At 44.2% G+C, this 143,155-nt stretch overlaps 4 protein-coding genes across 11 annotated transcripts; 2 read left to right on the top strand and 2 right to left on the bottom strand.

Annotated features, from left to right (window-relative positions):
- Positions 1 to 60,517: 60,517 nt before the first annotated feature.
- Positions 60,518 to 62,683, top strand: LOC128816814 (urotensin-2 receptor-like). Its single transcript, XM_053994733.1, has one exon. It carries the CDS (start codon positions 60,518 to 60,520, stop codon positions 61,622 to 61,624), a length of 1,107 nt encoding a protein of 368 aa, XP_053850708.1. The 3' UTR covers positions 61,625 to 62,683.
- Positions 62,684 to 74,937: 12,254 nt separating this feature from the next.
- OGFOD3 (2-oxoglutarate and iron dependent oxygenase domain containing 3) lies at positions 74,938 to 119,800 on the bottom strand. Of its 3 annotated transcripts, none has more exons than XM_053994471.1 (9): positions 119,664 to 119,800; positions 118,682 to 118,968; positions 113,700 to 113,775; positions 113,016 to 113,058; positions 106,833 to 106,897; positions 106,175 to 106,231; positions 101,670 to 101,823; positions 95,009 to 95,132; positions 74,938 to 74,993 (listed from the first exon to the last, which is right to left on the bottom strand). In XM_053994471.1, exons 1-9 carry the CDS (start codon positions 119,735 to 119,737, stop codon positions 74,971 to 74,973), a joined length of 903 nt encoding a protein of 300 aa, XP_053850446.1. In that variant the 5' UTR covers positions 119,738 to 119,800; the 3' UTR covers positions 74,938 to 74,970. The 3 variants fall into 3 exon arrangements, with proteins under 3 accessions (XP_053850446.1, XP_053850445.1, XP_053850444.1); XM_053994470.1 differs by lacking the exon at positions 74,938 to 74,993 and adding an exon at positions 81,588 to 81,679; XM_053994469.1 differs by lacking the exon at positions 74,938 to 74,993 and adding an exon at positions 83,726 to 85,037.
- Positions 119,801 to 119,911: 111 nt separating this feature from the next.
- On the top strand, positions 119,912 to 129,895 carry HEXD (hexosaminidase D). 4 transcript variants are annotated; one of them, XM_053994465.1, is made up of 12 exons: positions 119,912 to 120,071; positions 120,512 to 120,621; positions 120,711 to 120,798; positions 121,519 to 121,683; positions 122,750 to 122,933; positions 124,220 to 124,291; positions 125,040 to 125,235; positions 125,885 to 125,967; positions 126,752 to 126,830; positions 126,908 to 127,009; positions 127,499 to 127,588; positions 128,443 to 129,895. In XM_053994465.1, the coding sequence occupies exons 1-12, from the start codon at positions 120,006 to 120,008 to the stop codon at positions 128,609 to 128,611; spliced, it is 1,404 nt and encodes a 467-aa protein (XP_053850440.1). In that variant the 5' UTR covers positions 119,912 to 120,005; the 3' UTR covers positions 128,612 to 129,895. The 4 variants fall into 4 exon arrangements, with proteins under 4 accessions (XP_053850440.1, XP_053850443.1, XP_053850439.1 ...); XM_053994468.1 differs by lacking the exon at positions 127,499 to 127,588 and adding an exon at positions 127,417 to 127,498; XM_053994464.1 differs by having other exon boundaries at positions 127,417 to 127,588.
- Positions 128,487 to 142,907, bottom strand: LOC128816661 (cytochrome b-245 chaperone 1). 3 transcript variants are annotated; one of them, XR_008439984.1, is made up of 8 exons: positions 142,815 to 142,907; positions 140,510 to 140,640; positions 139,363 to 139,404; positions 138,030 to 138,103; positions 136,987 to 137,083; positions 135,085 to 135,229; positions 133,639 to 134,088; positions 128,487 to 128,572 (listed from the first exon to the last, which is right to left on the bottom strand). XR_008439984.1 is itself a non-coding variant. In XM_053994472.1 (7 exons), exons 2-7 carry the CDS (start codon positions 140,592 to 140,594, stop codon positions 133,959 to 133,961), a joined length of 573 nt encoding a protein of 190 aa, XP_053850447.1. In that variant the 5' UTR covers positions 140,595 to 140,640; positions 142,815 to 142,907; the 3' UTR covers positions 129,955 to 133,958. The 3 variants fall into 3 exon arrangements, 1 of the variants encoding a protein (XP_053850447.1); XM_053994472.1 differs by lacking the exon at positions 128,487 to 128,572 and having other exon boundaries at positions 129,955 to 134,088; XR_008439985.1 differs by lacking the exon at positions 128,487 to 128,572 and having other exon boundaries at positions 134,009 to 134,088; positions 134,722 to 135,229.
- Positions 142,908 to 143,155: the final 248 nt, after the last annotated feature.

The raw sequence follows: 143,155 nt of genomic DNA, 5'->3' as shown, positions 1-143,155 counted from the left end.
ATGAACACTGTAACACTACATCAGCACTTAAAAATCTATTCTGACCCTCTTCTTCGTGTTTTGTGTCTTCCCCAAAACCTCCTGAGCCAAAGCCCATGTGACCATCTCCTCTTGATTTGCTGGACCTGACCTGCTTTGGAGCAAATTTCAGCCTCTTGCATTCATGAAACAGCTGCTTACATCCCCTCCAGAACCTTCCATTATTAATGCCTTTGCCTTTTTTTGGGGTCTGCAAGTTTCTCTTTTCCTCATTATTTTTGAGTTTTTTCCATTTCTCTTCCCTGGAGGTTGGTATATTTCTCCCACTCCTCCTTGAAGATCCTGTTGCAATTCACAGGGCTAGTGATTGAAAAAGTCAAAACACACCCTTTTTCTTACAGTACTATGGATGATCACCAGTATTTATGAGCATTTTTTCCTCCAAGGAGGTGCACAAATACAGAAAAGCTAAACACTGAGCTCTGCAAGGGACGAAATCCATCACAGCTCAGAAAATGTACAAGTCTATTTCTCCACAGAACAGTTATCCTTGTTCCTAATTGAACTTAATGTTTATAATCACTCAGTTCATGTTGAAGAGCCTTGTTGACTCACCAGAGAATAATTATGCCAAGTCACCTTCATATTTCTCATTTAACATATTCCAAGAGATAACCAAAGGAATTAGGGAAAAGATAATTACAAAGGACAATAAGGAAGCTGCAGACAGGCAACTGAGCTGGTGGCAGAGAGAGATCCAGAGCTGCCAGATGTCCTCCTGCACAGGGAGGGTTGGGAAAGGTCTGGCAGCAGGGCTGAGGTGCCACTCCCAGTGCCAAGGAGGACACAGACAAGCCCCTGCCCACAGTGAAATCCAACCAGAAGATTTTTCAGCTGGGATCCTCATCCCTGCTCAGACACTTGCCAGCTGGTTTTAACTGGGCTGTTTGCTCAGTTTTGGAGTATCTTGTGCTGGTAATTTCACACAGAGAGATGACATAGAAGCTTGGGGATGAGGTAAAGAGTTTACCCTGCTGAGCTGAGCAGGGAGAGGAACAAAACACTACACTTAAAAACAGATAATCTGAGCAAAGCTCATTTATATGCAGAATCCACAATTCCCTCTAGGGATTCATTAGAGAAGGAAAGGAAATTTGCTTCTGTTTGTTTGGAACACAGATTTATTAATGGCCGTGAAAAAGTTAGCACTTGCCAGCATTTCCCCAGATAATTTCTTACAGACCAAGTCTAGTTTAAAGGGCAATGAGCAGTTCATAGTTCAAAGTGAGAAAAGGATGAGCCAAGATTCAGGCTGGCCCTGATTTTCATTTGAAAGGGACCAGAGGCCACTGCAAGACATTACCATCACTATTAAAGGGAGTTGCATCATCTGCAATGTGTTTTCTAACCAAAATATGCTTGAACTCTGACTCCTGGAGTGCACTCCAGTGCTGGATGTGAATTCCCAAAGATCCTGAATGGTTCTAAATTCCTCCAAGAGAGGAACATTTAAGCCAATCCTCACTTTCCTACATACTGAGATTAGATTTGATCCACATCTTGGGCTTCACGTCCCCCAGACCCTTGGCACAGCTGTGTCTTTTCTCTGCAATTGTTTTTATTTAGTGCCATTACAGTTGCTTATTCCTGGCACAAGAAAAGCAGCATTCTCAGCCTCTGGTTCTGGCACTTTCCCCATATCATGTGTGCTCTCCTCCCCTCACTGAAGGGCCTCAAGTCAGCTTGGTGCCTCAGCACCCCCTTGCTTTCCCATTAGGAGTTCCCCAAAAGCTTTAAAACTTCCCTTTTCCAAAAAAACTGACTGTTTCTAGGACATCTAAACTGTTAATCAAAATAAAAATCCTGCTCCTGCTTTTTCTTTTTTTTTCTCTCTCTTTTTTTTTTTTTTTTTTTTTTTTTTTTTTTTTTTTTTTTTTTTTTTTGCTTGTAGTATTAAAGATTTTCATGTAAATCCTGTCTACAAGTACACCACAAGTCCCAGGTGTTGTGCTCCATGTACAGCAGCAGCTGTGATGCCAGCCTGTGCTCACACACAGGAATGGACAAACAATAACACCCAGCACTTAACCCATAATTATTTTCCTCAAAGAGGACCCAGGGGAATATTTACTCGAGGTTTTTTGACCATTTGGAAAACATAAATGAGCTATTTAATAAGAAATGCTTTCTTTCCACTGTCTCATCAGTATCAAATGTCTCATTGTCATTAGATCAGCTTGACTAATGGGATCTTAAACTCTCATTAGGGTCTCTAAATGTGACTTTCACACAATATAATTATAAAATAAATGTTTGTCAAAAAGACATGAAAGCGCATTTCATTGGAAAGTGCAATTCTTTCCAAACTCATGTCAGAAATTTTTCAGAAGTTAATTGTGTCCTAGATATTCAAACCCTAAAAAAAATCTGGTATTTTTCTTTCTGAAGCAGAAGCTCTTTGCTGTTGTTATTTCTGTATTGGTATAGCCCAGGTAGCTCAATTGCATCCTATTTAAAATTCCAAACAACTTGGCTGGGCACCTGGGGCAGTGTAGCCACTTGCCAGTGACAACCCTGAATTATTTCCAATTCACTCACCAAGTTATTGAGGACTCCAGGTGTTCCAGGGCAGGAACCTTTCATTGCCCCAAGAGAGAGCCAGCAGAGAGGGGTGCACCTCACAGCCCCGGAACATCTGATTCTCTAACTGGGGATGGGTCTCTCTTCACAACAGGCCAGGAAACTTCTGCCAGTGGGCAATATTTCCTATTTCCAGATGTGCATCCAACCTGTTTCTCTCTGGACCCACAGCTCCTTCCATTACTGCTGTTCCAGGACACTGTACCAATCAATTAATATTTTGGAGCTTGAATGAATTATTCCACTTACTAATAAGTACAGAGTTAATGCTTCACTGGTTTTGACTCGTTGCTAATAAATAATTTTGTTCCTGATCAGAGGAGTTTCCAGCAGTACAATTACCTGTGAGAAGCCAAAAAAGGCCATTGCTATAATGAATTTATAAATTAAAGTTTGCTTTGCCCTTGAGTCAGAGCAACTAGCATCACACAGCTTCCCCCCCAGGGCAGTGATGTGAGATTTCTCAGAAGCAGCTTATTGTTGCTGCAGTCAATATCTTGCTCTGGGGAGTCCATTGTGCACCACAAGCAGTTCAGATAAACTCCAGCACGGGCTGATAAAAGCAGCCTCGGGTTAACCTGGCTGCCAGCTCTGACACAAGCATCAATTAACAGCCTCAAAGACCGGAGCAAGGACACGGTGGGAAGTGCTGTAGGGCGGAGCTGTGAGCAGGGACAGATTTGGGGCAGAAGAGCCCCAGTCCCAGCACCCACCTGCACAGCCCAGGCTGCTCTCCCCACATCCATCTCCAAACTGCCCAAGTGCCACTGTCACCTCCAGCTCTGAGTGTGCCCACACGTCACCATTAGCACAAGAAGTGACAAGACAAGTTAAACCCAGGCATCCTAATTCATGGGTTTGTGGAGAGGTCTGACAACATCCTCCTCCTCCTCTGCTCATCAACAGCTGACAGTAAAGGCACCCTGATCAACTCCCATCCAATCTGGTTCCCTTCATTTCTTTCACAATCTATATTTTTTTCTTGAAGTCACAAACACAGGACCTTGTTCTGGGAAATTTATTGTGCTGCTATGCATGCAGTTTTCCTGGGCAAACTGAGGACAAACATATTCTCCTAACCCAAAGAGGACTTATTACACCCAGAAAAAATAGCAAAGAACACAAAGTGTTCTAGGTATAGAGATATTACACCCTGCCTGGGGCCGTGGAGACAGATCTGGGGATGGAGATAAAGCCTGAGACCAACAAAGAAGGAAAAAGGTGTAATGAAATAAATTGCTTTAAGACTAGAAATAAAATTATTTTTACTTTTTAAAATAATAATTATTTAGTATTATTCTTTTTAAAATAATTAATTATATTTCCTTTGCTGATAAACTTCATTATGTTGTTTTGACACGTTGTTTGGCACGACCACCACCCTGAAAAAAGATTCATTGTTTCAGATTTGATGTGAAAAAAGCCCCCAAAGTCAAAACCTTCCCATTGCAACACAATCCAGAACACACATCCACCATCATTTCCCAGGCTCAGCATGACAAAAACAATTAATGCTTTTTGAAGCTCACAAGCTTCACCCAGTTATTTTATAGTGAAAAACAACTGCAGTGAAAACATTTGACCTCTAAAGGTCAGCAGGACACAGGGACTTTTCCTGAAAAACCCATGTTGTGGGGACACACAAGCTTCGAGGACTTGCTGGAGTCTGAACTATTCCAAGGTGAAAATTGGACAGTCCTGAAAATGAGTAAACTCTGAGAGGTGAAGAAAGAAGGAAAGAGAGAGAAGAAAATACTGAAAATTCTGAGACTGGAGTGGAGGGTCACTGGAGCACTGAAGCTTTAATTAATGATCTTTTCCTGGCAGAGCTGCAAAGAGGAAAAAAAGCAGCTACAGCACAGCAGTGACACAGTCGTTTGCAAGACTGCACTTCTGATTACCACACAATAGCCAGGACTAATTACAAAGTTCCCACATTTATTATAACCTTGGGATACACTCACCTTGCTGTGCTGCTTTAAAGCACACTGCTCAAAGCACTCTTCTCTGTCAGCACCACCTGCAGGACTTAAAAGCTAATTTTATCTTTCGTTTGGCATTTTTCTTCATGGTTAGCTATGATTTTATGTCATGGTAAGAGGCAAGAGCTGTCTCCCAGAATTCTAGAAAGATCAGCACCGTTGGAGAATTCCTAACTGGTGATGCCAAAGCTTGGAGTGTGGGGGTTTTCTCTTCAATGGACAATGCCCACAGTACACATGGACACGTTCAGCAGGCACCACGTGGGGAGGAAATGCTCTCAGAATCATTTCCAAGCCTTTTATTGGACAAGTGGTGCCTGATTGAAGTTGATGCAGAATAGGACTCAGCAACCTTTCAAGCCTCAGCATGGAATAGTCACCAAGAAATGTATTTATAAGATAGCCAGCAGCTGCAATCTGTGTCCAAAAGGGTCCTTATCTTCCTTTGAACTTGAAATTACAAAAAATGAGAACTAGGATAGCATAGTGATTGGTTCAAAGTTTGCTCTGTTTGATTCTTCTTCATCTCACATCCAAATTATTGTAAAAACTCATCAGGATGTCCCCAGAGGGTATCAGATCAAGTGATGCTCATAGTTCAAATAGAAGTCACCTGTGCAAGAGTCCTAGGGCTGAAGGAATAAGGCTAAACTGAAAAGGGAGATATGAATTAAATAAAAAAAATTCTCCCCTCAGCTTGCATCAACTTTATTCTAAGAGCAGGACACAGCTTGGATGTGAAAAGATTTATTAAATCACCTCATGGTCTCTGCAGGTTAATGAAATATTTCTATCAAATACAGAACCTCTAATAAGTTTTTAAAATATTATCTTATTTTTTGTTGTTTTCATCCATTCCAAGCAATAAGTGCCACTCAGGGTTTATGAATAATTAATGCAACTATCCCATTTGATCCTTTGGAGCAAAGCCATTTCCTGAAATTTACCTGTCAAAAATTTTGCCCATCTGATACGTTTTCTAACATCAGAAAGCAGGAAAAAAAACAAAAAAAAAAACAAAAACAAAAAAAAAAAAACACCTAACCAGAAATGTTTTGGCTGCATTGCTTTGACTTTTGAAATAAGACCATTAGCTTAGTTTTCAAAATGTCCATGTTTTTGCCTTCACAACAGCCTTTATGAGGAGGGTTCTTTTGTGTCTCCATGGCACTGGCTCTTTTTCAACCTCTTCTAGTCAAAAGCAAAAGAATCCAGGTTTCATCTGCTTTTATATGCTTTTGATTGCAGATAAATATGGGCTACAACATCTAGAGATTTCAAAGTCTGTGTTGCAAAAACAGAGCACTCAAAGGAAGTCTATCAAATATGTTCAGGAAAAGTAAAAAAAAAAAAAAATAAAACACAGAAAGAAAATGAACTCTGAGCAAGTTTTCCCACTGAGAAATGGGGAACCATTTCCAAGTTCTTGAAATAAAACTGAAATGTTCCCTTTTTAAGAAGGGATGCTTTTGAGCAGGAGACTTGTGAGAACTTTCCTACAAGAGAGACAACAGGAACCCCAAGGAGCTGAAACTCCAATTTTAGGGTGAGATTAACACACCACGAGCCTTGAATTGTTTTCATTCTGATGGAGTCAGAGGAGAAGGAGGAAGAAAGGTGCATTTAAAGAAAGCTTCCAAGGTCACTTGAGGTTGGTTGTCAGTGGAATGATCTGTTTGTTCACTAAGCACCCAAGAAAACTTCCAAAACTAATAAAGCCAGACCTATGTGAGAGCATGCACAGAATGAGGCTGTTTGTGCTCCCAAAACCAGCTCCATTTCAGCTGGGCTTTTCAGGACAGCTGAAAAAAATCTCAGAGCCTAAATCCCACAGGAGCCAACCTTTATTAGCTTGTGCTCTTAGAAACAGTCTGTGCTTCTTGCAGCAACATGTATCCCTTCTAGGCTCGTGCCTTTCCAAGGAAAATTCAATCTTTGTGTCCCCATTCGGAAAGATTCTTGAAATGCTGAGCAGAGAGCTCAGTTCTGCTTTTCCAGAATAAAACCAAACACCAAACCTGGCTCTGTTTGGCCTGAGTGAGCACGGCAGGAGCACCTCGTGATGTTCAGTGCTCTCAGAGCTGAAAGCAGATTCCTCTCTCTAATAAAATCCAAATTTAGCAACAAGTGTATAAATATCTATTCAGCTACCAGGGGCTTTTTCCCCACACCACTTTTCACCCACACAAGAATCCCCACATAAGCTGTGTTATTGCTGCCCAAAATGGCAACACATGCTCTGCAATTATCATTAGAGTTAATTAAAACCTCTGAGCAGTAGGCAGCTTGAATTGCTGTTTACTCTCAAGTCTCTGAAAATGCTGCAGGTAATTGAAAGAGAAGCATCAACCCAATATTGCTGTTTTTCTTATTGGCAAGGCTTTGATAATTGGATTTTGGTCATCACACAGTTCTAAAAATAAAAAATTAATTTTATCTGAAGGCCTGAATCTCCCCTGCAGCACACTTCACTGAGGTATTTTCATATTTCTGGGGCCTTTGCTGTACTGAATCTTGGAAGCTCTAAGAGAATCAGGGCAAAAAGGAGATTATATAGAAAAAAAATCTTGTGTAGAGGAGGGAAAAGTCCTTTCTGCATGTTAGAGCACTAGGCCAGATGTTTGTACCTCAGAATGTCAGTCAGAATGGGAGGGAGGCACAGGGTTTGAAAAGTCACTTTGGATAATCAACTGGAGGCAATCAAAGTTTGCAAGACCTGAATATCCTCAGTACCCATTTGAGTACAGAAGAAAAAGAAATGCTCAACAACTCTATTCATCAGGGCAAAATATTGACAAAATGGACACTTAGAGCAGCAAGATGTGCCTAAAAGCAGAATTTCCATCCCACAGCAGGGACTGATGGCTCTGGTTTCTGATCTAGCCCTGACATCAGCCCCACATCTCCATTCTGCTTCCCAGGCCATGTGCTCAGGACTCTGCTCCATGAAAATTGGGGGTCTGGAGCAAAGGGTGTCCCAGGCTGGAGCAGGAAAACCCAAGTAATTTCGTTTCTGTGAATTAACCTTTCCTCTAATTCATGCTGATAACCCCACACAGATGCCACGCTACCCAGATCAGACATTTTGTGCCTCCCTTTCTCCAGGAAATGCTGTTCTCTCTCTTGTCTCCTGGTAAAGCAGCAGAAAGGTTGTGATTGCACCAATATTTTGCTCCCAGCGCTGGAAACCCGAGCGGGTTCTACAAAAACACCCAAGGTCAGTTGCTGGCAATGAACCTCTGTTGGCTCCTGGACATTTTAGAACACTTTGAAGGCTGCTGATGCCAACGTGCTGCTGAGCATGGAGCTATTCTGGGCTGAAAGGGGCCCTGCCAAAGGAGAACAGTGGTCACTTCAAACACACAGACTCCTCCATCTCCATTAAAACTCATCTCTCCCAGACAGCCTTCCTGCCCTAACCTCTTTAAAATTCAAGCAGATAAGTGCACCCAAAATTCATCCAGCTTTTTCTGCCTGAGATAGAAGGAGGGAAAACTCTGCCTTAACTCTGCCTCAGCCATTAAGAAAAATGTTCTCTGTGTCTCTATTAATTTCCTCCTCAGCCACAAAGCCGATCTTCCAACAAGAAGCTACAGGGAGTAACATAAAACTAAATTGGTTGGTAAAAAGCCCAGATGAAACATTACCTGGGCACAGGAAAGCACTCTTCCAGGAAGATCAAACCCCAAATGCTGCTGAAAACAAAATGGGTTTTAATGAATGGCAGATCTTAGGTCAGCAATAGACAGAGAGATTAGTGGAAACCTGATTAGATCAAAGTCTCTGAACATGGCTTAGAGACCACCACATCTGGGCACGGTCACTGAAACCTGAAGGCTGAATTCTGTGTTAAGAGGAATCTTTTTTTGTGTGTGCCTTTAATCAGAGGAAGAAGAAAAGCTGTTTGAAAAGTGCTCTGACAGGTGTGAGGAAGATAAGCTGGAAGCAGATCAGAAAGACAACAGTGTTTGATAAAGAGTAGACTGGGGATTATCACCACAAATATGCATAAGCTCCATTCTGTATAGTAAAGCATGACATTATTAATAGTACTACTTATCCCTCTTAAAGCATAAGCTTTCAAGTGCTATACAAATACTAATCACTAAGCAAAGGTGCCAAAGAATCCTTCCCATATCCTGCTGATTGCACAGACTGAAAGCACAATAAGTACAGCGTGTACAATGGCAAATACAGGCCTGAACAATCACCGTGGTTCGTCACATTACAAAAGAGATTGTGCACCAAAGGGAAAGATATTAATGTGCATCCATTAGGAAACTGCTCCTACCTGCTGCTGGGGGGCTGGGAACTGCAGACTTGCTGTTGGTGCTGCTGGGAGGGAGCTGGAGCACAGAGGGGAAATGGAAACTTTCCATCTGCAACATCATCTATAGGAGATGAGGGCAAAACCTCCTCAGAGGAGGAAACCTGGGGGAACTTTGCAGCAAAAGGTAAAGCTGGGACAAGGATTCAAGAGCGAAAGTAAAGCCATTAAATCAGCCAAGAAGGAAGGTGTGGAGTCTTAGCTTCTTTTTGCCAGGGTCATGGTTAAATGCAAGACAGTATTTCTTGTTTGGACTCAGATGTTTATTAGTTCTTATCTCTGTTACAGTCCCACAAACCCTTAGTTCTACAGCACTTCACTCTAACAAGCCAAAAATGGAGCCCCATCTCTCTCTACAAGGCCTTTGAAGGATAAACTGTCTAATTAAGAAATGATACCTCAGTTATTTTCACTTTTAACTCAATAACCACCCACCCATGCCTGCAATGTGGACTTTTTTATCCAATTACACAAAACCACCCACACCCATGGAGAAGAAGGTGAAGAAGAAGGACCAGGCTCTGCTCTAAAACCTCCATCTTGCTTTATGTATATTACTGTATTCTAAACCCTTAAACTCTGAGTTTTCCACCCTGTGATATCACACACTTCTATTCCAACTCCACCCCCACAATCCCAGTTCTATCATTCCATTTTGGAAGCTTCTCCCCAGCCTCAGGTCAATGCAGTGTTCTCCTGGGGGTCAGTGCCTGTCAGCACAGAAAGTCTGAAATTCTCAGTGACCAGGGTTCCAACAGGAAGGTGCTGGATCTTGGCAGTTTCACTTGATCAGAAAAGGGGGGAAACAAAATAAGGGATTGTCAGTTAGAAAGTCTGATCAGTTAATTCCTTGGCAATGGGAATGAGGAACAAATTATATTAATTTTAGGTAATGATGGGAAACTGTTGCCAATTTTGGTGAATACTAGTTAGAAAGCTCACATGAATGAATCCTTTCTAGTCCTTGAGTCCTCTGGCTGCCCAGCAGCTCGTTCTGCAGGAGTGCTCAAACAGAATACACAAAAAGCCAGAGTCTGTCATTGCACAGAGTCATCCTTCTCACAGCAACACAGAGAATAACCAGAATTCCCACTGCTCAAAAGTTAATCACTGCAGCTGCTGACCCTCTCAGGAAGGGCTGCAGGATCCCAGCAGCCTGTTTAGGGGCACAATGTGGGTTTTGGTTTGAGTGCTCTGCACCAAGGTGGGCTCTCATAAACACCCATCTGCAACCAGTGCTAGCAAAAAGGCTTTTTCAACTTAAACCATCTCTCCTACTAAGTAGATACCATAAACCTGAGCTTTTGGCCTCAGCTCGTAGTCAAACATGAACAGAAAATTCAGTTATTGGCAAACATGTCCACATTTATGATGTGGGAAGAACAGAGCGAGCCCCTGCTCTGATCCTAAACCAGAAGATGCACAAGCTGCTGGAAAGGTGCAGAACAAACTCAACTGCACTTTTCAGGCAAATCCCATTCACATCCCTCCAGAAAAGGGCTGTGTTGTCTCCAAGGCAACAGGGAGGCAGACCTCAGGCCTGGAGTAAATTAAATTATCTCATTAACATTTGTTCCCTTATCTCGTGTTTCATCAGTTAATACAGAAGGTGCTGCAGGTACCACAAAAAGACTCTTCCATGCAGAATGAGGAAACACAAGCAGCAGTGGAGATTTCCCAATTTTTTTTTTCCCTGAAGCTTCTTGGCCTTCAGGGAGGAGAGATTAATGCTTTCTGCATTAAAAATGATAAGGTACAATTAATGATAAGGTATCAAGTTTTTTATACCTTTTTAGTGATTCCCAGTGCTTTTTACTTGTAAATACTCACATGGTTGATTTCATTAGTTTGACTTGTAAAAACATCCTGAGGTAATGGTCTTCAGTGTTTCCCATCTCATGCACACCCAAATGGGTAAAGCATAATGACATTTTTATCTATGGCTCCTTCTGCAAGTTTTGACTCTTTTTTTCCCCCATTTTGCTGAACAAACTACAGATCTTAGCAAGAGGGAGAAGAAAAGAACTGGTGGATGACAGAGAAACAACTCTTTGGAGATGCTGAAGTCTCACCCCTTGTTTTCTGCCTGCTGTCAGGGATTCAGCCCCATGCCATGAATGCACACCAATATCTCCAAAGTCCCACATTTGAGTTTGGGTTGTCAAAAAATCAGGTTTCATTTACTGAATCTCCAACTGTCAAGTTCCTCATTCATGTTTTTGTTTTGATGTCAAAGGTTTGCTGTGGGGTTCAAGTCCAACAGGCATCAATGCCACTGGGAACAGCTGTGTGATCACCCACAGGGTCTGATTATACTTCAGCTCCTTTCCCCACATCACCCTGGAAATTGCCAGTGCATGGCAGGACCAGCTAATCCTGTGAAGGAAAGTCAAAGCAAAATAATCCTTATTTTTCTGTTTTATCTCCTTTGTTCCTAGTTGCTCTTTCTGGTAATTCACTGCTTGTAGTTTTCATTCATAAATCTGATCATACTTCCCAAATCCCTTCTCATCAGAGAGCTGCCATCTACATGCTATAGAATGTCTTCTCTGGGATTGCAGAGCTCCTTTCCCCTTCCAAAAATCTGTAGCAACAGACAGCAACACTGCTGAATTCCCCCAGTGCCCTTTGATGTGTTTTGGGTGTTTAAAATTCAAGGGAACAGCTGTCAAGTGAGATGATAATTGTGCTGTCAGCATACCGAAGGAGAATTAGGGAAATTATCCTCCAAAGAATGTACGCCACATAATCTTGTAAGCAAAAAAATATAGGTTTCCTTATCACACAGAAAGGGAGAGGTCTGAAATAAGAAACACTCCTCTGAAATCAATGCTGCCTGAAAGATGAAGTGAACCATGTGCATTGCTGGAAGCTGTGAGAGAAGAGACAAAGGAGAGGCCAGCTGAGAGCCATGGCAGCACAGGAGCATCACTGCCAGGCTCCAGAGCTTTTGAGAAAGACTCGAGGCAGCAGCTGCACTGCTGGGACCCTCAAGAGAGCTCGTGGCACTGAAAATCCCTGCATGTTACATCAATGCCCCTTACTTCAGTATGGCATTGCAGAGGCATCTAAAGAACCTCCACATCTGCTAAGCTGAGAGCTGGGTGCTGTTAGACTCTCATTCCCTTATTTTCTGATCCAAGTGACTTGGTACAAAGCCATCCTGGCCCCTAAGAGGTGATACCATAACACAAAAAGGAATTCAGACCCCTCTGTTGCCATTGAAACTTCCAGGACTGGTCTCTCCAGCAAAATTTCAAAGCAGGCTTCCACTTTTAGGAAAATCCCAAAGAGCTGTAGCAGACACAAGCAGGGAATTCCTCAATTCCCACAAGGTGGATATGGCACTGAGCCAGGGCAGTTGAAATAAGATAAGGATCACAGCAACTCCTTAAAAGACAAACTGCTCAAATAGGCAAGCAAGAGAGTCCAGCTTCAAATAAGTGATTTACCATCTCCAGCTGGAAAAATCAACAGCAATTTTCCCATTTTGGGGAAAATCTTAATCAGGCAGAAATGAGAAAAATATGAAAATTGGGAAATGACTTGTGAAATAGCTGCACTTGTCCTGTGGATTTTCCAACAGCATTTGTACAGAGCCGAATGCTCCCATTGCCCCCCGAGGACCAAAGACTCCCAGGCTCTGAGGCAGTTTTCACGCTGAAATATTCCTCATTATTTCTCATAATGCAGAGGCAGAAATCAAGCCCTCCCTTTCAGTTATTAAAGAATCCTTAATTGTGATTTCTGCTGCATTTGTATTGCTCCCACTCCCACTGAAAGCACTGACCTGAAGAGAGGTTTTGTCTCTCCATCACATCTCCTCTGTGATGGGACGAGATCTTACCAGAAGCTTCAAAGATTTCCACACTTTCTCAAGATTCACAAGGACTCTGAAATGAATATAAAGAGGAGCATGCATGCATGCTTGACATAGGGACTTGAAAATGGAGAGAAACACAATTTTCCATGGATAGGCACAGACTGGCCTTTGGGACAAGGGCACACACTGAAAATTGGAAAGCAGAGCCAGGATGAGAAGCAGCAGAACTTGACAGAATTGTTCATTCTGGTTAAAGCAAACTATGAACAAAACACACCTAAATCAGTGCTAAAGTGAGAGGCAGCAGCTGTATCCATTTTAGGGGGAATACAAGAATTCTTCATCTGAAAGATTTTGGCAGGTGACAGCCAATGTCAGAGCACACTTTGAAAAGCAGAGTCAGAACAAGGAGCCTTACAGAGTCCACATGTCACTGTCCTTGCTCAGTCAAAATTTCCATCACACTCAGAGATTTTTGTCCAGAATTAGATACCAGGCTTCAGGTCAATGTAAGAGCCTTCATTTCTCACTATGAATATAAAGTTTCCCCCCTTTTTTAAGCAAAACTACCTTCAGCGAGGAAGCTGGACTTGAATCTGCTCCATTTTTTTCTCTCCCCACAAAAATGCTGTGCTTGGTTGAAAAAACTGTGGTTTCTCCTTGTGTTTTTTTAGGAAGAAGTAAATGCTTTCTGCTGGGAAAAGGGTGAGGAGGGAGAAAAAGATGAAAGAAATAATCACTTTCCTACCAGCAGCTCCTGGTTAGGTCAGAGTCTGCATTCAAGGAAAAAAGGGGCAGACATTAGAGAATCATCCCCAAAGACAGCTCTACCAAAAACTTCTCCAGCTGCTTCTCTGCTTTATTCTCCAACTCCCCTTTGGAGAGGGAACTTGCTTCACCTCACCCCCTGCACACAGTGTGATGCTCCACCATGAATAACTGAGTTCTTATATCAGCTCAGTTGTCTGTTGCCAGTCTCTTCTGCTGCCTTATGATTTTTTTTTTCCCCAACAGGGCTTTTCATTCAGTAGAAATCTATTTGAAAGGGTTTCACAATAATACTTTGAACTTTCAGATTTTGAAGAATGGAAATTATTTCACCTTTGCAAGACTGATCACTTACCAAAAAGCACCTTGCAGACAAAAGACAGAAAACAGACAGACAGATGAATAAACTACAAAGGACAAGGAAAATGTGCCTGCTGGTGTACCCTATCCTTAAGCAAAAAAATCCTTTAGAACTCAGCCAGGTTAATTATCCATTGTATTCATCAATGTCTTTCCATTCATATTTACAGGCTTCCTGTAGAAGAAAGCTCTTATAAAAACCTGTGAGGAAAAAAAAAAAAAAAGAAAAAAGAAAAAAAAATTAAAAAAAAACCAAACCACAGTTTTAAGCTGCCCCTTTTATTGCCATTTCCATGGAAGAAGAGAAAGGTCAGGCACAGAAAGGTCAGGCACAGACCACAAGAATGCTGTGGCAAAGCAGCTGCTGAAAGCCATTCCAGGAAGCCAAATAACCAAATTAACTGACATATTCATCATATGGGAGCCAAGAAGATTTGTTGAAGCGCCTACACAGATTGAACTCTTCTAAACCCCAAAAAGGTCTTTTTCCACCTTTGGAGGTGCCTCACACCCCTCATCTCCATCAGACCCAGATGTTGGGGGCAAGGCTGCAGAGCAGCATGAGGCATCATCCACACCCTCAGCAGTAAAGGAATAATAAGAACAAATCAGTTTCCAAATGTGTTTGGAGCAGCAGGTGCTGATGGTTCCACACCAGCAAGGGGAAACCAGCTTGGGTCTGGATTCCTTCTCAGCCAGAGTTATGGAGCTTGTGAGACTCATACTACTGAAAGGAACATGTTGCTCTAATTTAGCTGACTCTTTCTTCAGAAAGATTGGGCTGGGTTTTCTTGAAATCATCATTCCACTCCCAATTTTCCTCTTCCTTACTGGAGCTCAATATTCTCAGCAAGTGCATTAGAGATCAGGCTTGCAGCCTCTCACCTACACGGATTCCTGGCCAGGGAAAAGCAATCTTAGAGGGATTTATTATCCCTGTCCCTTATCAGTGGAAAGCAGGTGCAAGGGAAGCATCCATAATCCCAGAGGGACTTTCCACTTGGCAAACTTCCCCTGCTCTCACAGCACAACTGACAAGCCTTTTGTCTTAGATTTGGTTACTGAAACTACTCAAATACATTTTGGGTGTTTCAGCCACACAAAAGCAGAAAATGTCTATGTGTGTGTCCAGCTGCACATCTGTGGGTGATCATACATTATATATACATTTCCCCTGGAAATTTCTAGGCTGAGCATTAGTTCTGTACATATAATTGAGATTTTTATTTGTTGTAACCAGCCCACAACGTCAAGAAATGTATTTATGACTGTCTGAAATGTATGTGGAAGATGACCAGCCCTGCAAGAGTCATTGGAGCCGTTGAGCTACTTTTACCAGGAAAATCCCCCTTAAAGCCATCAGAGACCTCTCACCCAAAACTTGCTGAGAACAGGCAGGATGAAATATCAGAGGGAGATAAGAAAAAGGCTGGCTCTCTCAGGGACCTTTTCCCAGTGCCTGATGAGATACAGAAACACCTCAGACAGCCCTGTACTTTTAACAAGATGCTGCCATAAGGTTCTTTCCAACCTCAAAGCCGCGCCCATTTTCTTCCCAACATCTTTTTTTAAATTATTCCCATTTGTAATTGTTCTTTGCCATCTTATCCAGTAGGAAATACTGACAGCAAAAGGTTCCCTATTATGCAGAAGCTGATGATATTAAAAACTACACGGCACAGCCTTAAATCTTCACAAGCCCTCACTGTCAGATGGATCTTGGTTTCCTATCAATAAATGCAAAGTAGTGCCTTGTCAAATCAATCTTTTTTCCTCACGTTCTCTCCTCCCCTATGCAAATTTGGAGAGGAAGCCACAGGCTGCAGCTGGCACCAGTCCTTAGCAAGGAAAAGAGAGACTTATGTAAAGTAAACAAATCACTATCAACATCTTTCTCAATAGGTTCTGAAGGTCCTCACCACCAGACACCCTCAAAAACACTCCCAGTCCTGTTCCCCAGGAGCTGGAGTCCCAGTTTAATTGAACACAGCCCCACAATCAGAATAATCTTTCATCATCCTCTCATGCCCAATTCCTTTTCCGTGTGATTTGCATTTCCTGTGTTTTGCCCCGTTACCGTTTTGTCGTGGAGCACAGAGAGCTGTGTTTGAGCCAGACAAAAGCCCCTTGTGCTCTCCAGCCAGAGGAGATGGATCACACTTCAGCACAAGGAACTGCACAGCCACAATATGATTCCATTTAAATACCCATCTTATTATTTGAAAAAGCCTTTGGCTGGCCAGCAGAGGTTCTCCAGCTCTGGCTGGGAGCACAGAGAGCTGCACATCACAGGCAGGAGCACAGGAACCACCTGGCACCTGAAGCAGCTGCTCTTGTAGAGCTGCAGAACAAAGAGGGGGAAGAAACACTCACCACCTTTATTGTTATTCCCTGGTAGCCACACAAAAATCCTGTTCTCTAATGAGCAGAATATTCAACCTCAGCAAAGCACAACCTAACCTTCAAATAGCTGCTTCTTGTTCTCCCAGCAGGGAGCCTCCAGGGATTGTGCGTTAGAGATAAAGGGGGGGGAAATTATGCAGGAGATACAGAAAAAATGAAGGAACAGAGACTAAAGACCTAACCTGACAGAAAAAAAAAATCCCAAAAATATATGGCAGAGATAAGGCAGAGGTTTGAAAAGGAAAGTGAAGTGTTCAGGTGGCAGGGGAGCTTAAGAAAATAGATATTCCTTTTGGGAACATGAGCTTTACCCTGATAGATAAAACACCTTACACACAGGTCCATTAAAGCCAGAACTGAGCCTTAGAGGAATAAAGGAAATCAAAATATTTCATAGCAAACCAACAAAGCAACAAACTACAAGAAAACCTTATTTGTTTTTCAGTCCCTGCTGACTTTCTTTCCAGAGCATCTCCAGATGAAACTCCTCATCCCATTTGAGTCAACCAGACACTTTCAATATGCATCACAAGCTGGGCACTCAGCTTTGGGACCCAGGTAATCAAGATAAAGGCCACAGCCACTTGATATATCTGTAAATTGCTGTCATCAGGGAAATAAGGACATTTGGTTCTGGGAGCAAACAGGATCAATTTTGCAGTGGTGAACCCCAGCTGGAAGAAAGTGGTAAAGAGTTGTTTTTTCTACTGAAATCTGCAGAAGGGAGTCACTCTACAGAATGTTACCACAGGAATGAAAAGTAAAAACATAAAGTGCCCTCCACACCCTAGAGTTAATTTAATGGTGAAAGGTTTAGGAAAATATTACAATATATATGGAAAAAAGGACTCTGAACAAAACTCCACTGCAGATTTAGCACCAATGCACAAGAAGAAATATACTGACAATGCCAGAAAACCCAATATTAACCAGCATTGTAAAAGCTCTGCCAGCATTAATGAGCTATTCCATCCTTGGAAGAGCCCAAATTCAAAGCAGTTTGCAGACTTCATGAAATCCAACCAACACAACAACCACGTGAAGTCACCCCCAGAGTTCCTTTCTAGCATGTTCAGATGGCTCCCACTACATTCCAACATCTGGTGGCACAAGAATATCTCTGAGCCGCCAGAAATACACATATATTTATTGAACAAATTTATGACAGAGTGACTTAATCACATCATATTATAAACCTCATAGGAAATATCACCCAAATTCCACAGATTTACCCTGTAATTTTACATGCTCTCCCTGCAGAATATGGAGAAAATAGGAACTTTAAAGCATATCTTGAGCTGTTATGGAGCACAGGCAAAGACCCAATTTGCAGCCCCTATTCTCATTGTGCCCTTCACAGCATGTTTTGTTGCCCAAGGAGAGAAACCACAGACTCAGGAAGGGGAGCAGTGCCTGGGAAAGTGTCCTGGATTGCAACACAAGATGCATTCAATTGCCATCTGGTAGAGGTGTGGCAGTTTTATCCTGTCTGAATTGGGCAGTTTATCTCTTCCACAACCAATCCTCTCTCAGGGGAGATATCTGCTGTTAAAGGGCTATTGAATGTCACTAGTGACTGATAAGAACTGTAACATCCCACTGGGAGCTGCTCTGCCCAGAGGGAGGAGCCAAGCATTCCTACCTGGATCTAATCTTGAGTTTCTGGAACACTAGCACGGCTTTTCCTGCACTGGATTTCCCAAAGGAACAGCTGCCTCTTCCACTGGATGATCAGAGGAAGGCTACACCCCTTTTTTACAGGATCACACAGTATTGTTTTGGTTCACTGCATTGTTTATTTTATCTTTTTATTTTCTTCCTAATAAAGAACTGTTATTCCTGCTCCTATATTTTTGCCTGAGAGCCCCCCTTAATTTCAAATTTATAACAATTCAGAGGGAAGGTGTTTACATTTTCCATTTCAGGGAGGCTCCTGCCTTCCTTAGCAGACACCTGTCTTTCCAAACCAAGACAGAGAGGCTTCAGAGGACCTGAAGAGCCAGTGAAGGGAGGAGCAGAGCCCTGGGATAAATAACAGCTCTATCAATTGAGCTGAGCCTTCCTTCTTCATCCTCCCCCCTTAAAACCAGTGGGTGAGGGCTTCAGACCCAGCCCATCTGTGGGGCAGAGGGAGGTGGTGCTGACAAAAAGCAACAACTCTATTTTTATTTCAGATCCTCTTACCCATGAGAGATGTGTGCTCATCCTGGTAGTGTCGACACCGTGCTGTTCAGGTTATTTACTGCACAAATTGCTCCCAAGATTTGGGCTTCATTTCCCTGTTCGTTATTGCTGGGCTCCTCAGAAACACCAGGCTGCTGGCAGCACTTTTTGTTGTTAAGAGCAAGAACCACATCATTTATTTTGGAAGAACAAAACATTGTCACAGAGTTTTGTTTGGTTTTTGCTGGTTTTTTTTTTTCCCCCACAATAGCTGCCCAGAAAGCTGTCAGAAGAAACCTTTTGTCTCCTAGTTAATCTGCACAGGGAAATGATGAAGCGATGAACTTGCTGCTAATAAATAGATGAGCATCTGCCTCTCTGCAGCTGAGAAATCCTTCCCACCACCATGTGCAGCCCGGGCAGCGTGCTGGGCCTGATTAACACCACCCCAGTGCTGCAGGTGCCTCACACTGGGATTAATCAGGCAGACACAGGTTGAACTCCTGGTGTACACTGGAGAGGGCATTAGCTGGCATCAGCTGGGCTGCTCTCTGTTGGGTCCCTGCTTCCTAATAGAGCCTCTTCTCTTCTTTAACAGCCCAGCTATTAGCAATCAGAAGATGCAGTAATTGTTTGGGGTCCAATCAGCAGGAAATTTCATTAGCTGCATAGATGAAGCCTGTGCTTTTTACAGAGGCCAGGAGGAAAAAGGAAAAAACCAGGTTTATTTAAGGAATATCCTAATGTTCCTCAGACACCTCTCTGAGTGGCCTTTCTAACCATGCCCTGTGATTCACAGACATTAAGATCATTAATTCCTTCCCAAAAAGACTTCCCATAAATAGATACCACAGGAACTTTGCGTCATTAATTAAAGTTTTTTCCTGAGACGCTGCAAGAGGAGCCTTTGGGCTCCTGATTGCTTCTGCACAGGAGCAGGGGAGGGGAAAAGAAGGGTTTTAGGCGATGAATGCCCCCCAGAGCATTCATGGCCAGTGGGTAGAGCCACGAGCTGTTTGCAAGTGAGCAGAGTGCAGCCAGAAGACCTCGTGTCCTGTAGCTCCCAGATCTGGGTGCAGAGCCTGCAGTTGAGGGCCTCTGTGCCTCAGTTTCCTTAATTTCTAAAACAGAACTAAATATAATTTCCTACATTCAGAAATTTTGCTGATACCCCTAAGAGAAGAGGTTTTAAACTTAAGGGGATGCACCTCTCCTGAAGCTTTTGTCTCATGTTTTTGGTAGAGTATTTGGAAGCATTTCCATCTCCTACAAAAACTGGCTCTCTATAACTAGGTAAGACACCTTCCAACAAGTCAAACTCTTCTGCTCTGCCACATCTCTTATTTTTCTATACATTAAAAATAAGATTTTCTGTGTTTCATCTGCCTAATCCTGTTCTCTGAACAAGAAACAGGACATCAGCAATCCCTTTGAATTTATTAGCTTCATTTAACTCTCCTACTCTGCTCAAGGACTGCTGGAGTCACTTGGAGCTTTTAATTCTCCTCCCTTGTTCCAGCCTGGCACTGAGAGGTGTCATTCCCAAACTTGCCTTTTCTTCTTCTCAGACTCACCCAGCAGCTCAAAAACTCTGCTTTTATTGCAGTTATAAGTGCTAGGGGCACAATTTTATTTGCTCTGTGGCCCAGAAATTGCAGCTGGATCCATTTTTTGTGTGGTGTGAGACCCCTCATGGAAGCTCCTGCTCCTTTCTCCAGCTGCTTTAAAGATGCACAGCAAAACTCTGCTGGGCAGAGCAGCCCAAATTTGGAAGATTTCTTGCCCTTTACCATCCTGACTGCCTGTCACTGGTAGGCTCATTAGTAGATTTTTGCAAAGCTTTTTAAAATAACATCAAGGCACTTTATGAGGAGATGTGTCATTTTTGACTCTTAAGCTTTTTATTACCTATAAGCTGCTGAAGTAATGAAGTCACACAAGTACCTTAAAGGGATTTAAATAATGAAAATTTAGCAAGAGAAGCAAGCAAGCCAATTTGAATTATTAGGATTGCTTTTTCACAGACCAGTTGGAATCCCCAGCACATGAAGTCATGCTCAGACAGATTTCGGGCCTGGAATTCAGCACAATGAACCAACTAGACTGTCTGGAGGCATCCAGACCTTGGGAGTGGACTGGATTTCCAAAAAAACTTTTAAATAGTGACAAATTAAGTATAGCAAGACAAATTCTCTATGCAGAACAGCTCATTTGAAGGCAAAGCCAATTTACAGGAAACAAAAATATGGCTCATTGTGTTCTCCAGTTCATGCCTTCATCCTTTTTTCTCCCCAGACTTAGACTAATTATTCTGTCCAGCAGGTTGTCAAAACCCTTCTGATTTCCTGTAGCAATTAAACTGGTATGCTTTAATACCTATTTCTCCCATATATTTTAATAACTCTCTCTTCTGAGAAAATTGGAGGCCTCAGGCTACTTTTGCCTTGACACTCTGCAAGTTCCACATGGGAACAGGATTTGTAACTCAGAGTTAAGTGCTAACAGCAAAGTTTGGGATTGTATGAGCCTGTCCCTCAATTTGTGTGGCAAAGGGTCTTGTTTGAACAGACAGGTGTCTGCTGAGGAAGGCAGGAGCCTCTCCTGAAAGGGAAAATGTAAACCTTCTCCCTCTGAATTATTATAATTTTGAAATTAAAAGGCTCTCAGGAAAAGATATGGGAATAACAGTTCTATACTAGGAAAATTAAAAATACAAATGCAATAGTACAAAGGGAAAAAAAAAAAAAAACAACACTGATAAGTCAGAATAGGACCTGACCCCCTTCATCCTCATACAGAGGTCACCCAAACACAATTTCATAAAGAAAGAACCAAGTGCCAAGTCCTAAACTGTGACATATTTCATTTCATTAAGTGGAATGGATTTACTTTGGGGTTTTGTGGGTTTTCTTGTGAGCCATGACAGAAATTCATCCAAATAAAAAATAGACAAAATACAGTAAGTCCTGCTTTAAAGTTGACTGATGTGTTCACCTAAAAATGTTATACATCAGCTTACAGGAGGAGCTTTCTACAGAATGAGTCATATTAATTAAGGATATTAATTGCAGTACTCTTATTGAATGAATATTTTCTTTTTTCCCCACTAAGAAATGCACTTCTTTTAGCAGTAACAGCCTTTGTCCAACATTTCCCATCCATGACGTTTCTGACTATGCACTGGAGACAAATTTGGTGAACAGCAGCTGCTCAGGAGGCCATGGGGAGATAACAAATTCGGTCTCACTCACCATAAATCACCTCTTACATCTGGTTTACAGACACCTTTCCTAGGGCCAAACATGGCTGATTTCAGTGGCTGCAGAAATAATCCCTGATTTTTTTGTTTCTGTTCTGAGTCTGGTCCTGCCCAGAGACATCTGATGAGGGATGGAAGATCCCATGGAAAAATCCCTGATCATTCCTGGGACAGGGAGTAAAGCAGTGCACCAAGCAGTTGTCCCTAAAAACTAGATAAAGCAATATCAGGGCTTCTGGAGCATTTGGGGAGGAAAATGAGAAAAGGTAAAGATTAGTGACAGGTAACAAGGAGAAATGGTCAACAGTGAATTAAGAATAAACAAAAGCATCATCCTCATCACCACCTCCAAAATTCAGGGAAAGCACAAAGGATCAAAGAACTTTTGATTCCTTGAAAGCGCAAGGATTATTTTCTTCCAAACCAGGAAATTCTAGGAAAGATGAACATTGAATGACATTTTAAAATTGTTTTCATAGAAAATAAGATATTTAAACTTAGGAGTGATGCTGATTTGGGGTCAGATGATGTGATTTCATGCCAGTTAAGCATAGTCTTTCCAAATTGCTCTATTTAATTTCTTTTAATTTTTTTTTTTCTGAGTGCAAACAGGTCAGCAGACTCGAGCAACGTGGCATCAAGAGCTGGAGCTGCCAGGGACAGAGGGAGCAGCTAAAGACTTTAATTTGTTATGAATAAAAATAAAAGCAAGCATTGATGAGAAAATACATCACTTTTACTGTGTTTTCAGTGCTCTCTTCCTCTCCTGTGCTAAGGCCCATGGCACTCAGCCTCCATGTGGGCTTTCCCAGGCTCTGTCACCCTGGTGTGATGCTAATGCTGCCCTTGCCTGGAATGGGGAAAGGTCTCTCTGCAGCTTGTATTGATTGCATCTGCTCAGGAGCCACTGGGGTAGAGCAGTTCTCACCCAGTGGGCAGGGAACTGTTCCCAGAGTGGAGCAATAACACGCCTGAATTCCCAGAGGGCTCTGAATAATCACCAGTCAAAGCAGGGCTGAATTACATCTTCAGCCACGAGAAGTGATTTTGAGCTAAAGCAAAACAAACAAACAAACCCCCCCACTTTTATATCAAAGCCATTTGGGCAGAAAATTTGCACTTGAGAGCACTTAAAATTCTGCCCAAGTGCACCAGAGATCCCAGAAATCCCTCTCCAGCCTGAGCTGCCCAGTTTAAGTAGGTTTGAGGCCAAAAAAGTGGTGTTTTCATGGCAGCACAACTGCTGGGCAATAGGAATCTTGCTGTTAAATCCTAGTGGAGCGATGGCAGCTGGGGAAGGTTTCCTCTCCTGCTTTGTCTGTAAAACACCAGTATCTTATTTCAAATAATAGAGGGGTTTAAGACAGGTTTTGCCATTCTGCAAAGGAAAGAGCCTGGTTTTATCAGTGTTGAAGGCAACCCTGCAGAGCAACTGCTTGTTAAGGTGTAGCACAAAGATGTAATAATAAGATGATTTTAAGAAGAATTGAAGTAACACTGCTCACTCAGAAAGTCCAGCACCAAATGCCTTCCTACTTGTGGGTTTCCTTCTCCCAACCCAATTCCCATTCCTCCTTTTCTTTTGCTACCATTGAAGGCAATTATTAGTGGAAGGGCTAATGCAGGGTACACTTTTAGCTCAAACTCTCAAAAATAGAGTCCCTCTCTTAGTTCCAGCATTGGCAACGTTGATAAAGGTGAGTTTACCCTGCACAGCAAATAGTCCATAGTAGGGCATTAGAATTTCAAGGATTTGACCCTACAAAAAACACAGGAATAATATTAAATTTTAAGTTAATATACAAGGAGCACTCGGCTCACAATAACAGGCATGGCCACAAAGAAAAGTGGCAATACTTACAGGTAAGAAAACTCAGTATTTGAAAACAGCTGCACAAAGCACTATTTGAGCTATTTCTCTCCAAGCATTTTTCCTTCTGTGGAAATAATTTTGCCTCAGATGGCAATGGGTTCTAGCAGATGATGGGATATCAAGGCTTTGGGAGCTGAGAGAGGCACCAGCCTTTCTCCCTCACCCACTGCACCAGGCAGGGCCCCACAGGGGACACCAGGCTGCAAAAGTGTTGGGTTTCACCCCACAGGACACAGGAGACTCCAGTGGGCACAAGTCCACAGGAAGAAGGGAAGAAGAATGTTCAGGAACATTCTGAATGTTCAAGAAGGGGGCCCAGAGAAACATCAGAAGTGCCATCAGTTTTGGGGAGAACTCAGAGGCCTGGCTTGGGTGGGAGATGAGCAGAGACAACACAGAGCAACCTCGGACACCCAGCTGAGAGGGTGCCAGAAATTCCCAGCATTAATCTCAACACAGCCAAGGTGCCCCTGTTCCCACAATAACATGGCAGCATTTTTGGCAAGTCTGTGCCATTCCCAGCTCCAGCTTGCTGGTGAACACACAGCACTTGTGAGGGAAATTCACCTTGACATTCACCAAACCAATTCAGTGATGGCCATGCCCTCCCAGACTCCCCACACAGATTCATCTCCCCAACTTCCACAAATAAAAATTTTTCTCATCACCCCATTTCTCCTGAGTTAACAATGACACTCAGTGGTCAGGAGGATTCCCTGCAGTCTACAAACATGCTCCAGCATCCAACAGTTAATACTCATTACATCTTGCCCACAGCAAATGTCTTCTTGTGAGCTTCAGGATCCTAAGACAGGGTCCCAGTGATACAGAAAGATCATGGAAGGAAAGGCTTAAGAAAAAGGTGGAATCAAACCATAATCTCTTTTCCAATTTGTGCAGTGACCTAGGAAAAATTTTCCATCAATCCACATCCAGCCTATAAATAAAAGCAGCCCAGAGGAGGCAAAGGCAGCTCTAGATCAAACTGTTAAACAGAGAATACTGAGTAAGAGCAAGTCCCACTGCTACCACAGAGATCAAACCACAAGTGAAGTTAGTTGTTATAATGGGGAATTTCTGCTTTGTCCTCCTCTTCCACCCCAAGGATGGGTGAAAAACAACTGCACAGCTCCAAGCTCTGCCTCTGGAGCCTGGTTCTGCTGCTTTCTTGCCACAACAGAATTTCTACCTGGGCTCCACATCCAGTAAATCACAGTGTGACATAAAACCAGAGGAGGATTAAAAGAAAATTCTGTTGTTTGTGGGCAAATACGTGGTGAATAATTCAAGTCCATTTCCAAACAGCATTTAATCAGCAGTTTGAAGGATTCCTCCATGTCTCCAGCAGCACAAATCACACTGGGATGATGCCTTGCAGTTTTGACCTAGACACAACAGAGCTTTGCAATGAATTAAGTTTGATTTACAACGTTCCTGCACTGAAAGAAAAAACAAGCAATTAAATATCACACTTCAGCACTGTAAATTATGTATATCCCAGACTGTGTTTCTCAAAATAATTCTCCACCTCCCTAAAGTGCTGAGCTTATTATTCTTCAGGAAACAGTTTGACGCTTTTTATTTTTTCAATATATCTGGGCTATATCTTAGGCAAATGCACAAAAAGCAGGAATTATTCTTTTAAATTATTTTGCAATGGAAAGCACACACAATTTGAAGAGTATTCATACATTGACAGAATATTAAACCATGCATTTTACTCCTGCTAACAAGAATAATTCTGTTCATTCAAGATTGCTCATCTCCCTTTAGAGTACAACAGTAACACAGCAGAAAGAAAAAGGGTTTCCACCCTATTTATTTGCAAAGAGAATTTGTTACAATCTTTCCCAGGGTTCTGGTTTTTTCCTTACCATTGTGGCATAACTGTGTTTTCCGTCAACCCAGGGAGAGCATCACTAAGATAAACCTTATTATTAAACATTACCACAGCTGCCAAATCGAGCATTTAAAAGACAGGAAATGCAGGAATTCACGTTTGGCTCCCAGCATGTCTACATGCAGTAGGACATTAGCTTTATAATAAGATCTGCCCCCTAGTTCTCAATATTTTTCTGCTCAGAACTGCACCCACTGAGCAGTTTAGGCTCCCTAAAGGCACCCCTGGCAATGCCCACATCTCTCCAGTGCCCACAGGTGTGCTCAGGGTGTCACCCAGCTGCTGGGAGTATTTGGGAATGCCCACCACGGACTATGGCTGCAGGAACATCAGCTAATAGACACCAGAATATCAAACAGATAATATTTTCTTGCCCTGATTTTTAAAAGTGTTAAGTTTTCTTTTATAGTTCTTTTGAAAGTTTTTAAGTTCTCATTAAACTTCTTCAGCCTTCTAATAGTGTTTACATATTTCTACTGGAGTTGTCACACACTGTTCATGTAAATAATGATTGTTTTACATTCTTCTTTGTAAAAAGAGAGAATTAATAAACTTAGTTTGACCAATGTAGCTAGAAAAGTAGCAATTTCATCCTCCAATCCACTGTCACTTTTAGAATTCTATATATTGCAAAGTCAAAAATAAAATTAACTCTTTTTCTCTCTTGAACTCACCAAACTTCTGTGTACTCACTTCGTGTCCAATAGCGACAGTATTTAAAATAAGGAACTGAAAACCATTAGAGAAAGCCATCATTTAAGCAACTAAAAGTCATTTTAAGTCAGTAGAATTTGGAGGGGACCTGGACTGGCACAGGAGCTCCCTGTGATGAAGCACCCTCAGGACACCAGGCAGGGACAGCCCCTGTGCCATCCAGCCCGTGGTAGGAGCTGCAGGACATCCAAACACACTTAAGGACAGAATTTTTGGAGCATTCAAAGTTAAGGCTGAGGAAGTCTCATGTGAGTTGCACATAGGCAGAATAAACGAGCACAGTTCAGCACTGATAAGGCCTTCCTAGTGCTAAAAGGCATTTCATAATTAGCTCCATCTCTTTAAGATGAATAGCAGCCTAGAAAATAACATCCTGAAGCCATGCCCTTCCTCCTTGTTTACTATTCCAATGATGGAAGGGTAAATTAAAATGCACCAGCATAAAGAAGCTTGAGAGAAACTGAAGATTTTATCTCCCATAAAATTTTAATCAGATTCACTGAGGGAAAAAAAAATCTGATTATTAAACTGATATTTAAATTACAATTCCAAAGGACTCCAGCTGCCAAAAAAAGAGAACTCAGTCTTGCAAAGTCCTGACACATTAACATAAATCCCAGCCAGATTAATCAGCTCAGAAAGCCAGCAAAGTGACCCAAATCGTGACTTCTGCCCAGAGAACTCAGCTCCCCTTGCAAGACTCCTGCAGGACTGACACCAGTCAGGGATTCAGCTTGTGACAAAGATTCCGAGTTGGAATGCACTGCACATGAGCCCCTGCCCCAGAGACACACCAGCCAGGAAGGTCACTTTATTTACAGGGCAAGTGCTGAGCATTTAATTTCACACCAAGAGCATCCTGAGCAGGTAATTACAGGCCACCTGCCAACTCATTATTTCTTCCTTTCCCCATCCTCAAGCCTGCAGCTGCTCCGTAACACTGATCACACTCTGACTTTATTCAAACCTTCAATAAACACCCAGTTAACCAAGAAGTCTATTTCACAAATAATAGCTGTTGTTAATATTAATGGCAGCTCCACTTGCATCTTGCTGGGGGAATTATTTACTTCCTAAGGCCTGGGGGGTTGTTGGGAAGCAAATGAAGGTCAGTCAGAGATTAAACTTGCTCCAGGCCTCGCTTAGCTTGGGTAACCCAACAAATGCCCAGTTCTAGTGCAGGTATTCCATAATGAACCTACACTTAAAAAACTTTCAGAACAAGAGAAGCAGGAATTCTCCTAAATATCCTGATCTCTTCCCCCACCAGCCCTGATGGACGACAGAGCTTTTATCCGAAGTCCAGGCGCTCAATAAACGAGGATGTGGGGGGAAATTCCCTCCTTTCCAGCAGCATTTTTCAAAGGCCATGTTCACGCCCTGAAAATATATCAATTTAATCCTCTCCCTTCTGAATTCTTTTTGAAAACTGGACCTTGGGATTTTGCATAACATCTGAATAAAAATAAAGGAGAAGCAGAAAATAGAGATCGTCAAAATAGGATCTCTAAGTGCTGCAGAGGTAAGAAATACACATTGTGTAGCAGGATAATAAAAATCATTTATTCCTGGCTTTTTAACTGTAGGAAACAAAGCATTTCACAATGGTGAAACATTATAAACAATATAAACATTATCATCTGCTTACAGCAGAGAGACTGAGGCACAGCAAATTTATTCAAAACGCCACAAACAAGTAACAGCATCAAGAGTTGCACCAACCTCCCAGCAGCAGCTTCAGTCCCTCGTGTCCCTGCACCATCCAAGGACATCCAACAGCTGACAGGTGACTGGGCAAATTGAAACACAGACAATGAAGAGGCACAAAAGGGAGATTTGTATTGTTCAGTTACCCTGTATGGCTTTCACTTCTCCAGGATTTAAATAACTGCAGAACACACGTCTTCATCAGCCTTATTCAGAAGGGGATGAATCAAGTCCCAAAAGTGGCTTTTCTGCTGGTTTTGCTGCCCTCCTTTTCAGTGCAAGCCACCTGAGCACTCACACTGATGCAGACGCTGCCACTGCAAGTGCTGCAACTTCTCTGGCTGAGTTTGGTGCCAAAGCTCTGTGGTTTTCTCCTGCAATGATTACACCAAGAGAATGACTGCACCTCTGAAAGTCACCACTATTGAGACAGAGAACTGGGCAAGTGTTTGTCCAAACTTTAACCCTTAGATCCAACAGGTATCTTTGTCATGTGACACTTCATCCCTATAGAAGGGAAAAAAAATCTAATTTTTCTGCTTTCCATCAACCAAGATAAAAATAAAGCATTGAAAACAGACACTTCTCAGTGAAACCTTACAAAAATTCGTGTTCAGCCAAGAGCAGTTGGCTGAGAACTTTGAGGGGTTAGAAGTCTTAAAGGTGAAAAACTTATTTCTGGGCTAAACAGATGAATGGGGATACAAGCATCCTAAAATCACCGCAGGACATTGATATAGATTGCTTTTAAAAAGAAAAACAGCAGCCCAAATTCAGGTGAGTCTGTGCCACGTGCAGTGTACTGGAAGGAAAGAGGGACAAAGATGGGCCTGGAGGTGCTGCAGGCAGGACATCATCAGCTGCCTGGTGCCAGAGAACATCCTTAGCTGCAAAGAAACTTCACCAACTCCTTCTCCATTGGCAACAATCTGCCCTTCAGCCTCTCTTTTCAGGGCAGCAGCAGGGATATCTAAACAAAACAAAACAAAAAAAAAAACCAAAAAAAAAACAAACAAACAAACAACAAAAAAAAAAAAAGTACACAAGGCCCTTTAACAATTAAAATCTCTTTGTTTTGTCATGCAAACACAGAGGTCTGTGCAGCACTGCAGGATTCCACCTCTCCCTAGTCCCAGCCACCCTGGGGCAGGTCAGGGTGTCCTGCCAGCCAGTGCCACCAGCAGTCAGGGACAATGCCACCCTCACAACCCCTCATCTCCTGGGCAGCACTGAGCTTCAGTTGCTCTAGCACCAGCAGCACAGAGAGTGCCAGAATATGTGACTATCATCACACAAAGATGATTTCAAGGCATTTCTGAGCTGTCCAAGGCTGCTTTCACGCCCAGAGACGCAGAGCAAGCTCCATAAAGCATCACTTGACTTTTTCCTTGTTGATCAGGCTGTTTAAGCCCACTGAAGGAAAAAGCTGCTCACACACATGGCTGCAGCTGTAGCAGCTGCCTGGCTGATTATTTCACTGGGGCAGGGAGGACATCGGGATGCTGGAGATGTGGTCCAGGCTGACCCAAATTCAGCCAGCTGCCACAAACCTTTCCCTCAAAACACTGGCAGCAGCCCCATGATTTAGCCAGGGCCAGATATGTGCTGAGCATTCCTGGACACACTTTCCCTATCAAACAATTTTTTTTTTTTTACAATTTGCAGAAAAATCCTTAGTGGAATTGCAGGAATTCGAGGCTACAAATATAAATTGAGTTAAAGCTCAGTGGGAAGCTAACCCTGGATGCAGCTTTATGGCCAAAACAGCAACTTTTGCTGTGGAGCAACCACTGAGCACAGAAAGACTTAAATACAGCTAAACTTCCTCACTCCTCCAAACCTGTAAAGTAAATAAGTAACAGATTTTCTAGGCTGAGGCATCTCCTGTTATCAGCCTGGGGGGATTTTATATCCACGAGTTAAGCCATAAGAAGACATGCTTATGTAACAGAACAGTTTACAGGGCACCAAAGAGCTCCAGGCACTGCTTTAATGCCTCATAAACTTCCAGGCTTTGGAGCATCAATATTTACACTCCCCCCTTTGTTACCTCCAAGATTTCCTGGGATTTTAGCATAACACCATTGCATTTTATTTTTTAAAAAGATCAAAATCTAATTTCCTGCTGTGTCGGCACGTGACTTCATTGCCCTGTCCAAATTAAAAAGAAATCAAGCGTCATGCTCCTGTTCACTGCCTTTGTCATCTACACGAAGCTTCTTTTGTTAAATAAGGGCTGAAAACAACAGCAACCCAGCACCTGCTACAGGGCAAACCATGGGATGTGCCCTCCCAGCCTGTGGGGTTCTGTCATTTCATTGATTCAGACAAGCAGAAAGCACAAGTCAGAACCTGCAGCTCCTCCTGGGCAGACTGCTCCTGGCTCCTGCTCCCAGGGCGTCACCAAAAACAGCCCACAAAGTCTCTTTGTTCTCAGGGTGGGCTGAATTTGGAAACAGTGTGCTTTCAAATGATGTTTTGGTTATGAAATGTACCCTGGTAAAACTGAATTATGTAATAAGGGCTTCTGTAGCTGCATAACTGGCCAAGAACCAAGAACCACAGTTGGATTGAACGTTTAGGGTATTTGCTCTCTGCAATGGCTCAGTCTTTGACCTCTCTCCAGCCACTTTTCTCTCTACATTGTCACTATTGGACACGAAATGTGTACACAGAAGCTTGGTAAGTTCAAAAGAGAAAAAGAGCCAATTTTATTTCTGACCTCACAATATATAGAATCTCAAAAGTGACAGTGGATTGGAGGATGAAATTGCCACCTCTCCAACCACACTGGTCAAACCAACAGTCCATCAATTCTCTCCACCCGCAAAGAAGAATGTAAAACAATCATTATTTACATGAATAGTGCGTGAGAATTCCAGCAGAAATACGTAAACATCAGAAGGCATAGAAAACTTTTAAAAGAGCTTTAAAACTTTCAAAAGAACCATAAAAGAAAACCTAGCACTTTTAAAAATCAGGGCAACACTACATCCCACAGCTCTCATGCTCTACAGAGATAACACCAAAATATCAGAGATCTGGAGCAAAGATGGGTGATCTTGACCATCACCCAGCCAGGGGTGAGCAAGGGGCACCTGCTCTGCCTCACACACCCCCTGCCCTCTGTCGCCCTGGTTATCAAGAGTTTTCTAAAGCCTTCTGAGTTTACATTCTTGTAGAGAACTTTCTCACACAACTTTCTGTAAATAACCTATTGTTTTGCATTCTTTCATAGAGGCGGAGAAATTTGATGTACTGGTTGTTTGTCCAGTGTCGTTGGAGAGGTGGCACATTCACCCTCCAATCCACTGGCACCTTTTGAGAACTATAAAAGATTGGAGTCAGAAAAAATAAATTAGTCTCTTCATCGTGACCAAGGCTGTGGTGCGTCATTTTTGCTTGTGTCATTTGGTGACAGCCCTCAGGGGACCAGGACCAGCAAAGTCCCCGTGGCACCAAGCCCAGCCCAGCTCTGTGTTTGCAAACCCACATCAGTCATCAGGGGAGGGATCTCCAAGGGCTAAATGTCACCATGAAAAATGATTTGGTATTCAACCAGAACCAAAACAAATTGGTCTCACTCGAGCCAGGACACCTCACTCTTGAATTCCCTCCAGGCAAGATCAGCAGCAGATCAAACAGGGTCAGGCTTTAGAAATGTCACAGAACAGGCCCAAAACTGCTGCTGCCTCCACTGATTAGAGGGGAGGAGAAGCTGCTGTGCTCATCTGCCTTGGCCTCCTGTGTTACACGAGAATTTACTCACCAGGATTCACTCTGGGTGGAAACTGTCAGGAATCAACCCTTTGTGACTCCAAAATGCACATTTTTCCAGGCTGCTTTCCTTTGGAAAAGATTGTTTCACTCATACCAGCTCAGCATTCTCTTTGTATCCCCCTGGAGAGTTTCAAAATCCAGCATTTAATGCTGATGGGAGAGAGGAGAAAGAGTCAGGAGTTTTAATCATGCCTTGGCTACAGAGCACAAAAAATGAGCTACTAAAACACCTGTGGCTTTGGGATATTCCCTGCAGCTGGAGGTTAGAGGGATGTAATTGGGGTGGTGCAGCTGATAAGGAAACCTGCAATATGTCTGGGAAAGCAGGAATAGATCAGGAACAAGTCAGGGTGGATCTCCACGAGGAGACGGGATAATCCAAGGCAGACACTGGAAAAAAACCCAGTAATGAAAAAAAAAAACCAAGAAAACAAAACAAACAAAAAAACCCAAAGAGGTTCTTAATAAATAAATAATAAATCTGATTCTATATTAGGGAAGCAACATTTGTCCTTTCTTTGGAATAGGAAATAGCAATGTTTTCTACCTACTGTTTCCAGGTATGGCAGAGTGGCAGAGTAAAACACTAGGAAAGAGCCTTGTTGGTCAAATTTTGCCCACTGATATCTAAAGAATTCTAGATAAGCATATTTTTGCTTTGTTTTGGTAATTTTTAGGAGCCATGCCTAGATCTGAAGACCATATTTAAGCTGAGCAAAGAGGAATGGGCAGGAACTGATGCCCAGAAGTTGCACCTGAACATGAGGAAGAACTTCTTCCCTGTGCAGTGACCGAGCCCTGAACAGACTGCCCAGAGAGGGCGTGGGGAGGTGGAACCAGGGGACCTCAGTGCTCCCCTCCAACCTTACCCATCCTGTGAAATCCTTCCTGTGAAATCCTTCCTGCTGCTCTTCAGCTTCTCTCTGCTCACCTGCAACCCCTCTCCAGGCTTCTCTCCTGGCACTGGCATCAAATTAGCAGGAGTGGATGGATTAAGCTTTCCCTTCCCCAGAAATTTTAAATTGAAGCCCGCTTGTTATGTTAAAAATAAAAGTATGTGTGTGTTTTTAAATGAAAACCACAATGAAATTGGGCAGGGTACTTTTTTTTTTCTTTTTTTTTTTTTTAGAGTCAGAAACCAACCAAAATTACCCTTCTAATAAATGAACATGACTCATCCAGGCGTCCTTGTAGAAGTGGTGGAATTCTTTCCAGTGATTTAAAAGAGTTTCTCATGGAAACAACAAACCACCATCATTAATATTCACACAGAGAAACCAGAGAGGTTTTACCAAATCTTGCATTTGACATTTCTCCGGGCTCCAAAGAGAGAGCACACATTCCATGGGACTGTTTGTTCCTGGAAAATGCAGCCCCAGCTCAACTCCATCTATCAGTTTGTCTAGAACAAACATTTTGTACTTACAAACAGAGTCTTAATTGACTACATGAAAAACGCAGAACATTTACTCCACATAACTCATGGGGACATATTCCCTTTGTCTCCTGCCACACTGCTAAATATATACATTAGGATAAGAAAAAAAAAATACTTGAGCATATCAATAAATCTCTGTGCTAGAACTCCTGGTTACAGTTTTCATTGAAATAATGCTAAGAAATAATTTTTTATTATTATTTATTATAAAATCTAGATCATTTATTATCATAATATTTATATTAGAAATTTAAAAGTATACTAATATAAATAAAATATTGATTCTATTATTTATTATAAAATATTATTATTTAATTATTATAATTTTTAAAAATATTTTTATTTAGTATATTTAGGGAGAGAAGTTCTATTTGTTTATGTTATGGCGATTTTTTTAATAAGAAAAAATAGGGTTTTTGTGTTTTTTTATGAATTGTAGTTATTTGGGGAAATTTGTAAATGAATTTTTTTTTAATACTTTTTTATAGTTGTGTTTATAACATGTTAATTTATGGGATATGGTTTTAAAGATGAGTTGTTTAAAGGTAAAGGTTTTTATTATTTATTTTTTAAATTATTTTTATTTTTGGGAATAGAGGGTTTTTTTTTGTTGGGGGGGTATAGGTTTTTTTGTTGTTTGTTTACATTTTTATAGATTACAATTCTTTTAATATTCGTTTATTTTAGTAGGGGCGGTTTTTTTTTTACAACTACAATTTTCATTTCTTTTCATGCAGGTCCTGATGAAAACAGACATTTCTCTGGTGTGAAGAGCAGAACCCGTGTCCAGGCAGACTCATGCTGGGAACCAGAGCTCTGTCACCTGGCTCGTGGGACTCCCCAGACTGAGGAATGATTTCATGCATATCTTTGACTTCCTGCACATTCCTTAACCCCTTCACATTTTTGTCATGCACACCACAGCAAGAAGCACATCTCTGTATTAATGCTCCAAATCTCTTTAATGCCCTAGGTGAGTCTATGAAATTTTTTTTTAATTCAAAATTTTTCAAGAGACTGTGAATGAGTTTCCAGTGATGAGGGAGAAATAATTTCTTTTCTCACCATACCAGAATCCATAAGTAGCTCATATGTACTCACATCTCCCAGCTGAGGTCAAGAATGTTTGAATTAGGTTTTTTGAGGAATTAACAGAAGATACAAAACACCATTATTGAGCAGCAAAATTTAATTAAAGTTTAACAGCCTGGAAATTAATTTTAGATTTCCCATACAAACATGCTCATTCCCAAAGATGCCATCCTCAGGCCTGGCCTGGCTTTACACCAAAATCATCAAGGGTGGAAGCATTTAGATTGTGCACTTTAAAAATGAAAATCAGTGCTGAAGGGAAGCCCCAGGCAGTCAGGAACGTGAACCTGCTCAAAACAGGGTCTGACAATGGGAGACACCTCATCCTGCAGGATAATCACACAGTAACAACTCATGGGACTGAGAGGTCCCTCAATTTCAGTTTAAAAGTATTCAGTGCAAAAAGAAAGAGCTTTTCCACAGCCCAAGTTAAATAATTGGGGTTTTTTTCAAACAAAAAACCACATTAAAATTGGGCTCCCCTGCATGGGCGTGTTTCTGTCCTTTGCCTGGCATTTCCAGCAGACTGGGACTGCTCAAGAAGAGCTCCCCAGCAAAGCCATGCAGGTTTTCTCCACCCCCACCTGCCTTTTGTCTCTTCAGGACCCCAGGTGAGACAGGGAGACATTCCCAGAGCTGCCATCCCCAGGGCAGCACCACTGAGAGCAGTGTCCTTGGGACACGGCTGGAGATGGTTTAAAAAACCTTTATGGAACCTTTTCTCCCCTTCCCAACCCCTTACACCTCCTTTTTGTCCCTGCCACACCCCAATTCCCAGATTAATTCAGACTGGCACAGAACCCTCTTTTCACTTTTTTATACACAGATGTGAAGCACTCTGCAGGCACTTTCTCCCCCTCTCTGCTATGTCAAACGTTCCCATCATTTATTAATCCATTCAAAGTCCATCCTCCAAGAGCCCATTCCTGTGTTTATGTTGAAGCAGCAGAGCTGCCAAACCCACACAGGACCACAGTGTCCAAACCAGCAGTTATTTTGGCAGGGTGCAGAGCCCCATGTGATGTATCCAGCAGCACAGCAAAAGCTCCAGCAGCTTTTTCTGATCTTTTTGGAGTGGAACAGGAGGTGTTTTTCTTAAGTGCAAAGCATTTAATATTGCAGCAGCAGCTAAACTCATTAAGCCAGCCCAGACAATGATCACATCATTACCATAATTCCATTTAAAGCACTTGCCTCTTTTTAAGAGGACTCACACAACACAATCATTACAACGTTTTTCTGGCAGTTAGCATCCTTGTTTGTTGAGGGAGTGAGAAGTGAATTGAAACATCCTCATTTTAATTTGATTAAGAGCTCAATTAGGAAATAAAAGATTTATTGATGTCACCACAATATTCCAATTTCCCAATTTTTCCACTGAAGGCCACAGAAATGTCACTGGACTTCAAAAGATGAGCAAGTGGAGCTCCTCGCCAGCACCAATATAAACTTTACTAATCACTTCTGTCCTGTTTAGAATAAAATTCACATTTCTTATGACCAGAGGGTGTTTTGCAAAGGCAATAAGAGAATACTCAAATGGTTTTTATAGAATGCAAATGCAGCATCTGAGCATGCCACCTCTCACAAGCCTGCAGGAAGGCACAATGTTCCCAAAGGAGCAGCATGGAGGGGAAATGGATTGTGAAAATCCCATGACAGAGCCCTGAGCAGAAGGGGCAGGAAGCCACCCCCGACTGCTGCTGCCCACCCAGCACCTGCAGGGAAGAAATTGCTGTGCAGGTGATGAGAGACAGATCTTTTGGGAGAGTCTGACAGCAGGGTAAAGCCACCCAGATGTGAAAATGCCTCTCAGAGAGAGAACAGGCTGCTGCTCAGATATCCAGCATCAGCTGGAATGAACCTCACTTTCATTTCTGAGCTAAAAAGACACAAAGTAGCTCTTTTTCCAGGAAGAATTTGTGTGCTCTCCTGATGCAGGATATAGGTGGATAACTCCATTTCAGTGGGAAAAGTGGGTTTCCACAAAACCCTACCTTGCCCAGCCATTTTTTTCCTGCAATTTATTGAGTGAAACCACAAGGCAGCAGGTTTTAAACAAAGAAAGTGGAAATATTTCCTACCCACACCTGTAAAATTAAACTAGGGAAAGGTCTGCCCTGGTGTGAGACAGCCAAAAGCCAGTGAGGAGCCAACACTGCCCAAGCCACATCTGCCCCTCTCTGATGTTTGAGGTGATTTTTCACTCTTGATGGATACAAGAGCAGCATCAGCTTGCTCTGATTTCCTCAAGATCCTACAGCAGCAAATCCATGAACTTTATGAATAAAAAAACCTCCCCATTTTCAATCTTCTTGATTGATTTCACGCTAGTGACTTTTTCCTTTCCTCTCATACAAGAGTCAGAGCAAGAATTAAAGGCCACAGGTAGAGATAACACAGCTCAAATCAGCTCTCATCAGTGACAGAGGAAAAGGTGACACTGTCCTGTGAATCTCTGTAGTGCAGATCATCAGAGCTGTAGGAAAGCATGTGGGCAAATGGTTTGGAGTGTCACCAGGAGCTGGAACAAGTCTTCACCACGTGTACAAGGTTACATTTCTCTGATTTCAAACTCAGAAGCAGTCTGACACAGGAGAGCCAAAAAATGGCACGGGAAGAAATGCCAAGATTATTGTGCTGGGCAGGTTCTGGGAGCAGTGTCCTAAAATCAAGAGAAAAAAAAAAAACATACAAAAAATTTGAAAATTATCCATACTGTTAGAGGAAACAAGTATTTCAAATGTTGTCAGAAGTTATAAATCACAGAATCACAGAATGGTTTGGGTTGGAAGGGACACTTTTCACTAGCTCAGGTTGTTCCAAGCCCCATCCAACCTGAACCTGAGCACTTCCAGGGATGGAGTTTTTCTTTTGCACTGGACCTGCAGCTCCTGGGTCAGGGTTCTCCTTACTCCACACCAGAGAATCCAGAGGTGAACGAGTCTCTGCTTTTTTGTGCCTTCTGCTGCAGCAAACTCCTCCTGGAGTTCTCCCACAGCTGGGGGAATTTGTAACACCTCCAACCTTTGCAGATACCTGCAAGAGTACTGAAATCCTGGACTCACACCTTTCCCCTCTCCCCAGGTCCTCTAATTGGTCCTATAATCAGATCCTATATCAGATCCTATAATCCTCAACTGCTGTTTGTATTTACAAACCTTAAATTGCTGAAATCTTTCTTTGCTTTAGCTGAATTTGGTCAAGGCACTCAAAATCAACCAGGGGAACAGTCAGAAAGGCTGATATGTGCAGAGCAAATGAACATAAGGAGTTAATTTTCTTATGAGAAAGGACTAAAATCTACCAATTTTTTCTGGCCATTGTGAGAATGCCTTGTTTCAAGGAGGAGATTCACAATTAATGGTCAGAACACTCTGATATTGTACATTCTGGTTCTTTTTCTTCTGGGCTGCAAGCCTGGATAGCTTCAGACAGAGAAAGTGAAAATTGTGGCAACAAGTCATCTGTCCTGGGTGTGCTGCTTCCTGCCCGTGCCAGCAGCTGGGAGCATCTGCTGCCAGAGGAAATTCTTTTATAATTTCTACTTTATTTATTTTAATTTTTTCTTTTTTATGAATCAGAATCTCTGAGCTCCTTCCAGAACACACAAATTTCTATTTCGCAACACCTCTCACTGGCAAATCTTCCCCCTCCACCCCTCAGCCCTCCATTCCAGCTGTAAATTTAAGTTTGTATTTAGTCATAGTGGAACTGTCAGCAACAATAAAATACAGGCTGTGCTGGATCATCTGCAAACTTAAAAGAACAAAAAAAAAAATAAAACTTGTTGATACCTCTCCTTACCCTCTGGTAGATATTTTTATACTAAAAAATACACTGAAAGCAGCTCAGGCACCAGGGGAATGTGGGAGTTTGCTGCCTCATTATGATTAAATGAACATTTATACAGCAACCATGATATGCATCAGTGTCAGCAGCAACAGGGGGAGTTAAGGGGAATCACGACTTGCTGAAAAAAAAAAAAAAAAAAAAAAAGATGCTGTCTTGGATGAGGAATTTGCAAAGTTCAGAGCACTTTACAGGTGCATTCCCACCCCTCAGTGCTCCTGCTTGGCTCTGTCCTACCCTAAACCAGGCTCCTTGGTCTTCACCCAGAGCCTGAAGTGAAGTTTTCCAGGAGAAAAGCACCACAACAGCACGCAGAGAATCTGGGGCTTCTGCACGAAGGGATGGAGCATTTCTCCTCCAGTTCTGGTGTGAATTCATACAGGAGCCAAGTGCTGAGCCAGGTAACTCCTGCTGGCTTCCCTGCCAGGTCCTGCCAGGATGGATTCATTTTTAAAAGATGTTTTGCTCCCCAAACAGTTGTCCAAAACCAGAGGAGGAGAGAAAAGGAGCTGAATTTAGAGCAAAAGAACCTGCTCTGTGCAGGAAGAAAAGGAGGAGGGGACAGAGCTCTGCAGTGGGTGGAGGCCACCGTGGTGTCCTCAGGGTGAAAAGCAAAGCTGGCCCCATGGCAAACCCCAAGGGCTCTGTACACAGACCTCAAAGCACTCAGAAAAGCAGAATTTCAGCTAAAAATGGGCTCATTTCCTTTGGTATTTATAATTCCTTTCTCTGGCCAGACAGAGGATCTTGTCCTGATGGCATCCCACGAAAACACAGCAGAGACACTCACTAATATTTGATGTATTTCAATATTTACTACAATGTAAAGATTTAGCAAAGGCAAACAGCTAGCTCTCACCATTAGATATTGCTGACAATCCTCAGGATTTGCCTTCAATTTTTGATGATTTTAAATGTCACTGCTGCACATTTTTCTGGTGAAATTTCCCCTTCAAATTTGGACTGGCCAAAAATACAGACTTTCACACTTAGTCGACTTCCTCTGGTTCTCCTGAATGGGCAGCAAATTAAAATATAGCAGATTAAAATATTTTTTCTATAAGTTTTCCTAAGGAGAGTTTTCTTTTGAAATATTGGTCTCAATATCATGACTCCTTGATAGTGATAAAGAAATTTCACCACATGAAAATGATTTTGTCACGACTAATTCCTCAGCAGAATTCCCATGGAAAGCTCAGGTAGAAATCTGTGTTCCTGCAAAAGTTCTTTTATTTTTCTGAGGAAACAGAAAAAAACAGAATTTCTTCACTGAAAACAGACTCTGGTGAATTTTTAAAGCTTCTTCAGAAGCTTTCAAATTTGCCACCTAGAAACAAGAATGCAAAAATCTCTAGACAGTTTTTTTTTTTTTTACTTTTGGGCATTGATGCACACAGACAAGCCGTGGCATATACCAAATTTCCTTCCCTTATTGATCCTGTCACTGTGATAAAAGCTACTACAGAGCAAAAAGGCCAATCCAGGCAAGTCTGAAGTGTGAATTGAAAATAAACTAAATAAGATTTCTCATGAGAACAAAACTCAAATCTGCTCCTCCACTTAATAAAAATCTGATTAAAAACAATGTTGTTGCAGTATAATTTCTGCCTTCAGTCACACTTTTTCTGATCAGTACAGAGACAATTTAAGCCATTTCCCAGGAATTTCACCGATTGGCACAGGAACACAAGGAGTAATTTTGACTCTTTCAGCTTTTAAAAAAGAACATGTTCATAAAAAATAGTCCATGAGGTCAGAGAGAGAGTGGGATTTAAGAGATTATCAGTGTGTTGGTGTATTATGCTTGTAGGATTTCCACTTGGAATAAAGAGTGAAGATTCCATGTGTCACTTCAGTTATTCCCGCAGGGAATTCCATGCTGCAGCACATCCAAATAAACCCCTCAGACACACAGGATTACTTCTGCCCCTTCAGCCATGGGCACGGGGAGAGTTTTTCACTTTTAGCTGGTCCTGACATCCTCTGCTCTTCCAGCTGCCAGACAAACTCACCCCCACACTCCTCACTCCTGGTACACCCAGCGAGCTCCTGGCATGACTTCTTTATCCCCCTGAAGGCTCCTACCCCAGTAACCCCACGAAACCTCAGCACATCCATCCTGCACCCCACTCTTGCTGTAATGTGCTGGTGACAGAGACTTTTCTCTGATTCTCTCATTAGATCAATGATAAAATGTCTCAGGCTGCAAGATGTGCTGGGGGTGTGCATTCTATTTTCATCTGTCAGAGCTGGGGCAGTTCTCTGCTGTTCATTGGCAGTTTGCTTTATCTCTCCCACACCCAACCCTCCCTCCAGGAGATCTCTTCTGTTCATGGCCACTGAGTGTCCCTGCATGGCTGAGAAAATTCCATCATCCCATGGGGAGATGCTGTGCCCAGGGGAGGAGCCAAGCATTCCTACCTGGATACAATCTGACTTTGGAACAGCACAGCAGCCTTTGCCCACTGCATTCCCAGAGGAGCAGCTTTCTTCCCCACTGCATTCCCAGAGGAGCAGCTTTCTGCCCCACTGCATTCCCAGAGGAAGCCCAGGCCCATCTCCAGCAGCCCTGGAGCTTCAGAGGAAAACTCCAGCCTTGTCCAGGATCCTGCTCCAGCAGAAGCACAGCTGGCACTGCAGGAGGGCTGAGCCCCCATGGAATGGCACTGCTGCCACCACCCTGACCCACAGCCTGCCACGGCCTGCTCTAACTCTGGCAGTGTTTGTTTTCTTTTTTTGTACTATTGCATTTGTATTTTTAATTTTCCTAGTAAAGAGCTGTTATTCCTACTCCCATATCTTTGCCTGAGAGCCCCTTAATTTCAAAATTACAATAATTCAGGGGGTGTTTACATTTTCCATTTCAAGGAAGGCTCCTGCCTTCCTTAGCAGACACCTGTCTGTTCAAACCAAGATATAAAAGTAGGTAAAATGAGAAATTGAGCAAATCTTTGTTGTTTTCACCAATTCCTGTGATATTTCCTAGAGGTGAAAGATTAAAAATAAGCCTTCCTGTTCCATCACAACACAGCTTCCTCCCCTCAAAAAACCCCACTTTGATGATCATGTAACATTTCTTGACCCAGATGCCCAGATGTCCATAACACCAAGCACCCAGTTCCAAAATACCTCTTTAAATTCCAAGCACAGCAAACACACAGTTGCACACAGATGGAAAGATCAGGGAATTAAAAAAAAAAAAAAAAATTTAAGATCATGACACTCTCAGCTGCATCAGTGGTGGTGACCAGGTAGGGTCCCAGCTCTTCTGTCTGTGTGTAACAATAGCAGAGAGCTCTCTGCAGACCTTCAAAATAATTAACATGGGCTTCTATCCACTAAAAATTGCATTGTGTTTCTCAAAAACATCCTAAGAACCTATAACCTTAATGGATTACTTTTCTCAGCAACTGCCACGCTCCTTTTCTGACAGGGAAAATCACAATCAGTGCTAATATTTTGCTTCTGAAACACAGCTTCAATTGTCACCACAGTTTGAGTCACCAGCACAGAGTATCAGCCTGTAGTTGGCAATTTTAATTTCCTGCTGGTGCAAACACGTGGCCCTGTTCCAAGCCCACAAATTGTCTACCAACAAGTGAAGTGGCATAAACTTACATTTCAATTAAATTAATTGTTCAGATTCTCTGCGTTCAAGAACAATGTGATAACCCTGAGTGAAGTTCTTTGTTTTGAAAGGTAAAATCTCAAAGGATGATGTTACAAATTCCATTTTATTGCTCTCTTTTTACAATATATGACAGATAGAACATCTGGCTTGAGACCTACCTTCAGTTTTGGCAGAATCTTCATGGGCTGCAACTACAAATGGGTTTGCATGAAGCTTTTTGCACCATCCAGGAGCTGGAAGTTTGTAGCCAGCCCCCCAGGAAAGCTTTCTCCTCTGCTAAAGCAGACATTTCCTTAGTGGTGCTGCTAGGAAGCTTTCCTTGCTTTTACATTTCAGGATGGAAACAAGATGTGTACAAAAGGGGCTCTTAGGTCCTGGTTTTGTGCATCACACAACACCTGGCAGTCCTTCATTGTGGTGACAAAAGTGGCACAGTGAGGCAGGAAGAGCAAGGTAAAGACAGCCTCTAGTGTGGCCTTTGGTGACATGGCCCTGGAGAAAAATCCATTTTCTCTAAGTATTGTTTTCTGCAAAATAAAGAATGTCACTGCAGAAGAAGAATGAGAATACTCATGCTCATGTATCACAAGGCAGCACATTGAGATGAGGCACTTCTCACACTGCCATGAACTCCCCTGTGCCTACAGCTGCTTGCAAGCATCACTCCAGCAACCCACAAAGCATTAAAAAAGAAGCAGTTAATGTTCTTCCTAATGATCTGTACAGATCTGGAAAGATCTGGAAGGCTGAGCTTTGTAATCAGAGAGAGCAAGGAGCAAAGGAGGTAGGATAGGATTACCCCTTCAAATACCAAGAAAATAAAGATGTTCTTCCCCCTCTCTGCTGTCCCCTGGAGGTCTCTCCTTAAGAGTTTGAGCAGTTAAAGAGGTAAATATTTTGTCCTCAAAGGAGGCTGAAGTGATATTTAATCAGGAAAAGACTTTACTGTAGGTTGATTCTACCGATTGATTTTGAAAAGTTAAAATCCATTTCATTGAAGACCTGTCTGCACAGTAATTAGAGCCACTTTCTTCCTCAGTTGAGGCTGCCAGAGACCAGCAATGGTGCCTGAGGAGCACCACTTTTTTGAGGGCAATGCTTTTTGACCTATATTGAACAATTATTCCATAACCAGCTGCACTGTGTTGGTTTATTCACCTGTTCTGCTTTTTGAAAATGCAATGGACACAGCGTTTGGCAAGCAAGTGGCTTTTCATGTGCTGCCACCACCTCAGCTTCAGAGCCATTTGCTACCCAGGTTCAAAGTCATTCCCTGACCACCACCTCAGCTTCAGAACCATCTCCTGACCACCCCATCAGCTTCAGAACCATCTCCTGACCACCACCTCAGCTTCAGAACCATCTCCTGACCACCCCATCAGCTTCAGAACCATCTCCTGACCACCACCTCAGCTTCAGAACCATCTCCTGACCACCACCTCAGCTTCAGAACCATTCCCTGACCACCACCTCAGCTTCAGAACCATTTCCCATCTTCTGGAAGGTCCCACCAGCTCTGCCACCACGGTCACACCAGGGTTGGACACAGATCAGGGCAGACCTGCACTGCTGTAGGGACACCCTGGCAGCTGCTCCCCAAGCCCTGTGTCACATAAATGCAAACCCTGGGAAGGGTCCCCTCCACTGGCAACAGCAGCCAGGAGGAAACAGGACAGCAAAGGTGTGAGCCAAAAGGGGTTTGTGTTAGTCCAGGACAGCTCCACATCACAGCATGTAACCTCAGGCTGTCCCAATGGCATCACTCACATCCCCCAGCTGTAAACAGCCCTTCTCCCCAGCTGGGAGTATCATTTCAAGGTGGTTTCAAACCCCAAAATGAAAAGTCAGGGACTGAGTGCACTGACACCACCTCTGTCTGCTCCACATGGACTCCTTAGTGCCCAGAGGCAGCAGTGCAGACACTCTTCAGGCCTGGGCTGCAATTTCTCCCTCCCTGCTCTCTGGGGGTTCATTTATGCTGGATATCATCACCACCCTTGGTTAACGAGGCTGTGGCTCCACTCGGGGCTGCATTGCTGAGATTGTTGAAGGGAGCAGTCTGCTTCCAACTATGAGGTACCTTGAAAAGCACCAGACCTCAAAACATCTCCACGAGCTGCTGCTGTCCATCACCTCTCGTTGGCTCCAGAACGTGCTGGCTCAGTCAGCCAGAGAGGGTGGTACAAGCAACAACATTTCCCTTTCAGCTCTGATGCCTTTGTGGCATCTGCAGCCCAAGCTCAGCCCTCCCTTGTTCCTAGAACAAGACTGTAACAAGGACAAGAGAGATGTGTTCTTAAATACACCTTAACTAATATTAAAATGTAACCTTGTGAGGCCAAAATTACTCCCAGTGAGAGAAAAATCAGCCACATTTCCTTAATTTGCCAGCCAGGCAATCGGGCATAATTCTTCTTTGTACACAGCAAAATCATTAGATGCAGTTGAGCACAACCCTTGAGTTATGGTCACTCTTTCCATTGGGCATAATTCTTCTTTGTACACAGCAAAATCATTAGATGCAGTTGAGAACAACCCTTGAGTTATGGTCACTCTTTCCAAGGCAAAACTAATTTCTACATCATGATGATTCTGCCATTCACTCATCTCACCTGGCAGTGCTGAGAGCAGCTGTAACTCTTGATACCTCTCCCAGAAATGACTGCACTCACAAAAGTGCACGCTGAAGGGAAAGGATATCGTATTTTTCCTCTTTTTTCTCAGGCCTGCTTTCTGGCTTATCCCTTCCAGGACCAAGTTTCAACAAATCCAAGAATTTCTGACAATGCAAGAGTTCATTTTCTAACCTGATCTCAGGTTCTTGATGAAGGTTTCATTACAGGTTCTGTCTTCCTGGTCTTCTCACCTTGAAAGAAATTGAATGGAGGTGTTTGAATGCACAGCTTTTGGAAGGGAGTGGAGAGGAAGAAAAAAAAAAAAAACAAACAAAATAAAGAGCTATCTGCTCTATCAATTCATTTCATTCAGAGATTCCTTGCAGCAGATAATGGATTTTGAGTATCAGTAACATTGCACAATCCAGCCACCCACCAGCAGGCTGCTTAGCACAAATTTGCCTCTAATTTTATCCCCTTGCCAAAGTGTTCCTGCAGCAGGCCCCTCAGTTGGCAGAAAGGCTGCTGCTGTCCTGGCTGTAGAACACATTTCTGGGGAACACTTTGTTCCACTGTGTCGAATTTACTCTGGGCAAACTCTTCCTTCCTGCTCCAGAAAGAGCCCCCGACCCCAGAGCAGCCCCAGCCTTGCTCCTGGCCCATCCATCACCCATCTCCACCACCCCACCTCTTGCTGGGAGCCTTGAACGAGCACCAGGGTGCTGCTGGTGGAACCAGCTCTCCTGAAATAACTCATCCCAGTGGGCAGCACAGTGTCAGAGTCCAGAGCATCCCTTTGGATGCCTCGAGGCCCTGGCAGGGAGCTCGGGGACCTTGGCAAGAAGTCAAAAACACCTGTGGCTTTGATTTTAGCCCATGGGAGAGGCTGCCAACCTTATATGAGGAATTACAAGCCAAAAGGGTTTGAGTAGTGTAATATGGGAATTGACACAGGGTGAAAAAGTAGAATTTTGGGTTTTTTTAGAATGTAGTTCAGGGATATAAGATGGAAGGATTTGGGCGTGCCCTAGCCTTTTCTTCCTCCTTCTTGTCCTCCATGTCTCGGTGTGATGGTGACACTTTTCTATTGGTCTAGGATAGGGACACACTGTCCAATACAGATTTTAGGTATTGGTACAGGAACTGTGAACATGGTACACGCAATTTTGAATTTATAATGTGGGAGACGCCCGGGGCTCGGGGCAGACTGCCATGGCTTCTGTACTAGCCAGACCTCGGCAGGTCAGAGAGAAACTATTATAGATAAGAAGAAATAAACAACCTTGAAAACTCAGCTTCACACATTCCAGACCTTTTCTTTGGCTGCTGGGCTAGGGAAAAAAGGACTTTCACGCTGTTGGGGTCTTGCCAGCAGACCCTGACAGCACAGGACTTGTGTGTTAATGAAGTGATACCAGAACAAATAAATAAGACTCCACACCCTGGGGTAGTTCTGAAGTGGGTATGTATTGTCAGTACCTGACACAAGTGAGATAGCTCTCCAAAATCTTGTGCCCTGAGCCTTGGTGTGACCCACACCTTTATTCCCAAAGGTGTTCCATATGCAATACATTGCACAACCTTGCCATGCATATTCAACCCCTGGCCCCACCTGTCCTCGCCTCTCATGCTAAATAAGTCCCCGCCCTTCTGGGCACGCGTGGTTTGCTGTCGTGGTCGCACGGGGGTCTCTCGATGGTCCTGAGGCTGAAGATTTTGGTCTTCCTCATGACTGAGCTTTTGAACTTTTCTCCTTTGCGCATGCGCTTTTGGTCTTGATGGGCTTGGAGACAGAGGGGCTTCTTTATCTGGGTTCCTTGCATCCCTTGGTATTGTTCTTTATGCAAAAAGCTCCAGAAATTTGCATTTTCCTATGCCCTTTGTACCATGGCAGAGGTTTCTTAAGTAAAAGGTTAAAATTCAACACATAACTCTACAAGCTAAAATTTAGATGCTTAATTCATTTTGTTAACTCAAGTGAACTCCAAAAATCTCTATTTCACCATGGAGTGACAGAAGCCACATGTGGAGGCTGATGTCCAGCTCAGAGTTGGGTTTATTTACAGCTGGCACAGTTGAGTCTTTCTTCTTCCCGCAATACAAACTGCACGTGATAAAAATCCCGAGGAGTGAGGCTGCTGGACAGAATTAATGCAGTTTTCTCTAATTTTCTCCTTCCTCTCAGCCCATCAGGCCTGGAGGCTGTAACAACCGACTCTTCTCATCACAGAATGGCTTGGGTTAGAAGGGACCTTAAAACCCATCTTGTACCACTCCCTGCCATGGCAGGGACACTTTCCACTGTGCCAGGCTGCTCCAAGCCCTGTCCAGCCTGGCCTTGAGCACTTCCAGGGATCCAGGGGCAGCCACAGCTGCTCTGGGCACCCTGTGTCAAGGAAGAATATCCTAATATCTGATGTTAGGAGTAGGTTTGCTTCTTGTCCAAGTTGTCATCATCTTCATTGAGACACAGCAACTTAAAGAGCAGTGGGAGGTGTTTTGAACCCAGACTTCTGCAAAGGGCAGAATCAGGATGGTTTGGAGGGTTTTTTAAATGTTTGAGAAGTACCCATTAATTCCATTGATGCTCATTATTACTTAATGAGGAAGTAAATCCTTTAAATGCCTCAATCTTAGTACCAGGCTGCAGGCCTTTGAAATGCCCAGCACAAAAGCTCAGTCAAGTACTCTGCTCCCAGACTCAGAGCTCTTCTAGAGACCAAAGCCTGCATTGAAATGAAAGAAACAGATGTGCAGTGCCACCGAAAAATGGAATAACACAAGTTGTAACACTATCATTGCTCATATGTAACTTTGGCTTAAAATCATTAACCTTTCTATAGCTTGCTTTGTGGCTGAGCACTTTCTATTCCACATAATGTTCTTCTGAATACAAAAGCACCCCTGAGTGAATTTAGCCTAATGAAAGAAGCCTGTGATGACACTTAACATCATCCATTTATCTTTTGAAAGGAAACAGCATCATTAGATTCCCCATACTCAGAAATTTGCTTCAGCATTGTTTTCTGTGGTGAGCTCTATCCCAGGCCAGCTCCATTAGCTTTGACTTTGGTGCTTTAGACTGGGCTTTGCTGTTCTTTGGGGACTGGTTTGATGTTCACCGCCCTCCTGGGACAGGATTTAGCTCAGTTCAGCCAGCTGGGCTCACAAACCAGCAAGGGATTCAAAGGGTAAAGGCTCCACATCAGTTCTCCCAAAAAATCCACACAGAGGCTGCCCTGAAGTGACCAGCAGGGATTGATTTGTGCCAGGAGCTGGCACACGCCAGGTTTGTCCTTGCCTCACCCACTGCAGTTGTCAGGGACACACCTGCCTGCTCAAGACCTGTAAATATCTATTTCTGTCATCATCACCACCCCTCTTCTGAGCCTGGCAGAGTGCAGACAGCCAGATGAAGCTCTCTGAAACAAAAACCTTCTGAGGACACAGAATTATGTTTGGCCCCTACTGCAGTCAGTGATTTTAACACCCCCATCATTTTTACACGTGTATTACTCAGGTGAGGAGCACACCTGTTTCTGCTCCTGGTTCAAAACCCAGATTGGGTTTTGTCCAGAGCTATCTAAGTTGAGCTTTTAGTAAAATGGCATTTTTTCTTGTCAATATGGAGGAAAAAAAATCTTGCTCTTAGAAACAGCAAATTTGTATTTCTCCATTGAGAAACAATATGATCAAGAGAGCAAATGGCATCAAACTGAATATCTACCTTTCCTATACCTAGTTATTAAGGGGAAAAAAAAAAAGAGATGCAGTGACTTTAAAGGAAGCACAGAGCCATTCTGCCAAACAAATATCTTGACTTGAAAAATTAGAATAATTACTAATGCTCTCTTACCTTGCTGATGGAGTCTCAAGTAAGCTTCAGACTTAAATTGTCCTGTAAATGCAGCACAGCTTGAGCTCACAGAAGTGCCTCAGGAAAACACTTTGAGAAAAGTGCTTCAACTTAGTTTCATTACATGGCACTGAAGATAATTTGGGTTGATTGGTTTCTAAATGAAACCAAATGAGCTGATATAATCTGTTTAAGGTGTCATGAGCTCCAGAAGTTCAAGACCCTGAAAATCAGTGAGCCCGATTCCTAAAAGTGAGGAGGAACAAACTAAGAAGAAGAGCAGGAAGGGAAATTCCAATTATCTTGATGCTGGGACCCCTAAGTGATGTAATAAGTAACCAAAAGAAGTTACAAGTGCTTTTAAAAGGCAGCAAATTTTTAAAAATTATGTATTCTTCATACGTTTCACTGAGTTCTGGGCTCTGTGGAGTTGGGAGACATTTCTAATAACAGTGAATACATCAGAGCTTAGAAACTACTTGAACTACATGAAAGAAGTACTGAAGAAATGTTCATCCACACAACAGAGGCAAAGCCTTAATTCTGCCACTGCCAAACCTTTGACCTGGGAGCCCACAGAATTTGTGTAAAACAGATTTTCACTGCTGAAGGTGAACATGCCTCAGGAGCCACAGAAAGAGACTCTTTAATCCCCCTTTTTTGGTTCTTTTTTTCATGAGGGAATTGTCTTCCAAGGCAAAACACAATCAAAAAAAAAAAATCAAATTCAAACTCCCAGCGTGGCAAAAGTCTGGAAAACAGCCCTGCAAGCCAGAACCCAGATGCCATGGGAAGTGTTGAGTGTCCTCAGCAAGCACAGCCACTGCTGCACAAGCCTCTCCCAGCCAGGGTGCCCAGGGACTCCTTGGCCTCAGTGCCCTGCTTGGCTGCACCCTGCCAGCCTGTCCCTTGGCTCATGCCCAGGGTACAGCAGGCAGCAGACATCATGTTCAGCTAATTTAGCTTGAGCTTATCCCCCCAGGTGTATAGCATGACTCTAAACTTGCAGCAGAAACTCTGAGCTCACAGAATCCTGTTTCCCTCTGGCAGCAGAAACTCTGGATGGTTTTTAAATCAGAAGCAGCTCAGCTTGATGGGGACATCGATTCTCTTCCACAGAGTTCCTGCAGATAAAGAGATGGAAGATACCCTGCCAGAGCCAAACAGCCTCAAACTATACAAAGAAAGACAAATTTGTTCATCAGCCTACCTGAATTGCCTGGCTGGATTAAGGATGGGGAAACCCCTCTACCTCACAGGGTAAAACTTATTAAATTTGGGCATTTTCTGATGGCTGGAACACAACTCATCCCAATGTGAATAGCTGGAAGCATTAGTGTGAACTAATATAAAAGTAGTCAAACGCATTACAGTGATTGTCACTCAGTCAGCAGTAGCTGTGCAATATGAATAAAAAGCACATTAAATCTGTTCCAAATAATTGGCACAATGTGTTTATATAGGACTAGGGCTGCATATTAAAACACACCTGATTTGTTCTTCATAAGCAATGAGTATTTACTACATCTGTGATAGCTGTATAGTCAGATCTCATTTTTTAAATTATTAATTGGTATTTAATTAGCATATATTATCATACTAGCTATACACAGCCTAGTTGGGAATGCAAATATAATTCTAATAATTACACAACTAGTTATGCTTTCAAGAGCCTACTACATAATGCAGTGCAGACAGCTTCTCTTGGAAGAGAAAACAGCACACAGTAACAGAGTAACATTTTTAAAATGCCTAAATCCTCTTTTCAAGGTGGATTTTGATCTAAATCAAGAATTCTGAGGTTTTCTAGTGTTCCAGTGCAGAATTGATGTGCTGCTGCCATTCTCCAACCCTGCTATGAAGCAGCTTGGACAGACCTTTGTATTGGCATCTTTCTAGGAGAGAAGGAATTGCCTCTCTGAGCACTATCACAGGGATTGGAAGAGTTTTTTCCCTTCGCCATGAAATGCCTCTGTCACAATATTTGCTTCTTTCAAATGCAGAATTGATGTGTGAGGTTCTGGAGATGTGTTTGGATCTCAGCTGGGCAGCAGAGCTGTGGCAGCTCAAGGACTGAGCAGAGGTGACATCTTCAACTCAAGTGCCACCACAGCTGCCAGACATAAGTAAACATCTCTGGGAGACAAATATTCCTGCAGACTCCTTCCCTGCAGTGGTGAGTTCATTCAAAGTGCCAGTGCAGGGAGAACAGCCCCAGAGCCACTGGCAACGCGAAGATTGGGAGAATCAAGAGGTAACAATCAGTGCCTGCATTCAGTGTTTCACCAATATGTAAGAAAAGTCCTGGAAGCCCACCCTGAATCCCAGCAGGTCTGTCAGATTGTCTCCCACCTTTCTTCAACTCCATGCTTCCAATGGGGAGATGTTTCTGAGCAGGTTAGGAAGGCGTGAGGGGAACAGAAAAGTGAAAAAACAATCTACTTTCTGCTGTTTCTCCCACCTGGGAAAGATGCTTCAGCCCACAGCTCACCAGCCTGAAGCCTGGAAGAGAAAAGCTGATTATACCCCCTAGCAAAGAATCTCTCTTTTACCCATCTCCTATCCACACTCTTTGGGGTACAATGTAGGGCCCTTTCTCAGCAGTCAAATTTCCCCTGAGGCTGACAGGTACAACTGCTGCTTGGCAGCTGTGTCCCCACACATCCACCCTCTCTGCTCTGAGGAAGGCACAGGAATCCCAGCCCACTTTTCTGCTGAAGTGCAGAAAAATCCACCCCCTAATTGGTGGCTTGATGGAAACCTGTCAGGTCCAATTCCTTACTCCAACACCACCTCTCATCTTTTCTTTCCAAGGTCCCACACCTCACACACACTCTCACAAACTTAAGAGATATTTCTATTTTTAACTGTAGCTCTGAGTACAGGAACTCTCCTGCAACACTTGACACCACTAAGCAACAGTCCTGCTTCCAAGGTTAGGTGTATCTCTTAAAAAGATGAATGCACTTGCTTGTGTCTCTGCCCAGAAGCTGCAAACACAGATTCCTGTACCTCAGGCCAAGGATGCACAGCCTGCTCTCACCTCCCCACTGTGGGCTGGGAGTTTGCAGGAGGAGGGTACAGGAGCCACAGAGCATCCTGCAGCTGCAGTTAATGGGGGCAAAAAGGCTGCATTTGTCAGCCTGACAAAAACACCCCTGACAAGTGACATTTTCTTGTGTTCAGTGACTCCCCACGCAGAGCTTCCTCTCTCCTGCATCCGGATCTCTCTGCTCCCCACTAACAGGGACAAAAAGCCTGCAGCTATTCAGCTGCACTGACCAGACTCCCCTCCCTGGACTCTGCCTGTCAGAGTGATGTTTATCTTTCATTTCTCCCTCGAGTCCAGTGCAGGAAAATCCTGCTGAGGATAAATCCCCTCTTTTAATAGCGCTGAGCTTTGATGGAAGCAGTTTGGAGTCGAAGATTTGCTGATCGCTCATGGCGAATAATAAAGGTTTATAAACAACTGTGCTTGTATCATCTGGCCTCTCTTTTTGTCACGCCTTGCTCTTGATCTTGCAGAGCTGACTGAAGTGGCTGGTGTCAGTTATTGCTCCAGAGGCACATTTGATTGTCCAGAGCAGCTGCACATCCCCGTGTCACCACGGCCAGAGTGGCACTGACAGCCATTCTGACAGTGCTGACCAGCACAGGCAGCAGCAAATCTGCTGATGGGAGGATGACAGGAGCTTCACAGCTCTTTATAGAACCCACACTGGCACCATACCCCTCACCCAAGTGGGAAAAAGGAGGATTCACATCTTTTGGCACAGCTGTGCTCAATGCTCACTGGGCTCTGCAAATCCCAACTCACCTTCAGAGTTGTGCTCCTTACACCAAACCCACCTCCTGGGGAAGGGTGCATCACCCAAGTGCTTCCCCTGGACCTGTCTCAACAACTCTTGGGGTCTGGGTGTTGGGATGACCCCAAGATTGTAAAAGTCTTTGTTTCCCAGCCCGTGCAGCCAAAGGAGGAGTCTGAATGTGCAGGGTCGGCTTCTCGAGGTTGTTTATTTTCCCTTATCTAGAACATTCTTTCTCTGACCTGCTGAGCTCTGTTCAGCAGCTCGGCCATGGCATTCTGTCTGCCCTCAGGGCGGTGTTCACATTTTATACCAAAAACTCCGTGTGCTGTGTTTACAATAACGTGCCAGTATCTGTCATTGATGTTGGACAGTGTGTCTGTGCCTTAAACCAACAGAAAAGTGTCACCAGCACAGCAAGACATGGAGGGCAAGGAGAAGAAGGTCAGGACACGCCCAAATCCCTCCATCTTGTCCCCTGAACCCCATTCTAGAAACCCCAAAATTCTACTTTTTCACCCTGTGTTAATTCAACTACCACACTACTCAAACCCTTGTGGTTTATAATTCCTCATACAGACTGGCAGCTTTTTCCATGGGCTAAAATCGAAGCCACCGGTGTTTTTGACTTGGTGCCAAGGTCTCTGAGCCCCCTGCCAGGGTCTCAGACAGCCAGGGCAGCCAGAGGGATGTGCTGGACTCTGACAAACAACAGCAGTGCCCAGGATCACCAACCCCTCTCCCCCATCCCAGGTGTATTTTAGATTTACATGAAGCATGAACATTGCATGCTTTGGGAGGAAATACTTGTGACTTACTGCAGACAGTTAAAGGCACAAATTCCCATCAGGAAGCAGGGAATAGAGTGGTGGCTGTGAAGCTTTGTGGAGCCAGGAACATGCCCACTGCAATGTGAGCTGATCATATGGCACAGCAGATTTTGGTGTTCTCTTTGTCGTATGTCACATACTTCAGAGCTTTTGTGCCGACTGCCAGGAGACAAGAAAAACATACAATTAGTGGGGGAGGATCAAATATTCAATTTTCTAGGCAAACTGAAGGGGCCTAAGCTCTGGGCTGTCTTCAGTAATAGAAGTATTTGTATTTTTATATATATATGCTGATCTAGTCCTAAGCTTATTAGCAAAGAATTGCAAATGTACCTGGCTCTCTGCAGCCTGCAGGGAGAAAGCTGTGCTCCTAATGCTTAGTTCTTAAGGCTTTGAGTTTATGAACATTGATTTTTCTGACTGTCTACAAGTAGCCACGAACTAAAAAAATTAGCCCAAAACCCCCTCCAATAAACAAACAAATCCCCGTGTTGCCTTTATCACTGTTCCTCTCCAGTGCTTCTGTTTTGTCATTCATGGTGAGGATCTGGCACAGTGACGTGCAGGAGGGAGTCCCTGGGGACAGCTGGCAGCTGGTGACACAGAGCCATGGCACCGTGTGGCTTCTCCAGACAAAGAAAACCCAGCAAGCCCCAGAGAGCCCAGCCAGCAGCTCATGGGGCTCCAGCAGCACAGCCCTGCAGAGCCCTGGGTGACAACAGGACTGGGACAAAGCCCTTCTGAAGGTAATTTTGGGGCTGGAAGTAGAGCACATGGAGAAAACCCTCTGCTCCATTTCAAGGCTTTTATAACCAAGTTTAATACAGATCTGGAGAGGCAAAGTCTGATCCAAAGGCAATGGAAAAACATCAGGAGGGCTTCACTGCTCTCACTACAGCTGACAGAGGTACCCACACAGCTGGAGTTTCACTGCCTGAAATCCCCTTCAGCAGCAACATCTGACACTGATAGACTCTGACACACATCCTCACATAATTAAGTCAGAGAAACATTAGAATGAAAATATAACAAATGGTTCCAGCTTCCCCAGAGGCACTAGAATGTGGAGACAAGAGCCAGCTTACAGATAAAATTGGTAGCAGTGAGATCCCCTGCCCTGTGCTGCTGGGTTGCAGCAGTGTCTCCTTTCCTGCATAGCACACACACCTGCACCAAGAGCTTCTCTGAGGCCTTCAGGAGGAAGAATCCTGTAAGGGAAGGTAAATATGAGGAGAGAAGTGACTAAGCAGAGGCTCTGAGGCACACACAGAGCTGTCACACTCAGCCCAAGAGCTGTGCCAGGAGTCAAAGCACTCCTGGAGAGATCTCAGCCCTGCTTTGCCATGCTCTGAGAATGGCTGCAGGAGTTTAAATAATCCACCTTTAAAAGGATGTTGTGTTGCCAGCCTCCAAGCCAGAACCACCACTCAGTTCAAACATCCCCAAAGCTGTTCTTGTTTGGTTTTTAATCAGTGGCTTTCCCCAAAGCCCACTGAAATCCAGGAAAAAGCTCACACTGACTCAAGTGAGCTCTGACCCAGACACCAAGCATGAGGCTTGACCAGGAATTGTTTCTTTGGCAAAAGGAGATTCCTTGGGCTTCCATCCTTTCCTCACATCTGTCAAGAGCTTTTATGTAATTCCTATAAACCAATATGAAACAACATCCATTCTATTAACTGCTCCTCCAAAACTCTGCAGGAGTTTCCCTCTCCACCACGCTGGAGCATCCTTGCAGATCCCCAGCAGTGCCTCTCACAGCTCCCACGGAATGCAGACTGCTCACCTGAAGGCAAGAGCTCAGTGTGGACCAAGAAATATCACAGAAGTCGGGAAAAAAGAGTGAGTTCCCAGCATCTGAAGCTCTTTATTAACAACAGGCTGAGTTCTGGAGATGAGAGCGTGCTGTAGGATTTGCACACTCCAAGTGGAGTTTAGCCTGTGGGAAGAGCCAAACCCTCTCTGAGGGAGAAATCTGCAGATACAAAGTCTCTGATTTTTCCATAAGTAGAAAAGGCCATTTAATAGGAATAAAAGCCTTCCCACCTTGAACAAAAACAAATCAAGTACCAAAAGCAACACTGCACTGAGCTCCCAGAGCTCCTTCAGCAAGACAAAAGGTAACTCAGGTTGCCAAATCAAACCTGCTGCTCGCCCCAGCCCCACCCTGTGCTCTCCAGGCCAGATCTCTGCCAGCTCTTTGGCACCATCACTGCAGTGCCCAGTCTGTGCAGATGCTGTATTGTGTAACAATAAAAGCCTCCCTGGAGCCAAGACAGTTTCCTTTGCACTCACACGCATGGTAAAGGAAGAGGAATTTTTTTCTTTTTTTCAGTGTACAATTCTGTCTTTCAGGGGAGGAGAAAGAATTCAGATCTAAGTGTAATGGTAGTGGTTTGAGTTTCTGCAGGAAATGACTTGGGGTTATTAATATGTATTTTTTTTCCATTGTAAAATGATCTCAAATGCTTTAACACAAGGAGAAGATCCTAAAAATCCAGAACGTCTGAAAGTCACTGCAACAGCACACAGTTTACACTCCTTATCTTCTGCAAAAAGCAAGGACAAAACCTTTGAGCTGCTCACCTTTTCCCGTGGCCCCTGTGTTCTCTGCCAGGTGTTACCTTCAGCACTGAAGGTCTCAGGCTTACTGCAGCACCCCAGAGGTGTTTGATGGCTTTGGAAGCACGAGAGGTGAGGAGCAGATTTTCTGGGCTCATATCTGTCACACAGGTGCTTGAAATGACATAAAATTGGACTTAGTGACCCTGGGAGTGCCTTCCTATAACTGGCCTGAAGCTGAGATCCAGCTTGATCCCCTGAGGGCACAAATCCGTGTGGCACCTCAGACCTTACCCTGCCAGGGACTCTGCTGTCCTCACTGGCCATCAGGAGCCACGGGGCACTTGCCCAGGAGTGCTGTGATTAAAGGTACAAGTCCCTCCTGTGATCTTTTTATCTGAGAGGGTTTTTAAAACCCATTCAACTACATTCCTGAAATAATGCTGACTGAAACCTGTTACACAGTCCTCTTTAGGGATCTTGCAGAGGGTCCTCTGCAGTGGCTCCTCCAGAGCTAGGACACTTGCATCTCAAACCTCTGAGGGAGGGGAGAAAGCTCTAACTCCGAAATAAAGTATACTTGTAAATTTAAATTTAAATTGAAGGGCATATTCAACTCTATAGGACAGATGTAAACATAGATGTTAACAACACATTCAGAAGTTGGAGATCAAATTTGCTCTTCCTTGTATCTGTGCAGCAGAGTGACTCTGCTGCAATCACTGTGCACATTCCATGCTCTCAGATAATCCCCTGCACCTGGGTGATGAGTGGCTCAGAAACAACTTCAGACAGCGACAAGGCCCTGTGCTTACTGCAGAGCATAAACATTGCTCCGATGAGAGTCCATGGCCAAGCTGCAGGGATTTTACACCAGTGGGTGGTAACCTGAGAAAAGGTTATTGAGTCAGCAGCACACCCAAATCAGGCTCTGGCTATCCCCTGGGACACTGAGCTGCAGTTGCTTTCAATTCCTCTTTGTCATCCCTTCCCCTGCAATGTTGCATTCCACTGACAGGCTCTGCACTACCAGATGATAACTGAGCCCCTAAGTTTAGGATTAAGAAATGAATGTATGGATCTCATCTGACAGCACATGCTTGGGATCTAACAAACCTCACCCCTGGGCTTCTCCAGAGACATCCCTCCCTCTGCCCTTCTCACTCGGATACTCTGTCAGGACCCCTCTGAACCTGGCCAAAGCAAAATACTTTCCTGATACTTTGGCAAGTGATCAGTTAAATCTTTTCACTTCCTGCACTTCTGGTGGGAAGAGGATCATCCATGTGGTGACTGGGCACAAGAGTATAATGAGAAAAATCAGTGCCCACCTGGCCAGGCAGAACTTGTACAACCAAAATCAAACTCAGCCAAAGGCTGGACCTGTCATCCAAAGCTCACATCGAGGACACAGATGCAGCATTTCACATGCTCCCTATCCTGAACTCAAAATTCTCAACAATAAACTCAAAACTCTCAACAATAAAATTCCACCCAGAAGGTATTTTAGGAGGACAGTGTGTACAAAGATGGTGCCTAACAGGGAGCCTTTGTTTCCAAACACTCATCTGCCCAGACAACACTCAGTTTGGATCCTGTCACAGCTGAATGGAGCAAGGAGAGCTGCCTTTCAATTTGCCAAGGCAACAGCCTTCAGCTGCCCACCATATATACCATGACCTTCACAGCCAAACAAAGGAGCACCAGTTATTCACAGAGAATATCAAGGGCTTCACAAGAAAAAAATTGGACATGGCTGCTCAAACGGCCCTCACCACGTAGACTGCTACTGTCTGCTTCCTAACAAGAAGAAAAATTTGTTAGGAAGTTCTAAAATTAGATGCTGAGCACCTGAAAAAAAGTTCTATTCAAAGCAGAGAATAAAATGCCACGTGGAGCTATATTTTAAGATGGCTGGGAATGCTCAGCATGAGCCGTACATGGCTCCAGAGGGGAAATTTTGCACCTGAAGTACATGTGCAAGGTACTGTCCACAGCAGCTGTGGCTGCCCCAACCCTGGAAGTGTCCAAGGCCAGGCTGAATGGGACTTGGAGCAACCTGGGATAGTGGAAGGTGTCCCTGGCCATGACAGGGGGTGGAATGAAATTATCTTTAAGGTCCCTTCCAACCCAAACCATTCTGTGATTCCACGAGTCTATGATTCTATGTTATTTATAATTTTCACACCAATACTTTTTAGATTATTACAAGAAAACCACATAGGGAATAACAGATCTTGAGGTTCATGAGACAATTTGATCCTTGATGACTTGGCATTGTGTGCAAGTCCCTGAGGATTTACTCTGACAGTAATTATGCACTGAGCTCCCTATTCTTGTTTGATTAAAATTCATCTTCCATAAAAGCACTTGCAGTCCTTACCTACACAGCTGGAAAAATGGAAAATTCACCACTTCTTCTGGTAGCTTGTCACCCACACTGCTGAAAGATGTGTTCCTTGTGTACACAGGCAAATGGGAAACATCAGTATTCCACATTTCTACATCGTCCCCCTTTTAATTCTGATTGATCACGGTTCTCACATGCTCCAGGCCCAGTTGCACCCAGCAGGAAATGCTCTGTTAATGCCTGTGGGTGTGCAGAAGAGGCTCAGTGCATGCAGAGAGCAGAAGTGCCTTTTGTTCAGAGAACAGCTTTTGCTGTGCTGCAGAACAACTTCAGGCAACAAACTGTTTCTGAAGAGTTTAACAGGACTAAGTTCCCATGGATATATCTGTTTATCCTACATGTTCAAGAAAACAAGTGTCTCTCAGGCTCACTGATGCCTGGTGTTGCTTAATTAAATATTCTGGAAGGAAAACTGGAAAGTTGAAAATAGGTATTACTAAACAGATGAAGTAATTCTCTGTCTAGAAGAACATATTACTCTGCTCACCTCTAACACCTCGTGCGATCACCCAAAACAAATCAGGTAACACAGCAGAAAACAAAATATCTGTTCTCTGTTTTCCCTCTGTCCTGGCCTCTAGATGAAGACAGATAAAAAACCAGAGAGAGGACAACTTCGAAACAAAAGGCGACAGGACTGCGAAAGTTGCACGCAACCTAATTCGCAGAGATGATCTACTTATGCCAAGAATGGATCTCACTTGAAGTCTGTGGCAGTCAATCCCCTTGAGTGCCATGCAGGCAGGATTTGGCCCTGGTGAAGCATCCGCCTGCATTCCCAGCTGCTGTGTCCAGCTGCCGCAGAGGAATGCGGGGCTGCCGAGGGCGCTGGCACCGGCCGAGTCCAAACTTCCAGAGAAAAGCAAATTCCACCGCAGCACTCGGACCTGAGCTTTGTCAGTGCGACGGCGGAATCTGATAAAGTAACCCCCTGCCTGAAAAGAATTCAGTTTGGTTTCTTCTCCCTCACCAGCATGTTTGAGCCAGCCCTTTATTGAATATAGCTTTGAGCGTTTGGAGCGCGTTGGAGAGAGACACGAACGCTGACGAGCAGCACCAGGAAGGAAAGCAGTGCTGTATTTGTGTATTTGTGTGTGTTCACCTCACAGCAGATTACAATCAAGAGCTCAAGACAATATTTTTATAGGGCTGAATCCTGCTCCTACAAGTAAACGAGGCTTTCACCGCTTCGTAGCATGGCAAGGAGAATTAGACAACAGTTTGCACAAAAGCACTTTCAGGAGGGAGTAAAACAAGGAAATCAACATGTATCAGTCATTTTAGCACTCTGGTTTAAACAGAAATGTTTGAAGGCATAAAAGCCAGTTAATTCCTATTGGAAATCAATGGTAGCTGAGGGAATACAGCATTCTGGTACCCTTGGAAATTTGTCCTTTGACTACCGACTGCCCTATCTCTGCTTTCTCTAAAATAAGATGGAAATGTAAGGTGCTTACTGATTTTGCAGCTGTCCTAGACTTCTTGCCTGAGGGGAGAAGTTGTTTCTGTGAACCTTATATTCATCCCACTCTGTACCTCCCCCTCTTCACAAGAGCCAGCCACCACTAAAGCTCGAATTTTAAATCTTATGACAGCACTATCGTACTTTTCAGGGTAAAATTCAAAATAAGAGCTGTTTCCAGGGAGAAAGGAGGCTCTTTCAGCCCGGGTTCGCTATCCACCTCCACCTCAGCCTCTCTCCGAGCGCATCTGGAGCGCTTTGCGCGGGGCACCTGCGGAGCGCGGCTGCCTCTGGCTCTCCCTGTCGGCCACCGACACCTCTTTGCCTGATGAGCTGAAGCACAGCGCCGAGCCCCATCGCCACCGCGGGAGGGAAGCGCCAAATTCCAGCGGAGTGGCCAGGAAAACTTTCAGGCAGCTCCCGGAGGCCGACGCTGCCCGGCGGGGCTCGTTCCGCGGGGGAAGCGGGGCGCTCGGGACACGCTCCCGGCTCGGGGAGCCCCGTTCCTGGCGGAGAGAGCCCCATTCCCGGCTTGGGGAGCCCCATTCCCGGCGGAGAGAGCCCCATTCCCGGTTTGGGGAGCCCCATTCCCGGCTGGGAGAGCCCCATTCCCGGTTTGGGGAGCCCCGTTCCCGGCGGAGAGAGCCCCATTCCCGGCTCGGGGAGCCCAGTTCTCGTCCCGGGGAGCCCCATTCTCGGTTGGGAGAGCCTCGTTCCCGGCTGGGGGAGCCCCATTCCCGGTTGGGAGAGCCCCGTTCTCGTCTCGGGGAGCCCCATTCCCGGTTGGGAGAGCCCCGTTCCCGGTTTGAGGAGCCCCGTTCCCGGCGGGGAGAGCCACGTTCCCGGCTGGCAGAGCCCCATTCCCGACTCAGGGAGTCCCGTTCCCGGCTGGGAGAGTCCCGTTCTCGTCTCGAGGAGCCCCTTTCCCGGTTCGGGGATCCCCATTCCCGGCGGGGAGAGAGCCCCTTCTCGTCTCGGGGAGCCCCATTCGCGGCTCGGGGAGCGGCTCTCCGCAGGGTCCCCGCCCGGGCTGAGCGCTCTCTCCCCGGCTCCCCGGAGCGCTCCCGGCCCCGGACGGCACCTGCGGGCCCCGCACGGGCGGGGCTCGGGGGGGTCCCCGCGGGCGCTGCGGGCGCGGAGCGGGGGAGCCCCGGCGGGGCGGGGGCGGCCCTTCCCCCGGGGGCAGCCCGGTACCGCCCTGCCTCCCGCGGGGGGCGGAGCGGCCGCCGCCGGGGCCGCGAGCTCCGGGGCCGGTGCGACGGTGTCGGGGCCGCCGCCGCCGCCCATGGAGCCCAACGGGACGGCGGCGGCGGGGGACAACGGGACGGCGGCGGCGGCGGCGGCGGGCGGCGGGGGTGCCCCCGGGGGCGGCCCCCTGCTCATCCCCTCGGCCTTCGGGACGGTGCTGTCGGTGATGTACGTGGCCGGGGTGGCCGGCAATGTCTACACGCTGGTGGTGATGTGCCACTCGGCGCGCTGCGCCGCCCCCATGTACAGCTCCATCGTCAGCCTGGCCCTGGCCGACCTGCTCTACCTCTCCACCATCCCCTTCATCGTCTGCACCTACCTGGCCCAGGACTGGTACTTCGGGGACCTGGGGTGCCGCATCCTGCTCAGCCTGGACCTGCTCACCATGCACGCCAGCATCTTCACCCTCACCCTCATGTGCACCGAGCGCTACCTGGCCGTCACCCGGCCCCTGGACACCCTGAAGCGGTCGCGGGGCTACCGGAAGGTCACGGCGGGGGCTGTCTGGTCGGTGTCGCTGCTGCTCACGCTGCCCATGATGCTGATGGTCACGCTGACCGAGGGGGGCAAGGCGGAGGGCAAGGTGAAGAGGATGTGTGCGCCCACCTGGAGCGTGGACGCCTACCGGACCTACCTGACCGTGCTCTTCAGCACCAGCATCATGGCCCCGGGCATCATCATCGGCTTCCTCTACACGCGCCTGGCCAGGACCTACCTGGAGTCCCAGAGGAACCCCCCCCACAAGGAGAAGAGCAAGAGGTCCCCTCGGCAGAAGGTGCTCATCATGATTTTCAGCATCGTGCTGGTCTTCTGGGCCTGCTTCCTGCCCTTTTGGATCTGGCAGCTGGTGCGCCTCTACAGCAGCTCCCTGCAGCTCACCACCCAAACCCAAAAGTGCATTAACTACCTGGTGACCTGCCTGACCTACAGCAACAGCTGCATCAACCCCTTCCTCTACACCCTGCTCACCAAAAACTACCGGGAGTACCTGCGCAACAGGCACCGCAACTTCTACAGGTTCACGTCCTCCTTCCGCAAGAGGGGCTCCAACCTGCAGTGCTCCTGGGGCCGCTCCATGTCCTCCAGCAACCAGTACGACTACAGCTCCGAGGCGCTGGGCATGGCCACGCTGAAGGACAAGTGAGGAGGAGGAGGCGCTGCCAACACGCGGGACCAGCAGAGCGTCCGGCCAAGGTAGGGCTTTGGGGACCCCCTAGCCCTGAAGGGTTCTGAAAACTTATTTTCGGTGCTCTCTCTCTAGCGAGGGGCAAGAAGTCGTGCGCATCCGAATGCTGCGAGAATGAGTCTGGATTTCCATCTGGCCGAGGGATGTTGGGGGGGTCCTGCCGGGAGCCAGCAGCCGTTCGGGACAAATCCTGCAGGGTTTGGGGTGCAGAAGATGAGGCGGATGCTCTGCTCGGTTCTGCCACAAACTGGTTCCATGCTTGGCTGAGTTTCGGCTCCAGCTCCGCACACCGTTTCTCTCGTGTGGCTTCTCAGTGCTGCCCCGGGGCTACAGCTGGGCCAGAGCTGCAGAGATCTGAAATTGGCCCAGGATCACTTAACTGAGCTGCCAGCCTTGGGTTTGCCCTGTGTGTTACCGTTGTCTGTTTCTGGAGCGTGTAAAGAGACTTTTAAGCCCCTTTTCCTATTTCCTGTTACATTACGGTGCACTACTGTTCTATCAAGCTTAAAGTCTCTATTTTAAAATTCATTGCAGCAGCACTTTGAACTCCAAGCATTCAAAAAACCACCAGGTAAGCTGTCAGAAACCACAGGATTACCTAAAAAAAAAAAAATAAATTTAAATCCTTGTAATTTTTTAAGGTTTCTACCTAAGGTGGTTTGAATTTGCCACTGATTTTTTCTTCTTGAAAAAGTTGGTCCTTTTCTTAAATGTCAACAGAGCTTGACAAACCAGAAAATTTACCTTGGAAGAAATAAAAAATTATTTATAATCTTATCACTCAAAGACCTGAGGCTCTAAGAAAAGTGACTGAATCCTATATTATGAAACTCGTCATAAAAGAGACAAATTATTTAATGACATTTGATCAAATCTGTTTTGCCTCAATGTATTCTGCTCATTTTCTCCCTGCTTGGCATCTCACAGTAAACCTTCACCACAGATCCTGGAGATGCCTGTAAGCACTTAAACAATTGTAAAGTGTCAGTTTATAAATAAATGCTTATTAAAAATGGACCCTCCTCAGGTTTCCCCTTGCCTGGTCTCTTCACCCAGCTCAGAGGGGTGTATTTATCAGGGCAGATGCTGAAAATAGCAGTTTCCAGCTGTGGGGATGAAGTTGGGGCTAATATTCTTGTTGTTCTTGGACAGACTCTGGGGATAAGAAAGCACAGTAGGAGTTGCACAAACTCCTGTCAGCAGCTGGTGATGCCCAGGGAGTTCAGAAGCAGCAGCAGTGCAAGGAACTGTCATTTCCACTTTTTTATTACTCATTCCAGCCCCCATCTGCCTGAGCAGAGTCCCGCTCCAGCCCTGCAGGGCTGCATTCCCGTGTCCTTGGGTGATCCTCTCGTGTCCCACACCAGACTTTAGGGTGTGCTTGTGCTACAGCAGAGACACCAAGTGCCAACACCACAGACAGGGCTTGAGGGCAGGGAACAGGCACAGGGACACGCTGGATTTTGTGCACTCAGCCAACAGAAAAATTCAGAGTTGGATGAAGGTGTTTCTGTGCTGGAGTCAGCCTTCTCTTGGGATGCTTTCTGGGGAACAGGGGAATGTCCCTTTTAACCACAGGACTGTCTTTGAAACACCGGTGATCACTTTGTCATATTCCAGTGTTGCACAGACTCCAGGCTGGGCATCACAAATAGTCCTAATGTTGTCCATTCCTTCTGAAATAGTGAGACTAACACACAATTCATGCTGGGAACTGGCAGGGAGAGCAGGATTCAGCAGATTTTCAGAACAACTTCTCAGAACTTAATGGATTTTTAATTATTAATTCTGAAGTCATTGTTACTTTCCCTTTGGTTCCCATTTCCGAGGCTGGAAGTCTCTCCCGTGTAAGAATTAAAAAGATAAGGCTGATCTCAGAAGGCATTTTGGGAAGGCTGGAGTATGAATGTCATGTGCAAAGTGTATCTGGACAGAAGTCCTGGCAGAACCAGGCATGGCTGCATCCCATGAGCTGGACAGGGATCAAAAAGAGTTGTAGGGACTTTGCTTTGTACTTAAAAAAAAAACATTAAAAAGCTGAACAGCCTAAACCCACAGCTATTAATAAGAGGGAGGAAGCTGAAAAGGAGTTCTGCCTAGAAAGAAAAAAGGTGGAAATGCAGAGCAGATGGGCTCTTCAGTTGTAAGCTAATGTGGGGGTAAGCAAACAGAAGGGGCTCGTTTGGGATACACTTCCCAAGACACCTCTCAGTCCCCTGAAGAGATTCTGTTGCTCTGCTGTCACCAGCAGTGTGACACTGTGGCTGTGCTCTCTGTGCCACGTGGTGGGAGCATGAAGCATCACAGGGCTGATGGAGGGGAGCCCAGATGAAAGGCAAAAATGGATATTTCAGAAACAGTGTGCCCAGCTGGTCAAGGAGGGTGATTCTCCCCCTCTGCTCCACTCAGGTGAGCCCAGCCTGCAGTGCTGCTCCCAAAGGTGGGATCTGCAACATCAGAGGGACCTGGAGCTGCTGGAGAGAGCCCAGAGGAGGCCACAGAGATGCCCCAAGGGCTGCAGCCCCTCTGCTCTGGGGCCAGGCTGGGAGAGCTGGGGGTGCTCACCTGGAGAGGAGAAGGCTCCAGGGAGAGCTCAGAGCCTAAAGGGGCTCCAGGAGAACTGGAGAGGGACTTGGGACAAGGGATGGGGGGACAGGACAAGGGGGAATGGCTTCACATGGACAGAGGGCAGGGTTAGATGGATATTGGGATTAACTTCTTCCCTGTGAGGGTGGGGAGGCCCTGGCACAGGGTGCCCAGAGCAGCTGTGGCTGCCCCATCCCTGGAAATGTTCCAGGCCAGGTTGGATGGGGATTGGAGCACCCCAGGACAGTGGAAGGTGTCCCTGCCCATGGCAGGGGTGGCACTGGGTGATCTTCAAGGCCCCTTCCAACCCCAGCCATGCTGTGACTCCGTTCCATCTGCCCCTGCTCGGGTTTCTCAGGCTGTGCTTCATCCCAGCACTGCCCCTCTCTCCCCGGGCTCTGATGATCCCACCCCAGGTCTCTCCAAGCAGAGATGCTGTGGATTGGGTGGTGCCCACCCAGCAGGACCCTGGGCCCAGGAGAGGCTGATCCAGAGCCAGCAGGGCCCCGCAGTCAGGAGCTGCTGCCGGGTGTGGTCAGGGACAGCTCTTCAGAGCCCGGGGAGCACGACCTGCTGCAGAGCTGCACAAACACCACTGCCAGGGGTCAGAGCTCAGTTTAAAAGATGCACTGCATAAACAACATCCCTCTTGCTGTCCTGGCAGACCAGTTAAACTGCCAAAAGTCACCAGGTCTGATCCACTTCATAAATACCCTGCTGGAGCAGATGTTTTAGTTGCTGTTGTCTGTAACTGAGTAAGCCTTGACTCCTCCTGGGGTGCTCGTGGTTTGGGAATGAGGGGACTGTCCTCATGGGTTGTCCTTTAGCAACAAAACCAAATTAATCTGGTAGCTCACCTGGGAAGGGGATTGCTGCTGCCTGCCCAGAGCACAGAGCCCTGTCTGGGGCTGACACAACCTTTAGGTTACCTGTGAGGGGTGGCTTCACCTGCTGCTCACCCAGAGGAATCTGGGGGGGGGCTGGCGTGGGGTTGGGATCTCAGCATTCCTAAGCACATCTCCCTGTGTGCAGGCTGTGCACACCTGCTGTAAGGCAGATCAGGCTATTTCCTACACGAGGGAGAGTTATTTGCTGTCCTCAGCGCTGAAAAGGGAGAGTTGGGATTCCCAAAGCCATGAGATTAAGAACATCTTGTGTCCCCAGCCAGAGGTTACAAAAGATGACCAGAATCTGGGTGAAGAGACTTTGCAAATTCTATGATTGGTGTCACTTCAGGTAAATCTGAAGCATCTCAGGCCAGGGCTGAGTAACAACAGGGAAGTCAGTGGGGCTGTAATTGAAAAACAACATGTGGAGAGTTCCTTGAAAGCTATTTTATTTTGGCTATTTTGCATTCCAGGAAATCAGGTTCTGTGTACCCTGGGGTCACTTGTCATACCTAAAACATTGTAATCCTGTGGTTCTTAATGCTTTGGGTGTTTTTATTATAAATGAAATGTTGCTGCAGGCTCAGTGACACAGTTCCTTCTTCAGAAACATAGAAAATGGGAGTTTTAGGAAAGGCAGCAGCCTTTTTCTTGTTGGGCCAGAGGCTGTTTCTGCAAAACTCCATACAGGCTTTACAAGAAAGAAAATTATTTAATCACTAGAGATTTTTTTTTCCTCAATGCCCCTTAGGATTTAAGAGTTTATAACAAAAAAAAAAAAAAAAAAAAAAACCAACCCAACCCAGACTGGGAAAGAAAAGCAATTTCATCCTGAGTGCTCTCTCCTTCCTTTATGGTGGATCTCCTTCTCAGGTGGGAGCTACTGCAGCAATGGCAATTTTCCCACTTTTATTTGAAAAGACAAAGACCACTCCTTTGTGGGGCAAATGAGAATGTTTTTTTCACCAGACACAGGAGAAAACATCTGAACCTTACAGAAATTTTGCTGCCTTTACCTTCAGTCATTTTTTAAAAATCATCTTTCTCTCCACTTTCAAAAAACAAATTTGCAATCAAAGCTCAAAAGCCTCACATTACAATTCCCTCGTGAGTTCTAGCAAGTCATTAACATTTTAACTCTAACTTCAGCAGTCAGGTTTGGTGCTTGGTGTGGGACTGAGCACCAGGGGAGCCACCAAAAGAGAGGGGACTTGATGAGCATTTTGCACCTTGAGCTGCAAGATGGCACAGTGGGAATAACTGTGGGGAATGGGCGGGATGACAGAGTTCATAAATTATTGTAATCTATTATAATCTAATCTAATCTAATCTAATCTATCATAACATAATACAATCTATTATAATCCATTATAATCTAATATAATCTGTTCATAATCTATTCATAATCCAGGATGATGAGAGAAGAAAGCACATAAAGCTCATAGCAGAGCCCACCCCTCAAACCCTGGGCACAGAGAAATCCTCAGAGCAGCCCCAGAAAGTCAGGAAGTTTTGCCAGAAGTCCATCTGCTTTGAGGACACTCAGCTTTTCTGTCTCATTTCGGAGTCCCTCTGGTGGCAGCAGCAAGTTCCCATCCCGAGGTCTCAGGAAGAAAATTTGCTTTTTTTTATTTCTAGGCTTTAAAACAGAGAGGTTGCCCCAAATCACAGCACAACGTAACTACATAAGAGCATTTTCTCCCTTTAAAGCAGAATATTTCTTCATCTGGAGAGGGAGAGAAAAGAAGAGAAAAAAACCCTTCTTCCAGGAGTTAACTTTCCTCTCCCATGTTTCTTCCCATGGCAAACCCAGACTAATTTCATTCCTGTCGTTTTGCACAGCCAGCACCCACAGAAACACCCAGAGCTGGTGACTAACTCCAGTCCAGCCCAGCTGGGGTTTTTCTGCCTGATAATATTGGGGTGTGCTGCTAGTTTCTAGTTTTTCTGGGGAATAGAGAGAGGCTGAGTTAATGACTGTGGTTTATGAGAAATAAATCGCTTTGCCTTCAAAACAGTAGCCACAGCTTTGCAGGGTGTAAGTAGCCTGTGAAGTTATTGTTATTACCATTATACCAGCTTTTTGCCCTTGTTTGGGAATGTGTCTAAAGCACAGCAGGGAGAAAGGATGTGTCAGTTGGTGGCAAAGTGTTGGGAGGGGTTGGGTGGCTCAGGCTGAGCTTTGTGAAGGCAGAGGGAGGAACTCCTCCCAGCCAAACCTCTGGGATGCAGCAAGCTTCTGTCAGACTCCCAGCACTGAAAAAAAAATTAATATATTAATATTATACTAAATATTAAAACTATTAAAATCTTGAGTGGAACATATATCAAAATGGGGTTTTTAAATCATAAATATTTCTGCTCAGGAATGCAGCTTTCTGCCCACACCGAGTTTCTGGTTTGGCATATATCACCTTTGGGGGAGACTAATTTCAGTTTAACAAATGTGAATGGTCAAAACTGAGCTTTGTGATCTGTGGTCACAACTGGAGCCATCTTGTCCCCAAAGAAAATGCTCCCAATGGAATTTACCAAGGCAAAACTGCTGCATCATTTTACTTTGGTCGCCCACCCAAGAAAGGGAGAATTAAAAGAGGAAAGGGAGAAATTAATCCTGTAGAAGTCTTCTGGCATTTGGGCTCTGCTTTTCTGGTTCTCTCCATTTGTAATACAGATTTTAATTTAAATGAGATATTTTGGTGAGCACTAGAAATGCTTCTACAGGCAGAGATGGGGTGGAGGGTTAAAAAGCAGTCATTAAAGCATTTATTTTAAAAGGCTGAACTTCAATACTGTGGAAGATCCCACCCAGACCCCTCCATTGAGATACCTGGAAGGAAAGTAGTAAATAAGTTTGTGCACCATCAAACCACCAGCACTATCAGCCATGCTTGGCAGAGGGAACAGTTCTAAAACCAAAGCCATGCTAATGCTGGAGGAGTGAAATCTGCCAAGTTTGTTCCAGCTTGTTTTGGCCAATCTCTCTCTGAGATGCTGTTAGTCTTTCCTCGTGCATTCCTGTTAGGATCTTGAATTCAGCTCCTGAAATCTTAACTAGAACCAAACATGATTCCATCCAAACAAAGCAAGGGAGATTCCTGAAGCTAAATGTGGTGTGTCCATAAACACAGCCTGTCAGAGACAGTTCCTCTGTGTGCTCCTGCAAGGCAGGGATGTCCATCAAACTCACAGCCTTCTACCTCTGTTATTCTTTTAAATATCAGCTTGACATTTGAGAAGCACAAGGCTGCCTCATGCAAGAAGCCTCTCAGGGAAAGGCACTACAGAGTAATTATTCTTGGGTACATTGGGCCTATCTTCCAAAAATCTGCAAGAATGGAGCAGGTAAATTAACTCTAATGCACTCATGCTAAAAGGGGAGGGACAGCAGCACCCCTGACACGTACAGAGGGCACACCTAAACCTAAAGAGGCAGCACCAGCCCCCGTGCCAGGCTCCCACAGCCTCTCCCTTTGGGGAGCACGGGCTGGCAGCCAGCCCCCAGCACTGCACTGCTCAACATCCCAGTCACCCCACAGGTTTAAATCGAGTTTCTCCTTTTTCTTTGTGACAGATTGTAGTAAAAAATGTGGTGAACCCCAGCTCAGGGAAAAAATGCTGATGTCTGGCTCCAGATCAGAAGGCTGAAGGATAGCTTTATTAAAACTCTACTCTATTACATTAATATACTATTTAAAGAGATACTATCCTATTCTGCATACTCACTTCTTACTCACCTCTCTAACTCAAACTGTGACTCTGTTGAGAGGCCGAGCCACAGCTGGATCCCACTGGGCACTGACCCCAAACAACCTTCACCAGAACCCAGCCCAGCAATCACTGCAGGTGAACAATCTCCACACCACATTCCACATGGGGGAAACAAAGGGGCAGAGATAAAGATTGTTTTCTCTTCTCTCTGGGCTTCTCCTGAGAGACAGAATGGTGTCTCTCTGTCCAGAGAACGTGAATGTCACAACAGATGGGTTTTTTCTTTCATTTAACACCATAGAAGGCAATATTTTACAGAAATGGCTTTATCGTAAAATCAGCTGGAGCTCCACATTTTGAAAGCAGCTTCCTGCCCCTGGGCAGTGCCCAGGTTTAGGGGTGGTAGCAGGAACATCTGAGGAGTCTGCAGCCCCTGCCTGCCCCATGCCCTGCAGCCAAATTCATTTATTTACCTTCCTTCACCTCACCTGCTGCTGGGGGCTCAGAGGCTTCTTCCCCGAAAGCACTGGTGGTGCTGATAGCTCAGGCAGGCTTAGAAAAGACAGCGAATGAGAGGCAGGAGGGATTTCCCAGGGTTTGGTGTTGGAGCTGCCTGTGGAGGCAGCACTCCACAGTGCTGGAGCTGAGCAGAGGGGTTCACTGCAACAGGGCAGCTCAGGAGTCCTGGATGCTGCTAGAAAATGACCTCAGGGGGGTCACCTGGTCTTGTGCTGCTGTCCATTGCCTAGAAAATAGCAATGCTGTTTCCAGTGCCTGTGGAAATTTTCAGGTCATGTTTTAAGGTGTCACTCTTGTGTGTGACAGGTTTTGAGGCCGCTGGATGAGAGATGCTCTGTGTGAAGGGGAAAAGGTCTCCTTGTAGGGGTAACTTAGGGTTCATGCACAAACCCTGCACAAACCCTGGTGTTTCTGCACACAGGAAGTGTGAGAAAAAGGTGTCCATTTTATACCAAAAGAAGTCTTTCACAAGCTCTTGCTCTGGGGGTAAATTTCCCTGTGCAGTGAGTAGAGATTATAGCAGGAGAGACCATCAGGCAAAATAAAGGAGCAATGCATTCTTTGGCCAAGTCTTGGTTAGCTATTGCTGTTCCAAAGTGCCAGAACATTGAAATCCATTATGTCTGTGGCAGTCTTGGAATTTAAAGTCCAGAGACCTATGCAAGTCTTTGCTGGAGATGCAAAGTTTATTTTTAATGCTGCTATAATTTTCTCCCTTGTCTGAAGAAGAAGAAGAAGAAGATGATGATGATAAGAATTTCCTATATATATTTTTTTTTGTTCCATTTGGGCTTTACTTCCCAGTTATTCATGGTCAGACAGAGGAAATGTGTGTGGACCAGAACCTCTCTGCCTTTGATTTTTGGCAGTGGGCAGTGAAGATGCTCCTTCACCCCTGCCTTGGTAGCTAAAATGAGCCTCCTGATACAAACACCATAATTGCAGTGCACCAGTACCCTCCTTAGAGCCCTTCCTCGGGGAGAGACAATGGGAGGAGATGGGCAGGGATCAAAATCTCTCCTTCACCTCCTGGGAGCCTCGTCCCCACCATGGGCATGGGGCATTCCCACTGCTCACCAGGGATGGAATCCTGTGTTGAGAAGAGCTTGAGCATGGCTCAAACGAGATGTTTAGGTCTTTAGATGTTTATATGTTCAGTGGAAATTGTTTGGTTTTACCACATTGCTGTCTTTGCTGTTCTTATTTAGCCTTATGGGGTTTGTTTTTCTCTTCTGTCCCTTCTTTGTGTCACATTTCCTCCTCAGCAACAAGCTGTAACCTCTCCCAGGGATTCTGCTTCCACCTGGCTTTGCTCCACAGCTAAACCCACCACATTCTGTGATACCCCAGTGGGGGTTTCAGGGGTGTGGGGACATTTCTCAGCCCTTGGATTTCAGAGCTGTTTCAGGTTGCCCACAGAGAAGGCAGAAGCCTCTCATGATTTCCACAACTTAATCAGAAAGTTCCTGCAGTGTGCCTCTATAAGCAAATCCTTCTGGGCTGGGATCAGTGGAGGTAAGGACACGTTACCCATGCAGAGGAGGCTGGACAGAAAGAATTATCCCAACACTCATTACTGACTGCTAAACACAGCAGAACCTCCCTGTCATTTTGCTGTTGGCATCCTTTTAGAATGATTAAATCTGTCGAGGAACCTCTGCCTGCCTGAGGCACAGCACAATTAATTCCCAACAACAGAAGCAGAGGAAATAACAACCAGCTGACTTTGCTTGGCTGCTTTCATGTGTTGGGTTTTTTTAATACAAAGGCAAGTTTGTTATGGAAAATGTCCCTCAAAATTCAAAGCATTGCTTCAATCCTTGCAGATGAGAAAGTGAAGCCTCACATCCTGTGCTGCCCAGTGTTAAAGCTCCTTGCAGATCTTGTTGAAGTGGAGGGATGGGGACAGGGGCTGGAGCATCACTTGGGTTTTTACCTCCATCCATATAAGAGAATATTTTCCCTCCTGAGCCCTGTGTGCTCCGGGGTATTTGGTATCTATCTTTGTTATTCAGGAAAAAAAACCCTCAAGTTTTGTGTTTAGTCCAACAAAAGGCAAGAAAAATCTTTAAATCTTTAACTTCATGGTATGGGGAAGGTGTTTGTATCCCCCAGTTCCAATTCTTGTTTTCACAGTCTCGGGTGTGGGGAGAAGGGCTTGGACAGCCACACTCCCTGCAAAAACAGAGGTGAAATCCTTGATGTGTCACCCTGAATTACTCAGTGATGAGAGCACAGAGAAATAGCTTTAGGCTGAGAGGAGCCTGAGGAAGGCAGTGCTGCAGCATCTCCATGCTGCCTCTGGAAATCAGGCTCTGCCTCTGGAAATCAGCATCTGCCTCTGGAAATCAGGGTCTGCCTCTGGAAATAAGGCTCTGCCTCTGGAAATCAGCATCTGCTTCTGGAAATCAGGGTCTGCCTCTGGAAATAAGGCTCTACCCCTGGAAATCAGGGTCTGCCTCTGGAAATCAGGGTCTGCCCCTGGAAATAAGGCTCTGCTTCTGGAAATCAGCATCTGCCTCTGGAAATCAGGGTTTGCCTCTGGAAATCAGGGTTTGCCTCTGGAAATGAGGCTTTCCCCCTGGAGTGGGGAATGCAGGGGAGGAAATGGGCACCTGAGGGGCTGTGGGCACTGCCCCACACTCCTGTTTGGGGACATCTCCCCTCCTGCCAGCCCCTCTGTGCAGAACTAGCTGTGACAGCCACCTGTCCCAGAGGCAGCCAAGTCCCATCCTCTTCTCCTGCCAGCCCTCCTGCCCTGTTTGCTGTGCTCACAAGGAAACCTGCTCTGTTTTGGAGCCTCCAAGTGCACCCCAAAGCCTCCCAGTGCAGGGTGAGGAGGCACAGAGGCAGCGTGGGGCAGCAGGAGTGGGATGTCCCTGCCCCTCTGGGAGTGCCAGGGCACAAAAAGGAAAGGAGAAGCTGGGGGGTTAGAACTCAAAAAGGCACCAAAAGAGCATCTCAATAGAGATTTCTGTCTTCTGGCACGTTCTTCAGTAAATGTTTCTGTCGGGAGAGCTCCCAGGTGTGTCTGAGACACCCCAGGGCCTGCCTTGGCCATGGGCATTCCCACTGCTCACCAGGGATGGAATCCTGTGTTGAGAAGAGCTTGAGCATGGCTCAAACGAGATGTTTAGGTCTTTAGATGTTTATATGTTTATATGTTCAGTGGAAATTGTTTGGTTTTACCACGTTGCTGTCTTTGCTGTTCTTATTTAGCCTTATGGGGTTTGTTTTTCTCTTCTGTCCCTTCTTTGTGTCACATTTCCTCCTCAGCAACAAGCTGTAACCTCTCCCAGGGATTCTGCTTCCACCTGGCTTTGCTCCACAGCTAAACCCACCACATTCTGTGATACCCCAGTGGGGGTTTCAGGGATGTGGGGACATTTCTCAGCCCTTGGATTTCAGAGCTGTTTCAGGCTGCCCAGAGAAGGCAGAAGCCTCTCATGATTTCCACAACCTAATCAGAAAGTTCCTGTAAGTTTCTGACTCTATAAGCAAATCCTTCAGCTCCATTTGAGAAGTTATGTCTGCACAGACAGGAGGATGATTTCAGAAGCTTTTCTCTGCTGGTGCTCCACCTTCCACCTGCTCTGTCCCCTCACTGAGGCTGGTACATCTGTCTTTGCAGTTTTCTACTTTCAAAGATTAAGGAATTTTACTGTATAGGGTTGAGGGTTGGTTATTTCCCCAATCAAGACAAAAGTAATTATTTCTTGTCCTGATCAGGTTCCCTGCCCACCCCCAGGCAGCTGAACTGATCAAACTGATGGGCCTGAAAAGGAGTGCATGTGAAGCATCTTCAAATCTGTTTTTAAAACAATTCAGTGCACTTGAGCTTGTTCTTGTTTAACACATCAGTTAAACTCAGGCCAGTAAATGGCCAAATTCACAATCCCAGCAACTTTTACTCTGCTGCAATTGGGAAAAATCTTGTGTTCTCAGAGGGTTTGGGCTTCACTTCTGCCTTCTCCTTTCTGCTCAGTGAGTGAGGCAGTGCTTCCCCCATCTAGAGCTGCCCATTGCCCCCAGGGAAGCTCTGCAAAGCCTCGTGAGGCAGAATAACCACGAGGAGCATCAATATCCTGCCAGAGCACCCAGGAGAACAGAGCACTGCAGCTCCAAGCCACACTCATCACCCTCCTGATGGATCTTCATTCTGGGAGGGACACTCAGGGACTCAGCTTTCCTGACAGTGCCTGGGGACCTCTGGGGGCTTTTTCCTGTCCAGTTTTCAATTATTTGACTCCCACTTGATGGACTTCATTTCCCAGCCCCTGAACAGCTGAGCTGGTGGGTTCCAAGGCTGCAGTTGGTGAGGAATGCAGAGTAATTACTTGCTGAGCTCGTTATAATTGTTCAGTTATTGAATAATTTGGAAGGGCAAGCAGGAGGAATATTTGGTTAATTAAGAGCTCGTTTAATCACTGCTAAATTTAGCCTTCCAAAACAGTGCTCACCTTCCCCAGATTCGGAAATCTTTGCCGTGGTTTTGGTCCTTGCTCCCTCCCAGCTCAGACCCTCCCACATTTAGCTCCACCTGAAATAAGATCTCTCTGAAGCTGCCACGAGTCTCCAGCACAATATTTCATTAAAAACAACTCACCTGTAACTGCTCAGGTACTTTTGAGCCCAAACTCTCAGCCAGTGTTTAAAAACAGACATTACAGCCAGAACAGCAAAGCCTGAGTGCTTCACAGAGCCTGGGCAGGGTGAGCAGCAGAAAATCTGCTGAGCCCTTGATGTTTTTAGAGTTGCTGCTGGTCCAACACATTGGCTGGGCACCTGTTTCTTCTGTTTGAGGGGTTTGATAATTTAAGGTTTGGAAAGCAGGTTTAGCATCCAGAGGATGCTTTCTGGAGCCTGGACTGACTTCCAGAAGCTATAGGGATTCTTCAAGGCAATGCTTGAGACAAAAAGGTGTTTCCAGCTTACTTTCATGTAAATTTTGTTTTCCAAAGTTTGTTTCCAAAGAAACTTTTCCATTTTTGTTTTCCAAAGAATGTCAAGTGTCTGGGTGTGAATTCAGGCAGGCTCATAACCAAAAAAGTTGTGTTTGAGGACTTTTGGGAAGAGTTTTGAAGGATGGGTTTAAATGGGAGGCAGCATTTCACTCACAATGAGTACAAATTTGTTTTAAACAAAGAGCAAATTTTAAATAATTGTTTTGCTTTGGGCTTGTTGTTTAAGTGTTTTTACAGTTTGTTATAGATTATTTTAATGCATTATATTCTTCATACAGAATCAGTGGGATGTGGCACATCCTAATGAAAAGGAGACTTTCCTTCCAGCATGGAACTCAGTGGCAGATGTTCACAAAGGAGAGAAAAGAAAAAGCAAAGCCCTGAAACCCTCACAGACCATGGGCAGATTTATCTCCTTTGCACATCCAAAGTGACAAATGTTCAAAGCTTCCAAGAGGTCGTGGCTCCTCCAATCCTGTAGGAAGGAAGGAAGAGTCTGTTCTGAACCTCAACATTCCCAACACACTGCAGAACAAAGTAAATTTATTTTCCTGCAAGAGAGAAGACATTAGAACAAGCCAGATCTTGTATCTCTGGCAACACACCAGTCTTTTGCAAAGGCATCCTTGAACAACTTCTATCTTGCTTTCAGTTCAAACGCTGCAAAAAAAAAAAAAGGAAAGTCATTTTTAAACAGGTTTTTCAGGACAAACTCTGTAAGGTAAATGCTGCAGAACAGAAGAGTCATCAAAGCAGGTTGATTTTAAAACCTGACAATCTTGACAGCCTCCTTGCAGCAGTGCAGAAGAGCCACGTCAGCTCTGCTGTTACCCATGGTTACAGAACTGGTGAATGAAATGAAATGAAATGAAATGGAATCCAAACCTGTCCAGAGTTGTAGCTCTCACACAGGCAGGACAAATGACCTGATGATAACTCCTGGAGTACTCCACTGGGTCCTCAATTGAATATTTTCTCAAAATGCTCTAAATTAACAAAACTCACCCATTCCGAGTCTGGGCTGCTGAGAAGATGAAGCTCCTGGTGGGCTCTGGTGGTGATTTTAAATATCCCTTTTTTTTTTAACAAGAGGACAAGGCTTAAGGCGGATCTCCAAGAGATCCTGTGATTCCAGGTAGAGAAGTGTTATGAGAAATTCTCTCATTGCCCCAAGCAAAAAGAATCAAAGTACGAGCTAGAATTAGTGTTTTCAATCAGTGATTACTTCTAAATTAATAAGGCAGAGGCAGCTGCTTTAGCAAAACAATTAAACAGCACCTCAACAAAGCAGCTGGCAAGTGACTTCCCACTGGGCATCTCCCAGGTTTCTGTGGATGGAGGCCAGAGGCAGCCACACACTGCCTCTGTCCCCCTAGGTCTTCTGCTGGATTTTGGAGGTGCTGTGCTGGGAAGAGGATGGCAGCAATGCTCTCAGGATCCTTTCTTCCTGCTAAGTGTCCCTGCCAAAGCATCTCTCCATGGCACGCCAGGGCACTGCTTTCCCACCAGCCTCCTTTCTTTACCCAAGAAGCTACAAAAAGTCAACAGCTCCAGAGTCCTGGCAGCAGAGGATGGCTGGAGAAGGGCTGCAGGCTGATCTCAACCCTCAATACCAGGTGAAATGTCTCTAACCAGCCATTTCAGACTCTGCTGAAGTCCTTGGAACAGCAGCTCCTTTTCCCTTTCCCCATCCTGTGCATCCCTGTGATTTCAATCCCTGTCATTTGGGATGTCACACCTTGCCATTCAGCACTCAATGCCACCCAGATTTTGCATTTGCTCCTTCCCAGCACCTCTTCAGCAGCAGGAGCTCCCACCCTTCCCATCACCTGGAGCCCAAATATCCTCTCCCAACCCCCCCACGGGGGCTTCCCTTCCAGCACCACCTCCTTGGAGCATCCAGATGTGTCCTCCCCATCCCAGCTGCTCACTGAGAGCCAGAGCAAACCCCAGCCCTCCTCCTGGGGTGGTCCCCACCACCCACCTGGTGTGGGGCCAGGGGACACCGGGGTCTCCTCGTCTGGGGTGGGTGCAGTCAGAATTCTTGTAAGCACCAGTTTTACTGTCTCTTCCCAGCATAAACTGCACAAATTGATGGAGCCCTGGCCCTGAGGATAAACACCATCCCCAGTGTTTAGAGGAGCTGTCTCCAAAGAGGAAACAGAGCTGACAGCCTGGGAGCTCCCTGGGTACACGGGGGAGTCTGCAGGGGTGGCACCTCCCTGGCAGGAACCTTCCCCTGCTCTCAGATGTGCACAGCACAGCCCACAGGGAGGAGAAAGCCCAGGAAAACCTCAAGGATCACAGCAGCAGTCTGAAAGGTATTTTGCAGAAATGCAGAGGGTTTGTTGCACAAATTCTTGCCAAGGGCTGGCTCCAGCCCGTGCCCAGCCCAGCTCCAACACACCCAAGCTGCAAAATGTTCAGTTTTATGGAGTTTTCATATTTCTGATTAGTTTCAGCTTTTTAGCTGTTTAGGAGTGGTAAATCCTCCTGTGGTTAGGAAGCATTCTTGGCTACTATCTCTAAAAAGAACTTCAGTATTTACAGTCAGGCTCATACTTATGAAGGAGACTGAGATTAGATAAACTCATTAAGCCAAGCGTTCTTTCCACACCTGTGTTCTTCCCAACAAAATAATAATTTTTCAGTTTCAAGGCTGTTAATTTAGAGACAGATTTCACTTGTCACACTGATGCAAACATGAACCCCTGGCATGCTCCATGACTAAAGCTGGCTCAGATGTGCTGTCCATGGGCAGCACATGGAAAACATGGACACAACTGGAAAACCCGTGTCTCCTGCGTGATACAGTCTGGTGCAGCTGGACTACTCACAATGCATTCAGCAAGCAGGTGTTGCTATTAGAGAACTAAATTCTAATTAATTTAGAAGATTTGGAATATCCTTTGTCTCCTCTGCAGTACAAACAAGCCCTCAGCAGCTTGTGGGAGGAAGCTGTGGATGTCAAGAGCAGGCAGGGACTGAACTTTGTCCCAGCCCCACATCCATCCACAGCCAGAAGGAAATAAAACCAGGGGTCACCAACCCTGTTCAGGGGACAGGCAGACAATGGTGTCTGCTTTTCAAGTTAATTGATCCACTGACTCATTCACTCCATTTCATTCATTATAAACAAGGCTTTAAGGCTCAGAGATTTCTGGTTTTTCCTTCTGTCATACGGTCTAACAAGAGGCCCTGGCAGTTCCTAATGACCCTGTCATGTTTGTAAATTTAACACAGAAACCTTTATCAGTGCACCACAATTACAGAATTATTACACCTCCCACTCCAGGGAAGCTGGGCCATTAAACACCTCCACTTCTGCCTTGCTCAGATCCTGCAAATCACAAACCTGGCCTGACCAGAGGACAGAATCATTAATTTAGACATCTCAGAAATATCTTCCTGTACAACTCGGCTACAGAAAGGTTTTTGATTACTGCCCTTTTGTGCATGCTTTATGGCTGAAGTATTTCATTTAAGGAGAATGATTAGGAAGAGGACAAGTTTTAGCAGTCTGCTCCAAAGCCTTAAGTAAAAAATTAGCAACAGAGTCAAAACGTGTTTAACTTGCATTGAGAGTGATAATTTCTGCAGCACGCTGGAATTCACTGACTCACACCCATCTGGAGGTGCTAAAGGCATTAAAAAACAAAGTCAAGGGGTCTCAAGTTGCTGGCAGCTGGGCACTGCTCCAGGTGGGCACAGCCTTCCCAAGAAATCCACAGTCTTGTGCTGCTGCTGAGGCAGAGAAAGGAGATTTTTCCTGCTCGTGGTCTGAAGGGATCAAGATCTCCATCAAAATGCCTAGAAAGGGAAAATGGGCAGGGAGAGGTCTGGATTTCCAGATACTGAGGAGCAGGTGCAGATTCCCTGGAGTCCCACTAAAGGATTAATAAATTAATTATTATTTTCCTTTTTTTCTGTTTTTTCTTACAGCTCCAAAACCCACAAATATTTCAATCCTTTTTTTTTTTCCCAAAGGGAAACTTTCTGTACACTTCTGTACATTTATTAATTCAGTTTTAATTTAATTCTTGGATTATTTCTTATTTACAAGTCTAAATTCTGTCCAGCTCCAGAAAAGGTGCAACAGACACAAGCTATGCATGGAGGAAACCATCACTTAAAAAATGCCCATTTGATACACAAGATAAATGCAGAAGAAAGCATAATTCATCATTTTTAAAATAGGTGGATGCAGCATCACTTAACTTATTTTAGCATATTCACTGATCATTATTAATTCAAACAGAGGATGGACAGGATAAATAGCTGAAAACAAATGGTTATCAAGAGGTCCTATTCAAAATGTTATAAAAGGTTTGAACAGGAAGAGCTTTGCTGCCTGAAAGCTCTCAGTTTCCAGTTGTCTGATCTAATGAAACAATAAAGCAGAGTGAGGAGGAGGAGAAAATGTCACTTCAAAGTGACACAGACACGTCAGTGTGGGAGAAATCTCCCGTAGCTGCTCTCTGCCTAACACCATCTTAAGTTTAACTTCCCCCTCTGCTTGGCTGACTTCTGTAATACTGCTTTTCCCCTGCTAGTCAAAGTTTATTTTGATCATATTCATCCCTGTGGAAAGGAATGACTCTATTAATTCCTATTTTTAATTCCTATTATTAATTCCTATTTTCCTTTAATATAAAGAAACCAAGAAAACACACATTTATGGCTCGTAGCAAAGCAGAAATAATCCTAGATCACTTCTGTCATTTCTTTTGTGTTGAGAAGTATTGTAAATGCAGGTGAACCCGGTGGGAAGAAATGCTGATGTCTGACTCCAGTTCAGAAGGCTGAATGATTTCTTTATTATAACTATGCTATAATACATTAATATACTATTTAAAGGAGATACTAAAACTACAAACCTACTTTTCTAACTAACCCACAACTCGTGACCCTCTCTGAGATTCCAGCCACAGGTGGGTTGGATTGGCCATCAGGCTCAAACAATCCTCACCAGAATCCAACCAAGCAATCACCCCAGGTAAACAATTCTCCAAACACATTCCACATGGGAAAAACAAGGAGCAGAAATAGAAATTGTTTTATCTTTCTTCTCTCTGTGCACCTCTATGAAAAAATCCTGAGAGAGAGAAGAACGTGCCTGCCACAGAGAAGTGTGGGGACTAAATGGGCTCAGGGTTTGTTTCATTTCACAGCAGCCTTTTAAGTTTTGAATCACCTGGTAAAACGTGGCCGCCTTCTTACAAGGTTATTCAGTGAACCACAATTAAAGCCCCATTAGTCTGCTCTTCAGGAGCATAAATCAGAAATAAACACAGTTCCCTGCTAGAGGGAATGGAAGAAACCACCACCCTGAGCCAAGACATGCAGGATGACTCCATTAGGAGCTGCCTTTGTTTATTCCCACAAGATTTAATGCTCTGGCAAACAAGTTAATATGCTGAGGAGGTCACCTCCAAGGTAGGAATCCACCCAGAGACCTTCCCCTAGCAGGGAAAAGCTCTCCCAAAAGAAAACAGCAAGATTTTTATTTTTTTTTCCTGTGGAGTCAGCGGCAAAGTGTCCAGGCATCGACATAAACAACTTAAAATAATTGTGTAAACTGAGGAACAAGAAAGAGACAAATCCCCAAGGTGTCTGAACAGAAAAATCGTGGCTCAGGAACTCAGCTGGTGCTTTTTTGGGGGGTGGAGGGGCTGCTGTGGTTTGTTAACAAAAGAATAGGAAGGGGATCCATGTCTAAAATGAGCTTTTTTGGACACTGGAGGACTATTACAAGAAATTCCCAGAAACACAGAACATGAACACTCCACAGATCTCAGCTTCTCCCTATAAATAGAATATTTCCTTTGAAAAGGGGGAGGTTTCAGTGCAGCTCATTCTGAACAATCCATCTGACCTGGCAGCTCGTGCATTCACCCACCACGGGCTCCTTGGACAGCCTCAGGATTATTCAGCAGCAAACCAAGATATTTTTAATTAGAAGCACCTAAACACTACAAAAATAAAGCAGATGGTACTTCCAGGCTGCTTTATTGATTCCAGAGTAAGAATTATTGAAACCAGGCATCTCTTGTTGTGATCCCAAGGTCTGACTCACTCTCTCTGGCATCTGTTTCAAAATTCCCTACTCGTTATCCAGGAGGTACCAGAAAAGACAGGAATGCTCAAAAATAGGCAACACTGATCCATACCTTGTCATTATTTCAGCTTTACAGGAAAACAGGCAAGATGGAAAGAAATATTTCTGAAATAATCGAGCTAAACATGGACAGTGCCTCTGCTAGAAGAAAAATGGGAGTATTTGGGGGAAAAAAATGCATTCTGAGGAATGAAAATTCTCAAAAACTGAGTTAGAAATCCTTCTAATAAAGGATCCTATGAATAAAGATTAATAAAAAATTTAAGTATATTAATAAAGATTAATAAAAACTAATAAAATTCTATTAATATTAATAAAATTTAATAAAAATCTTATTCATACATATTAATAAATATTAATAAATCCCTATTAATAAAGATTAATAACTATAATTTTAAAACTATTCATAAAGATTAATAAAAAATAATTAAAATTCTATTAATTACAATTAATACCCCATGTTGGCTAAAAGGATCAGAGGAAAAAGCCAGCTCCTCTCTGCAGTGCTAGCAAGCCAGTCAATGAATAAATAATGCCCTGAGCTCTATCCCCTGCTCAGGGGGGACAGGTCAACGTTCTCATAGAAGTGGGAGGTGAAATGAGTGATTTGAGGGGAGATGATGGACACAAAAGATGTGTACTTGGGAAACTGGACATTTATTTATTTCCTCTGCACAGTCCACCCTGAAAAACTTCAGTCCAAAGCCAGCAGCACTCACAGAAGATAAAAAATGGCCACTTTTTTTTTTTAATTTTTGGGGCTAAATTAACAATCAGGAAGAGAGAGCAGAAAGCAGGGCTCAGCCAGGGATGTAAAATGAGCTTTCAGGTTCCTAAGAGTGTTCCCAAGCCCCAAAGCAAGGCAGAGCTCCAGCTCTTGGGCTGTTCACAAGGAGCTGTGGGCACTCAGCAGAGGATTCCCACCCTCCAGGAGATGCCTTAGCTGGATTTTCCCAGGCTGAGACAATCCATGTGTGCCAGAGCCACCTGTGGTTCAGACAGGAAATAACTCTTCTGCTGCTCCTGGAATGTTTGCTTGGATTTCCACAAAAGACTCAATAACAAAGAGAGTTGGGATTTTATTTTATTTTATTTTCAGCATTTTAAAAATTTAAGTTTATTTCTTTTTATTTTACGTTTGTTTTTGCTTGGAGAAGGTAGATTGGTTGTATTTATTCCTCCCCACTCAAAGAGCCCTGACCTCCAGCAGCATTTCCTGGTTTTACCCCTAGAATTCAGACAAGACAAAAATATTGCACAGAGCTCTCCACGGGCAGGTTAGAGAGAACCAAATCCCCTGCAAACACTGTGGAAGGATATCTGGATGGAGAAGGAACACCAGGAACTCTTTACATTAAAAACAACACAATACAAATGCAACTGAAGAAACAAAACCAGATTTCCTTGGCAGCACAGTTATCATCAATGCCTTTCCAGCTAATTTATTTTAATGTGCACATTATTAGATGCTACAACCTCCTAAAGCACCCAGCTGTTGAATTTAAAAGTAAGACATGAAGCTGAATTTCTGCTGTAAATCCAAATTAAAATTGCAAACATTTCTGGACTTGAAATTGAGATGGAGTGCAGAATATTTCAGGTGGATGATACATATTCAGGAAAATCTCAACCTAAATGTATCTTCCTAAACCTTCAGTTGACTTACAAGGAAGTAAAAGCCATAATGATTCCACAACTGCTTATACAATGAAAACTATCCATGAGAAATGCCAAGAAATCCACCTAGAGTTCCTAGAATCACAGGGCATAAAAAATTAAAATTGAATGCATGCTACAGGACTGAAAGGTAGGTGTACACTAAAAACCTAATCTGACCACAAAGCCTGTCCATTTTTCAAAAGTTGCTGATATTCCACAAAGCACTTGAGTGGAAATACAGTTTCAAAAGTAGCACAACTGCACAGAAGTCCTCAGGAGGCTTCACTCAGCCCCACTGTAGGGAGTCAAATCTGCCTTGCTCTCCTGCTGCATTTCCTATTTTACTCTGGGACTTTTCACACCAGCAGCCTTTCTCTTTCCTTTCAAGTAATCTCCTTTCAAAATACAAACCAGCATTCCCAGATACTTGTAACAAATCTGCTTTCAGGTGCAAAGCTCTAATTTTAACATCAGGACTGGGCTCCAATTCCCACTGCACAAGCACTGACCTTTCTTGACTTTAACTACCAGGGCTCTTTAGGAAGGTCCTCACACAGCTGGGACACATCCAGCCACGCTCTGTCATCACCTCTGCTCAATTAAGAGCACTTCTCTGCAGCAGTTTGGCATCACATTGATGCTACTTGGAATATTTCTTCATTACTTGAAGAAATCCTGCCCTTGGAGTAGTCAGAGTTCTAAGAATCAGAGCCCTGCAGTTCCCAGTAGCAACAGGCAGCTGAGCCTCAAAAAGCACCGAAATTAGTATATTTCAAGTTCAGAGTTACATGCCATTATCTGGAGAGACCCTTAATAAAAAGTTATTCAGGGTATTTAAATGGCCTAAAATGAATTAAACGAGTTTGTTCCTGTTAAGCAGTGAATTCAACTTCCACTCTGCCCCAGGAACATTCTGCAGTTACTGCTTTCTGCTGGAGGCCACCTTCAGAAACTTTCAGATTGCACTTTACTTCCTCATTTGCCATTTAAATTCTCCCTAGATCTAGGCATTGCTTTTAGCAGTCTGGATATGGAAGCTCTAAATAGAAGAATCTCAGTGGCAGTAAAACATACAAAATATTTGGCCTTTTTCCAAAGAAAAGCTCTCCTCCTATGCACAGTGCACAATTTCCCAGCAAATTACAGGTGACAGGTTTGATCATCATATTGACCAGATTACTGAGGCTTAAAGGCTCCAAAAGATAAAAAGCAGCTTGATTTTATTTCTGAACATCCATCAGTTCCCAGCAGGAGATGCACCATGGGCAGCAGTTACTACAAGACACAGGATCTTCAAAATATAAAAATCCAAGAGGAGACGAGCTGGGATTTCCCCCATGGGCTGAGATGATCTTGTTGAGCAGGATTTGACAGAGGGCAGCTCCAGGAGTGCCACTCACAGCTGGGATGACAGGAGAAACCAGCAAACACAGGGCCATTCATGTTCAGATTCCTATCAGGTATTTGGGGGGAAAAATTGCATTTAAATCTCTGGGTAATGGCAGGAATCCAGTTCAGTCCAGTAAAGCTGCTGGTGATCTTGGTCTGCCTTCACATGGACTTAAAACATGGTGTAATGCAAATTCCTTGGAATAAACAGGCTTTAAGACAAGTATTTAAATATGAAACTCAAATGACTTTAATTATTTTAACAATTCTCCCTTGTTAGTACAGACAAGGAAGACTTTTTCAGGTTTCAGAACAAAGAAATGAAATTACAGAGGACTAATCTTGCTGGTGTGCCCAATGAGAGCCCTCAAGTGTCCTCTTATTCCTCTTTATACTGATCTTCAGTGTAATTCCCCCCAGTACTTTTTGTTGCCATAAAAGGATACATTGTAAGGACCAAACTGTATGCATAAAATTAAAAAAAAAAAAAAAAAAATCAAAGCACATTCCCAGATTTTCAGTATTTCACAGAAATTATACATCCAGGTAATAAACCAGATCAACATGGTTATTTCAGAATTTGATTGAGAAAAAAAAATTAGGTTTTTCTATCATTTATCAACCTCCTGACCCACAGAAATCTTTGACTGCAGTAAAAACCTTAAAGTATTTGACAAGATTATGCATGTGTTTGCACACAGGTCCTCTTGGAAGTCCTTGCAATTTAATATTCAGGGTCCTCATTAACAGAAAAAATCTTCATACTAAACTGGAAAAGAGAAATCAAAAAATAGCTATTGAGAGACTTCCTGAATATTGAATCAGTAGTAATTAAATTTTAAAAAAAAAAAGTTGGAGTCCCAGGTGTATTCCCCACTGATCCCACATTCAGAGAATCCATCCCTCTCAAGAGAAGGTATGCTCTAGAAAGTAATATTCAATTAAGTTGGGTCTCAATTAACTGAGGCTCAATTCACTGAGGTCAGACTTTCTACACCACATTAGCAACTGAAGAGACTAAAGAATGGAACAGGTAACAGCAGCCTGGGGAGTCAGATCAAGGCATGGCCCAAAAGACTGTTTGTATCTTTCAAACTGAAGAACTTTTAGAAAAAAAAATTGAAAAATGAAAAGTCCACTTTCTCTTCTTTGTGGAGTCCATCCTCTCTTTGCAGTCTCTTTGGCACACGAAGACAAACCATTTTCAGAATGCATCAGACTCAGGATGGTCCTTAAGCCACCATTTGCAATGTTTATGGAGAAGGAGCTGTGAAAACAAAGTGTGTGACCGTGTGCTCCCAGAGCTGGCAGTTCTAATGGCACGTGAGGTTACAAGGGCTGCTTTCTGCCTTTCTCCTGTCCCTCTGCAGGGCTCCTCTCCCTCCAGGAGCTGCAGGGAGGTCAGGGCAGGAGCGGGTCCCCGATGCCGTGCTGTGGGTCGCAGCTGAAGGAGATGGTGATGGCAAAGCGAGTGCCCCACTGAACCCTCTCCACGCGGTGCAGGTTCTCCGAGCCCGAGGTGAAAAACGACACCCGGCCTGCAAAGACAAAGGTTTGAACCCATCAGTGGAGTTTGCCACCAGCTGCAGCTCTCCCTCCACAGCTCTGCTGCTGTCTGGCTCCTGTTCCCCAGTGAGCCCACAGGTGATCACAGACAAACTGCCCTCTGACAGCTTTTTACTCGTTAAAACATACATTAATCCTTCGTGCCACAAAGCTGGAGATGGAATCCTATCATAGCAGCAGACCCCTGGCCAGGTAATATTTAGCACTGATTCACAGAAGGCTGATCAATCTCTAGCTTTATTAAGAAACTCATTGCTTTTATAGACAGTCACGATACAGGTAGACTTGACTGGTCCTCCAATCAAAACCCCATCACCACTGGCTAATTAAGAAACCACCCTTTGGTAAACAAACCTCCATAACACATTCCACACGTTCACAACAACAGGTACAGCAAGTTAAGATAAGAATTATTTATTAATCTTTTCTTTGATCTTCTCACAGACTTTCTCAGGCGATGCCTGGGAAAGTTGTGTTTCCCTCTGTGGCCAGAGAGCTGCTGCCACAGAGCCCCACCAAAGCTACTTTATAAAAGGCAGGAGGAAGCCAAGAACATGCAAGCCAGTTCTCAGTTGCCTCAATTAAAAACAACAAAGTGCAACTCTAGTGACTGTCAGCAAAGTGTACTGATTTCCTCCCTGCTCTCCTTCTAGTCCTGGCTCAGATTTTAGACCAAAGAAGGAGGAAGCACCACAGAGGTGACAAAAATCCTTCAGTGACAAAATCTCAGCAGGTTTACAAGCAGCTGTGGCAGATACCAGCATTGCACCAAATGTTTGCTATCACTTTCTGTGCCTGGTCTGATCACTCCCACTCAGGCAGGTTACAAAGTCATGGATCAGCCATGCACGAATTCACTCTCCTTACAAAGAGCCACTCCATCCATGCACTGGCTTGGCACTTTTTTATAGCTACAAGTGCTCAGTGGTGTGCTTGCCCCAAGCCTTGACCATCACCACCCTGCTTGGGGACACTGTGGGCCACAGGTGGCACCAGGTGAGATGGAAATGCAGTGACTTTGCTGCTGACAGCACTTACACTGCCATCCCTCTTGATGAGACAGGAGCCCTTCCTCCTTCTTTGGTCTAAAATCAGAGCCAGGACTAGAAGGAGAGCAGGGAGGAAATCAGTACACTTTGCTGACAGTCACTAGAGTTGCACTTTGTTGTTTTTAATTGAGGCAACTGAGAACTGGCTTGCATGTTCTTGGCTTCCTCCTGCCTTTTATAAAGTAGCTTTGGTGGGATTCTGTGGCAGCAGCTCTCTGGCCACAGAGAGAAACAGGACACTGCCACGTTATTAAACTGTTCTGAGAGTGTACAGGTTTGATGTTTGATGTCCAGCAGGTAACTCTGAACTGACACAGCTCCATGGGACTGCTCCAGTTCTCCTGAGGAAGCCAAAATTTCTCACCTGCACAGCTCCCTCACCCCAACAGCACGTGGTTTTCCTGCTCAGGCTTTTCCCCCACTGTTCAAATTAAGAGTTGGTTTAAAAGCTGAAGCCTGCCTAAAGTCTGCACAACAACAACATGAACTATTCCACCCCTCACCCCACCTCCACGGCCAAAATGGGCACCAGGCACATCACTGGGTGTCTCTTCTAAAAGGATCCCAAAGATCCAGAAGTTCCTTTGCTTGCATCCTCCTAAGCAGCACACATGGGGGATTTGGACAAAACTAGACTGGCTTTATGGGGCTGGGTTTACCCACTAATCCCTGAGTCCCTTTCATGTTCAGCTGCAGCTCACATGTAATCCTCAGAGGGCAGTTCAGAGTCTTTCAGAACAATTTCATCCCCTTCTGTGCCTGCACCTCAGTAGTGGGTGAAGTGACACACATGTGAAGAACAGATCCATTTGTATGCACAGCTCATTCCCACCTCGCCCTCCTGCTTTTCTGGATGAAAGGCAACATGCTCCTGTCCTACCAGTGTTGCAATGAACAGTGCTGCCCTCAAGGATTCCACACAAAACCCCCGTGTCATGATTTTTTTTTCCCTTTTAAACTGTATCTCAACTTCATTAAAGTACATTATTATTGGTCCCTCACCTGCTCACCCAAAGCTTTGCCTTAAACTGACTTTCAAGCTGTTTTGTTTGATCTCTGACTAGAAGTAGTAGTAATTCACAGCTAGACAAGGTTCAGTGTGTTAATCCAGTTAAATTGATTTTTTTTTTGGCTGTACTGAATGTCTATTAAGTTCTTTCTTTAATAAATATGTCTTCATATATATGGCATCAATCTGCTCCCATATGCATCAACTGGGGTCTCTGGGTAACTGAACAAGGCTATAGTCAGTTTTCAAAGATGCTTTTTCCTCACTTGGGAAGAATTTCTTTTAATTCCTTTACAATATTTTTGAAGCAAATGCACACTCTTTCCACAGTACATTATTTTTATCAGTATAAATGCTCAAAAAGAGGGTAGAGAACGTTAGTTCCCATTCCATCTGTGCCCCTGGACACCAGGGAAGGGAGGCAAAGCAGGGCTGGGGAATGGGAGCCAGCCACTGCCCATGGCTGGGGGCACTGGGGAGACTGAGCTGCTGCTCAGAGGGAAGGAAGGGAGCTGGGGGTGCTCAGCCTGGAGAAAAGGAGACTCAGGGGTGACCTCATCACTCTCTGCAGCTCCTGAAAGGTGGCTGTGCTCAGCTGGGGTTGGGCTCTTTCTCCAGGCAGCACTGACAGAACCAGAGGACACAGTCTCAAGCTGCACCCAGGGAAATACAGGGTATATCAGGAAAAAGTTTTTTACAGAAAGGTGATAAAGTTCTGGAATGGCTGCCTGGGGAGGTGGTGCAGTCACCATCCCTGGGTGTGTTTAACACAGACTGGATGTGGCACTGGGTGCCAGGGTTGAGTTGAGGTGCTGGGGCTGGGCTGGACTCGATGATCTTGGAGGTCTCTTCCAACCCAGAGATTCTGTGAATTCTGTGGAACAACTCCTCTGTCTGGTTAAAGGGAAGCAGGACCAGTTTATTTGGCACCACAGATCTATTCAGCATCTTTCACCTCATGCACTGACAGCTTCCACTCTCTGCCTAGCATTTATCAGCTCTAAATGTTCCTCAGGAAAGAAGGAAAAAACTGCATCTCAGCTGCTGAGTGACAGCCAGACAGAAGCAGTGCCAGGGAAAATGCACAACAGTTGTCTTCTCATCCTCGGCATCTGCTTAGGATTAATCACCAATTCATTCTCATGTAGAGTGTCCAAGAAACCCCACCATATCATTAGGCAAATAAACTGATAATAATGTTTTCTGCAAGCACACAATAAAACTTAGTTAACTAATTCAATTACTTATTTAAAAATGCTGAATTGGGAGAATTTAAGTGCTCTAAGCAAATCCCACAAAAGGAGCCTGGACTGACAATGTCTGCAAGTGCCCTGATCTGGGGTAAAGAAAGCACTCCAGAAGAGAGGGCACAAGCTTCTCTGAACCATTTTGCTACATTTATGTCAAGCACAAAAGAATAAAAGTAAATTAAATTTAAAATAAACAAAGTAAATAAATTTAAAAATAAAAATAAATAAAACAAATTAATTTTAACACATTTAAAAATTTGTAAAATTTAAAATAAATTTATTTTAAATAAATAAAATAAATTAAATGTAAAATAAAAGTTTATTTTTAAGCCCCAGGGCCTAAAAATAAAATAAAACCCCAAACAAAAAACTACCTGCAATGGGTATCAAATCCCAGTTACAAACCTGTCCCATATTTAGTTACTAGACAGAAATTCCTTGCTGTTATCAATAAAATCACTGGTTCACATAGTGAAGTCTCCCACAGCCAGTTTGTAATTTGTAGTATTAATACCCTCAAAAAAAGTAGTTGCTTCTACTTTAAATTCAGAAGGGTCTGGAAATCTTCCAGATTATAGTTTTTAAAGAAAATTAACTAACTTATTTATTTCCTGCTAAAAGTACAAGAACATTTCTATATATCAACTGCTGGATTTTTGGAATCCCTGCCTGCTTCTCTCCTACCAGCACAGTTGGTTGCTCCAAATCACAGCAGCTTGCACTCTGTCTGAAGGTGTGACAACCCTGGGGAGTATTTAGAAGTGAAAACTGAATATTTGCTCTCTCCAGATCAATTATGAGTGTCCCCAAGGCCTTTTGGCTCCATCTCCTCCCTGGAGCCAAGAGAAGGGCAGGGATATTTTCCAGTTCTCCCCTCCAGGCTGAGCCTCACCCAGCCAGTGCTGCCAGGTCTGCTCTGCTCCCCTGCCACAGCAGCTGCACCAGGGCTCAGACTCTGACTCCTACAAAAAGTTCTCACTTAGAACAAAGTGTTGCAACTTCAACCCCATTGAACAACCTCAGCATCTTCTAGCTGACTTTTCCTGACCTTGCCAAACATGGCATGTCCAGCAGAGCTCTAGTCAAATCACTTGGATGCCCAAGTTCTGGGTTTTGGACTTCTGGTAAGAAGGAATTCATCCTTACATTTAGTAAATCACTGAAGCATAAGCACAAGGGTAACTCCTGCTGCTCAATTATTCCAAAAACTGCCCTTAAAGAGGCTTCATCAGAGCATCTGTGGCCTGTGACATTCACAGCTTAGGAACCAAGAAATCAACTCTCACTGCTGAACCACAGAGCTGAACCTGCAGTTACTTTGGTATTTTGCTTTATTTCATCTGTTACATTACCTGAATTTCATGGAGTAACTCTATGAAGCTGATTTTTCTGCCTTCAGCTTTGCTGCCTATTTTCTTGACCAGTATCAACTCAAATTCATGAAATATTGGGCTGCACATGCATTACACAAAGGCACAAACAGGACACGTGGTCATTTATAACCAAATTTTCATGGCAGGGGAAAGGCTCAGAGGCTAATTCTGAATACTGGCAATGCTTCACAATTCTCTGTGCAACACTAACACAGGACAACTCTTCCCCCAGCACTCCTCCATCCTTCCAGTGCTGCAGGAAATGTGAGGTGACCACTGCTTCCCCCAGTAACAGCTGCCTCAGCGAGGCAGGGGATTTATCAGAAGTCACTCACAGAAACACCACAAATAACACCTGCACTCCCAGGTCCCTCCTGCTTCACTGCCAGTTGAAATAGTGTTTCATTTAATGCCATCATTAACCTGGCATCAAACACCATCAGAATACAAAACCTGCCTGGAAGAAGTTATTCTTCCACAGGTAACAAAACCAGAAGCAAGTTCTACTGAGAAATAAAGATTTTCTGTCTTTTTGGCATGACTGCAGCAGATCCCTCCTTTTCCTACCACACTTTGCAATCCCCTCACCAGTCCCTGGCACAATTTGTGATGAGTTTTGCAAATCAGCAAGAACTGCTGTCCTTTGCATGGCTGGTGCTTACTGCAGCTGCTAATGCTGCCTCCATTTGTTCCTCACCAGGACTGACAGCTACTTCTGTGGATTTTTTGGAAATTATTCTCAGCTTTCAGCTGATACTGATTTAACTTCAAGACGTGCTCCGTTTTTTTACTGATTGGAGCAAAACTAAAGCTGGAATTGGCAGATTATCACGAGCTAGACTGAATCTGGAGGATGTGGATTGAATACAGAGAAAGATGAGAATGTCTGTATGGGGGGAAGTTCCCAAATATCTTATACCTTCAAATCAAATATTTTACACCTCCAGAAACACTAAGTGAGAATACAGCAAGTTTGAGATTAAAGAGTCACATTGCACTCTCCAGTGTACAGAATTCATTTTGCCCCACAGATTAGTTTCTTCCAGAAACACACAGAAGTGATTGTGACCTTTCCTACTGCCTTTGTATAAAAAATGACTTGTATGAAGAACAAATTCCCTTGTAAGCTGAAAATAAGTGCAGCAAAGCTGACCTTCAAACCAAGAAATGCACGTGCAAATAAAGAACACAGAACCAGGACTGGGATTTCATTCCAACAGCAGTTTCATCTACACTTTATGATCAAGGGAAGTCTGGGACCTGCCTAATATTGCCAGACCCCAAATTCACACAAGACCCTGCAAAATAATTAAATTCTAAATATGAAATTTTAAAATATGAAACTTTATACCCTGACAAGTTTAGCAGCAGAAAGAAGTATACCAATTTTGTGACTGAAAAAGGAAAGCCTTGACGTTTGCCATTTATTCTTATTCCTCCTGTATGTCTTGCAGATTACTAAAATAAGTCTCAGACCATCAAGGAGAGTTAATATTGAAAGGGCTTAGTTTTGAAGGGCCTCATTTTCAAAATGTTGCTCTGTTTCTTACAGTCTCTCAAACAGAGCCAATCCTGGTGCAAAGGGATGGAAAAAAATCCCAGTATGACAACTTTGAAAACAGAATTTCCATATATATTTAAAGGGAACAGATACCACTTTAGATCTATTTCTTTGTCACAAAAAAAAAATATTTTCAAAGTTGTATATCCTTTGGCACTAAGAATTGTCTTCCTCATGGTACAGTGAGTTCCTTGTGGCAGAGAGAGGTCCTGACTGAAGTTAAAAGACACATATTCACTTCTGCAGCCCATCAGAGCACAAGAAAGATGTGTTCCTTCATGCCACGTCTGGTTATGAATTAGCCAAAGGTCTGCACACTTGAACTGGTGCTGATTTGTTCATTTCTGTTAAAAAAAATAATCTCAAGAGCCTCAACGTTAATAAATTACAATTCCTTCTTAAAGCTAATGTTTGCTAACAACCAAACTAGGGGATGTTAAAGATCATCCTATAAATTAGAGAGTTGTTCAGTCAGCTATGTGACAGTCAGGACTTAGAGACTCCTTAGGTAATCTGCAAGTGATACACACTGAGGGAAGTGAAAAGCATTTTATTTTAGGCTCCACTCCTGGCAGAACAGTTCTCCCTGTGCCCAGCTGCCTGGCTGACACTGATCCTCACCAGTGCAGTGCTGCAAATGCATCTGAAGCAGCAGTGGGACCTGCCCAGGCAGCACTTTCAAACACAGGACATCCCACAATGGTTTAATTGCTTTTTCTTGTGTTTCCAATTACTGCTTTTCTGCTCTGCTGCATCACTAACAATGCCTTTCTGCTCCCCACTGACACTTGAACAAATTGCTGCTCATGGGAAAAGAAACCTGCTCATTTTGGCACACAGAATCAGGTCCCCAAAAATGCAGGCTAAGTGTGAGGCAAGTACCAGGTTTTAGGAGTGCAGTGGCATTAGCAATACAGAAAAGTGAATTAGTTGTCAAGCATGAAAACTGAACCAGTGATTATGACAGTCATCCCTAGAAAAGCCTGGAGCTCCTAAATGAGAAGCATGAAAGCTCATCCACATGTGGTTTTAAAAGCTGAGTTGGAGTTACAACAGAAGCACAAAGGATCAAAAGAAGCGTAAAACAAAACAAAGAAAAGCCAAAAAGAGAGAAGGAGAGAAAAAACATTGCAGAGGAACATTATGAACATGAAAAATACATCAACTTGTACCAGCAACAGAAAACAGCCTGAACATTCCTTCACAAAACACATTTTATCAGCAAGAGGAAAAATAAGTGCAAATGCCTTCACATTGTGCTTCACCTCGCAAGCTTTTCTCCTTTGCTCACAGAATGTCACTGGGGATTGTGCACCAGAGGTTGTGACACAATCACAGGACAACTGTGGTAACAGAGATGTGTTAGAAAAGTGTAATTAATTTTCTCTTGTGTCCATGAAGGACATTTGTGCTATTCCTGAGGAGCTGTGCATTGTGTTTTGTTTCAGAAGGGGTGTCCTGTGGCACACGCTGCCCATACAACCCCTGGCAGAGGGAACAGCCAAAAAGAAAATTCTGTATTTCAGCAGCTTCCCCTTCTTCCCCCAGAACCACATCAAGAGCAAAGTCCTTGCAGCAGAAAACCTGAAAATGAATGGATGGGGCTGAATGGAAGCAATTTCACAGTTAGAGACTTTTGGAAATTAAGTCAGGGGCATGTTGCACACTGCAGCCAGGCTGAGTGCCCTTGCACTGAGGAGACAGCTCTCCACACATTCCTAGAATTCAGTTGTGATTTCTACAGCTATAAAGATCTGGTAATCTTAGAATTGCATCTGAAAAATAGTTTAATGTGTTCCCTTTCAAAATACCGGCAGCAGCATTTTGCAAAAGATGAAGCTTTCAGTTTAGGGTTTACTTCCAATCATAAAAGACAAAATAATCAAACATACAGTTCTTGACAGCAAAGCCAGGTAATCTCAGAGTTTATCTAAACCAGCATCACTGCAGGTGAGTGGATCACTGTGATCCAGAATTCAAACACCTATTCCAATTTGCAGGCAGCAATAGTCTGAAGTCAGTTCTCCTTGGGTTAACAACTGTCAGCAGACAATTACTGAGGCTCTTTAAATGAGCAAATTTCCATCTTTTCTGTCTTGGAAAAAAAAAGACAGAACACAGCAGGAATATAAAGTTGTCCCTTTTTGCTTTTTCCCTGCAGCAGTGTGGCTGATCTTGCATTATGAAAGGTAACACTGCTGGAAGCTCAGCACTCACCTGCCAGACAGATGAGTTGAGGCTGAGCTCCTCTCTAGGCAGCCCCAGAGTAATTCTAGTTTCAAATTATCCACATATTAAAAAAAATCTCAAACCAGCTTTAAAGGTTTTTTTATTTATTTATTTATAACTGAGAGCCATCAGAAGGCTCATCCCTGTCAGACCTCCTGGAAGCAGGGATGGATTTACACCCAAGTAATCATGGTTCATCATGCTCCAGCAGGTCAGCAGAGCTGTGGCCATCAATCACCTTCACACCCACCCTCAGCCATTACAGGGTATTAAGCCTCACCTTGAGCAGCAAAGGAATTTCAGGCCAGTCTAAAATAAATTGCTTTAATTTGGATTTGCTGCAATGACACTTAGCTCTGCTCTTGCTGCACAGTTGTCAGACTAAGCTCTTTTTTGACTCAGAGATGGGGCAACTCCGAGGTGTTTTAAAAACTTTTATTCCATTTTCAGTCTCATGAGAAGGGTGGGACAATACAGATGTTATAATTCATACTATCACAATCAGAAGCCAACTATTTCCTAATTATAATCTACTATAAGCATTTCTTGGCCTATCAGCTTTAGCTACACTATGTTGTAAACGTCTTAAAGCAAATAATCTAAAATTATTATTGCTGTTACTATTTTCCACACACAGTGACCTGCTAAGCTGTCAGAACTGGCCACCTCTTCTAAGCCCTACAGCTTTCCAGGAAGTCACTTCTTGTGGCTTAACACAAACTGTGGCTGTATTTTAACCTGTTTTAATCTTCACTTTTGATGTCATCAGTCTGAACACAGAATGCTACACTACCCTGTCCTAGATTCCAAGGCAAGATCTGTTCTATTTGCCATCTGTTAGAGGTGTGGCAGTTATCTTCTGTTAATTGGGCAGTTTTCTTTATCTCTTCCACAACCAATCCTCTCTCAGGGGAGACATCTGCTGATAATGAGTTATTGAATGTCACTGCATGACTGATAAAAGTTACAGCATCCCATTTTGAGCTGCTCTGCCCAGAGGGAGGAGCCAAGCATTCCTACCTGGATGTAATCTGAGTTTTTGGGACATTAACCTCAGCCTTTCCACTGGATTCCCAGAGGAACAGCTTGGGGTTTTCCACTGGACCTTCAGAGGAAGACTACACCCTTCTACAGGATCACTGCTCCAACAGAACCACATCTGCCACTCCAGGAGGGCTGCAGCCACTCCAATTTGGACTGCTACCAACACCCTGACAAACAGAGTGTCAGGTTGTATTCTGACTCTGTCTGTGGTTTTTCTTTTGAATTATTGCATGTATTTTGTTGTTTGTTTTTTTTTTTTTTCCTTTTCCTAATAAATTGTATTTCTGACTTGGAGTCTCCCACAGGTTTTGCTTTCAAACCAGAACACACCCCACGTTATTCCTGCTGACACAAAACCCAGTCCCACACCACCTGCCAGCCCAGAAAAGCCAAAAAATGGCACAACCTGCAGCCAGCCTGGCTCGTACCTGCTCGGGGCTCCACTGTCTTGTTGGAATCTGCATCCATGAACACGAACCGTCCACCCCCGAAGTCTCTGGAGTAGTCCGAGAGATAGAGCAGGGAAGTGTAGTCAAAAGAGCCATAAGTCACCTGTGGGGGAAGCCAAAATTACCAAAATGTACCAAATTCTTGATCTTCTCTCTGCAGAGCACAGCTAATTGAGCAGATGGATCTGGTGGGTTTTTCTGATTTTCAGTTTCTCATGCATTTAATAAAGGGTCTTTGAAAACCAAGAACACCATTCTCTAGGAATTATCTATGTTTATTAGTCTGTTCTCTTGTCTTCACACACACACTACAAGACTAGCATGTCATGCTTATTAGTTCTATTGTTACAGTTTCCATCATTAGAGATGTGATTGATTGATTTCTGTCATCCAAGAGCAAAAAACAACGTAGTGTCAGAAGTGCACTGTATCAAAAAGAGAGGATTTATGCTATTCCAAGATAAAATTTCACCAGGAGGTCAATAAGCAGAAGAACAGCCTTTGACTAATGATTTCCACCCATGATCTAATCTTGGGTATAAGGTTTCTGGATACCTCACTGCTATTCTTTCACCAGCTACCACACAGGACATTCATGGTAAAAATAAATCAGAACTTCCAAGTAAATACGTATTTGTTGGAGGAGCTTCTACTCTTTTCCATACAGGTTTTGTTTAAAACCCTTCAAAGTGAATTTTGGAAGTGTCTGCTTCTTCTCAGCCTACAGACCAAACATCCCACTTTTAAGTACAGCAAGGTGATTTTTTCCTTCCTTTTAAACCATTATTTTTGGTTGATACGAAGTTGGAGAAAATAAATGCTACATACTAATACTGAGAGTGAAGCTATCTAAATATTTAACATTGAGTTTAGCTGATTCTGGAAATATTTCCCTTCATATCTACATGTCATCAGCAATTAAAAATATACTTGAAATCAATGTCTGTGTTCTCCAATGTCTTTGTGTATCTCAACTCAAAAGTTCAGCATTACACTGTCAAGCAGTGAAATGTGCAGCACAGTAGTACTGTATAAATACACAAAATTTGCTGAGTGTTTTGACTGACCTGGTGACTGTTAGAGGTAGGTGCTACTTCCAAACTTAGAAGTTTTCTAAATATTTTCAGTCATGTTTCAAGTTATACTCATTAGTGCCAGTTAAATTTTGGCTCAGGAGCAGTGGTACACATTTTTCTGTAAGGGCAGGACCAGAGAGAACATAACAGCAGATGGAATAGGAAGACATTTCCATTCATACTCATGTTATTATTTTGACCATAAGGGCTCAAAGGAAAAAAGCCAAACCACAGAAATGAGAGAAATATTACAGTGATGCCCTTCTCCCCATATTTTCCCAAACCCTGGTAGCAATACAAGGCAATAAATGGGAATTAATGAGCAAGTGCTAGTGCAGCACCTCAAACCAGCCACTCTACAGCCCTTCTCATGTAAATCAGCTTTGCAAAGCTATTTTCCACTTCACTGACTTGGTGATAAAAAGTTCAAATCGATTTAAGGAAGTCTCCAGCCACTGGAGAAGTTCATTCAACTCATACTTGCAAGTTTAATGCATTAGAACTGTTTTTACCAACTCTTCAGTGGAGCAGCAATCTTTGCTCCCTCAGTGCACTCTCCCTCCTCTCCAAGGTGGTTTTACCAATTCTAAACTTCTAAGAACTGACTACCAGCCATTTTAGCTTAACCAAACACAGCTGATTTCTAAGAGATGACTAGTTTGGGGAATGAAGTGTGCAAGGGAAAATGGCTTTTCTCTTCCTGTCCTTATTAATGACTCACTCTCAGAAAGCAGCCAGGCCTGAGAAATGCAACACTATGGAAAGCAGGCACTAAATTAAACTCAGTTATTTATAATGCTAGAAGTCCCCCCATGTATATCAAATATATTTGCTACCCTGGTAATGATTTCCAGTAGCAGACAGATTAATAATTGAACCAAAAGATCAAACTATGTGAGAAAAGCCACACAACTGCAAATCAAATTTCTACAGCTCCTTGTCAACAATTCAAGAGAAAAAATGCAGGAATTTCCATTCAGCCTGCTGTGTCATATGGTTAGCGTGCTCCTTTTGAACACTCCTTATCCAAAAAGCCAAACACAGATAATATTTAATGGTAGATGCTCATAGTGATGTTTACATGACACTCCTTTAAAGGCTGTTATTATAAATAGAACTAATTGCCGGAATTAGCCAGCCCCATTTTGCACAGGTTTTTTTTTTTTTTTTTTGCACATTTCTATGCAACTAAACAGTTGCAGGACCATGCAAGAGGTCTGAGGATATTTAGGACAGCATGCTCTGCTTTCCAGTGCAGAAGAAAACTCGCTTTGCAATCAGCATTGGTCTAGCATGCAGAAAAAAAAGAGTCAAAACTTCTCTTTTCCTGTAAGCCTTCTCCTAATTCTGTGTAGATAAGCACCAGAATAGCCTTGACAGCTCCTTCCAGTGTGCTGTTTATTGGCAGTGTCTATTAGCAGACAATAAAAGAGCAAAGAGCACATCTCTGAATTGCAAGGGGCTGTTGGTGAGCTGAGGTGATGGCTTTGAGCAGAAATGAGAATCAACCTCCTCAATTTTCAGAGATGATGCTGTCCCGGGGCAGAAATGGGATCTTTTGATGTGTTTTATTAAAAGGAGGAGAAGAAAAGAAGGGTGCAAAGTCTGCTAGAAGAGACACAGCTGCTCTCAGTGAGACTCAGCAGGCAGAGAGGGCTGCAGGTACAGGGGAGGGCTGGGGACACGGAGAGCACATTGCAGGTGAGAGAATTAAAGGCTTGGCTTGTTCAGCTCAGAGAAACAAAGGCTGAAAAGGGATATAATTCCTACCTATAAATACATGGAGGTGGGAGGATGTAGAACTGGGAGGAGGAACAAAAATAGCTATAAACTGATCATGGACATGTTTAGGCTAAAAAAAACCCAGAACCAATTTTGGGAAAATGTGCACTGAAGTGCTGGACTAGCTCTGATAGAAGAGATTCAAGGAAAACAAACCCAAAACCATCTTAAGGCAGAGGCTGACAATTCTGTGAAGGATGAGAGGATCTGTGCTCAGGCAGGGGACTGCACAAATCTCCAAGTCTCACACTGCTTCCACCAGAGAATGCTGTAAGACTGCAGTGCTGACAGTGTGAACTGTGCAACTCCATTATAAATCAGGCATTTGACATTTGGAAGCCTCAGTTCCAAACAAATTCCATCCAAGATGAAACTCCACATCTTAAAACAACATTCTCTTCATTTGACTTAGAGGCTTATAAATTCAACAAGATTAAACGAGTCATTTGGGTGATTTCAGGGTTTCCATTCCTATGTAACTACAAACCAAGGAAATTTTAGGAGGAAAAAAACCCCAAAGCCTCAGACAAACACAATAAATCTGTATTACTCCATTATGCTGTTAAAAGCCTTCAGGGGGATTCAAATTGAGAAATCTAATTGCAGTAGACTCAGCAACATCAGGAAAAAGGAAAAAGAGGGGTTTTCATATGTTCCAAGAAGCCACATCTTTTTAACAAAAATGTCACTCTGAAACAGAAAATATAGTGAACTCTTTTTGCTAAGGCTCCATTTTACCTTTCTTCTGGAAGAAGGCAAGGAAAAAATCGTGATGTCTTCTAGGAATAACCTTCACTGTCAAATTTTGCCTAAAGTGACTTATTCTGTTCCAAGGGGAAAGCATAAATAATGATCCAACTCAAAAGCATCCAACAAACTAGCAAGTTTTATTGATCTTTCTTCAACTTCCCAGCATTCACACTTGCTTTGGAGGCCACATAAGAACTCTACTATTCTTTTCTGGGAAGAACTTCTTACCTCGGATCAATAGAAATGTATTTTTTTTCCCTTGCTTTCAACTGTAGTCTGGAAGTGGAAAAGTTTGCTGGAGGAAGTGAAATACAAGTCAGGCTGACTGCACTGGAGGCAACCTGGGAAGCTGCACAACTTCTTCCTATTTAGTCTCTGTCAGGCTATTTATGATTCTGAAAAAAGTGTTTGGCAACTGCCCCAACTGGGATAATTCTCTTCACAGACTCAGAATTATTTAGGTTGTATAAAAGATCTCCAAGATCATTGACTCTAACCACTGCCAGAAATCAGACAACCCAATTATTCAGTATAGAACACCACTAAGGTCTAGATTATGCATTCCAAGTCTAAAAGAGCACTTTTCCTGCTTGTTTTAGGTTTTTTTTTATGAAGCTGGAGAAGGGTTAGAAAAAGCCAAGGCAAATCAATTGATGTATCAGCTCCATGAACAGACAGCCTGCAAGATAAATAAAACATGCACAAAAGAGAGGGATAAAAACAGGAAAACATTCAGCCTGCTGTCCATCATGTTCAGGCATTCTCAGGATGACAGGACAGAAAAGCAGCTTCCACAAATTCTCTTCATATAAACTTATTTGCATGTAAATGACAAAATAACTTGTACATTATAGGAGATATTTAGGTGGAAACACTTAATTGAAAGGTTATCCAACCACTTTATTCATTTCCCAATGCAAAACACATGCAGAGAAGAATACAGAGAATACTGGCAAGCAGGGCTTGGGCAGACACAAATCTCATTATAGTAATAAATCAGAGTCTGGAATTCTAAAACAGGCTCTTTTGGGGCTGAAATAAAAGAGTAGAGAAAATAGGCATAAGCTGTTGAAATATACTGCTTTTCCCACCCTCATGGCAGTCAAATCTAATTCTCTGAAACTGTGGAAAAACTGTAAGGAACCAAGGAATTCACTGCACTTCACACAAGCAGAATCACCAGTTTCCTTCTTCCCAAGGGTCTCTTGGAATTTGTGGGAACCCTGGATGCTGAGAATTTTAAACTTTCTGTGCTGAAAGGCACAGACCCCCAAGAGAACACTGCATTTCACCTGAGGCCGTGGAGAAGGCTTCCAAAATGATTGATAGAACTGGGATTGTGGGTGTGGAGTTGGAATAGAAGTGTGTGTTATCACAGGGTGGAAAACTCACAGTTTGGGGTTTTAGAATATAGTAATAAATATGAGGCAAGATGGAGGCTTTAGGGTGGAGACAAGTTGTTCTTCTTTACCTTTTTCTTCCTTCTTCTTCATGGGTTTGGGTAAAGATGTTTTGTAATTGGACAGAAAAGTCCTCATTGCAGGCTTTGAGGGATCAATTATTGGGTTAAAAGTGAAAATAATTGAGGTGTCATTTCTCAATTGGACAGTTTAGCCTTAAAAGGCCTTGTAACAAGAGACAGCCATTTTGTGCCTTGCTAATGAAAGGCTGCAGAACTTACGGCTGTGAGGCTGTAACACTGATAAGAAATGATAAACACCTGAGTCTGAACGTGAACTATTGTCTCAAATGCCTTCAATCCCAACCCAGAAGTAGAAAAAGGAAGAAGAGAACCCACAGGAATTGAGCATAACATGATGGAATTTCTGTGAACCCCACCAGCACAATTTGCTCCCTACAGCCACTTCCTACCAACACAAATCAAAACAATCTGGACCTCAAAACCATCCCCACCACCTCTGGTCCAGAGCCATTCCTATTCACTGGTTACATCACAGCTTTTCAAACCAGAGGCACCCAAAACCTGGCAGATTCCACCCTACAGGACTTTCTGCTTCCAAACATAAGCTGTGTCATCAGCACCACCACATTTTCTAAATTTAAGCTGCTTCTGCCCACATGAACAAGGACACAGGAACTCACACCAATGTTGTGACCAACAGAAGACAGTGCCCTCAGACTGGCTTTTTACAGGAAATACTTTCAGGCAAGGAATATTTCTGTTTCATTTTTTCATGTCTCAGGTCATACACATCAAGGTACAATGCCCACTTATAGATTCGAGCCCTAAGGAATAACTTGGATTTTGCTGGGATTCTTTTATTTGGTTCCATTTTGAGTAATCCATGACTCCAGAGTAACTCAGTTATAAATCCTGAAGGCATGAAATGTGGGTATTGTGGAGGTTTTTTTTTGCTTGTTTGGGTTTTTTTTTTCTGTGTTGTGGGTTTTTTTCCTTTGATTCTTCCATTGTTTGTATTCTGCTGTTCTGCACAGAATGCTTGAACTCAGTGAAACTCAGAAATAAACTCAATACCAAATCATTTAAGTCCACTGAAAAATGCCAAGTATTAAGCTATAAGCCTAGAAATAAAGACTGTGCAGTTAAAGGATCAAAATACCAAATTATTGAAAGAGGGTGCCAGGTACCACATCCCCACTGAAACACAAAAAGCTTCAGTTCACATACAGCTGAAATACAAATATTCAGCCTTTTTGAAGAGCCTTAGATCAAGAACAACAGTGACCAACTGACCACTGTGAAACAGCTCCTTCTAGATCTGGCTGAAAGAGCAATTCAGATCATTTCAATCAATGTTTCTGACAAAAGAGATTCCTGAGTAGCCATTCTCACAGTTTACTAATTCTAGCAAAACTAAATTAGAGAAAATAAAATGGAATGGGATGCAATGGCCTGTGTTTCTAAAACTCACTTATCTCCCATTAGGTTCATCCCCTGAAGCACCAGTTTTCAAACCTGTTTGATGGGTGGTTTAAATGCAAAATGCTTTCAAGGTGATCTAATAATAACAACAGGAGATGTCTGCACCCCATCTCAGCCCCCTCCTCACCTTGTCCACGTGTGGGTGCCAGTACTCATCGTGTGTGGTCTTGGCTCCTGTGCTGTTCATCCTGGAGAAGAACGTTGGCTTGGTCAGGTACATGGCAGAAGAGCTGATCCCAAAGACCTGAGCAATCCTCTGCTGAATCCTCTGCCTCACATCCCTGCAAAGAACAGCCAGGGCTCAGTCAGTGACACCTCCCTCCTGCTGCCTCTGTGCTCTTCAGGCACCCACTGCTTCTTCCTCAGCTGAGAAACACTGGGTTTGTTTCTTTGGGTTTTTTTTTTTTTTAATTGTCAGAATATCAAGGAATAGAAACTATGTCTCCTGTGGCCTAGGTTTAAAAATTTCTGTCTGTTTTCCTGAATAATAAACACATCTTTTGTACTAGGAGAGGAAAGAGAGGGGGAAACGGAGAGGGGGAAAGAGAGACATCCCCCCCTCCCCCAGTGGCTTTGGTTGGGGTTTGTTTCTTTGGGGTTTTTTTTTAATTGTCGGAATATCAAGGAATAGAAACTATGTCTCCTGTGGCCTAGGTTTGAAAATTTCTGTCTGTTTTCCTGAGTAATTCCACACCTATCCCATTGTTTGTTAATTGCTGAAAACATTGAAGTCTTTCACAAAGATATTCTTAATCCAAAGCAAGTAAAAGTGAAGTTGTACCTTCATAAAAGGAATGCCTCTGAAGAACTTTCAACTACTTTTAAACCAACTTGGTGAAGTTCCTGGCAGCATAAAATTCAGGGTTCTTGGTCAACATATGTATTGGTATTATTCATTTTTTAAATGAATGCAAGATGTCTTTCACAATTACATAGTGCAATTACAGTGTACAAACAAGATAATGTGAGAAAACATATTTCTGAAGTTGTGCATGGAATTATATTAATAGGTTTGTATCCTCCATTAATTTCTCTACTCCATAGTACTGAAACTCAGAATAACTTCCAAGGAAGTTTTTCCCAGGTATTTCTCTAGGGAACTTAAATGGTGACTAAAAAGAAGAGACAGAATTGAAACAAGACCTGTGGTGTTTCTACAGGCTGTGAAAGTCATCTCCTAAAATCCACAAGTACTAAAAATTACTAAATATTCATTCTGTTCACACCTAGTCCCTCACAAGAAATAGAAATAACACACAGAGATTGGAGTTTTTAACCTGTCTCACTTTACATTTTTAGGGGTCAATTCAAGCTATTTTACATGTGAAATATAAAAAGCACTAAATGAAGTCAGAGGGATTTTCAGGGATATATATGATGGCAAGAACTGAGATTTCAAGTTCAGAGCTACATAGTGGTGGAGTTTTCAAAAGGAAAGAATTAGAGCTCCTTCCTCTCATGCTGTGGGAGGCTGACCTTGCTGTCAGCTTTTTCCAAGGAGCAGGATGCAGGAAAGGCTCCCAGAAAGCATTAAATGCAATTATTCATTTTGTGAATGGAGAGCTTGGAACAAGCCAGCTCAAGAATTCATAGCCACAAACACCAGAGCAGCTGATTCCCTGGCCCCTGCACCAGCCAGGAATAAATCCCCTCCCAGGCAGTCAGGCCACAGTCTTGACATAACTAAATCTCCTCCAGTTGTCCTGCTCTGCAAGGAGTCCTCCCTCTTCTTTCAGCCTGATTCATTTTTCAGTTTTAAAAGCTTTCTATTAAGGTTTGCTGTCTGGTGTTTATAAGGCTCTGTTAAAGTTCACTCCTCTTGGAGACTGATGTGTGATGGCTTTGGGTGCAATGTGTGTTTTACAAACCAAACAGGATGCAAAGCCCTATTCAGTATGCCAAATACAGGTTTGAAATGCAGAATAAGGTCACTTTTTAGCCTAGAAAAAACTCTTCTGTACAGTCTGCTTTCTGCTGGCCAGGCCATTTCAACATTTATCAATATCATGACTGCAGGTTTTCCATTCCATTCCCTGCCCTGCTGCTCCAAACACAACCTACAGGCAAAATACAAATGGACAAAAGCATTGCCCTTCATGTGTAAACCAAGTGACAAGCCAAATTTCAGCTCAGAAGAAAAGAATGAATGAGCCCAAAACTGGGAGAGCCACATTGTTCCCTCAGCCTCCATGACCCAGAAGCAGCAGGAGCTGCCCCTCCCTCATTGCTCCTGGCTCTTCACAACTGTTGGGACAGCTCTGGTGGATTATGGCTACAAAGAGAATATTTCTTCATGCTGAAGAAGCATTTATTTCCATAAGCACAGCAACTCTTGCCTTGTTCAGACTGCTGAGGTGGACCCTGGCTCTGAGCAGATGCAATAACAGAGCTCTGCTGGGGCAAGAAATGCCCAGGAACAGCATCCAGTCAACAGCACCAGCACCAAATTAATGCTTCCCCCACATCTGTCAGCAGCAGCCCTTGTCCATTTGCACTGAGTCACTGGGAAATATCAAAAGGCAGACCAGAACTCCCTGAAAGGAGCACATGACCACCAGATTCTGTAAAAACAGTCACTGTTTTGAGTTAGGGTGATGAGGAAGAAGAATTTTTAAAAAGCCAGTGAAGTAGCTGGAAGTCCAAGGAACACACAAATGGAAAGAAAGGAAGTTCACTAGCTTGCAAAGCCTGCAAAGATGCCAGCTTAATGTAGCAGCAGCAGCACAGAGAGCTGGAAGTGCCACTGAAAAGTTTCTGTGAGACACAGGCTCTGCCAGACCAACACAAAAAAATGCAGTTAGGAGCCACTGCAAAGTGTGAGTCACTCATGGTGACAAGAACACTCAAAGCCCAATCCACAGCACTTCCTGATGATGCCACTTGTCAGCACTGTCCCAGGGAGCTGACAAAGCAAAGGCTCCTGCAGCCAGAGAGCTTTAACAGCAATCACAGACAGAAAGCAAACCCACAGCTCCTCCTCTGCTCCTCCTAGTCCCTGCCTTCAAAAGCTGTAAGGTTTTGGGAAGAAATCTTTTGATTGTGCTGTTTTTTGCTCAACTCACCCCTTCCACCAAGCACCCCGATTAAAGCTCTCCCTTCTGAATAAACATTCATTATGAGGAACACGAGGGATTGCTGTAATGTGCTTGGCAGATGGTGGTTAAAGTATCAGCCTAGAAACCATAATTGAGTCTGAAGCAATGTAATTTTGACAGAGACAGTTTAGAAATCAGCCCCCTGGCTCAGGATGCCTCCTCAGATTCGTTATTGTTGCAATCACTAATACTTAGACATGAATTACATTCAGTTATTTCTCTCAAGAGTGTATTTTTAAAGTGACCTAGGTAGGTAAGGGAAAGTAATGAAGATAAATGCTCCCAAAAATAGCATAAAATCATTCATTAAGGCCATAAAGTACTACAGTCCATGCTAAAGCACTGCCATTAATAGGAACAGAAGCATTTTATAATATATTTTGTATTAGCTTGTTATCCAGTAGACTGAAACATCCCCTGCACTGACATGAAATCCCAATGGAATATTGACATTCCATAGCAGCTGTCTCATCTCACAGCATGAAGTTATAAAATTATTGAAAAATTTAAGGCTTCTGTTCATGTGAAATAGAAATTATCTAAAGTTCAATAATAATCAAGGAATCATCTAATTTTTGCAATATTGGGATCAGAAGTAAAAACATTTTAAAGAAGTTCATCTATAATGACAATGACATCTAAAAACAGTTGTTAAATAGAAATAAGCTTGAAGTGATTAATATTTTAGGATTATATTAATTAATTACTATTTTAATAAAATTAATAAACCCATTTGACTACTTGACATTTCTTCCACCACTAGAGGGAGGTCAGATTCAAATATTCAAATCAGGGACATTTTAAATTATGAGAAACCAAATGAATTGCATAACCAAAGAATGACTGTGTCTAGTCAACAAAGAATGCTTGTTCCTAAACTCTGGCCACACACCTTCCCAGCCACATGGAACTCGTTAGCTTTGTTGTGTTTGTTCAGTGCATGAGCAGGGCTGCAGGAAAGCTGAGAGCATCAGATGCCAGAGCTGTTCCATTATAGAGTTATTTCATCCTCTGGCTGCTTCTCCAGCCAGAGCATGAATCATCTCAAGTCCTTCCACTTCCTGCTTTACCATTTTTTAATGTTTTGCTGCACTCTGCCTCAAAAAAACCCCAAGTTCCTGAAGTAATAATAGCCCAGAATTGTGTCTATCAGCTCACACAACCCCTTGGATAATGTGTGAAAGAGGAGGAAATGAGGATTTTCCATCCCAAATCCCCACAGAGCTCAGAGGAGCAGCTCTTCTTGCTGAGAGGGAGGGAAATGTGTGGTGCTGCCATCACCCTAAATACATTCACACCATAAAACTGCCCTGCTGTGGCTGATGCAGCTCAAAGCTGATGCTGTTGATCAGTCACCAGAAAATCCTTTTACTTCTCCTCCTCGAGTCATATTAGTTCTCAGATATTGGTACTTTGAGCTGCAAAATCCAGTGTATGAATGCAAAGGGCAATCCCCTCCCAGCCAGCTCCACAAAAAGCTCAAAACCATAAAAAGTTCTGGTTTGTGGTTCATTCAGCAGTCATTGAAAATCTTTACCGGTATAATGCAAAATCCTCTTCTGTGAAGATGTCTTGAATTTTGTCCCCAAAGTACCTAAAAAATTAAACAACAGTCTAAAAGAGGAGTTGCTGAATCATACTGAGCAAGAAGACACCTCCTCACCCCCACCCGTGCTTTACCCACTATCAGAAACTGAGAACACAACACAAAAAAAAAAAAAAAAACCTTACAAATGCTTTTGAGCATGATGTCCAAAAGCAATGCTAAAAGATCAAATGTTAAAAGATTAAAGGATTGAAATGCTGCAACTGGTAATGGCATTCCTTAGGCATTAAAAAATTCCCCTCCCACATCATGAAATAAGCACATGGAATCAAGTTTTTAAGAGTTCAGGCTATTTGATTTCTTCCACTGCTGAATAAACTAAACTATAACTGTGAAAAAATACTCTGATTAAATGGTGCAAGAGCATAAAAATAAAGATAATGGCAGCTTTCTAAGTGCCCAGTTCAACAGAAGATGCATTTTCATGCCAGGAAAGCTCTTTAACTGGTCATGGAAACTGTGGTGGATCCAGCCAGGTTCCACAATTTCTCATCACTAATCCCAGCCCAGGGGCTGGAGACACTGGGAAAGGCAGTGGGCAGGGAAGGGGTGGGATGTCAGCAGGCAGGAAGCCACAGCCTCATTTTACCTGTACAGATTAACAAAATGCTTCCCCAGGGAAAGAGCTCCAGAGTGCAAGTCCAAAATTGATGCCTGGAAAAGGAAACAAAGAAGGAAAAATGAGCATGAAAAGGTTTCAGCATTATTTAACTATGACCTTTAATAACTGTCCCAGGTTGCCTCTCACTTTCCACAGCCTCCCAAGTAAAAGTAGCTTCCAGCCTTTGGGTTCACAATATAACATTTATTTTACAACTTCAAACCTCCCTCAGATCCCTGCAGAGATTATTAAGGTATTATGAAAAAAAAAAAAAAAAAGCATAGGGCTGCTATTTCTGAGATTCAGATCTGACAGGGAATTGCCAATCTCCCCCCATGGGCTCAGGGTAAATTATTCTGCTCCAGGATCCCTTCTTGAAGACATTTCCCTTCCACACACATTTTCCAGTATTTGTGTGCTCAAGCAGCAGCACTAATATTTATCTTGCCCTGCATTTGTTATTAAAACTTCTCCTTCACCATGAGATCCTGTATACTTCTAATATTTAATACAGACATTAAAAAGTCTGTTTCAAAGTACAATTAGAATTCCAAGGCTTACTAGGGACAAACTTTCTTTTCCTCAGTTTCTAAGCTGCTGTAAAAGAAAACCACAAAGTGAAAAGTTTTTTTCACATAGGAAAATTCAATTCATTCCTTCATCCAATTCAAGCCAAACTCTTCTGCTGAGCTCCCAACAAGGTGCAGAGATTAGTATTCAGATTTGCCAGAAGAAAGGATTCTAAAATGTTTCTCTAAATTGAATAAAATACACTTTTGCATGTCCCTTGCTGTCCACAGAACACATGTTTGTGCTGCACCAGTTCTAAAGTATTTTAAAAATAGAACTAACAGAAGTCTTTTTGTTATTTACACTGGAAATATCAAGGAGCACCAGTTAATTAACCTGACTGGCACTGAAGTAATGACATCTCTGATGTACAATATCCGGGCACTCCTCTTGGAATTTGCCATTGTTTTGATGCACCACAGACCATTCACATCACTGTAACAAAATCCCAGCAGAAATAACACTGGTGACAGGGGAACACCCTCATCACAGTCCCTTAGAAAATCTCTGCAGCCACAATTGTCCTGTGCAGGGGAACCCCACTAACTCTTATTGCAACAGATAATAACAACTATTTTTAACAAACCTACACAAATAACCTTATTTACCCCTTGAAAAATACATAGAGTAACAAGTTACTGGAGTGGGCACAGCATGAGCTTTTCAAATCTGCCCTTCCCACTGTTCTCCAAAAGCTTCAGAGGACAGTTAAGGAAACAAATAATCTCACTCATGCAAGAGCAGCCCTTTTATGAGGCTTTACTCAAGCTTCAGAAGCAAAATACTTCCATCTATTTGTTTCTGTGTCTGTACAAAAATCTAAACCACAGCTAAAAGAAGTAAAACTGCTCCTGTGAAGTTTCAAAGATATGTTTGTGACCATATTAAAGTAGATTATAAGAAGTTGCACAACACAGCTGAGAAGATCAATTTAATTTAAATTGATCAATTTAATTGAAATTGCCTTTCTAACTCTTTCCACATGCTTCTCTTACATATTTCTTCTCACTCCCCCAGCTCCAGATGATTACACTTTGGAAGATCCAAATAATGAAATGAATCAATAAAAGACAAACCCCTAAGAGCTGTAGCTATTCATAGCTGAGAAGGCAATAGTTACAACATAAAGGCTAGAAAAGCCAGATAAAGGATGAAGGGGGAACCTGAAAAGGAAAGAATATTCTTCAGGGTTTTTTCAGATGGGAAAACAACTGGATGCCAAGACAGGGACTTTCATACACATGAGCACAGAGCTCTTGGCTTAACAGCAACCTGGGAAAGAAACAGGAACACATTTATTTTGGCCTCTGTCATTTCAGAATATTAAACATTTTCAGCATCATTTCTGACACTGAGAATAAAATCTTGATTACCTCAAGTCCTGCTCTCTGATCAAGGGCCAACCTGCAGTTCAGGACAGTGTTCCCAGGCTGAAAGGCCTACAAAGTTTGTCTAAGGATGGCAAACACACACTCACACTCCTATTTCTGAGAGACTGTTTGACAGAACTACCCCATATCCTGGTTTACAGAACTCTCTGTAGAAGTGAAATAGAACTTTCTGAAAAAAATAAAAAGCACAAACATATTCTTCTGGACCTTCACTACTCTTAGTCCCATATTCTCCACCCTCTTATTGCTAAAGGAATTCAAAAAGAATATTCAAGTACCCAGCACTTCTCAGCTTATGGCAAAAAGGATCACTGTTCCCATCCTGGAAAGCCTGACAGGCCCTGCCTTTGTTCCTCACTGAAAGGGATTGCCAACAATTAAATACCTGTTCACATCCACACCAGTTCCTCCAGCCTGAAAAGGTTTTATTTGACACTGAAAGCAAGCAGCAGCCACACGAGCCAAAGGAGGAAAATGAGAAAACCTTAATTCTACACATCTCTAGAGGAGCTGGCAGCTTCCAGAGCCTCCCCCAGTGCTGCTCTGGGAATGCTCCCACACTCCAGCTGAGAGGGGTGAGAATGGAGGCTCCACATGGGCACACCAACGTGCTGGTGATGCCTTGGGAAGGCTGCCCTAGAACAGAGGTCAGACAGAGCTAAAGAATAAAGCAGGGATTTATTCAAAGGATCTCCTCCATGGATCCACCTTGGGCAGCACCAGAGCCCAGCCAGGGCTGCACCCAAGATGAACCAAAATGGTCCCAAAATGCACGAGCGCTCCCGGGGGCTCTCACTGGGATCAGCTCTGCTCCATTTGCACCTTGCAGTTCATTGTCCCATTCCAGCTCCAGCCCATGCACTCCCATCCTGCTTGTTTTTCTCTCTTCAGCCCACGTTGTTTGTGCTCTTGGGCCTGAGATTTGGATCATTTGTCCTTGGTCCCCAGCTGGAGAAGGAATTGTTTTGTCTCCCTGCTCTGTGCAGAGAGCTCAGCATCCCCTCATATGAAGCCCAGACACTCACACTAAAGCAGCACAGAATGTGAAAAACATAAAAGCTCAAACCTGAGACATCATGACAGTAAATGAATTGTCTCATTTACACCAGAGGGTTCCTGTGATGGCAGCACCCACAAGGCCTGAGTGAATGAGTCAGAAGTGAAGTGTTCACACAGGCAGAGGTGACGTGCAGAAAAATACCAGAGAGGGAAGAATTACAAAATCATGGAAGATTGAAAAGGTTAATATCATTATCTATACAAAGAAGAAAAAAGCTGAGGCAAACATCAAGACAACTAATGCAATTGTCATTCTGTGAATAAGGAATAGAGTATAAAACTACTTTACAGAGACACATGTACAAGGGGAAGCAGCTTGCTGGTGGAGAAAATATTCCTGTATGGATTCTGCAGGAAGTTAGACCAGAAAATTACCATGGCCCCTCTAGCTTCACTCTGTGTGGGTCTGCATAAATAAATATAAACCCAGGAAAAGTTACAAAGGAAGATAAGAAAGCTCAGCATGACAACAGAGGCATGACCCCAGGGAGGTTTCAATAATTCAGATGTTTGTCAAGACTTTCTCAGTATAAAATGATGGAATGGGAAACAAGTTTTGGTGCTATGCTCCAGTACTCCAGGGAAGGGTAGCAAACAAAGGGAGGAGAGAATTAACAAAGTCATAAACTACAAGTTTAGACCTTTAAATTAATAAATCATATCCAGACACACAGACACAAATCCACTTCTGAGAAGTCAAAATATAACAACTATGACAGGCAAGGGGAAAAAAAAAAAAAAAACAGACATGTTGCTTACAAAAGGGTTAAGAGGGAACCTCAGGCAATGAAAATGCAATCTGAATCCCAAAAGAAACCTGGATAAGTTTTATTTTGACTAGCAAAGAGAACAAAGTGGCTAAAGTAAGAATTAAAAATCATTAAACAGCAACAGTAATTTTGAGATATTTTAAAGGAAGAATTAGTCTTACAGCAGACATAACTGGACAGAACCATCCAAACACTCTAAAGCCAAAGAAATTTAAAGCAACAAGCCAGACCTCCTCCAAGTGGCTGGAAGCTTGGGAGCACACAGATGTAACTGGATGGAGTAAGGCTTGAAATAGTTTTTATGCTCTGTGGGCAAGAGACTGGAAAAGGTGAAAGCTCAAACAAAGACAGACAGTTCCATCTAAAGCCCATCAGCAAACATCCAGCAGGATCCACTGGTATCTGAGAGAGGCAGGATAGCACTGCCAGGAAAAGATTTGCACCATGACACCAGGAATATGGGCTGGCACACGGGGAAAGGAAGAGGAAGAAGGCAGGACAGGAATAAAAGAAACTGGGTAAGGAGAGGTTATTTAAAATCATATTAAAAACATGATTTAAAATATATTAAAAATATTAGAAACTGGGTAAGGAGAGTGTATTTAAAATCATATTAAAAACATGATTTAAAATATATTAAAAATATTAGAAACTGGGTAAGGAGAGTGTATTTAAAATCATATTAAAAACATGATTTAAAATATATTAAAAATATTAGAACTGGGTAAGGAGAGTGTATTTAAAATCATATTGAAATCATATTCTCCTGAACATGATTCTTGCCTGTGAGGGTGGGCAGGCCCTGGCACAGGTGCCCAGAGCAGCTGTGGTGCCCCTGGATCCCTGGCAGTGCCCAGGGCCAGGCTGGACAGGGCTGGAGCAGCCTGGGACAGTGGGAGGTGTCCCTGCCATGGCAGGGGTGACACTGGGTGGGATTTAAGGTCCCTCCCAACCCAAACCATTCCATGACTCTTACAGTTTCCCAGAAACACTGCTCAGCTCTTGTTTCTAACATCATTCAGTTTTTATCCATTATTTTGGTTAAGTGCTCAATACAACATTACATTTTCTTTTTGATCCTTTCCCTAAGGATTAAGAACTTCCTCACATTTACAAATGATGAGACATGTGAGAAGGCTTGGCTCAGAACCCACACCTCTCCATGGACATCAGATTTTTAACAGATTTATTTTATTGTAGTGAGAGAGAAGCAGCTTCCCCTCTCTCTCATTTACCTCCCCTTAAAAAACAATAAAAAGGGAGGGGGCAAAATGAAGCTTCCAACAGAACAGAGATGATGGATTTGTATTGTCTGTCACTCTGGCTTGCTGTCCAACTAAGCCAGCTCAGCACCCCTGCCCAGCTCTGGGCAGCAAGTTCAGCTCCCCCTCTCATCTCTTCCCAGCTTTCTGTGCCTCAGTTTCCCCAGCTCCTGACCCCCAGCTGGACAACAGCTTCCTGTGGATCTCCAGACCCAACTCTGTGTGTTCCACCTCGCCATTCCAATCCCTCTTTGTGGGAGTGTAATGAAGAACCCCATGGGGGCCCCAAAAGCAGAGCAAAGCCAACCCAGGTGACAGCCCCAGGAGCCACACTGAGAGCAATCCAGGGAAGGGGCAAATTATGCAACCACAGAACTGAAAAAAATCCAGGGGATCCTAAGAGAACTGAACACAGAATGTTAAACCTCTCAAACACATTGTTTGAGATGGGCAGCACTGCTTAAATTTCTTGGTTTATATTTTTACACATCTTTCTCAGCAATCACGAGGACAAGAAATTGTTATTTTTTTCCACTGAACCTCTTTTGCTTTTTTTTGCTAATATATGCCCTAATTCAGCAGAGGGCTAAAGGAGTGGCTGTGTTTACAAATTCTCAAGAAAGAGTTGCTGTTCACACACAAAAACATTCTGAGAACAAAGGTGAGGGAAAGAAATGAAAATAAATGTACTTGTTAAAGAGCAATGGGATTCTTTCAATTTAAATAATATTATTCCAAGGGCTACTTAAGACATTACATTTTTTTTTTTTTGTCACTACACAAAGCCAATCTTTACAGGGGGCTGTGAACCAGTGTAATTTACTTTCAGGAGACAAACTTTTGCAGTTCTGCTATAGCAACTGTTTCCAGGTGAAGACAAAATCAGTTCAAGAGAGGTGCTAGAAATAATTAAATACAAGGAAATGTATCCTGTATTGCAGAAGTCAAGAGTTACACTGCTAGCAGAAGTATTAATGAGAAATAACTTTCCAAATAAATTATTTTCCAAGTCTGAACAGACGGAAAAAATCTCCATCTCCTCACCTCAGCCCCAAAAAATGCATTTATAATCTTGCCTTGGCAGTAAAAGAATGTAGAAAATAACAGGACACTGCTCACCCCTCCATCAGATCCTCCCAAGGACAGTCCCCTCTCTGCTATTCTGCAGGCAAAACAATAATCTCAGATGAGAACTGGAGTGTGATTACTTTGTCCTTTAATGTCCTTATTTACAACCTGTAACTCCTCAGAGAGTGGCATTTGATGCATCAGGTATAACCCAACTGAGTTAACAGCAGCTCCCATTTCTTGGAAACTGAACCTTCCAGCCTGACATGAAAATAAAATATTTGTGTTGCTGAACTTTTCTGAGATTGCAGCTCCCTTCCACAAATCCCAAAAATACCCTAAAAACAGTCCCTTCCCAAAAATACCCTAAAAAGAGTCCCTTCACAGAGGACTTCTGCTAATCTGCTGGTGATTACCCAGACAGACACAGCTGCAATAAGGCTTACATTGTTTTGTTCTGCTTTTAAAGGCCAAATACAGGCCAAGTGAAAATCCTTTCAAACTTATTTAATTCATTTTCCTTTCTTTTTGTGAAGTGCTCATGCCCCTCAGAGCCAGGCAGATTCTGTGTGAAAGAACTGCCCCCACTACAGTAAAAATGGAAAATGGCTTTAGTAACAAAAATTTCATGTTTTAATCAGGCTAACCCATCCTGCTCACCCATCCTACCCCTCAGATTGGCACAATGTCATTAAAGTCAGTGCTTTAAAAAGTTAGAGCTAAAAGAAAAATTACCTACGAATTCTTTCAGCTTCTTCCCTTGTGATTACAGCATCTGTCACACCTCTTCCACACTTCCTAGGAGTGCAACCTGCAACACAAAGAGGAGGAAAAGAACCCATTGAAACCTCTTCAGCCACCTGAAGGGCAGGTTTTCAAATGAGATTTTGCACAGAAGTCACTCTTGAAGCACACAGCCTGGATATATAAGATTTCAAAAGTCTCCTAAAGTTTACTGCTAAGAAATCCAGCATTAAATTTTAAAAGCTCCTGGGAATAACAAGTCAGCAGCAGGAGCTCCAGGTGAAGAATATATGAAAGTTCTTATAAGTCTGGTTGACAACTATCTTCAGGCAAGAAGAAGAAATAAGATGAGTTCTGAGCCACCAGAGACCTTGGGATGTTACATTTGGCACTTTTCTGAGGAAGATCCATTTACAGATGTAAAGCCCAGGAGAGATGGGCTCAGTGTGGCTTCTGACATTGCCAATGCACTCAGTGCTCCTGAACTGAGTGTCACTTCAAGCATTATTTATTCATCAGAGCACAGAATTCCTGGAGAGAAATCAATTCATTCACCCACGGAGGACAAAAGCATCACTGTGCTCTGATCAAAGGCAGCTCATAACAACAACCAGGCTGATGGGAGAAGTTCTGCCAGGAATTCTGCAGGAATTTCCATTTCCTGTTACTGGATACCCCAGCTACATGTCAGGTGGGCTGCAAGGGAAAGCTGGTGTTCAAGCAGAGAAGAGCTGGAAGGAGTAAACTCAAGGGAGAAATTCAATACTCCAAGACAAACCTGGCTATTGAGAGCTTCCTTTCTACAACATCCTGCAAAGATTTCTGATTTCAGACAAGATTTGTTCCTTTTCCACCTGTAAATATCAGCACAGCTCTTATCCTTTTGGAAAGGCCAGGGCTGGAGAGTCCAGGCTTGGCAAAACTACAGGGTTACCTCAGACAATTGTTACATGTCTGGGGTCTCTGACAGAGAACTGGAAGCAGGAGGTGCTCTGAAAGCAACAAGCTTTCCCAAATGGAGAAAAAACTCCAACAGACAGAAAAATGTGGTTCAGCATAAAGCCAGTGAGGTACCAACAGTACAGCACAAACACTGGGTGAATGCTCAGGAAAAATCAGAACAGTCTGACTGAAAATTATTTCAGCAGTAGGAAAAGTGTCCTCTCTGTCTCAGACCATGGCACACGTGAGCAAGGAAGTGTCAAAGGCATGTCTGGAGAATCTCAGGAGAAATTCAGATTAGTACTGCAGGTACCTGGTAGCTTCCACAAACTTGTGCCCAGTAGACACAAAACCATCCCTTTATCTGCTAAGGCACCATCAGCTCTGGCTCTCAGGTAAATCAAGGTAAAGGAGGAACACACCAAAACATGGAAAACACAAGTACTGCTGCTGGCCCCTGCTCCCATTCAGCACAAAAACCAGAATGTAACACAAAGGACCAAGTGCCCAAACTGCAGCTGTGTCTCCTACTTAGTGGTATTTAACCAAGAAGCACTCACTGCTGAGACAGAGAGGATTCACAGGAGAAAAAAAGCTTTGGTAAGACTTTGAGGATCACAGAACAGTTTGGTTGGAAGGGACTTTGGGGATCATCTCACTCCTCCTGCCCTGGGCAGGGAACAATCCCTCTCCAAGGCAGACTAGAGCAGGCAGAGATGTACAGCTGCCATCCCAACAGCAGGCTGTGTTAGACCTTTCCTGGCAGCTCCTTTCCACATCCCCTGGCCCTGTCTCTGGAAAAGCATCTTAACTCTGTCTCCTGGGCAGTAGAAAAGAACAGGACCATGGCAGTGACCATGGCTGCTTTATTACAATTATAATAACATTTCACCACACACAGGGGCCACAGCAGCTTGAAGTAGTTAACTGTGTCTCAGGAGAGCAGAAATGGCCAAGATCTGCCCACAGAGTTTAGAATGCAGGTGAGGCTGTGCCCACATAACACCCTACCTTCTGCAAATGTAATGAGTCAAGTGCTTGGCCTCTGAAAAATAGCACATTTTATTTGGTATGAAGTATTTCTACAGGCAGGCAGTGCTAAGGGAATAAATCCTGCTCTGACACCAGCTACCAAATCACTTGAAGCAAACTGGAAGCTCAGTTGCACCAAGTTCAGCTGGAAGCAGGGACAGGTGCATAAATAAAAAGCTCATTTTAGCTGTGGAAACTTCACAGCTGAGCATCAGACACTGAGTGGTGACAGGAATGTGCCTCCTCCTGACACAGAGCCTGCAGCTGAGGGTGCCAAACCAGGCTAAAGACTGAGAATGAAGAGCTATTGAGTGACAGAAACCTATTTCCCAAGTGCCTGAAGGTGCCAAGCTGATCCATAATCCACATTTTCTGCCTGGCTCTGCTGTGGGGAATGGGACACACAAAAAGTTCTCTACAGCTCATCACCACCCTCTCGTGGGAAAATTATCACAGCTCAGCTTTAATTAACCAATTAATTTTTATTTTATAATACTAATATTTTATAATTATTTTATAATGTTATTATATTAACCAAGTAATTTTTATTTTATTTATGTTGTGATCCTCAAAAGCACGGTCACAACATAAATTAAAAAAAAAAAAAAAAAAAAAAACAAAACCCCAAAAAAACCCATAAATAAAAACCCAAATCAATCACAGAACTTAAGCAGCAGCACCAAGCAAACATCTAATTAGAGAGGTGAGTCAATTGTCACCCTGAAAAGCTAAGAAATGAGACCTCACCCTGCAGTCAGCACTTGCTGCTGCTCCCCAGACACCCCAAAAATAAAGAACACCTTCATTCCTGCTCCTGGAGAGATGTGCTTCGAGTTCCTGCCTTCCTTACAGGGAAAAGAATAGAATGAAAAAGGAGGAATAGAAAGAAAAACAATAAAAAGGATAATTGATAGGATGGCCCAGACCACAAGCTCAAAAAATTGCTCTTGCAAACCAGGGAAGGGAAAAGTAAAGTTTTGTTGGTTTGGGGGATTTTTTTTTTTTTGGTAAGCAAGCACTGCAGTAGCAGAATGCAGAGACTTTTAGCCCTGGTTCAATTATAACCAAATCACCAGCTGCAGTTTTCTCTGGCTTTGCACTACACAAGTTCACCCAGCAGCAGTTTCCCCTTATAATAACTATGAAAAGTTAACACAGAACATGTGTTCTCATGTCAAAAAAAAATTACCTTACCAAGACAGTTTTTTCGTGGGTAGCTTCCTGACGTCAGTTTGCTTGGCCTAAACAACATTTGGGATGAATGCTCAAAAAAAAGATGCTACAGCAGCAGCACTGAGGAAAAACTATTTTATTTTATGCTACAAGTCTTTTTGACCAACAGCACCAGGACCAGGCACCTGAAGAACACGGGGCTGCAATTTGTCAAACACTTTTTATCAGAACTGGCACAGAAGAAAGTTAAAAACTGCAGAATTGCAGAAGAACCTGGGAAAGGACCTCCAAAGATCATCTGGTTCAGCTTTCTGTGGTCCAGAGAGCCTGGATAAGATTATCTAGCACAGTGCTCAGTCACACCCTGCAAACCCTCTGTCAGAGGGGCTGCACAGCATCCCTGGGGAGGTTGCTCCAGTGACTGAGTGTTCTCTCTCTATTTTTTTTTTTTAATAACAAGATGAAACCTTGTCCAATGCAACCTGCACCCATTGTGCCTTGTGCTCTCTGTGCAGCTCCTGGCAAAGGCAGAGCTCCTGTCCTCTCCAGCTTCCCTTTAAGCACTGGAATAATGCAATGTGTTCTCCCTGAGCCTTCTCCAGGGAAAGGAGACTCAGCTCCCTGAGGTTTTCCTTATAGGATGGGTTCTCCAGCCCTTTGATCACCTTTGTTCTTTTTCAGCAGTTTCTTTCACAGCAGTTTCTTTCAGCCTCCAGCTTTGTGTCAGTATTTTCTCAGCCACATCATGAAGCAGATACAACCACCATTTGGTTAAAAACTAACTAAGTTGTTTTTTTTAGATTCAACAGCTTATCAGTCAACACACAGACAGACATACTGACAAAAACCAAGAGCAGAGCTGCTCTCAGGCAGCTGTGCCAACTAAAAATGTTCATCACAACACACTTTGCAAATCTGAAAGAGAACATCAGCACCACTCATCCATGGAAGCTGCAAGTCAGACTCTCACTGCTCTTTGTCAGAGAAGATTAAAATCTTCCATGTCTCTTGAAGAACCAACCTCAACACTTCAAATGAGTAAGTGCTGGGGGGAACAGATACCAATTTGACAGAAAACAGGCTCAGCAGAAAGACACAAAGACAGAAAAGTGCTTTGCAGGCACCCCCAAAGCTAGTGGCAGAACACATCTCAGAACAAGTGTCAAAAGCTGGCACTTGTGCAGTCACCACCCGCTGGTGGCACAGCCAGTGTCCTGCATCAGTGCCACTCCATACCCTGTACGGTTCTGAGCAGCAGCAAACTCACTCAGGAATCAAGAGAGTATGAAAAGAAACCAGAAGCAGACTCAGCAAAAGGTTCATTTCATAGAGCCCTCGCAAAGCAGTTTCAGAAGGGGAAAAACCCTCTCAGAATCAACTCCTGGGCCGGCCCGAGGGCCACGAATGTTTGGGGATTTAAACAAGAGACAGTGATGGATGTCACCAGATGACACAAGGAAAAAACGACGCACCACAGCCTTGGTCACGATGAAGAGACTAATTTATTTCCTCTGACTCCAATCATTTATAGTTCTCAAAAGGTGCCAGTGGATTGGAGGGTGAACGTGCCACCTCTCCAACGACACTGGACAAACTACCTGTACATCAAATTTCTCTGCCTCTATGAAAGAATGCAAAACAATAGGTTGTTTACAGAAAGTTGTGTGAGAAAGTTCTCCACAAGAATGTAGACTCAGAAGGCTTTAGAAAACTCTTAATAACCAGGGCGACAGACGGGAGTTTCGCAGCCCAAGTTTGGTGCCCAGGCCAAGCTGCTCCTGCCCTCCGAGCACGGCCACCCGCCCCGGCCAGCCCTGCCCAGCTACCTGCGAACCGCTTGTGGCTCCCGTAGTCCTCCGAGCAGGGCACCTCCATGAACTTCTCCTGCAGGTGGTCGCTGCGACGTGCCAGCACCTCGGTGACCCCCTCTGCGGGGATTCCGCCCTCGGTGACCCCCTCTGCGGGGATTCGGCCCCCGGGGATCCCATCCCGGCTGCGGAGGCGGCTCCAGACCACGAGGCCGCCGCCGGCCGCGGCGGAGAGGAGGAGGAGGAGGATGGCTGCCTTCAGCCACCTTCCCCGGGGATCCTGCGGGGATCTGCCCTTCCTGGCGCTGCGGAGGGAGCACAGAACGGGCTCTGTGAGCGGGGAGGGACCGCCCTGGCCGGTACCGGGGAGCCCCGGGCCCGCGGGATGCCCGGTTCGGAGCACAACACACGCGGTTCTCTCTCTGTCCCCGGCCCTTACCCCGCGGGATGCCCGGTTCGGAGCACAACACACGCGGTTCTCTCTCTGTCCCCGGCCCTTACCCCGCGGGATGCCCGGTTCGGAGCACAACACACGCGGTTCTCTCTGTCCCCGGCCCTTACCCCGCGGGATGCCCGGTTCGGAGCACAACACACGCGGTTCTCTCTCTGTCCCCGGCCCCTACCCCGCGGGATGCCCGGTTCGGAGCACAACACACGCGGTTCTCTCTCTCTCCCCGGCCCTTACCCCGCGGGATGCCCGGTTCGGAGCACAACACACGCGGTTCTCTCTCTCTCCCCGGCCCTTACCCCGCGGGATGCCCGGTTCGGAGCACAACACACGCGGTTCTCTCTCTCTCCCCGGCCCTTACCCCGCGGGATGCCCGGTTCGGAGCACAACACGCGCGTTACAAACACGCGCTTCCCTCCCGCTCCCGGGCCCGGCGCTGCGCGACCGCCTCTCCACTGGGGCACCCCCGGGAGCCGCAGCGCCGCCGGGCCTGGGCGCCACCGCCCCCGGGGCAGCGGGCAGGAGGTGACGGCCGGGGCCCCGCGCTGGTACCTGCTGTGGCGGCGGCCCGGCCCCGGCCCGGCGCTGTCGGGGCCGCGGGGCAGCGCTCGCCGCTGCGGAGCCATCGCGCCTCCTCCGCCTCGAGCGATGCGCTCGGCGCGCCTCGCCCTGCCCTGCCGGCCCGCCTGACTGGGGAACGCGCTCGGCCGCCGAGAGCGAGTGGAAGGATCCAGCGCAGAGCCGGGAGCGGCGGAGGGGCGGCACCGGGACAGGGGGACAGAGGGACAGAGGGACAACGGCACACCGGGACAGCAGGGCAGGGACAGCGGGGCGCGGCCGGGCGGGGTGTGCAGGGGCGCCGGGGCGACAGGCTAAAGTAATCGAGGCCAGAGCATGTGGCGGCGCCTAGTGCACCTGGACCTGAAGGGCGCCGCGCCGCGCGTGCAGTACCTGGAGCAGGTGAGGGGTGAACCTGGGGGAGGTGAGGGATGTGCCGGGAGCAGGTGAGGGGTGAACCTGGGGGAAGTGAGGGATGTGCCGGGAGCAGGTGAGGGGTGAACCTGGGGGAAGTGAGGGATGTGCCGGGAGCAGGTGAGGGGTGAACCTGGTGAAGGTGAGGGATGTATCTGGCACAGGTAAGGGATGTGTTGGGATCAGGTGAGGGGTGCACCTGGTATGGAGGATGTCCCATATGAAGGTGAAGGATGGCCTTGGCACAGGTGAAGGATGTATTGCGCTCCGTTGAGGGATGTACCGGGCTCAGGTGAAGGATGTATCTGGTATGGGTGAAGGATCTAGCGGGCTCAGGTGAGGGATATACCTGTGCAGGTGACAGGGGCGCAGGGTGGTGGCGCTGGTCACAGCCCAGCTGCATCCCCAGTGTCCCCTCCCTCCCTCAGGTGCTGCCGCTGCTCCGCGCCCTGGGTGCCACCGGGCTGCTGCTGGAATATGAGGACACCTTCCCGTACACGGGGCCGCTGGAGCTGCTGCAGGCCCCCCACGCCTACAGGTAGCGCCACGTACCCCGCAGGCAGCTCCGGGTGCCCGCGGGTGCCCCGGGCCGTGCCCAGCGGGCACTGACGGGCGGCTCTCCCGCAGCCCCGAGGAGCTCCGGGCGCTGCTGAGCCGGGCGCGGGCGCAGGGCCTGGACGTGGTGCCGCTGGTGCAGAGCTTCGGGCACATGGAGGTGAGCTGGGCGTGCTGGGCTGGGCCAGAGCGGCTGTGCCGAGCCAGCAGTGCCCGGGGGGACAGCAAGGCTGGGGGAGTCTCGGGCTGCAGTAGGAAGAGCATTGGCAGCAGGGCAGGGAGTGATCCTGCCCCTCTGCTCAGCTCTGCTGACATCTGGAGCAGTGCGTCCGGTTCTGGGCAGAAACCACAGCCAGGAAATTCCACCTGGACGTGAGGAAGAATTCCTTCCCTGTGCAATGACCAAGCCCTGAGCAGGTTGTCCAGAGAGGGTGTGGAGTCTCCCTCACTGCAGATATTCCAGAGCCCTCTGGACACAACCCTGTGCCCTGTGCTCTGGGATGGCCCCGCTGGAGCAAGGAGGTGGGACCAGATGAGCCACTGTGCTCTTTTCCAGCCTGACCCATTCTGGAATTCTCTGCTGGAAATTTCCAATCCAAGTCCCGGTGCTCTGGTTACCCAGCTCTACCAGCTGCAGGATTTGACATCAGGGTCACACTGCAGTGACCTCCCCGTTTCCTTCACCCACCCCGTGAGGTACTTCGTGGTCAGAGACCCCCCAGCAGCGTGGAGCAGCAGCTGTGCCCCCAGCCTGTCCCTGGGGCTCAGCCAAGCCAAACCCCGGGTTTAGCAGGACACCTGCCCTCAGAGCCTTGGGGACAGGAGGACGCTGCTGTCCCCTGGTGTGGCAGCTGTCCCCGAGCTCCCGTTTCCCTTGCAGTTTGTGCTGAAGCACAGGGAGTTCGCCCATCTGCGGGAGGTGAAGGCGCTGCCCAACGCCCTGAACCCGCACAAGGAGGAGTCGCTGGCACTGGTCAAAGCCATGATTGACCAGGTCATGGCCCTGCACGAGGACTTGCAGTGGTTTCACATCGGATGTGATGAGGTGGGACTTCTCTTGAGCTGGGAATGTTTCTTTTCTTTTGAGGAATGATAGCAAGGGCTGAGGCTTCTGCATTTCAGTGGTGCCCAGGCCGTGTTTGGGTGGGATTTTGGGGACAGAAAACACCACTCGAGCCAGTGTAGAAAAGTCTGTTTGACAATAAATGATTCCAGTAGCACAGGTTGTCATTTCCATAGATATGAGTGTAATATCAAAGTATTGAAAGCAGCTTCTTAAAGCTAACAGCATTTGGGTTTAGGTCAAGTGAGTGTTTGTAGTGAGATATCAATTAGAGCTGTTCACTAGGAATCCTGTAAGTTTGGTGTAAGACATTGGCTCATTGTTCTGGGCAAGTTACTCAAGTAAACCCTTCTGTGGTTGGAAGTGTTGGGTTTTTTACCTTGGTAGTTTGTCTCCTTGAGAAGACTCAAGTTTTTCTTTCTCATAGTTTCTTAAAACCACCCTGATGCCACACAGATTCCTGGAATTCATTCTGACCACTTAACTGTACTGATATTAGTTTAGCATTTTGTATCCTGTTGTGTTGAAACTGGTGGGAAGGATAGACAGGGAGCTGTTATAAAGTAAAATACTACTTAGGTAGAATAAATAAAATCTTCTCTAAACCAGCAAATTTTAATTCACTCTCTGCACGGGACTAAGTATGCTGGGCCACCCTTGGACATGGCCCCAGGTTATTTCTAGACTCACATTTGGATGATCTTCCCCAAGATAGGAGCCCCATTTTATCTACCTCAGGTCCTGATGGGTTGCTGGATTTGAAGTGAATAAATGTGGTGAGAGCTACTTCCAAGGACAAACACCCCAAAGGCAAATAGGGCAGATAGATATTTTAGTTTCTGTAGGGAAATTCCCTCAAGTGATGCATGTAATCATGGCCACAGTCTCCTGCAGACTGATGGAAATGCTTGCAGTGTCTTCAGCACTGAGAGGTGCTTTTGAACGTGTCCACTCAGGGGGTCACATCTGGACAAAGGTTTTGAATATTGTCTCCCTCACTTTCTCTATTTCTATACAAGAAGTCAGGATGATTTGCTTGGTGTTTCAGGTCTACTACCTTGGCGAAGGAGAGGAGTCAAAGCAGTGGCTGCAGCAGCAAAACAACACTCCAGAGAAGCTGTGCTTATCCCACATAAAAGCAGTTGCCACTTGTTTGGCCTGGTCTTACCCCATGGTGACACCCATCGTGTGGGACGACATGCTCAGGGGCATGAGCGAGGAAACACTGGCAGGTGTGTGACCAGCCACGGGGTGAGGCAGCTTTGCACAGGTAAAATAGATTGGTTGGCAGCTGAATCAATGAAAACAACAGATCTGGCAAGAGTTGAGATGTGGTTTGTTTGACTAGAGAACAGAAGCACTCAGTCCTTGGCTGTCACAGAGTCCCTGTGTGAGCGTGGGCCAGTCTGAACACTTTAGTTTTCCATCACAAAATGCTCACCCTGCAGTGGCTGCCATCAATTCTACTTTCCTTATACATTAAAACAACCAACATTAAAACAAAACAACAACCTCTTAACATCTGTGGTCCAAGTCTAAATCTCTGTGCCTCTCATCACCTTCTGATGTGAGGGTGATCTGATCCCAAGTGGTGCAAACTCACACAGAGAAGCTGCAGCCCTGTGAGCATCTTTGTGATCACAGTGCACATCGTGAGGACTTTGATACTGAATTGTGGGGTAGCTCCAAGACCTTGACATCACAAGTCTTGTTTGTGGAAAAATATCAAAGCACTGCTAAAATTGGAGTAGTCTGAGCACAGATGGAGTTTGAGCATTTTCAGAGTCACCTTACATGGCTGCTGTAAACAGATTTAGATGGTACCAGGAAGAGCTGTGCAGCTCATCCAACAGTGACTGACCTATTCAAGGCTTTGATAATGGGAAATAATCCCCCAAAATGCATGTGGGACCCATGGAGTTTCCACAAGAACGGTACAGCATCTAGTGTGCTCTACTGCCACAATAACAGAATGAACAAATTAAAATGTGATGGAGTTAAAATACTGAATTTCTGCACAGTTTACTGCAGTTTCTCTAGGGATCAGTTTCACATGTTTAAAACTAGCTGAGGAGTTAATTATAAAAGGAGTTAAAGCTAAATTTGCATCTTTAGTTGTACTTGAAAAGCTACGTTTTGTGCAAACATAGCCCAGGCACTCTGTAAGTGAAAGGGTAAATGTTACATTTGAATTTAGCTAAATCTCCTCTTGTGGCTGTGCCAGTGGAATCCAGCTGGTACACAGAGAGATGCAAGGAGCTAAGAATGAGGTGGGCTTGGGGTGAATGGGATCTCTGAAAACTTGTCACTGCTCCTCCATATCAATGGTTTCACCATGCCTGAGGACAGTGGCCCTGGGCATGTGCCAAATCCTGGCCAGGCTGAAAATGCCATGGGGCACTTCAGCTGTAAGTGACAAGCCATAGTTGTGGTCACATGCTGCTGCACCAGTAACCTCTACTGAATTCTCATTTAAGCAGCTGTTTTCCATGATTTAGAAGAGCTCTGTTCCTTTCAGAGTCTGGGGTCCCACAGCTGGTGCAGCCCATGATCTGGGACTACGCAGCAGACATCGACGTGGTGGGCAAAGGTTTGTACTTCTCTGCTGAGCTGTGTGGAAGCAAAATAGCCAAAGCAAAATTCTGTTATTAAATCCTGCCTTAGGTGGACACCAAAACATTCTGGTTTTGTTGAATTGTTTCTTATTGCCTTAATAGCATAAAGACAGCCCTTGTTTGATTTCACATCATAACTGCTATTACTTATTTTCTTTTTCTATTTATGTTTCCCCTATGAATGACTTGCATTGTAGGCTGCTTAATTCTTTTCAGCAGAGCTATGGAATCACTGATAGGAGATTCAGAGGTTTTCCACAAGCACTGTTACAGTAATTCTCCTTGCATTAACACCAGTAGCAGCACATAACTCTATTGAACAGCTCTGCAAAAGAAGCTGCAAGGATTCATACATCTATAGAATTCAGAGGGAAGCTCCTAAAGGCTCCTGTCAGGCATGTAACATTCATGCAAATATTTCTTTGTTGCCAGAACAATCAGCTGTCAGATGTCGTGCATGCTCGTTACAATCTCACAGCTCTTAGCATGGTAGCAACACAAGGGAGTGGAGTACAGTGACTGACACATGAAAATAGGAGGACAGCCACTCAAAAGGCTGCTCAGAGGGGGTGTCAAATCTCCCCTCCTTGCTGATGCTCCAAGCCTGGAAAGCCTCAGGAGCCTGTTGGATCTGGAGCTGGGTTCCCTTCACTGCAGCATTGCAGTCAGGGCTGAAACTGGAGAAAGCTCATCCTGTGCATGTCCCTTTGTGTCTCCCTGCAGTGCAGCTCATAGAGAAGTACCGCAGGTGCGGCTTCTCCAAGGTGTGGTTTGCAAGTGCCTTCAAGGGAGCCACGGGAGTGAATCAGTCTCTAACACTGATTGGGCACCACCTCAGGAACCAGCTGGAGTGGCTGCAGGTGGCCAGCAGGAGCCCTGCTGATGTCCTCGAAGGTATCGCGCTGACCGGCTGGCAGAGGTGAGGAACGGCCTCTGGGTGCTTCCAAGGGTCACACATAAGCAAACTTCCACCCAAAAGCTGCCTAAGAGGTACAGGGAAGGATTAGAAGGGAACTTTGCCACCCTGCAATTCTTCTTGTCACTGCTGGGCATTGCCCCCAGACTATGAAGGGTGGATTTCAGAGTTGCAGGCAGCTGTACAGGAACAATGGCTTTGGGGACACCAGCACCAGCAGATTGGGTTGGAAGGCTTGAATGGATTTTGTGCCACCTTGAACTGCTCATAGATACTGTAGTTCATGCATGGTGTGTCTATCTGAGTGTCTGATGGGAACTCAAAAACAATGAAATCACATAAGAGATGAGAACTTGTTAATGTAATGAAGGAGTAAAACACTTTATGCAGTCAGGAGGTCTTAGGGAATACCAGAGAGTTGATGTCCAATTTCTGACCCTAATTTGCCTCAAGTAGAGAATTTGGTTTTCATCTGTTCTTACTAGTAAAACAGGAATACTTCACGCTTCAGAGAGAAGTGATCTCTTCTCTGAGACAGAAACTGATGTTTCTAAAGCTCTTTGATTTTTAGTGATTGACATATTTAAACTTCCCACTTGTTTAATCTACTCTAACAGTAAAATGTGTAATTAATGGATGTTTTCTTATGTAGGTATGATCACTTCTCTGTTTTGTGTGAGCTTCTCCCTGTGGGAATTCCATCCCTGGCCGTGTGTCTGCAGGCACTAAAGAATGGTACAATGACAACTTTATTCTCTCTCAGATAATGCCTAGCACAGGAGTGAAGTGACCTTTCCCTAAGATTGCCACAGGCTTGTTATATTTTGAGATGGTCTGCTGAATTGATCATAGCCTGAATTATAAACAATAAATTACAATTTGCAGTATGGGAGCAGAGAAGCCTTTTGGCCTAAGTATTTAAAAACAGCCACTGTATCCTCTTTGTTTATTGTGATCTAACACACAAATGGTCCAAAACTTCATGCTTATATTAAAAAATAAATTTAAGATGTGGAATTGCTTTTCAAACTTACTTAAAACAATAGTGACACATAAATGAGCCTAAATTAGTTTAGATTTAGAACGTGTTCATGTGTAAAAGTTGTTTTAACTAATTGTTTTTCTTAAAATGGGTACAGGGAGGACACTGTCTGGTAAAATACCTCCTGTAGTTTCTGCTTTCTTTACAGGCAGTTGCCAACAATATTTTTCTTATATTCCAAATAAACCCCCGCAATCCACTGATTTTTAATTAAGGCACTAGAAATATTCAGCACCCTGAACAGAAAGTTCAGAGCTAGGAAGTGCTCACCTTGCACAAGACAACTGTGTGAAAGACACTGAGCTCCTCCTCCCAGCCACAAGTGGTTTTTCCTTCTTTTATTTCCATTTTACCTTTCAAAAAATTCTTCGCCAAAGGGGAACCACTAAGCCAAGGCAGAATACTCCAGAAAACCTCTCTTGTATGAACATTTTGGTTCCTTCGGCTCCTTTACTCATTTCCACTGTCTTCTGCCAGGTGGCTATTCTGAAAAGATTAAAGAAAACGTGGAAAATCTCCTGGGAATGCCTAACCTGGAAATTGATACTTTCATGAGGTAACATTCCAGCTGCAGAATTCAGGTGCTTCTCCTTGTGTGGTAAGTTCAGAAACTAACAGATCCTCTTTGGACAGCCCAAGTCTGGGGACATTTCCTGGGAGCAATATCCTCACCCTTGTGACACAAATCAGTTTCCACCTCAAGTCATCAGTGGATGAACTTCTCGAAAGGAACAGGTAACGAGGTTTCAGTTGATTCTCTGCCTGGCTGCAGGAGTGTTAGAACTGTATCATCTCAAAGTGGGGCACAACTCCAGAAAAGTGATTTAAATATCAAGCTCTGCTTTTCAGGTGTCACTGACACCTAGGCAGAACATAATAATTACATCAAAATTTAAAATATTTTAGGAAAGTTCCTAAATACTGTATGCTGCCTTATTTGAAGCATATAGTTCTTTCCTTAATTACATTTTACTGCTATTCAAAGTTAAAATGAAAATTTTGAATGGTGTAGTTACAAAAGAAGGGAGCTTGAAATAAAACTTAATACTGCAGCAGATGATCAGGTGATCGAGTTTCACAAGCTAATTCCAAAGATCTATAGACCGAAATAAACTCACTCCTTAAGCATCATCTCTGTGCAGGAGTCCAGCTAAAGCCTCCCTGGCAGTGACAAACAGATGGTGCTGCTGTTTCATCACTGCTCCCACCAACATCCATTTTCAGGTATGTCACAGGCTGGTTCAGCCCCTACCACAGGAAAAGGAAGATAATTCATCCTATTGTAATGCACCACTTCCAGCCAGATGCACTCAGGTAACAGCACTTGTTTTGTACTACAGGGGAAATAAAGTCTGATATATTTTGGGCACTCAGGTACAGAGAATTGTGAGCCCTTACCTCTTTCTATAATTACCTCAGAAACATCAGTGAGAATCAAAGTATCCATAATATGTTTTTATACAACATGTTTGGGTTGGAACTAGATGATCTTCACAGTTCCCTTCCAACACAAACAATTCTATGATTCTAATTTTACCTTTGCCTTCTGTTGAATGAATTCTTTGAGAACAAGTACAAAATTGGTCTCCAAAAGCCTCTCCTGTAGAGCCCTGCTGCACCTCAAGCAGTGGTTGCCCTCGGTGTAGGAGCTCACCTTGGGCCAGATTGCAGGCAGGGCTTGGAATAAAGCCAGGCCCTTCCCCTTGCTCCCTGCCACCATGGGCTTTTCAGAACTTGTCCTAGACATTTTGCCAATTCATGCTAAAAGGTTCATTTACACTTTTTTTTTTTTTTTCCCTGTGATAAGGTGAATATCCAGTCTCATCTATTCTTTCTGATAAAACCCAGATTGAAATTCCCAACAAGTCTCACAGTGGGTTTCAGTTACACTTAAAATGTGTGCAGTGTTTTTTTGAGCTCACATTTTGGTACTTTAAAAGTCTTTGCATGAGGAAAGTGCCAAGATCAATGGAGCTTAAACAGAAAAGGCATCCAGCTTTTGCCATCTGAACAAAATCAAGTCCTTTGGGCTCTTGTAATAGATGCTTCTTTTCCTGTAAAGTGGTTTTAAGGACAGTACTCCCTCCCAAAGGCCAGTAAGCCAACCCTCCCCTGAGGCAGAGCTCACCTGCAAATGTCATTGTTTCTTCCTTCTCACTTCTGCTCAGCCTCTTCTCCAAGTGGAATGCTGTGGTGCAAGACCTGCAAGCAGCCATGGAGCAAGTTTTCCACAGGTGTGCTATAGAGGAATGGATGGAGGAGAATGTCCACCCCAGCCTACAGAAGCTGCAGCAGGTGCTGGATGATTTAGAGGAAGCAATAAGAGCACAAAATTAAGGGCATTTCAATTAGTCTGACTCACTCCCTGGGAAAACATGGCTAGTGTTGGCTGGCCCTTGAGCTGGAGTTTGTCATCTTGAGAGAGCATGAACTATGGTTAAACAAAAGTGACCTGAAGGCATGAAGGAATTTATTAGCATAAAACACTTCAACTCAATTTTCCTGTCTTAACACATGCTGAGCCTTAATTCACCTGCCTGTAGGTCAGGTTTGCTGGCCTTGCATAACAGAATGCAGGAGTGAGTCACAGCTCACTCCCCTACAAGGCAGGAGAAAAACCCAGTTTCTTCCAAATTCAGGATTTGTAGCAACAGACTCGTACATAACAACGACCTGGGAAAGTTCTACCCTAATATTTAGGATACATTAAAAATGTTTGGGTCATTATGTTCTGTACCACAACCTGTCAGCTGTGCTCTGAGTTGTGTCCTACCACTCCATCAAGAGGGATCAGGAGCAAGAGGGAGCTCCTGGGCTTGGAGGGAAAATGCCTTAACACATGGGGCTGCTTCACTTTCTGCCACAGCACCCCCTAAGCTCAGCCTAGTCCCACCCCACAGAAAAGCACCACCCCACTCACTGAGGCATCTCTTTAGCTGTGTGCAACCTGAAACTGCAACCTGCACTTTCCAGGTTTGTCCCACTTTGAGCCATGACTAAAGCTACTAAGTATAAGGAAAAAATCCTGGTTGATTCTGCTTTAATGTCAAACTTGTCATAATGTATAGAAATATATTTTGGGGACTTTTGGTGATTATCCCAATTCTCCACTAAATGGAAATAATTCAGAAGTATGGTAGTTAAGCCTGTTACTCCAGCATGAATATTCAAAGTATTTATTTTTGTGCTTCATTTACTCCTTTAATTTTTTTTTTTTGGAAGCACTGGTATTGAAATTTTCTTGGAACAAAACATACAAAAAGTAAAACTACAGCATAAGACAAGCTTCAAGTGACTCAATGAGAGCCTCAGTAACTAGGTCCACACGCAGATCTTTATCTAAAAAGAAACAATTGCTACGTATACCTGTCACATAGCTTGAACTAAACAAGATCTTAACTTATTTTACTTGAATAAAACCTTTGATACTCAAAGTGTTTGTAGAAGGGTGTTGCTTTTTGTGTGTGTGTAGCATGTTGGTTTGGTTTGAAGGAGGGAAAATGAAAAAATATTCACCAACAGAGAGTTGAATCTATCAGCTTATATGGAAATAAAAGCTGGACTGCTGCAAGAGTGTCAGCAGGGTTATTTCTAAGCAGGTATTTGGGCTTCTTCTATTCTGTCCTCCCCCTCATTAACTCCTTCAGTAGATCTGTTCCCAGTAATAATTTAGACAGCCATTAATATTTTAATAATTTTAATTAAAAACAATACAAAATACTACAGCAATGCAAAACAAGTTATCAAAGTTGATTTTATCAATGAACGTTTTTTTTAAAAAAAGACAATACAACAAGGCCTTGCTGAAATTCTACTCGCAATCTTAAAGTTAAAAAAAAGGCAATTTCCAAACATTTCCAGAAGTATTTTTGCCTCCCAGCCATCTATGACACTGGCAGAATTAGCACTCTTTATTTATTATGTGAGCCAGCTGAGGTTTTGGTATCTGTAACTTCATAAATACAGCCCAAGAGTCAGATCTCAGCTATAAATATTTGGATTTTCTTTGAGACCTGCACAATTGATGCCAGGTATGGGCTATTTCATTGTGAATACTGAAATAGGAGGTTACACAAAGGTTACACAAAGCAGTGCTCTGCCTCTGCACAGATGCACTCTGGCTTTTGCTCACTGCAGCAGCCACAGCCCCAATCCCATCCCACCACAGCCATGCATGGAACTGCCACTGTGCTGCTCAAGCATGAGCTGAAGCACCTGTAAGTGGAACTCAGCATACAGTTACAGTGAAGGACAGGACAGAAGGCTTGGTTTAGGGGTCAGGGTGTTAGAGCTAATCTAAGGTCTGCTATGCAGCTTTTAAAATCATTGATAAGTCATGCAAACTACAGCTGTCCAGGCACAAGTCTCCAGGCAGCCTGAAATGCACGAGTTACTATCCACATCTGTAAGAGTCTCCTAGGAGTACCTAATTTCCTAACCAAAACGAGTCTTTCGCGTCATTCCTTTAAGTCCAAGTCACTTCACAGCAGGCACGTGTAAGGCTCTGTTTAGTGGGCCTTTGACTTTGCTGGGCCCAAAACCATCCAGGAGAGCCTTCAGCAGAATGGTGAGAAGTGGCAGAAAAGGAGGATGAGAGAGGACTCGTCCAAAGAAGGAAGAGTGGACCCTGACCTGAGCTGCATCTGCTTTCCACAGTTCTGCAAGCTGATCCCATTGCTGAGGAGTGCACAGGCATTGCCATAACCAAATCCATGAGAACAGCAATTGCAGGTTCATTGTACATGCACACAGTTACTGCACTGCATCTGGCCACGTCTTCCAGCTAAAAATGATAAAGTTTTTGAGGGCAAGAAGCTCCACATGTGGATCAAGAGAAACACAAGAGAAAACCCCATCAGCCTGTGCTAACACTGGTGCAGTGTCCCACTGGCAGGCTCAGATGGATCAGTGCCACAGGAAGCTCCTGGGTGGATCAGCCAGCAGTGCCTGACACATCCCCACAGGCAGCACCCACAGCCTGCCAGAATGCCCTCAGGGTCCCATCCTGTTATCTCAGACTACAGAACACAGGTTCCCACTGAAACCGAACTTGTTGGTACAGTGACAGCTGCCAAATGCAAAATGGAAGTGGCACAAGAGAGGATGGCACCAGCTGCTCCAAGGGAAAGGCTGAGGAGTCAAAAATACTCCTCCTAGACACACCGTGACGGCAGCAGCCATCCCTCTCCTGCCCAATGAGGAGGATACTGGAAAACACCTCTAAAGAGGTGATCACTGACATCAACCCAACATGCAAGTTAGTCCCACAGGATGTATTTCAAGTTACACTGTACCTCACTAAAGGTCATTCCCCTTTCCATAGCTTTTCAATTTTCCTTACATTGCTTTAGTCTTTGTCTAAGACATTGCATAGTCTGTAAGTGGAGACATGACTAACACCATGAATGCACAGCAAGCTGGACACACTACAGCTCAGCAGAAGCAGGACACAGGATGCCGTGCAGGGTCAGACCAATAGATGTACCTCTCAAAAGCTGATTTTTAACTGGGGAACTACAGCGTGGTTTATGTCTTCCATGGAATGTCAGCTCTCATGGGAATACAAATCAAAGCCAGCAGGGCTGAGACCAAAGGCAGGTAGTTTAGTTTGGTTTATCCATGGTCCACTCCACAGGCTCAGAGTAACTGCAGTGCACACCATGAACGCCCTCTGAATATCCCTGACACAATGCAGCAGCTACCACCAGCTGAGCCCTTGTGTTACACTGTACCATTACACACTCTAGGACAGTACTTCCTACTTAGAACACTCACCCTTCTCATTTTACACTGTGGGGGAGAAAAGAGTTCTCCAAATCCCCAATCTAATTCTCCTCTCTCTAAAATGAGCATCACCTGGGGTATACATTACAGTGGATTTAAATGAGGAACTCTACATAAAGTGTTACACCCTGCAACATTTTTAAACAGGTTTGATGATTATGCTTAGCCTACAGCTGTGCTGGAGAATAAAGGCAAATTTAGCTAATTGCCTGCAACCTACTTTTTCCACATTCATACACAGCAGCTTCCCAGTTCCAGTGGCGTGGGGTAGGCACCAAAAGCCCCATGATCACCCCAACAACTCAGAGGACTTTCAGGAACGTGTCCTGGCAGAGGTCTGTACAGATGCCTGACATGATTACAAGTTTTTTATCTTATTTAAAGGAAACAGAACTAGTTCTGTGCTGCAGGCAAGCTACATCAACAGCCATGTCCCTGCTGCAGTGTGAGTACCTTCCACTGACAGCACCGGGCTCTGCCTCTGCTCACATCCTGGGTCTGAGCAGCTGGAAGGGAAATCTTTGATGAGCAGGTGCTCAGCTTCAGACCAAACTGGAACATGTGCTCAACATGTGTGATGTGCCTTCTACCAAAAACTTTTCAGAGCCTTCCCTCTGTAGAGGTAGAGTGATTGGAAACAAGAACACAAGCTCTTTTGAATCCTGAAGAAACTGCTGCCAGGAGACATTTGCTGCTGGCCAACCGTGAAAGCAGACAACACAGTTACCTCGTACCCTCTTCAGATCTCCTAGATGTAACTGTGTAAAAGTATTTTCCAAATCAGGTCTGAAGACCATAAGATTCCTAAATAAAACCTAGTGAACTTTAGTACAAGCAGCTGTAGCATGCTGAAGGAACCTGCAGCTTTTTACAATTTTTTTCTTGTACTGACATATTAATGTAAGAATGATGGAGTTCTAGTTCTAGACAGAATATGTTGACTAACAGAGGTAGCTTTTACTTTAGAAATACCTTGAAAAAATTTATATTTTAACTATTTGTGAAACCATTGGTCAGAACAGAGGACACCACACACCTGGAGTAAAACACAGGTACAAGTCAGACATTGAGTCTATGCTACCTACCTTAAAAAAAGTTATTATTTAGCACTTCGGTATCATTTCAAGTGAGGAAATACTCAACAACTCTAAGCTACCACCATGTTTGACATCATGTTTGTTATACATGTCCCTGCTTCCTTTCTAAATACACAGTTTAAATGGTAAACATTGAGGTCTAGAAAAAGATTGCTCTGTCCTGCCCAGAAGTTAAGCAGAACAGGATTAAGGTAGAACATCCCAAAGACATTTCATCATGATCATTTTTCCTTTGCTATTTATGGCTCCTTGGTGAGTCTGAGATAAGTTAAGACACCGTTACAAGTTGATCAACCTGATGTTTAAAATTCCAAGAGAGGCACTCAGACTTCAATTTCCACAGATATCCAGTGGCAGGTCAGTAGTAGAGAACATAAAAGTGCCACTACTCTGCATCTCCTAATTGCATATATTAAAGGGGAAAACTCAAAGCATTGTGTTATGAGTTACAAATTCAACTCTTCTACATTGCATATACTGTACCTGCAGCAAATGTTTGCAGTAAGCAGAAGTTCACATCTGTATCTTCATTAATGGAAAAGCAATTATTTCAAACCAATTCATTAATAAATAACTATTCCTAGACAAGTTTGATGAGGTGACAAGAGTTCAAAAGCCAGCAGTGTCCACATGCAGGGTCTTGAAGCAGTTTAGCACTAAACTATGACAGATTCCACCCATTGTAAATGCACACGTTGAGAAATGCCCAGGTCAAGGTTGTGAGGGGTTTCCTTTTCTGAAGAACAATCAGAATATTTTCCAGATGTGTGAAAGCCTCTGCTTGCTTCAGTTCACAACGACTATCAGTATTTAACCTGTGGTTCATCTGCATCACTTGCCTCTGTTTCACTGCTCTGGGAGAAATCTTGTGGGGTCTCTACTCTGTCCAGTTCCAGAAAACTCGTAATGAGTTTGGCAACTGCTTCCACATCACTGTGGAAAAGAAGAAACAATGGAAGAGTTAGTGGAACTGTAATGCTGACAAGACAAGAGCAGGCATGCTAATTCCTGAGAATAACTGCCTAGAGGGAAAATCATATGGGCATAGAGGGTATGGCTAACAGCATGCCACACCAAGCCATTCCCTCCACATCATAACAAATGAGTCCTTTCCCAGTCCCTGCTGCAAGGCTCCTTATTATCAATGCTTAAGATAAATCTTCTGTTAACTAATACACCAAATGTTTGCAAAGTAGAAATAATCCCCTCTGCCACTGCATAGCTCAGGAAGGCAACTCCATCAGAAATGCAGCACTAAAGGGATCTTAGATATCTAAACATGATCCTGACAGATGGTGTTAGCCAAATGTCTGCAGATGAAAACATTATGGGGTTTAAAAGGTTAAACTGAGTAACACAAGGTCCTAAAAGTAAGTGAAAAACAGAGCTTAGTTATAATGATGCCTTGTGCAGGCTGCCCTAGAACAGAGGCCAGACGAGTTAAAGAATAAAGCAGGGATTTATTAAAAGGATCTCCTCCATGGATCCACCTTGGGCAGCACCAGAGCCCAGCCAGGGCTGCACCCAAGATGAACTAAAATGGTCCCAAAATGCACAACTGCTCACAGTGTCTTTGTTCAGTTCTGCTCCATTTGCACATTGGAGTTCATTGTCCCATTCCAGCTTTAGCCCATGCAGTCCCATCCTTCTTGTTTTTCTCTCTTCAGTGCATACTGTTTATGCTCTTGGGCCTGAGGTTTGGATTTGTCCTTGGTCCCAGCTAGAGAAGGAATTGTTTTGTCTCCCTGCTCTGTGCAGAGAGCTCACCATCCCCTAATATGAAGCCCAGAGCCACATACTAAAGCAGCACAGAATGTGAAAAATCAAAAAACTAAACTCGGAGGCATCAATAATAGCTGGCAATTATTGACCCCCATGATTGGCATTTCCCACCTTACACGTTCTAATTTTACAAAGTCCCCACTGCACCTTCTGCAGCCCAGCACTGCACTCTGGGTGAGCGGGTGTGAGAAGCCGGTGACGAAGCGCAGCACGACCAGGTAACCCTTCCCGAAATAGCGCACGGCCTCCTCCTCCACGTTCACATCACGGATCTCGTTCAGCACGGCCACCACTGCAAAGACGGGCAGAACAGGCAGTGTCAGCACGACTGCAAACCCTCAGCACTGCCACTGGTGACACAGTGACAGGGTGACAGGGACCCTGCTCCTGGGCACCACTGCTGCGATCCCTCACAGCCAGGGCAGTCCTGCAGCAGCAAACTGGTGCCTTGTGCAGGCTGCCCTAGAGCAGAGGCTAGATGGAGCTAAAGAATAAAGCAGGGATTTATTCCAAGGATCTCCTCTCAATGGATCCACCTTGGGCAGCACAAGAGCCCAGCCAGGGCTACACCCAAGATGAACCAAAAAATGGTCCCAAAATGCACGAGCACTCCCGGGGGCTCTCACTTTTATAAGTTCTGCTCCATTTGCATATTGCAGTTAATTGTCCACTTCCAGCTTTAGGTGATGAAGTCTCATCCTTCTTGTTTTTCTTTCTTCAATCTACTGTTGATGCTCTTGGGCCTGAGATTTGGATCACTTGTCCTTGGTCCCCAGCTAGAGAAGGAATTGTTTTGTCTCCCTGCTCTGTGAAGAGAGCTCACCATCCCCTCATATGAAGCTCAGAAATACACACTAAAGCAGCACAGAATCTGAAAAATATAAAAGCTAAAACTTGAGGTATCAAAACAGCTGCTGAGCTGCTCAGGCAAAGGAAACATGCACAGGGTGTGACTGCAGCACGTTGTAGCTGGGACAGGCCCTAAGGAAAAAGATACAGCCAGCCAGGCACTGGGGAGTAACCCAGTATTACTTATGTTTCCACTTGCTTTAATGGCAGTTTTAACTGTTTTTGTGTATGGAATAGGCAAACAGGTGTTCAGTTTACTGAGACTGAACTAATACTGAAATATTTAATTGCTCAGAGCACCTGCTGATCTCTGCATGCTCACATGAATGGTACCCAAACCAAATATATCATAGAGGAAGAGACAACTTCAGCTCTCCATTGTCAACATGTATCCTAAAGGAAAGCTCAGAAACATTAAACAGCCTTCTCTCCACATCTTTTATCTTCCATCTCCAAAATGAACTCTTTAAAAACAAGTTCAGCTTAAGGTCATTCTGAATTTGGCTGCTCTTCTGAGCTTACTGAGAGCTGGTTCTATTTACATCAGGAAGCAGAACAAAAACTCTGACATGGAACAATATCCTACTTTTGCAACAGAATAAAAGATCCTAGTTTGCAACAGAGCTAACAACTCACCACCATGACTCAAGCAACTCACAGACCATACTGCAAATTCTGTTAATCCATCAGGAAGCCCAAAGGCCATCAGACCCTGCATTAAACTGAGCCCCCTGAACAGGCTGCTTTAAATGCCTATTCTCTACCTGCAGGATGGAACATGCTACTTGCATATGGTATGTAAACCTTTGCCTGCTCCCCAAAGCAGATGAGATTACAGGAATCTCAGCCTCTAGATCCAAAACTGAAGTTTTTCCACCAGTCCCAGCTGCCAAGCAGGCTAGCCAAGGGCAAGGTAAACACATTAACATCCCAAAGGAATGGCTAAGATTATTATGGAAAGCAACGTGTAGGCCTACTTACCTTGGATTAAAATAATTAACAAGATGCATTCAGCACACTGAGAAAAAGCATTTGGGCCCAGAGAGGCAGATTGTTACATCTGCTGCTTGGGAACAAAGCAGATCTGGAAGCAGATGTGACTTAATTTGAGTACAGAACTCCAGAGAAGCTATTAAATGGGCACACATCCATCTCTTCTGCTGCTCAGCACATTTTCTACCACAGATGCTGCTTTCTCACCTTGTTCATTGCCTCCTTTTGACAAGGTCAGTATTTTTTTGTAGAGGTTGAATGTTTTTAGGCAGATTGTTCCCTTGTTCTTGTCAAATACAGCTTCCTGTAAAATTGAAAAATAAGAATTAATATTTTATTGAAAACACCATCACTAGCTATGTTTCAAAGTAAAATAAAAATAGTTCTATGGGAAAATATTCTTGGTAACAGAAAAATACACAGCTAGCTCAGAGACATTCCTCTATTACTAGGCCATGAAAATCACAATCTTGCTCTTGATTTTAACAGAAATGTTACCATATCTCTCGTGTGACTTCTAGAAGGGAGTTAAAAGTGGGTTCATTGTGCCTCTTGCCACATTCCTCATGTAATAAAAACTTTGCCTGGAATCAAATTCAAAAACCAACTTGTAACTCCTATAATTTTCACTTCTGGTGAATTTGACATCATAGTGCTGTGCTCTATGGGCCAGGCTTACACAGACCTCAAATATCCCAATAAAATGGATATTAATGATATGGGATATTAATGAAATGGGATATTTCATATTAATCAATGAAAAGAGGATCTCCTTCTCTTTAGGTGAGTTGCTCATTCTAACACAACTCAGGTCAGCAGGGTGACAAGGTGGCTTACTGCTCTCAAATCCACACAATTCTAATTCTAAACCAGAGGAAAACAGCTGAGCAGCCTAGAAGCTGAGAGCTCCCTTATTTAGTGGTTGTGCTGTCATTAGCTTGAAGGCTAAGTTCAAAATCATGTGCTGCAGCTGAATGTCCTGGTCATCCTACCTCTTTTATTGAAGAGAACATTTTGGGCCAAGTCTCCACTTAAAAATACCCATATGTTTAGCTTCACATTTTTATGCTTGTGTAATCAAGGAATTATTGCCCTAATTCTAGCCCCAGTATAGCAACCCAGAGGGCTTCCTCAAAACCAAAGGCATAACTTGTCTGTTTGGACTGAGCAAGTGCGTGGGGCTGCTGGAATCAGCATCTGCCAACTGCTTCCTGCTCACAGACCCTCATTTCCTGAGTTCAGCATCTTACCTCCCACTGCTCCAGATTCTGGGCTGCCACAAAGAAACACCCAGCCATGTAGAAGAGCTTCCATGCCAAGCTGTCTGAACAATGCAAAAAATGCACAAACTTAGCTTTTTTCCCCCCTTCTTTGGTATTCAAACAATCCTGAAAGCAACACGCTCCCTTTAAAAGCAACAAAAGGAGGAAAGGTTTCTCTGATGGAACATTCTTGCCTTTAGTTGTACTACAACTTATTTTACAGCTCCTTCCCAGGATGAAAATACAGAAAGTCTGCACACTTTTCAGAGACTTCATTCATGCTGGGCTTCAAACCATACAGAATTATAAGCATATGTATTATTGGCAAGGTTGTAACATCACATCTTTCTCTTTTGTACAAGCAAAGACATCTTAAAAGGCATCCACAAAACTGCCAACCTGCTGTCAAACACCAAATATTTGTGCTGCAGAGGACAAGGATAGGGATAATGAAAATTCAATAAAGCAAACATGTTTCTGCATAAAAGGAAGCAGTTGGTCCTCTTGACAAACAAACATTTGCATTTCATGTCCTGGAAATGTTTACATGTCACAGCCTGAATAATTTGCTCACTCAGGCTTTTAACCGAAGGCACAGTAGAGCTGTCCTGGGATTTCAGAAAACTTTGTTGCAACGTCTTAAGAAAAACAAGGCCGATTTAGCTGGTGGCTGAAGCAGCTTTCACTGCATTTTGCTCTTTAAATAAAAATACGTGGGTTATATTGGTAGCACATTCCTACACACCACTAAGTTTTAACATTTGATGTTAACAGGATGCAGCACAAGAATCACAGGGCAGCTTCCAGGACAAATCCCATGGATGGAAAGACAGCTGGCATTTGGTGCAGTCTGCTGTACTGCAGGGGGAGGAAGCAGCAGAAGCTGTCTCATCCCTAAAGGTGCTTGGATGAGTAATCTCTGCTAGTGATGATTTGACAGTTTCCAGAGAAACAGAGAACTTCCACTACAGGCAAAGTAATCATTTCATTATGGTGTCAAATAATCATTACATGTCTTCCCAGGAGAGCTGCGAGGACCAGCTAATCACATTTATAAAACATTGGAAGTACAAAATGCCACAGAGTACCAGTATCATTATTAAAAATACTTGCAAATGGAAAAGGAGGCTGAGTAAGAAATAGAGCACTAAAGCACAGTAAGCCATAGAGGCAACAGTTATTATTGCTTTTAATATTCACACCACAAAGTGGGAGAGGAACCTCCACTGCCTTTGAAGGGTCAGACAGAAGCTGCAGGTGATTCATCAGCATGAAAAACAGATTAACAGGAAAGAAACCCAAAAAAGTGATAGGCCATTACCTGCACTATAATAAGCAGCAGCCAAACCTATGGAGGCTATTCCTAGGAGGAAAGAGGAGAGAATTATGACAAATAAGCAGCTCAAAAAATATTTAAAATTCCCTGATGAAAAATATCACTTTTCAAAAACAGGACAAACCTGATTGCAACATAGATCACTATATGAAAGTCAAATTATTTTTTTTCTCTCTGTTTTAATAAAACTCCCATTCTGCAAAGGCATTAAAACTACAGGGGCTGGGTCAGAAATGAAAATTTTGTGACATAACTGGGAACAGAACCTCAGAGGGACTCAATCTAACCATGACACCATACTTACACCACACATACTACTCTCAGCACAGTACAACTTGGAGTGCTCACACAAACCTTGCAATGGTTATTTTCCCCTTTAAGTGCTCTGTGGAGCCAAAAGACAACTTTTGCAGTAAAGTTGTGTAAGAAACTGCCAGCTCTTTTCTCTCAGGGAGGAGAAAGCAGCTGAAGAGTGTCCCATGCCCCAGAGGCTGCTGCAACTGCAAAGATCTTCTCAACAACATCCCTGAAAGCAATGACAACGTGGTGTTACTGCAGTGGGATCTGCTCAGCTGGAAAGCAGGATAGACCAGATTTTCCCCAGCAGCTCTCTTGGTACAGTCCTAACAAGTTGATTTTTCCTGCATATTCAGCAGCGTTTATAAAGATGCCTTTCAGAATATCCTCTGGGATTTCCCATTTCATCCAGTGTCCTTAGGAGCTCAGCACCAACCACACACAGCATCCAACCCCAGCATGGCCACACTGCAGTTTTCCACTCCTGAAAATTGAGATGCTTCTCAACCTAACAGCCCCTTCAGAAGCTTCACATTTCTATTGCTGCATGGCACATAAACCTTCTGTTCTTGATCTTTCAGGAGTCTCTTAAAATTCCATCCATGAGCTTCTGAGGCTCTCCAGATAAGACTGAAAGTCTCACAGTGAAACTGCCATGCTGAGGCTTCAGACTCATTTAGTGGCTATGAGAAAGGAAGAGCTCAAAGCACAATCATTCCTCCTCTGGGAAGGAAAATGCCTGGAAGGCAGGCATTTCACTAGGGGCTCTTTCAGGGGTTTATTGTGACCCTCTCTTCCCTTAAAGCAAGCTCTGAAATGAATGCTGTGGTCTTACCAACACAGAGAGACCAGGATCGGATGCCAGGTGACCTCTTTAGGTGAAGATGGGAATTTGTGCGTTTTTCAACCAACATGTACATCTTCAAAAGAAACTCCCAACAACCCAGTTTGACTCATGAAACCTCACTGGACCAAAAAAAAAAAAAAAAAAGAAAAAGGAAAAAAAAAGAAATGAAAGGGAAAAAAAAGAAAAAATTAAGAATTTTAAATCATTGACAATTTCACCAGTTTCCCTTCCAGGACTCACCAAGTCTTAATCTAGACTATGAAAGATACTCCAGGATAAGAACACAGTGTTTGTGTTTTTGGACAGGAAGAGCAATATGTACACTGAAAACAACCACAAAGTAAAACTGCCATGTCGAGAGTTGCATAACAACAACAGGAATCTGAACTCTTGGAAGAAAGTTCTCATTTTAGGGGTAAAAATCCCTTTCTATTATAATCAGATTCCAGAAGAAAAATGTGAAAAACAAGAACCTGGAACAACGTTGTTGTTGCTAATTCATGCAGCCCTTCAAACAGAGAAAACAGCAAGGGGAATGGAAATCTCTTTTCCTGTGAGCTCAAAGGGTTGTGTGAAGGGCTAGTCTGGGAGCTGGGGCAGGACAGTTCTGACATGGGGTCTCATCCCAGGGAGGGCTACAGCCAAGCACTGCCAGCATCCCATAATGCCACAGATGATGTTCCCATCTTCCAAGCCACCTCAAGAATACAACCAGGAGCTAACAACAAGCTAACAACAAGCTGTCCTCAACAAGGCCTAGGCAGAAACAGTAGAGACTAAAAAGACAGGTACTAATTAAAACCAGTAAGAGCTGGGTAATCCCATGCAGCATTTTCAGTACATTTTTACTGTTTTACAGCATAGAATCAGAGTTATTTAGGGTGAGAAAGACCTTTAAGATCCAACCACTAACCCAGCACTGCCCAGTCCACCACTAAACCATGTCCTTAAGCATCTCACCTACATGTTTTTTGAACACTTCCAGGGATGGTGACTCCACCACTTCCCTGGGCAGCCTGTCCCACAGAACCAGTTTAAGGTTCATTAAGCTGCTGTTAGCTGCCCATGATAACAGGTTTCCAGAAAATGCCAACATTCATCAGGTTTTGAATAACCATGAAAAACACGGAGAGAGCAGGTCTGAGCACATCCAAGTTCTCACAAAAGGCAAATATGTGATTTTCAGTCCTGTAGTTATCCAGCCGTTCTTGGATACAAGAAGATGCTCCTGCAATTCTGGTAGTTTCGATACAAAGCTCCAGGGGGGCAGATTTAGCCAGGTCTTTTCAGTTAAACAAAAAGCACCCACGACTTTGATTTTAATCTCTTAGCAACACATCTGAGAGCATCTGAAACCGAAAGAGCCAAAAGCACTTATGCATAAGACACGCTCCATCTCCTCCGGATGTCAAGCATCAAATTTTAATTTTCAAATGACTCCCGTGAGTTGCTCTCAATATACCGGAAAATACTTCTGCATGTAAAATGCCTTCTCCTGCCTGTTATCAAATTCAAGTTATAAAATACATCGAGATCACTGCAGAAATCTCACTGTATTTAACAAATATTGCACCCTACTTAGAACATAATTCTCACGCATATCAGTCAAGTCCATTAATGCAAACTTTGAGCTCTCCCCCCATAATAATTTAGGGAAGTTCAAGCAGGCAAATGCCAGTTTTAGTTTAATGTTGGACACTCAACATCAGTGCATTGTCTCTCACAGGCTGTTGCTTGCAAGAGATAAACCTTGGAATAAAAAGCACCAAAGCATCTTCTAAAGCTGCATTTAATAAATAAATCATAAATCCACCCTAAAGCAAATACAAAAGTTTTACTACAACAATGTTATGATGACAGAAAAAGAGGTATTTTTGTGCTGCTCTTTCATTTTAAATTCCAAAACTTAATTTTGCTTGAATTTGTCTAGTTTGACACTGAACTGATCTCCAGCATCAAAATAACATTCTCATGCTTCCTCCAAGCACTCGGTTGAGAGCCAGCGAAACCCATTGGAAGAACTGAAATTTTCACCCCTTGAAAGCTCCACCACCAGCAGCCACCAAGTCAGGACCACGCATCAGCTGAATTTTCTTTACAGAGCTCATTTTCCTTTACCTCCCAAGCCTGCACCTGCTCCCATCCCAGCCTGGTTTCCCCCTCAGGGAGGGGAACACCCAGAAGCCAGGGACCGGCCCTGCCAACACCCACCCAAGCCGCGGCTTTTGTCCCCCCCGCGCGTGGGGAAGCCGAGGCCGCCCTTCACCCTCGCCCAGCCCCGCGCCCGCGGTACCTGCCCGCGCTGCAGCCGCGCTCTAAAGCGATCCGCGGCCGCCTCCGCGTCCCGCGCCCGCAGCGCTGGTCCCGCCTCAGGGACGGAGGGACGCGCCCGCGGCCATTTTGGGTGAGGGCAGAGGCTGGGCCATGAGCCTCCCTGAGCCTCCCTGCCCCTCGCGTGAGGGCAGCGCCGCGCCAAGATGGCGGCGCGCTGCCAGCACCCAGCATGGCGCCCGGGCCCGCGGGTGCTGCTGAACTAAGGGCGTCGATGTTTCCTCGGTTGTTTTACTTTAGCGGTGCTTGGAAAGAGCAGAAACCTTGCGTGACGAGAGGAGTGAACTGCTGTAGGGTGTGTGG

The sequence above is a fragment of the Vidua macroura genome, chromosome 19 (assembly GCF_024509145.1).
Source record: "Vidua macroura isolate BioBank_ID:100142 chromosome 19, ASM2450914v1, whole genome shotgun sequence".
NCBI classification, from domain to species: Eukaryota; Metazoa; Chordata; class Aves; order Passeriformes; family Viduidae; genus Vidua; species Vidua macroura.
This window is presented reverse-complemented; position numbering and strand designations above follow the sequence as displayed.

Bases quoted from the DNA above. Each gene is read 5' to 3' on its own strand.
- HEXD (XM_053994464.1), top strand. From the start codon at position 120,006: ATGTGGCGGCGCCTAGTGCACCTGGACCTGAAGGGCGCCGCGCCGCGC. The intron at 120,799-121,518 runs GTGAGCTGGGCG...TTTCCCTTGCAG, and splicing joins AGAGCTTCGGGCACATGGAG to TTTGTGCTGAAGCACAGGGA. The intron at 126,831-126,907 runs GTAACATTCCAG...CTCTTTGGACAG, and splicing joins GAAATTGATACTTTCATGAG to CCCAAGTCTGGGGACATTTC.
- LOC128816814 (XM_053994733.1), top strand. From the start codon at position 60,518: ATGGAGCCCAACGGGACGGCGGCGGCGGGGGACAACGGGACGGCGGCG.
- LOC128816661 (XM_053994472.1), bottom strand. From the start codon at position 140,594: ATGTACATGTTGGTTGAAAAACGCACAAATTCCCATCTTCACCTAAAG. The intron at 138,104-139,362 runs GTAATGGCCTAT...TGCATTGTTCAG, and splicing joins TGCTGCTTATTATAGTGCAG to ACAGCTTGGCATGGAAGCTC. The intron at 135,230-136,986 runs GTGAGAAAGCAG...CCGTCTTTGCAG, and splicing joins AAAAGGAGGCAATGAACAAG to TGGTGGCCGTGCTGAACGAG.
- OGFOD3 (XM_053994469.1), bottom strand. From the start codon at position 119,737: ATGGCTCCGCAGCGGCGAGCGCTGCCCCGCGGCCCCGACAGCGCCGGG. The intron at 106,232-106,832 runs GTAAAATGAGGC...TTAATTTTTTAG, and splicing joins CATTTTGTTAATCTGTACAG to GTACTTTGGGGACAAAATTC. The intron at 95,133-101,669 runs GTGAGGAGGGGG...CTTCCCCCACAG, and splicing joins GGCACCCACACGTGGACAAG to GTGACTTATGGCTCTTTTGA.